Source organism: Sorex araneus, chromosome 2 (assembly GCF_027595985.1).
Source record: "Sorex araneus isolate mSorAra2 chromosome 2, mSorAra2.pri, whole genome shotgun sequence".
Lineage (NCBI taxonomy): Eukaryota > Metazoa > Chordata > Mammalia > Eulipotyphla > Soricidae > Sorex > Sorex araneus.
The window spans coordinates 275,038,335-275,182,513 of NC_073303.1; the positions used below are offsets into that span (position 1 = coordinate 275,038,335).

General features: G+C 47.7%; 1 protein-coding gene across 4 annotated transcripts; it reads right to left on the reverse strand.

Annotated features, from left to right (window-relative positions):
- Positions 1-10,797: 10,797 nt before the first annotated feature.
- On the reverse strand, positions 10,798-115,152 carry RASA2 (RAS p21 protein activator 2). 4 transcript variants are annotated; one of them, XM_055126101.1, is made up of 25 exons: positions 114,932-115,152; positions 90,259-90,376; positions 87,709-87,812; positions 77,013-77,107; positions 63,874-63,950; positions 55,044-55,127; positions 52,417-52,489; positions 49,326-49,402; positions 48,298-48,399; positions 40,592-40,748; positions 38,809-38,957; positions 37,634-37,748; positions 37,119-37,193; positions 36,172-36,295; positions 33,853-33,959; positions 30,487-30,570; positions 30,108-30,185; positions 27,927-28,000; positions 27,358-27,464; positions 26,617-26,628; positions 18,532-18,614; positions 17,268-17,476; positions 16,369-16,472; positions 15,465-15,654; positions 10,798-13,582 (listed from the first exon to the last, which is right to left on the reverse strand). In XM_055126101.1, the coding sequence occupies exons 1-25, from the start codon at positions 115,071-115,073 to the stop codon at positions 13,552-13,554; spliced, it is 2,571 nt and encodes an 856-aa protein (XP_054982076.1). In that variant the 5' UTR covers positions 115,074-115,152; the 3' UTR covers positions 10,798-13,551. The 4 variants fall into 4 exon arrangements, with proteins under 4 accessions (XP_054982076.1, XP_054982075.1, XP_054982078.1 ...); XM_055126100.1 differs by having other exon boundaries at positions 27,355-27,464; XM_055126103.1 differs by lacking the exon at positions 26,617-26,628.
- Positions 115,153-144,179: the final 29,027 nt, after the last annotated feature.

The window sequence follows — 144,179 nt, forward strand, 5'->3', positions numbered from 1 at the left end:
GAGACCGCCTGCAGAGGAGCGGGGCTGGGCACTGCGGCCAGGGGACTGGGTCTAAGCCCCCTTTAGCTCACTGGGGGGTGGACTAGGAAGGCGGGGGAGCCAAGAGGCCGGGGGAGGAGGTGAGTCAGGAGGCGGTGGTGAGAGACTAGGAGAGAGCAGCCTTCTGCCCACGCGGGGAAGGTGGCACTGGGCTTGGCTGCAGGGAGAGCGCGTGGTGCTCTGAGAGCCCGGGTGCCAAGCCCGGGGGAGTGGGCAAGGGGCAGGGCTGCAAACCCCCTGCCATCCGGGGTCTGTCTCGCCTATATTCACGGTGCCGTGGGCAGGGGCAGGGGAGGGACGTCGGGCCGGGAGCCCATTCCCCAGCGGGAGGGGAAACGAAGCGTCTGGGGTCCACAGCCAACAGTGCCTGCCTGGGGAGCCCAGGTTTCCTCAGAGGCGGTCGGGGTCCTGTGCGCCGGGCAGCACTGAGGAACCTCCTCAGAGAGGGAGCTGGGGGCAGGGCACGGAGGGGAGGGGCCGCCTCGAGTGCTGGAGCCCGGTCGGGTTCGATTCTTGCACTGCATGGTCCCCTGAGCACTGCACCAACGGGGAGGCCCCACTTCCGACACCCCCCCACCTCCCCACCCCCGCCCCCCCGCAAATCCAATGCCCAACCCATTAGCAGAGTTCCAGCCAAGCCTGGTGGACTGACTCCAGCCCCCCTTTGTCAGTTGCTACTTCCTCCCTGGGTGTAATAAAAGCCTGAACGACAGAGGACCCCCAGGCAAAGTACCCGTGACCCCCCACCCGGCTCGATCCCCAGCATCCCCCCAATACGGTTCCTGAGTGTGCCAGGAGCGATCCCTGAAAAACAAACACAACAGAAAAGCCTTGACAACCATAGTGATGTAGGCAGGTAGATAGGGAAAGGCCCTTGGCAATGAAAATTGAGATTTAACTGTCTCTGGGAAGGAGACTCTTAAGACTTGCAGATTCAAGAAAACAAAAGACCCAGAGGAAACCATCCGCAGACCCTGAGGATAATGGACCCCTCCCCAGGAGGTTCCCCAAAGAAGGCCATCACCACTCCCAACCTCCCTGGTAACCTCCTTAGCAACGAACTTTTACCTGGAAAGAAACCCCACGTGGGGGCAGGTTGAAGAAACCCTATAAAGGACACCTTGAACAAAGGAAGGGCCACATATGCTGCCTGAGCCCTTGTGCTGCTTGTACCTGCATGGCCGAGCACATGTGTCGCCCGCATCGCCCCTCTTGAGATGTGTACTTTCATGTGTCTAAAACTCGGTTTTGTGTCTAAAACTCGGTTATGTGTAGGGGCTTTCTCCACCCATGAAGAAGCCCACGTTCTCCCTTGAGCGTGTTATTCTTACTATTCTCTCTCCCACTTATCCCTTCCTCCTTCCCTCAGAAACCTCTGAATAAAATCTACTTACTTCACTGCTTGTCTACACCTGAAATTCTTTTCCGCGAGCGAGACAAGAACCCAGAAACCCTGGGTCCCGGGTGGTAGAGGCGGCTGGGGAGAAAGTGACCGTCTTTCTCCTCCCCATTTCACGGAAGTCACCCGTGGGGCCCACCGACATCAATAGGAGCAAAAGCCCTGGAAACCCTGCAAGACTGGGGGGTCCTTAACAAAACAATCTAACCCCACCGTGCCCGCCGGGGCCCCTCCAGGGTCAGTGGACCGGGGTCCTGTGGCCCTTATTTCCGCTGTCACTTCGAGAGCTCCGTGTGCGCTTGTGAAATTCCCTGCCCGGTTTCCTGCCGCGGGGCTAACGCAGCGGGAAGTGAAACCGGGTCAGCCTGAGTTTCCGTGCATCCTGTCTGCTTCCCCGGGGTCAGTCACAAGGAAGCAAGGACCCCCAAACCTTCCAAGGCAACGCAGGACATAGGGCAGAAAGCTCGAACAAGGGGGGCTGGCCCAGCGCTTCAGAGGGCTGGCGTGTCTACGCGCGAGGCCCCAAGTTCAATCCCCGGCCTGACTGAGCGTGTGGCTCTGGAGAGGGGTGGGGGCTAAGCCGGAGGCTCCTCGTCTCCCTGAGAACTGCTCAGGCGCCCCCATGGCTGCCCCTTGAAAGACTGAGCAAGGGGAAACACTTGGATGTTTGGGGGGAGTAGGAGAGGGAGGGGGAGGGCCCGAGAAGGGGGAGTAGATTCTGGGGGGAGAAGATTCTGCGGGACGCCTGGCCCCACCTTTCAGGGGCACTGATGGTGACACGGGTGACCGACCAAGGCCCCTGCGCCCTCCGTGTCCATCTCCCACGGCATGCCGGCCCCGCAGGAGGCGCTGAGGAACTGTGGGTCCCCGCTGCGCGTTCCGTCCCTCCTCAGGCCGGGCGGGCGGCAGGTTAGCTGGGGCGGGAAACGGCCCCGCTGGCGCCCCGCTCAAAGGCGATTAGCTCCGAAGCATCTCGGCCGCTGAGATCTCGGAGCCTGGCCCGGGTCTCCCCACGCCCCTCTGCTGCTGTTGACTCAGGTTAAACACAACATTTTTCTTGGGCCTCTGCAAAGGCCTTTGCACACGTGGGGCTGTTTGCTTTGCAAGAAGGGGGTTGCGAGGCTTCCTGGGGGGAGGCGGGAGGACGTGCCCAGGGGAGAGTCCTCTGGCCACCTCCCCTCACGCAGCCCCCTCCCGTTCCGCAGACCTTCAGCTCAGTTTCTCTGTGGCCTGTGGGTGCAGGACCACCCCCCTCTCCGCGCCCCCAGTTCTGCCCCAGCTCATGAGTGAGTCCGTGCTTTCACGCGAGGCTGCTCTCTCCTGCTCTCCCTGGGCTCTGGAAATCCAGCCTCACGTACGCGGAGTGTGCCTCTGTCACGAGAACTCCTACTCGGCCCTCAAAGCCCAGCTGGAAGTTCCCCTGCCCGGGTGGGCCTCCGTCACTGTCTGCAGTGCAGCTCACGGCTCCCCAAGGCCACACGAAAGCAAAACTGGGAAGTGGCACAGAACTGAGGTCGCCCAAGGGGGAGGTGGGGGAGGGGTGGAGGGGAGAAGGGTCGGGTCTGGGATTTGGGTGCGGAGACCACCGGAGCGAGGGTGTTTGGAACGGGGGTGACACTGCCCCCCAGAGCAACCGTCTTATAATCCAACACACCCCGGGGGGACGGGCACTGCCCGTGGTGCAGCCAACCCAGGTGTGACCTCTGGCACCACACAGTCCCCCGAACACTACTAGGAGTGACCCCGCCTGCACCGGGTGTGACCGTCACCCTCTCCTCAATGGTGCTCCCGGCACGACAGCTCCCCTCCTCCCAGCTGCTCTGAGCGCGGCTCCACAGCCCCCAAACCGAGAATCCCGCACCCTCTCCCCCTCCCCCCAGGCCCCAGAGAAGGAGGCCCGGGAGGCGGCTCAGCGGCCGGCAGCCCCAAGAGCCCGTCCAAGAGGACAGGCCTGGCCGGGCCCACATCTCCACCAGGCACCTGGCGGGCTCGGCCCCACCACCGGCGAGCGCCTCGCGCCCCGGCCTGCACGCTGCCACCGTGGACTTGGCCCCGATCCAGGCCGGGACACCCCCTGGCGGGGCTTCCCTGCAGGGGGAGCCTCGGCACCCACAGTGGGCTCCCGGCCGCTGAGGGGACCCAGCTGCTCATCTGCTGCCCGCTAGTAGGCAGCTGCTTGTTCCCTACTTTGGCCTCTCATCAGGAAAGCGCCTTATCCTACGTGCAGGGATGTGTGTGTGGGGGGGGGTTTACGTGTATGTGTGACTGTGTATGAGTGTGAGTGTGTGGCTGGCTGCATATGGTGTATGTGTGTGCATGAGGATGCGTGTGTGTATATGAGTGTGTGCGTGTATGAGTATATGTGCATATGATTGTGTTTGTGTATGTGTGTGTACAAGTATGACTGTGTGTGATGTACATTTGTGTGTGTGCTTGTGTGTGTATGACATGAGTGTATAAGTGTGTGTTGTGTGTTTGTGTGTACAAGTATGTGTGTATGAGTAGTATGTATGTGTGTACAAGTATGTGTGTATGAGTAGTATGTATGTGTGTACAAGTATGTGTGTATGAGTAGTGTGTATGAGTAGTATGTATGTGTATATGCATGAGTATGTATGTGTGTATGTGTGAGTGTATGTGTTGTATATGTTTGTGTAAGTATGTGTATGAGTAGTACATATGTATATGTGCATGAGTATGTATGTGTGAGTGTGTCTTGTGTGTGTATAAGTAGTACGTGTATGTGCATGAATATATAATTTGTGAATGTGTGTGTTGTGTGTGTACAGGTACTACATATGTGTATGTGCATGAGTATGTGTGTGTTGTGTTTGTGAGTGTATGAGTAGTACGTATGTGTATGTGCATGAGTATGTGTGAATGTGTGTGTGTTGTGTGTTTGTGTGTGTGTGAATAGTACGTATGTGTATGTGCATGAGTATGTGTTGTGTTTGTGAGTATATGAGTAGTATGTACATGTATGTGCATGAGTATGTATGTGTGAATGTGTATGTGTTGTGTGTGTTTGTGTGTGTGTATGAGTAGTATGTATGTGTATGTGCATGAGTATGTATGTGTGAGTGTGTGTGTTGGGGATCAGACCAGGCAAGTGTGTGCCCGCTGCGGAGCTGCCTGCCTGCTCCCTGTGGGTTTCGCGGTGCCCTCTGTGCCCTCTGCCCCCTGGGAGGGGACCTGCCCCCCCCCGCGCCCCTCAGCACCCATGCGGCAGAGGGGCTGGTTCCTGCTAACGGGGGTCGGCCTCGCTCATGCCAGGCCAGACACTCAGGGGTCTCCACTGCTGAGCTGCGGGCCGGGCCCCTCCTCGGGCTGGAGCTGCAGCCGCAGGGGCCTGAGTCACGTGGGGAATGTTTCCAGGCGCACAGTGCTCGGCGAGGAGTAAACAGCGGCCCCCACGGCGTCTCCGCCGCGCTTGTTGTGGTTCCCCACAGTTGGTCGCGGGCCTGCCAGGGCCCCCACGGGGCTCCCAACAACAATATTTGTGGAACATCGACTCTGTATCTGGACGGCTCCAGCCCCCCAGGGCCCGCCTGCAGACCCCGCCCCCTGTCGGCACCGAGAGGCCAGAAGAACTCTGGGGGCTGCGGGTTTCCAGGAACCCCCTCCTCGGCCGCCCCCTCCCTGAGCCCTGCTCCTCAGAGAGGCAGGCGCAGTGGACTGTGGGGCCCGGGTCCGAGCTGCCAGTTTCCGGGACCCCGCCTGGAACCGATGCACGTTGGCTGTTTTCCTTCCCCCCCAAGCCCCCTGCGGCGTTGGCTCACGAGGCCGGAGCAGGCAACGCTGGGCGCCGGGCTCTGCATGCTGACCCCAGTGCATGCTTGGACAGCCCAGCTGCTGTCGGCCTGTTCCCCCAGGGGCTTCCAGGGTGGGGCGACCACAGGGGCCACGGGGCTGGTCCCCAGGCTTGGGGGAAGCGATGGCCTCAAGGGGCAAGAGCCTGCCTGCTGCCTGAGAAGGTTCTTGAGGGCACCCAGGTCTGTCCGTCTTTGAAGACTCCTTGGGGCTGCTCCCGGCCTCTCTGGGGCTCAGAGCATCTGAGCCCGTCTGGGGAGCGGGTCAGTTTCATGGGCAGTGTCCAGGGGGCCAGGGCCGAGGGCAGCTACGGGAGACAGTTTGGAGTTAGTGCACTGGCGTCCTCCTTCCTGAGACCACCATCACAGACGCTGCCCACTCTGCCCGGCTACCCCAGAGGCAGCCCCTCGGGGCTCTAACCCCCACTCGGGGAGCCCCAGGCTGCCTGTGCGACCCCGAGTCCCCGTGCTTTGGCCATTGCCCTCCAGCGGGCAGTCAGCACTGCGCTCAGGGTCCTGGTTACAGCCAGTTCAATGCCCGCCTTCCCCACACCCTGCAGACACAACGGCCCCCGAAGCAGAGATTTCCACATGGACCTGCCACCCCAGCAGCTAGGGCCTGGGCACGCCTCAAGGGCTGAGGCCAAGTGTCAAAGATCCTCAGCGTGCTGTTCCCTTCAGCAAGCTGTTCCCTTCAGCGAGCTGTTCCCTTCAGCAAGCTGTTCCCTTCAGCGAGCTGTTCCCTTCAGAGTGCTGTTCCCTTCAGCGAGCTGTTCCCTTCAGCGAGCTGTTCCCTTCAGAGTGCTGTTCCCTTCAGCGAGCTGTTGCCTTCAGTGAGCTGTTCCCTTCAGCGTGCTGTTCCCTTCAGCAAGCTGTTCCCTTCAGTGCGCTGTTCCCTTCAATGTGCTGATCCCTTCAGGGTGTAATTCCCTTCAGCGAGCTGTTCCCTTCAGAGTGCTGTTCCCTTCAGTGTGCTATTCCCTTCAGCGAGCTGTTCCCTTCAGTGAGCTGTTGCCTTCAGCGAGCTGTTCCCTTCAACAAGCTGTTGCCTTCAGTGAGCTGTTGCCTTCAGTATGCTGTTCCCTTCAGTGAGCTGTTCCCTTCAGTGAGCTGTTCCCTTCAGTGAGCTGTTCCTTCAGTGAGCTGTTGCCTTCAGTGTGCTGTTCCCTTCAGTGAGCTGTTCCCTTCAGTGAGCTGTTCCCTTCAGTGTGCTGTTCCCTTCAGTGAGCTGTTGCCTTTAGTGAGCTGTTCCCTTCAGTGAGCTGTTCCCTTCAGTGTGCTGTTCCCTTCAGTGAGCTGTTCCCTTCAGTGAGCTGTTCCTTCAGTGAGCTGTTGCCTTCAGTGTGCTGTTCCCTTCAGTGAGCTGTTCCCTTCAGTGAGCTGTTCCTTCAGTGAGCTGTTGCCTTCAGTGAGCTGTTCCCTTCAGTGAGCTGTTCCCTTCAGTGAGCTGTTCCCTTCAGTGTGCTGTTGCCTTCAGTGAGCTGTTGCCTTCAGTGAGCTGTTCCCTTCAGTGAGCTGTTCCCTTCAGTGTGCTGTTGCCTTCAGTGAGCTGTTGCCTTCAGTGAGCTGTTGCCTTCAGTGAGCTGTTGCCTTCAGTGAGCTGTTGCCTTCAGTGAGCTGTTCCCTTCAGTGTGCTGTTCCCTTCAGCGTGCTGTTCCCTTCAGTGTGCTGTTCCCTTCAGTGAGCTGTTCCCTTCAGTGTGCTGTTCCCTTCAGTGTGCTGTTCCTTCAGTGTGCTGTTCCCTTCAGTGTGCTGTTCCCTTCAGTGTGCTGTTCCCTTCAGCATGCTGTTCCCTTCAGTGAGCTGTTCCCTTCAACATGCCACCAGAGGTGGAAGGCTTCCGGTTCTGTAGCTCTAACAGTGACCCGGTCTGGGAGGTACTTGTGCACACAGTGGCCTGGGCCCAAGGGGCTGCGTTATGTGCCTCAAGAAGGGCTGAGGAACTCCCCGGAGAGTCTGGGCGGGACAGGCCCTTCCAGGCTGCTGGTTGGTTCCGTGAGTGCCCGGAGGCTATTCTGTCAGCTGAGATGTCAAAGGAAGCTTCTGCCCCCCCCCCCCCCAACTCCCTGTGTGTGGGGGGTGGTGTGGAGAGACAGCGGAAATCCCAGTCTGGTGAGAGAGAAAACAGCCCTAGCACTGTATGACTGAAAACTCAATTTCAACATGTGTCTCTCACACACACTTTAAACCTTCACCACAAGGACTCACCCCTGCCCACATATACCCAACACTTCACCCCCACACCAGACCCCACGTTTCCCACCATATAGTCAAACACACACACTCACACATATACCACATTTCCTCCTCTTAACCCACACGCCTCAGCCCTATCGCCCTTCCCTTCACCCCCACACCCCACATACTTCCTATACCCATGTCGCACCACACACATGTGTGAGAATGGGCGTGCACGCACACACAGCACACACAGTGACACCTCTCCACCATGTACCCTTCATACCACACACACACCTGGCCCCCCACACCCTCCCCATTCCCCATGCGCTAGGGAGACTGAAAAACAAGCTCTAACCCACGCCATCCACATTCACACAGCATCTCGAGTCCAAGCGAGCACCTCAGACAACTTACTCTCTTGCCTCGCTGTCCTGTTGTTGTTGTTCTTTTTTTTTTTCTTTTTGGGTCATACCTGGCATTGCTCATGGGCTACTCCTGGCTCATGCACTCAGGAATTACTCCTGGCAATTCTCAGGGGACCATATGGGATGCTGGGAATCGAACCCATGTTGGCCGTGTGCAAGGCAAACACCCTACCCACTGTGCTATCGCTCCAGTCCCCTGTTGTTCTTTTTTTTTTTTAAAAGAAAAACTCTCTGGTTTTTTATTTTTGGGTCACACCCAGCGTTGCTAGGGGTTCCTCCTGGCTCTTGCTAGGGGTTCCTCCTGGCTCTGTGTTCAGGAATTGACTCCTGGGGGTGCTCAGGGGACCATATGGGATGCCAGGGATTGAACGCAGGTCTGCCGCGTTCGAGGCAAATGCCCTCCCTGCTGTGCTATCGCTCCGGCCCCTGTCCTGTTTCTCTGCTGGTGACAGTTTTCACATTTCTCTGTTTGCAGTAAGAGTACCTTCGGAGTGATTAGATTGAAGCGTTTCTTTTTTTTTTTTTTTTTTTTTGCTTTTTGGGTCACACCCAGCAATGCACAGGGGCTACTCCTGGCTCTGCACTCAGGAATCACTCCTGGCGGTGCTCAGGGGACCATATGGGATGCTGGGAATCGAAGCCGGGTTGGCCGCGTGCAAGGCAAATGCCCTACCCGCTGTGCTATCGCTCCAGCCTCTAGATTGAAGCGTTTCAATCTCCTCATTGTAAGCGGCTGAGTAGAATCCTAAAGCAGTAAAAAAACACAGCGAATCCCAGGGCACAGCCACGTTGTGACGCTCTGACTGTGAAGGTCTGAGGCGATCAAGGGGTCACTCCCTCTACGGGGGGAGGCAGAGGAGGGAGAGGACAGTGCCCTCGGGAGTCAGTTCCTGCATGTGCCCACAAAAGAACTGGCAGGTGGGGGCTGCAGCCTCTGAGCACAGGGTGAACGAAGGTGCAGGCCTCATCCCCAGGGCCACCCCGGGAATGTCCTCTGCAGCACAGGTGCCACCCCAGTGGGCCGGGCTCCGCTGACTTACCACGTTTGGCCTCAGACTGTGACACTGGAGTTCTTGGCGCCTGAAGAGGTCGTCTGGCGGCCCCAGAGAGGGGCGGGGTGGTGAGGATCATTGGGGAAGGGCTGACAGGACCAGAGCCAAGCGAGGGACTCGGGGCTCTGCCGCGGGCCCGCCAGCAGCCGACTGAGCCCGAGGCTGGTGAGCCCGTCCTGCCTTTTGAGCTCTTGTCCCTGAGGTTTGGGGTCAGCTTCTGTGGCCCCCACTGTGGCAGGAGCACTGCCTTGGGCTCTTGGCTTCGTGCCAAACCAATGCCAGGTGGCAGCCAGGTGCCGGCCACTTCTCCGCCACCAGTGACCAGGGCCTGGGTTCCTGATGGCGACACCATTCACAGGGCTACCCCTGCTTAGTCATGGGGTCTGGCAGGGGTGCGGTATGGGGGAAGCTGAGCGGGCACATGAAAGGACCCCAAGGTATCTGCACAAATAGCTGGGGGGCCCTGGGCTGTCTGGTATGGGCTGGACCCGCTGACCAGCTCGGAGTCACCTTGCATGTGGGCTCGGCTGCGATCAGGGGAAGGCTCCAGGGTGCTGGGGGTAACACATGGCTGGGGGTGCAGTGAGCATCCCACGCAAGCCAAGTAGGCGCGCCTGGCCCACCGCCCCAGCCTTGTTTGCAATCTTTTTTTTTTTGCTTTTTGGGTTACACCTAGCGATGCACAGCGGTTACTCCTGGCTCATGCACTCAGGAATTACCCCTGGCGGTGCTCAGAGGACCCTATGGGATGCTGGGAATCAAACCCGGGTCGGCCGCGTGCAAGGCAAACGCCCTCCCCGCTGTGCTATCGCTCCAGCCCCTCGTTTGCAATCTTAAGCGCAGAATAATGACTTCGTCTTTTCCCACCATCTGTCCTGTCTCTGCCCATTACACAGACAAGTCATGGAAAGTGACGGGACCTGTGCCAGGTGGCGCGAGCATCTTGGTCTGGGATGGGGGCGGGAGGAGTATTTGACTTGGGAAATAATGCCGTTCGTTCCAGACACACAAAAAGCTTTTTGTATATTAAGATTCATTCTTTTCATTTGCAGTGAAAAAAAGTGATAGAGATGACAAAGGTTTTGCTAGCATGAGACACCAAAGGATTTAAAATACGGGAGGTGAGAAAATGAGCCTCGACAGGCCTTTGGTTTCCTGACTCGCCCACGCCTTTGCCAGCTGCGGTGTGAGCGGAACCTTTTGGCCGAGATGAAACTGCAGGCGAGGATGTGTGTGACAACCGGGCCAAAGTCTCTGCACTCGGCCCGTTTCCACAGAAGCGGCTTAGATGGTCAGCACTGGTCCATGCAACGCAGTGGCCCCTGGAAGGCGGGCTGTTTCACGGACACACAACTCGCACTGGGAAAGGGCACAGCGGTTGAGGCAGGCAGGGCCCTTGCGCGCCTGGGCCTGACAAGTTTGAACAACTTGTCCAACACACCGGTTGAGTCTTTGCTCCTGACAGGCGGGATTCGGGGGTCCCAGTACAAGGAAGGGCCCTAGAGATTCTCATCCCGGTTCTTTCCACTTTAGGAACCGGAACTTCCCCAGAGTTGGGCGCTCGGGAGGTGTGTTTGGGCAGCCCCGGCAGCTGCTGAGTGTCGTAGGGGAATGACTCTGGCCTCAGTGGTCGAACCAGAATCCACTGACACAATCTGGGCCTTGGGGCTGTCACCTGGCTGAGAACAAAGTGTTTCTGTGGATTGTGGGAGAGCCACATGGCCAGGAACTAGGAGCCGGGGTGGGTGCCGGGGAAGAGCAGGGTGCGGGGCCCGAGGCAGGCGCTCCACGCTGTCCACGGGAACGACTCACTTCCTCTCACCGCTTCCTGCACCAGTAGGGGCAAGTAAGAAACCCCAAACCCAGCAAAAGGAAAGGTCGCACAAAGAACGGACAGGCTCCTTGTAATTTATTTGAGTTATTTTCAAGCGACAGTTACAAAAGTTTTAAATTTTTATAATACTCTTGATAAGAAAATAAAATTTAAATAAAAATACATTCTGAACAATACAACATGGTCACACAAGTTCACTAAGGTTTTGATAACTTACATTTTTTTGAACTGGACACTGTAGAAAATCTGTATTTCCTAGCAACACAGTCATTTCCAAGTTAGTAAAAATGAAAGCCGCTATTATTAATCCTGCAGGGTCCACGGAGTCCCAGGGCCCGAGGGATGCTCTCCCGAAGCTGACAGAAAGGACTCAGGCTTCAGAAACAAATGTCGCATTGTCACTTTTTCCTTTTTATTTTTTAAAAAATATATGTATATAGAATAAGGAGTCGAGTTTTGACACTTAACTATTTACCCGTGATATTATAAACATTTCTTTGGCAAATAAAATAGCTCAGTTAGATACACTATCTCCTTTGAGTTGAAAAGAAAATACCAGAAGCAACGTTAACTGCTGTTGACCATTGTCTTACTAAATGAGTATTGAAACAAAAACAAAGTTAAACAACGACGACAACAACAACAACAACAACAACGCAAGCAACACACTGACCACACACTACACAGATGGATATGGCTGCAGTGAGACCCGGAAGTGCCTCTGACAGCGAGAGTTCTCCCTGTCCCCCTGTCCTCGCTCCTCGGGGCGTTCAGGCTGGAAGGGTGAGTGAGCTGCCGAGTAATTTTTCAAGTGAGGAAAAGGCCGAGAAGCAGGTTTGGGTGGCAAAAGCCTGAGGCCTCCTCAGGGAGGCGGCCTGTGAGGACGAAGCACCGGCCCAGCCTGCGGACCCAGGCGGAGGTGATGCTTTCCGGGGAATCTCAGCAACTACGATGCGTTAACATTCACAGGACGTTTTAGACTCTGCCAAGGGGTTGATTCTGGCCCCACTGGCGATTTGAAACGACCAGCTAGCTGGTCTCTTCCCTTCCCAGGGGAATCCAGCCGTGACCTTGAGAAAGGAAAGGATGGCTCTGCCATTAGAGCCAGTCAGCCTCCTCCCCTGAAACCACAGGACTAAACAAGCAAGCCCGAGAGTGATGAGGGGTACCTGGCCACGCTCACGGGTACTCTGCAGGGACTTCTAATGAAATTCAGCAAGGAGCAATTAATTAAAAGGGCAGGAGCATTCACATTCACGGTTACAGTGGAGCAGATGCAATCTACATCTACGGGACTCCAGCAAACTTCTCTCTAAAACGGACCAGGGACCCGTCCCAGGTGCCATCGAGCGCTGATTCCTACATCGAACAGCTGAGGGTACGAGCATGGAGAGAAACCTATTATGCAGTTACCATTCATTGACAGAGCAAGAATGTTATTAAAAACACCAACGACGTGATTGGCCAAATACAGCCTGAGTTATAGCTTATGCTCAGGGAAAGAAACAAAACCAAAAACAAGCACTACGAGCTAGACTTACAATAATAAGTCACAGTTTTCAACAGGAACACGTGTAAATAGTCTAAGGTCTGAAGTACCACATTTCGAAAATGTTTGCTAAAAGACAAGAGTACCATGGGCTTAATACTGACGGTGTACGAGTGTTCCCCTCTGCGGGAGGGCGACTTGCGTAGGCAGCTGATGTCCATTAAGGTTTTAGGATGCGTGTAAAATTCGGGGAACCGACGATTCGAACAGTTGCTCGCCCAAATCCCATTTGGCTTAGCGGGCAATAAGGAAACAGCAACAAACTACAAACATTTTCAGAGTAGCAGTATTTCTAGACAAACAGTGATCATTCAACTGATCATAAAGATTTGATACCATGGAGTATCAAGGATAATCTGGGGCTGCCAGATTAGTAAAGTGCGCCGAGTGACTGTTCCCTCAACTTCCCGCCAGGTGGCCCCTCGAGGGAGCCGGCAGGCTCGGTGAGGTCCGGAGAGTCCCCTGCCACCGTCCTGCAGGCTCGCCTCCGCGGGCACGCTCACCTGAACGCTCACCAACTGACCAACCAACCCCAAAGAGTACCTAATGCCTCAGCCCAGGAGAAAGCGTTCAGTGCTCCCATTCTTTCCTCGCCGTCCGTCACTCATTCCACGTGTCCACGAGCTGCCCGCACCCGGGGTATTCCCTGCTTCCCTCCACGGAGGCGCTCTCGGCTGACCCCTCCAAAGAGGCCACGATCCAGCGACCCCCGTGGACCCCCGGCAGCAGCCTCGAGTTCCGGTTGCCGGCCCCCTGGTGAGCTGCGATGAACGGTGGAGCCAAGGACTCTGTCTCTCCGTTTCCTTCGTTCTTCCAGAGGGAGGGTCTAGATGAACTGCACGGAAAGCTCTGGTGTGTCACGGACGGGGGTCTCCTAGCTGAACACGATGTTGGCAGTATAGAGCAGGCACTAATGGTAGTGAGAGTCCACGGAACAAACACAGAGTGTTACAGGAGAGACGGTTTCTTGCTGTGGAGTTTTCTTTTTGTTACAAAGCTTCTTTAGAGAAGATTCTTTCTATTAAAAAAATTGCAGAACCATGGCTTTTGACACAAAATAGGAAGGGATTCTTGGATTTCAATTTCTCTATTAATACATCAATACCAAGATTCCCCAGTAATCTGTTATTAAATATTAAATACAATGTAAATGTGGGTGACGTGGAAGTCAATGTTCATTCTTAAATACTCTGAACAAAATATGACAAATCAAAAAATGCCAACAAAAATATTTCCAGTTCTTCTGCATCGACTGGTTAAATCTTAAGAGGTCTTCCCAACGATTGGATTTTCCCTAGGAGAGAGTAAAATAAAATCACTAAGAGAGTAACATTCCTAAAATGTAGCAAATAGCTCACGTTATCCAAACACTATCTGTAACCTTCTCCGGATAATCCCTCCTGGCATGTTCGACTTTATGAATCCAGCAAGTGCAAACCCGCCCCACCATTCTATGCCAGGCTCTATTCCAGACACACGGCAGGACAGCCACCGACAGAGGACAGGGGCCCCCGTGGCACTGCCACTCTGACACGGGCGGGTACAATGGGGCAGCACCAGGGAACCGGCCACTCGAGGGGGAGGAGGCTGGAGAGGCACGGGGCAGGAGGGCCCGACCTCGGCTGGAAGCTGAGAAGGGAACTTCCCGGGGCTCCGGGCGGCCTGGGTCACACCCTGCAGACAGGAGGGTCAGGACATCTCGGAGACACCTGACAAGCAGATCTGCACCCGGTGGCGCTGGCACAGGTGACAGCTCAGGGCCAGGGCCTGATGCGCCCACCTGGGGGTGGCCCCAGGTCCCTCCAGCCCAGAGTAAACCCATCGTTTGAAAGGAAGGTTCCAACTCGGGAGTAGGTGGGAGGGGACGCAGAGCCGCCTGCCGTGGTGGGCGCTGGACTCGCCGGACACTCCGTGTCCAGAGCTCCACGCGGGCGTGAGAACCGTATCCCAGCTGCCCTCTGTGGTGGGAACCGCAGGGCCAGGCAGCTGGAAATCAGGGCCCTGATTGCCCTATTCGTGCCCTTCCTCGCAGGAACGCTGTGAGCAGGGAGACTCCCAGCACGCCCACGTGGGTCGCCATCGGGACGGCAGAGGGGGCCGAGTGAGGCGGCCCCATGACAGGGCCCAGGGCTTTGTCGCTCCCTGTGTGTAGGCCAGCTGGCCCCCCACCTATTAAACGGAGGCTCCCCGCCCATATGGGTTTTTTTTTTTTTTTTTTTGCTTTTTGGGTCACACCTGGCGATGCACAGGGGTTACTCCTGGCTCTGCACTCAGGAATTACTCCTGGCGATGCTCAGGGGACCATATGGGATGCTGGGATTCGAACCCGGGTTGGCTGCGTGCAAGGCAAACGCCCTACCCGCTGAGCTATCGCTCCAGCCCCCCATATGGGTTTTTTTTGTAATAAAAAAAAAGTTTTACATAATGCCCCAAATTAGAGAGAGTACTGGGGAAATTGTCTGCCATAGAGGCAGGGTGAGCACTGGGCTGTGGGTAGTGGAGAGTGTGCGCTGGTGGGGGGGGTGTTTCATCACTTAGGCTGACTCTCAAACGTGAAAGCTCTGTGACTCGATCTTACGGTTATACAATTTAAAAAAAAAAAAGAATATGGAGTTCATGCCCAATCCAATCAGCTTAGTCAATGGCTGAACAAATAGCAGTACTCCTACATTATTAAAAAAAAAAAAAGTTTTAAAGTAAGTTCTTTTACTGACAATCAGCAGTGAATGTTTCAATTTATGCGCCTATCTTGTAAATCGGGCTGGAGCAATAGCACAGCAGTAGGGTGTTTGCCTTGCACGCGGCCAACCTGGGTTCCATTCCTCCACCTCTCTCAGAGAGCCCGGCAAGCTATCGAGAGTATCTTGCCCGCATGGCAGAGCCTGGCAAGCTACCTGTGGCATATTCGATATGCCCAAAACAGTAACAAGTCTCACAATGGAGACGTTACTGGTGCCCGTTTGAGCAATGGGATGACCGTGACACAGTGATAGAAGTGATAGAGTGACCTTATAATCTATTATCCAGGGCCACGCATGAATTTCTTCGCTGCTGAGGAAGCAGTCAAGAAACTAAGAAGTTTCTTAGTTTTCCCGGCTGGAAGGACGGGACAAAGTGCAAGGGATCTCAAACGAAGCTACAAGACAACACGTAGAAGCGCCTCCACGGATACTTACTTGCTCCCAAGCTTTGCACTACTTGATCTTTTCTTCCTGTACTTTTCATGAGGCTCATCTAACTTCTCTATGAGGCTTTTTATTTGCTGAATGGTCTTGAAGGTCGTCACAGAATCCTCAATGACAAAGTTGGAATAGTCATCAGGCTCTTTCTGAGGCCCCTGATAGACTGCGATGGTTCCACAGGCCTCTGGAGAAACAGGAACGCCCCTGTGAGACCACCCAGTGTCGCCAGGGCGACCATATTACAAATAAGAACTTCTCAACAGCCCCGACATGGGAGATTTCCTCAGAAAACCAGACGTTAGTCTTTTGAAAAAACAGCGTTTTTACTTCGTGAAATGCTATAGAAAAACATCTCCTTTTAGGCTAACTTTCTTATAAGTAAATATGACATTGACAAACAATGCCAAAATAACACTTAGAAATTATCAAGGATTGGGCTGGAGTAATAGCACAGCAGGTAGGGCGTTTGCCTTGCATGCGGCCAACCCAGGTTCGATTCCCAGCATCCCATATGGTCCCGTGAGCACCGCCAGGGGTAATTCCTGAGTGCAGAGCCAGGAATAACCCCTGTGCATCATCGGGTGTGACCCCAAAAAGCAAAAAAAAAAAAGAAATTATCAAGGATTTTAGCAGGTAGGGTATTTGCATTGCACGCAGCCGACCCGGGTTCAATTTCTCCGCCCCTCTCGGAGAGCCCAGCAAGCTACCGAGAGTATCCCACCCGCATGGCAGAGCCTGGCAAGCTACCCATCGCATACTGGATATGCCAAAAACAGTAACAAGAAGCCTCACAGTGGAGACATTACTGGTGCCTGCTCGAGCAAATCGATGAACAACGGGACGACAGTGCGACAGCGCGGTGCTTAGTTATTTAAAAATATTTTAAGTGCCCACTTACCTTCCATTTTCTGCAGCTTTGGCATATTGAGGCTGAAAAGGGAATAGATCCTCTCTGCCTCTCTGTCCTCGTCGATGTCTATCTGGATGTCCGCGGGGATGCCGCTGGGAGGAACGAAACGGGAGACACTGAGCACTGCACCTCCTGAACAGGCCAGAGGCGCTGGATGGCTCGGGACTAACACCGGGGTCACAGGGCTTGGCAGAAGGCACAGGGTTCCAGAAAGGAGGGCAAGGGGGGCCCGGTGGTCATGCAGGTGTGAGCAAGAGGAAGGGAGTGTGCAAGCTGCTCACACGCTCTGCCGCTAGAGCGGCGCCTCGCTCCTCAGGGGCGCGGGGCTCAGAGTGAGAGGAGGTGCAGTGCTTCTTTCCTGTGCACAGGGATTTACACATCCCTCCTCCCGCCCCCACCCCGCCTGGCCTCTGCACCCACCACTGGAACACTTTGCCACCCCCAAAAGCAATCCCCCCTCCATCAGCACACCAGTCCCTCGAGACACTAATTTACTCTCTGCGTCTCTATGCGCCACCTACTGAGCCGCCTTCCCTGAGGGCTGCCGGCTAGTGTCTGGCCCCTCTGCCTCGTTTCCTTCCTGGTTTTTTTTTTTCCTCTTTGTGTCACAACTGGCGATGCACAGGGGTTCCTCCTGGCTCTGCGCTCAGGAATTACTCCTGGCGGTGCTCAGGGGACCGAGAGGGGCGGAGGAATCGAACACAGGTCAGCTGCGTGCAAGGCAAATGCCCTCCCCGCTGTGCTATGGCTTCAGCCCCACTCAGCGGGTGCTGAAGGTTTCACTGTGTGGGGCACGAAACAGCACCTCATGCCATTTCCTGAGCAGACCGTATGGATACGCCGCTGTGGGACCCGGCTTTCCTCCTGCCTGGGAAGCCCCTACTTACGCCGTGCACGGCTTGCAGCCCAGGGTGCTCTCACTCGTCTCCTGGCAGCAGAGCCAGTTTCCGTTGAGGTACGCCGCGGGGTGGTACACGCTGAGCCTGTTCTGGTTGCACCGGCTCACGCGGCACAGCACGTCGATCCACTCGTTGGCTTCCACACAGTTGTTGGCTTGCACGTAGAGTGGTTTCTCCGTATGGATGACCTGGAACATCTTCATCGGCAATTAAGGTCAAGAAGTTAGTGACCAAAAGGTTGGATACCAAAATAAAAAGGGATGTGTGTGTCCTGGGCTGGAGCGATAGCACAGCGGTTGGGCGTTCGCGTTTCACGCGGCCGACCCGAGTTCGATTCCTCCGCCCCTCTCGGAGAGCCCGGCAAGCTACCGAGAGTATCGAGCCCGAGCGGCAGAGCCTGGCAAGCTCCCCGTGCGTACTGGATATGCAAAAAACAGTAACAATAAGTCTCTCAATGAGAGACGTTACTGGTGCCCCCTCGAACAAATGATGAGCAACGGGATGACAGTGACAGTGTGTCCCCTATACCAGGCATACGATTCCTCGGTTAGGTAACTACAGCTCAGAAACCTGAGATTCCTTTGCGGGCTCTAAGGATGATCTGAACCACATGGCGTCAAGCAGTACAACACAATATAATCTGGGGACACCATCACTGTCCAAAGGAACCAACTGACCCCTCAACAGGGATGGAGAGTTTCAGATGGAGGACAGAACAGAAGGGAAGGAAAAGCTTGGGAAGGTGTGAAGAGAAAGCCTTCGGCTGGCTCAAGTGACGGCATAACAGAGAGTGGCAGCGGATCAGTTTGTGCAACTGGTTTCGACAGACAAACTTTCCTACTTGGACATCGAGTTGCAAAATCTGAGACAACAGTGGAAAAATAGCCTTAGCTTAACAGGCTAAGGTCAGTATGAAGGCTTCAACAATAATAATTTTGAGACAAGATTAACCAGCAATGGGTCATTCATTAATGATTAATGGCAAACACAAAATACTGACACGTGGAACTTAAAACTCGTTTTTTTTTTTAATTTTAATTTTTTTTTTTTTTTTGCTTTTTGGGTCACACCCGGCGATGCACAGGGGTTGCTCCTGGCTCTGCACTCAGGAATTACCCCTGGCGGTGCTCAGGGGACCATATGGGATGCTGGGAATCGAACCCGGGTCGGCCGCGTGCAAGGCAAACGCCCTACCCGCTGTGCTATTGCTCTAGCCCCTTAAAATGCTTTATTAAATATTTATGCGACTTACATTTTTCTTGTTGAAAGAGCTCTCTTCCAGTTTTTCCACGGCAAGGATGTTCTTCACCGGAATTGTGTAAATTGCATCTTTGCCTAAATGATAACAGAAGCAGGATCCATTTAAATGCAATCAGAATCACAAAGCAGAAAGACTAGGCTTTGTAAAGTCTATACCCGTCTTCTCAGTAGAACACATACATGGTCGATTTTATGGAACAGATGAATTTTGATCTGTGGTGACTTTCTCTTTAATATAAATTTTAAAAATATCTAGGCAAATGTGAAAACAAATTTGACCCCTATGTAGGGAATAAAAACACTGTGTTACCTAACAGTGGTTATATGGGGACTGAAGAAATTAATCTACTTAGTAATAGAGACCCACTCAATACTTGCTGAGAATTCATTGTAGGCTTCATTGTAGCATTATGCAAACAATGAATCTGAGGATTCCTATGTAGATTTTTGTGTTTTTCTTTATCTTAAGAGTTAGAAATTGGGGGCCAGAGAGATAGTACACCAGGTGAGGTGCTTGTCCAGCACTGCTGACCCTGTTCAATCTCCAGCACCCCACAGGGCCCCCCAGCACCTCCAGGAATGATCCCTCAGTGCAGAGTCGGGTGTGAGACCTGGGCACAGTGGGGTGTGGCCCAAACCCCCAAAAAAACCTTAAAAAGAAAACTGTGAGAAGCTGAGGATAGTTTAGCCTGCGAAAGGAACTCTGTGGGCCAGAACAAAAGTCATCGGAGAGGGCATCTGCCCTGCATCCCACATGGTCTCCTGAGCACTGCCAGAATTGATTCCTGAATGCAGAGACATGAGTAACCCCTGAGCTGGGTGTGGCCCAAAAAGCTGGGGAAAAAAAAAAAGAAAGGAAAAAAAGGAACTCTGTTAATACAGCTTAAGAATAGGAAGAACTGGGGCTGGAGCGATAGCACAGCGGGTAGGGCGTTTGCCTTGCACACGGCCAACATGGGTTCGATTCCCAGCATCCCATATGGTCCCCTGAGCACCGCCAGGAGTGATTCCTGAGTGCAGAGCCAGGAGTAACCACTGTGCACCGCCAGGTGTGACCCAAAAAGCAAAACAAAAATTAAAAAGAATAGAAAGAACTTCACCTGTTTTTAAGAATATTCGTACGAATGTAAGAATATGTGTATGAAATGTAAGCAAGTATAGTGATAATCTTTCACTGTCATTTTGCAACTAATTCTTAGAAAATCAAAGCTTTGCTTTCCCACCGGCCTCAGGAAATCTATACAACGGCAAGCGGACTGAAGAGGTGTGTGTTAAGATCTCCGCTTTTTTTTTTTGCCTTTTTTTTTCTTTTTCTTTTCTGGGGCACACTGAGCAGTACGTGGGGAACTTGGCAGTACTGGAACGGAGCCTGGAAAGGCTGTGCAAGGCAAGCACTTGACCTGCTCCTACTTCACTGCCAGGCCTAAGGTCTCCACCTTCGTATTCGGCCACACGCCGCGATGCTCAGGGGACCCTACAGGACGGCAGGGATAAAAGGCAAGCACCATCCCTGCTGTGCCATCTCCTGGTCTCCAGATCGTCACATCTTAAATTAGTCTATGAATTAATTGTAATGTTTTAGTCAAATACAGTTATTTGGATAATAAAGGTTTTTGGTGTTGAATAGAGACGTTAAAAGAGTATTTCCTAAGACTACTTCTGGCATGGTATCTGAACCGTGTGCAATAAAGCAGAAACAATTTCCCAAAGAGATAAAATCACCAATTCAACTGTTATCTGTTAACTGTCTCCTTCATAGCAGTGTTCTACGTAATACAGCAACGGAACAGATGATTCCTGAACGTAATCTTGGGAAGTAGGCTTCATTAGGAGGCTAGGGAAACTGTCTCTGAGGAAACAACATCTCACTTCAAAGGCAAAACAGAAATGCATGGGAAACAGGCCCAGGCTATCGGAAGTTCCCTGGAAGCGGACAGGGACCACGCTGAAGGGGTAGGGGGGGCAGCCACAGCCTGGGACACGGAGGGAGAAGAGCGTCAGAAGCTGGGGGTGCTCCGGCAGGCTCGGGAGCGGGAGGGGAGTCAGGACTCGGCGGGCGGGGGGGAGCTGCATCTGGACCAGCAGGGCTGCCCGGGTGGGTCCTCAGCCAGCGACCCCCGTTAGGCACAGAGCTCAAGCTCAAGCAGTGGGGAGGCGCCCGGGGCCGGAGAGAGGAGAGCAGCCCGCACCCCTGCAGGCAGACGCCAGCCCCAGGTACCCTCGCGCCCCCGCTGCTGGCATAAGCACCGCGACACTCAGCAGTGAAGGGACAGGAAACACACGCGTCACCGCATCAGTGTCACCCAGGAGGAGACAGTGGCCTCTCCGGGAGCAGGGAAGGGGCCATGGGTCTACCCCAGGGGGCCCCGTAAGCTTCCCGGAGCCTAGCTGAAGCGGCAGGAATTTCTAGCTAAGCAGCCCGGGTACTCAGTCGGCAGCTGCTGCATCTGTGACACACACTAACGCAGACACACGGCTAGCAGGATACCAGGGGCTCAGCTCAAGCCAACGGGGAGAGCTGGAACAAACTGAGGGGTGAATCAGGAAAATGGAAGACCACAGTTGGGGACTCAAAAAACACAGCAGAAAAGGACGAAAATAGAAAGTAAAAATGTTAGTTGCCATGGCAGATGGTCCCAAGGTTTTACTGCCCGTCTGAAAAGCATTTCTGAGACACTGGGGAGGGGAAAATCACCAATGGAAATGTCCCAGAGGCAAAGGCAGACTCCTTAGACGAGGGTGTGTCAGGACCGACAGGACGAGAGGGGAAAGACAGGGCAACTGAGGCCTTGCAATGGCCCAAGAGTTTCTATGAAGAAAACTAAGACTGAACGGCAAACTGGCACCCGGACACCCGCCAGCAACACACACCGGTCACGCCTGGGCTAACCTCTGCAAGGCGCCAAGGGGAACGGTCCAGGCCTGCCCATCATTTGCAGGTCGGGTCACATTCATGAAGCATGAAGCCTACCTGAAAAGCTGCCGGAGTTCTCTCACGAAAGAAACAACAAAAGCCAGGAAAAAGACAAGGGCATCACATTAGAGACAGTGCCAGGCAAAGAAAGTTTACAAAACACAGATAAACACAAGCGAAAATGACTAGGGCCTAACGTTAAAGGGCAAAAGAGAACCCAGTTTCAGAATCCAGATGGCCGCGGAGGCGAGGCAAAGACAAGACGGGAATGGCCTCGCCACGCTGGACGGGAGATTTCAACTACTGACGTGAGACGGCAGCTTCGATTCTATTAGAGGCCCCAAAGCAGACGACGGGAGCCTCATCCTCACTTCCCAGCCAGGTGCCCGAAGTGGACAGGGTGAGGTGGGGACGTGGCAGCTTCAGGTACGAAAGGACAAAAGTGGGCGGTGCCAAGTTAGCGGTTTTACTTGTGCAAAGGGAGCAGGTCAAGAGGCTGCCCCGGACACTGTTTGACTGTCCCGATGATGAGACTGAGAAAGGAAACACATCTCGCCAACGGAAAACAGCAGCCGGCACAGTTACCACACAAACGGAAACACACTCAGTTTCCCTAGCAAGTGGAAAGGTTTGTAGTGGGGAAAAAAAAAAACCACAGAACTTTTTCTAATGGAAGAGAACGGTTTTAATGGTTCTTAGTGAAAAACACTACCTCCTTAGTAAGTCGGACAGTCACCATCTGACAAATTCGGACCCTTGTAACCTGAGGCAGTGGTCACGAACTATTTCACTGCTGAGCACTGGCCCTGCTCCTTGGCCGTCAGCTGAAAAGCAGTTAATCAGCGATGGTTTCCCCCACCTGGCAGGACATTTCTCTGGTCTACAAATAAGGGGTTAAAAACCACTGCCCGGGGGCCAGGACAGAGCCGAGTGGCTGGAGCACAAGCCTTGGAGGTTACAGGCCTGAGTTCAAATTCAACCCGAGCTCCACATGAACCCCCCAAACAACTGGCCCCCAGCACCACTAGGCCTGACCACGGGATCATCAGCCCCCCAGAGTCGGCCAGGTATCACTAGAAGTGACCCCAGAAACGTGTACGTGGCTGTCTACCGCAGCGTTTGGTATACATCCACCCCGAGGCACCTCACTCGGCCGCCAGAGGAATGGTCAGGGACTCATGCTATGCTCTGAACCCCAGGAGCAGTATGCTGAGTGAACCCAGTCAGAAAAGGTCATGAATCGGGGCTGGAGCGATAGCAGAGCGGGGAGGGCGTTTGCCTTGCACGCGGCCGACCCGGGTTCGATTCCCAGCATCCCATATGGTTCCCCTGAGCACCGCCAGTGGTAATTCCTGAGTGCAGAGCCAGGAGTAACCCCTGTGCATCGCCGGGTATGACCCAAAAAGAAAAGGTCATGAATCATGATTCCGTTTACATGAAATACGCAGAGGAGCGGGCACCAGGGGCTGGGTGGGGAGGGAGGTGGAATGTGACTGTCCGTGGGTACAGGGCTTGTCTCTGGATGACGTAAAGAAAGTCAACAAGCGCATGCTTTATGAGGGTGAATTTTATGGCATGTAAATTCTTTCCACTGCAAAACATTAAGCAAGTCAAGAGAAACAGTCCAGCTCTACACTAGTCAGACACGCAAAGGACCGGGCACGGTGGGAGTAAGGGACGCGAACCCCCAGGCCAGGCAAGTGTTCCACCATAGAGCGACATCCCAGGTCCCGTGGAGTAATTTAAAATAATAAAATAGACATGGAAGGAAGATAACGGACAGAGTAACGGTGTCAGAACTGCATCTCTCAGGAAGTAAGTGTGAAACTGGGAAAGTCATTAAGAGCAACTGCGGGGCATTGGGAAACCATCCCAAACAGACCCAAGGGACACATCTAGCCATGGGAAGGCTGATCATGAAGGTCAAGGTCAGCCCCAGTGCGCAGTCTAGACTTGGGGACACTCTAATCAGAAGCAGCAGTGCCACACTGAAAGAGGGGTGGGGCAGGGTGGAAAGTGGAGACACGAGGAAGGGATCTGAGTTTGAGTCCAGGCAAAACCAACTAACCTGGGGAACTGGTTTCCAAATTAGCTGGCTGCCTTCCCTCCCTTTTCAGAAACAGAAACACTCAGCGTGCCGTGCACATCTCTACCTTCTCTGCGGAATGGAGAGAAACTGCAGCTTCCGGCCACAAACTGACCAGAGCTGCTAGTTATGCATTCCCCTACAACTTCAAAACTTCAAGGTTTTTTTTTTTTTTTTTTGCTTGTTGAGTCACACCCAGCAGTGCTCAGAGGTTAGTCCTGGCTCTGCACTCAGGAATTACTCCTGGCGGTGCTCGGGGGACCATGAGACGATATGGCTGGGAATCAAACCTGGGTCAGCTACGTGCAAAGCAAACGCCCTACCCGTTGTACTAGAGCTCCAGCCCCCAATTTCCAGATTTTATCTAAAAACAAATAAATGAATAAAACAAGATGTAGAAAGAAACAAAACTTTGGGGGAAGGTGTTGGGGGGAAGTGGCCAATGAATAAAAACTGACCTTTGAGTGGGCTCAGAGATTCAACTTAGTAACAAGCAAAGGCTTCAAAATAGCTATTAGGAGTGTGTTCAAAGCTGGAGCGATAGCACAGTGGGGAGGGCGTTTGCCTTGCACACGGCCAACCTGGGTTCAATCCCCAGCATCCCATATGGTCCCCTGAGCACCCCAGGAGTAATTACTGAGTTCAAGGCCAGGAGTAACCCCTGTGCATCGCCAGGTGTGACCCAAAAAGCAAAAAAAAAAAAGAGTGGGTTTGATCCCTACACAACTTTCAACTGCCCTGTAAGCACTTCTGTGGCCACTGTAACAAGGAAAGGGAGTGGAAGACGGGAAGAATGGAAAAAGGGAAGTTTTCATTTTACTAAGGCTCAGTCGCTTTATTTTTGCTGCGTGGGCTGGGCCGTCCCCAGTGACGTGTAGGGGACAGTATGTGGTGCTGAGGCAGAGGTCCGGGCCAGCCGCGTGCAAGGCCAGGCCTGCCTGCCATACCATCTCTCCGGCACTATTTGTCTTCACATCTCGGTCAAAGTTGAACTGACAGTTTATCTGCTGGACATCAATGGCTCGCAGGTAAAACCAAGTCTGTGGGGCTGGAGAGACGGTAGAGCAGGGAGGGCACTTGCCTTGCACGCGACTGACATGGGTTCCATCTCCGGTACCCCGTGTGGTCCCTCAAGTCCACCAGGAGTGATACCAGAACAGCTCCCCCGCAGAAACAAAACGCACCAAACAACCCCAAGTAACTATAGCTCTGATTGCTGGCGTTTTCCATTTATCACTGGCCCTTCAACTTTTCTCTTTCCTCCCTTCTTGCTTTGATGTGGCCCACAGTTAACTGTCTGTATTTTCCAACATTGCTTTGGCTTTAAGTCCTTTATCAATCCTGTGAAATTTAAGAGTCAACTTGCCATACCCCAAAATAAAAAACCTTGCTGATGTGATTTGGAGTGGGATGTGTTAAGAAGCAAGGAGAATTTGAACAGTGGTCTCTAAAAAATGCCAAATCTCCCACGCCAGAGAGGGAACACAGAGGGGACAGCTCCTGCTGTACGTGTCACTGACCTGACCGTTGCGTGCTGGGCCACACAGTCCTGCGGCACCATCGGGAGTGGCTCCTAGGCTGGGTCAGGAGCGGCCCCCCCCCCCCCCCCCGCTAAACCGAACCCTCAAATTCACAAACACGGTCTGTCTCCTTTAGTTTGGGTTTTGTTTTGATTTATTTCAGGGCTACACCTGCGCTCAAGGACCACGCCAAGCGCGGCTTGAGGGGAGCACCAGGGGGCCGAGGATCAAACCCGGAGCAGCCGCACGCGCAGCCAGCTCCTCGCATCGGGGCTCCCTCTTCAGTCCCTGCCTGCTGGTCACGTGCGAGGCAAGAACCTGAACCCGGGACTGATCTCTCCATTCTGGAGTTTGTTCACTGCGGTTTTCTCCTGAGCTAACACACTAGGTTCTCATACTACCTGCTGAATGTGGGACGGAATCAGGGATTTAGCTAAGAAACTGGTTTCTAAAAATACGAGAAAGTGAAAACAAAGACAACCAAAATGTCCTGAGATCTGTTCTAAACGTCACGGAAGCTTCTTTCGTGTTATCCAAGGATGTGTGACTCAGACATGCAGCAGCCTCCGTGATTGCAAGTTACCGTGGATGTGAGTACCTGGCAGAGGCGGGCAAGTCTCAGCCGCGTTGGCAGAACAGAGCATGGCCCGTCATGGACAGCTCAGGCACTCGCTCAGCACTGGCTGAGGCTGCGGGCTACTAGATTAGTGGCTCTTGAAGCAGCTCGATGGCAGCATATGGTCTTTGGGGAGCACCGTTTACCGGAAACGTTTACAGAACACCTCAGCGGAAACACAGTCCAGTCCTGAGGGTCTTAAGGACAGGGAGATAGAAAACAAACGGGTGATGGAAGCTGCGCTGGAGCAGCTCAACAGAGGGAGCCTGGCAACCCCACAGGCAAGAAGCAGTTTCTGGTCTGTGTGGACGTGAAGGCGCGCAAGGCACAGGAACCGTCAGAACGAGCTCGTGAAGCGAGCAATGAAGGATGAAAGATAGGACAGGCTGAGATGGGGACGAGGCGGGGACCTTGGAAACTCGCTGGATGCTAGGAGATGACTGAATCCCCGCAAAGCAACATCAGAACTATTTAAAGAAAATCTATTTGATCTGAAGTGGTAGGAAGATTCATCACAAAATGCGGGAGACAGCAGCGTCACGGAGCAGCTGTTTGATGAGCAGTCGTGGTGGGACAGAAAATAAGGAAATAAGAAGTAGGAAACCGAACAACCCAACAGAGACCAAAAGCCCAAGTCTATGTTTATCTCAGGGTGTCCAGAGCTTTTTAATCTTATGGACAACTCCACACACACAGCACCTGTGTCCTTGGCGTCTAGGAGCAGGAAATGGGGTGGGAGGGAGCTGAGAATGACGGATCACTGACGGTCTGCACATCAAGGGGCAAACATGGGAACACAACAAGCAGGCAGGCCCAGGCGCGGGCTGGGGAACGGACAGCTGCACACGTCGGAAGCAGGCCAGAGAGCATCACGGAGGCAGACACGGGATGACGGCCGCTGCTGACACGGACAGCCCAAGGCACAGGGAGTATTAACTTACGTTCAATGAACTCTTTTGGAGAAGACAGGGAGGCATGGAACGTATTTTAGAAAAATCCATCAAAATAGTTAAAATAGAAAGTATGGAAACTTAAAACTCGTGGCTTTGGTATATAATCCCAAAACTTCATATCCTTAAGAAATCTTATCCTTGTAAAGATCACGGGACCAAACAGACTCTCCCCCCGCCCCCGCCTCGGCCCACCCCAGTGCTAGGGAGCAAATTAATCTTTTATGTGCGTATGCAAGTATGTGCTTTACCATTGAGCCACGTCCCTGGACCCCAAGATTCTTGAGAACTGTGGGTGGGTCTATGTACCAAAAAATTGTTAATACTTGTATGCGCAATCCATTTTTCTGGAGGGAAGGATCCAGAACTACTAGATTCTTGAAGTCAAAAAGACCAAAGAATTAGTTTAGATTCAAAAATGCTCTACTTGGAGGGGAGAGAAGCTTGTTTACTCCTGGAGAAGCACTGACTTACCTTGGGTTTGCTCTCAGTGTATTGTGAATGTAGACATACTTAGAATATTATGAAGCGCTTTTCAAAACATCACATATGTATAATATTCAAAACACGCTTAGCTCCAACAACTGCCGTCAGATGTAGCCTAGTTGACCTTCAGTCATCTGAATATAGGCCACAGTATAATCAGCCCAAAGTCTCAGGAACACAGAACATTAACAGCAAAACAGACACTGCGCTGGGAAGGGGCCCAGCCTGGGGCACAAGCACAACTACCTGGCTGCTTGTGGTAGGTGAGCTCTCTGCTGGTCAGGCAGAACCACCGCTTCTTGAAATTCTTCTTTCCAATCCGAGTTCTTCCCTGAGCTCTTTTGTACATCTCACTGCCAAAACAACAGACAAAAGAAATCAGCCACGGATATTGGGAACCAAGAACAGTTCCTGAATTTGAAAGACATCAACGGTTTTCAAAGACCAAGTATTTGAGGATGTCTCTGTTATCAACGACTCTTGCGTTTATTTAGTTTGGAAATTCGAAGGGAGTCAAGTCAGTCTGTAATCCTAACTGCGGTCCAGTACAGAAAGGGCCAAATGAACGAGCTGCCTCCGAAATTTTCAATGACAGTCCTCCTCAAAGACTGAACAGTGGTGGTACTGTTACCTTTCCACAGCACTCAAGCATCCTTGGTCTTACTAGTGGAACAACTCTGGGGCTGTATGACATGTCCTTAGGCCCATCTGGAGTAAAGAGTCTCGCACAGTACACCCCAATTTTCCAGGCCCACACCCTTTATACTTAATTTCTATTACTGGAACCCGGTGAATGCCGAATTCCCTTTAATTACCCTTCTTTCAGGTGCACTGGTTCACTTGTACCACTGGACTCTTTCGTTTCAGTAGATGAAATTTCATCCAAGAACTAAACAGAGAAACGAGCAGTTATAACATTTTGTAATGAGGGATGTCATACATTGTTTCCACTTTAAATGATACTGTTGTGAAGTTCTTCATTATGAAGGAATACACATAACTAATTTAAAAAAAGCGAAACACATTTAATTGTAGACGGAGTTACTAATTTATACATGATAGTTTCTTGAAAAAAGGTTTTTAAGTGATCCAAAACCTAGTATAGCATTCCCTATAAGAAATAATTCAGGATATGATCCCTTACCGGTAAATCTGAAATCAGAAAGCTCCGAACATGCCATTTGTTGTTTGATTAGAAACAGTCATTTGGTGGTATAACTATTTTAATTGACAGCTTACAGTTTGTGACTATCAGACACTGTGCATGCCACATGAATGTCGGATGAGGGGGTGCTGCCTCAAACCCCACTGGAGGGTATTATGCAATATGTAGCATATACATACCTTTGAAAACTCATAAATTGGAATTTTGGAATATTCCCTGGTCCCAAAGATTTCAGCTATAGGATTGTAAACCTTATTTCGGTTCTGACACTTTCAAATGTTGCAGTAGAGCCTTTATGTGACATAAGTTACTCATCCAGCATAAGAGATTTCTGACTTCTGTTAGTGTAACTAAATTGAGCCTAGACATGGTAAATGAGTTGCAGCAACAGTTACTATATATTGCCAGTGTGTTGGCAACAAAGATTACAAATCTCTGGAGTCATAACTGAAGTCTAATTAAGTTCTTTGGAATAACTTGGAAACGTAAGGATCTATAAAGTGAAAGAATACAATTACAATGCACTATCTAGACAGGGCGAATACAGGTCTTCATCTGCTTGGGGCATCACTGTCTGTGACTACAGTCAAGCAGAATAGATAGTTATGCAAAAGGACTGAAAATACTCATGTGTGCTCAAATCTGGACAGTGCCAATGGGTACCTGGGAATGACAGGAAACCAGCGCCACTGTCCCTTCTCTGCAGCAGTGGGGTCAGCAGGAAAGTGGCTGTGTAAGCATTAAAGGCTTCGAGCATGGCACTTCCTCAGAAGCAGCAGAGGAAGCTAGTACATTAGGGACAAAGAGCCTCTGTCGGTACAGTAGTGAGAGCCAAGTCTGAGAAAGGGGCTGTACTGACGCCCCCTCAGTCCTGAGTGGGTGACCGGGATGAGGAACACAGAGACTGCCTGGCAGCCTGAACGCCTTCTCCGTTGACACCAACTCAACTCACTGTGGTGGGATCGGATGCTGCCAGTGCACAGACAATGGAGGAACGAGAGAGGACGCCACCATCCCGACACCTAAGTCTGTGCTCACTGTCCCACAAATCTCAGCATGTCCTAAAAAGAAAAGGCCAGCACTTCCTTGCCTAGTATTCTGAAAGGCTTCGCAAAACCTTTCAGCGGTTGCATAACTCTCAGTTGAACTCCCACGAATCGAGAAGAAACAATTCCTTTTTCCTTTCTGGCTCTAAATTAAAAAACGCTTTTATTTATTGAGAGCCCTATTTACAAAATTTTTAGGTGCTGCAAAAATGCCTCATTTGTTTAGGATGATTCAAGACCAAAGAGCCTTTCAGAATATTCTTAGTTTCTAAATACAGCAAGTTTTGTCCTCATAGATCTTGTGTTAATATATACTGTAGACTTTTGAATCTTTTAGGCAACTTTCCCTGAATTATTACCATAAGTTTATACAATTTACAAAGATATTCAATATTTTTTAAAAAAACTATATTATGTGCACACAATACAAAAAACTGGCACCACACTAAGCCTTTATATCCCGTGACCGAAGGTTCCAACTCAGTGGCCTTTTGTCCATTTGGCAATGTGTGAAGACAGTTTTGGTTGTCAAAATATCTTGTAATGTACTAGACAGCCCCTCACAGTCAAGAATTATTCATCCAAATTGCCAATGTGCCACAGTTAAGAAACTCTAACTCTAGATATTTGTGATCTGTCACCAAGTCACTGGAAATAGTAGCTCTTGCTAAAACTCATTTAGGTATTTTCATAGCAAGAAAATGCCTGTTTTATATGGGAAGAGAAAGGTCTGGCCCCGAGAAAGTGTCACGAGCAATGCTATCCCCATAGTAAAGCAATCATACCTTTTTAACTGCTATGATATATCCTTCTTCTTGAAACATTTTGAAAAATTCACACATGAATGTCTCTTTGAAACTTGACTAAAAAGGAAAAAAAGAAGAATTTATACACTGAGAGCTGTGAATATAACAAACTACCAGCTGAGAATTAAGTTAAAAGGGATTCTCTCTTGGATTTCAGGAGGCTGACAGCTTTGTAGCTTAAGATTTCTTTCAATTGTTGTTTGGCGACTGCGCACGGCATCTAACTGAAACAGGCGCTGCATATGTACCTGTCTGGTTTCGCCCGTCTTAGTCTGGAAGCGGGTGAGTGTGGGAGAGGCGGGCGACAGTGCACAGCAGCATCTAGAAGCACGAGTACTGAACAGACGTGGTGGCTCACCTTGCTCTTGGACAGGCTGCCCCAGCTTCCCAAGGTCTGAATCGTTTTGGAGATGAGAGTCAATGTTCTAATTGTTTGTGCATCCTAAAGAAAAAGATACAAAATTCAATAGCTTTCAAGAAGTGAGATTTGTTTTAAAAGTAAACCAGAGAATAGGATCTATTATCCTAAAACGGTGCTTCAAAAATACTCATTCAAGCAAGTCATATAGATAAGATCTAGCTAAGGATGGACACGCCTTGTTCTGAGACAAAGAATCCATAGGTAGCTGACAATCGTAACCATACTTAATGTTTATCTTGAATCGATATTATATAGACATCATTTTTACAGTCTGGGCACATCCATGGCATCCACTTTTACTCATCTTGTAACTTGAAACAGTAGCTTCAAATTTTATCTACTCAACCCATCTCTAAGCTATTCAATAATTTAAATGAACTCTGCAATCAGTGCTCCTCTCTCTCTCTCTCTCTCTCACCATTTTGCTTTTTTTTTTTTTTGGTTTTTTTTTTGGGGGGGGTCACACCCGGCGATGCACAGGGGTTACTACTGGCTCTTCACTCAGGAATTACCCTTGGCGGTGCTCAGGGGACCATATGGGATGCTGGGATTAGAACCCGGGTTGGCCGCGTGCAAGGCAAACGCGCTACCCGCTGTGCTATCACTCCAGCCCCACCATTTTGCTTTTTAACACTTAGTGATACTCAGGGCTTACCCCTGGCTCTGCCCTTATTACTCCTGGTGGTGCTTGGGGGACCAAATGGGATGCCGGGGGATAAAACCCGGGTTGGCTGTGCGCAAGGCAAGTACTCCTGTACTATCGCTCCAGCCTCTGCACTCAGCTCTCTATGCTGTGGTAAGAAAGACTCAAATTCAGCTGAGCAAATGAGAAGCCACCCGTTCATGAAGGATGACAGCAGAGAGGAACTATTTGAGTCTGTTCTTCATGGTGCTTTTCAGGCCGGTCCTTCAGAAAGAATATACTAGAGCTTCCATAACAGTGTTCTCTAGCAAGTTCCTACTCCTGCCAGTATGTACTCACTGAAAGAGGGAGTACATGTGGGGGGAGGGAATGTAGAGGGGCATGGGGAGGGGTGAAGAAGAGACATTTGGTGTGTGACATAACCTGAACAAGGACTATATGGGCCATACTAAAATTTACTGAGAAATAGTTGCACACTTCAAGGCTATTCAAAAAATATTTTTGGAAAATTCACTGTTTCTATAAAAGGTCCATATAATTCCCTGGTTTTGAAGAATACAAAAAAATTGACAAGGTGATATTAAATTGAATTTCTCCAAGATGTTCTGTTAGGCCGAGTCATATGAAACTACTTCTATTTGGCTATTTTTGTTCTAAAAACTTTATTTCACCATAATTATTTTAAGAAAGAATTATTCATCTCCCCTCTGGCCCCTCATTCTCCACTCAAAATGATGGATCACATTTTCTTTAAAGAAATTATTTTTTTTTCTTTGGGGCCACACCCAGCAGTGCTCAGGTGGACTGATCATATGTAATGCCAGGAACTGAACTGGAGTTGGCTGCATGCGAGGCAGTGACCTTAATCCTGAACTGTTTTTCTGGCCCCAAAGACACTATTTCTGAATCCTCCAAGTTAGCCATCTGCTAGTAAGCCCCTTCTGTTGAACTCATACTCTCTACTTAAATACATGCAGGTTTTCACGTTAGAAAAGGCTCCTTGTTAGATGGGCTTCCTCTGCAAGATGCCACATGCCAGCAAAAAACATGCAGGCCCGGTTTGAGTGGCTGACCATCACGAGAGAGTAAAGACATGCTTAGAAACAGCAGGACAAATGTCATGACGGGAGTCTTCCTTGCTCTCAATTTCTATTCTCTGAATTGACAACACCCCTCACTTGGCCTCATTTAGAAGGTCCTTAGGAAGACAAGGTCATACTGAGAAACAAAGCACCAAGTGAAACGATAGCGTAAAGCAATCCTTCTGGCCGAATGGTCAAAAACGTGGCCAGATCCCGGAGCCTGTGGTGAGACTTCCCTGCGATGTCTACGGTTAGGACATGCAGATCCCATCTGGACACAAAGCACAGTCACAAGCTCAGAGGTGGGAGTTCCGTCATGTCCAGAATGCTGCCACCAAGCTTCTGCCATCCCATGCCTTCTATTCGGTTCTTGTGACAACAGCTCTGTGGACCGACAAACACCGGCCCACTCGCTGCTGTGGCAACCCAGAGCTTTGGCAGGGAAGGATTTGTCTGCTGCCGCAGCAGTAGGAGGCTCTGTGCCCTTTTCAGAGTGAAAGGGGCGCTCCACAGGAAGCAGCTCTCAGTGGAGAGGCCTCCGGGCCCATGCAACTCCCAGGCCTGAGCACAGCCCTGGCCCTGAGTCAGCCGGGGAGCACTTCCTCGTCACCAGGGCTCCAGTGCGAGCGTGGGGCTGACAGGGTTCTCAGCAGCACTCGGCAAGTCAGGCTGCGTTAGTCTGACGGTGGCTGTGGAGAAGACACTGATGTTTTTGTAGCTGTAAGTGGGACAACCAGGGGACTTAGATCTTGGAGTAAACAGAAAACACCGAGAGCAAGGCCAGTACAAAGTAAGCACTATTATTTTAATCCGTTACTACATTTTTTAGGGGGTTTTGTTTTTGGGTCACACCTGGTAATGCAGGAATTATTCCGAGCTCTGAGCCCAGGAATCACGGCATGCAAAGGATTGAATCCGGGTTGTCTGCATGTAAGGCAAGCCCCTTACCACCCACTGTTATTTTTTAATTACTATAATTTTTTATCTGATGTTCCTGTCACTGATTTGTATAAAATTACAAAATACTTGAAACAAGAAGCTGAAATAATAGCAAGAAATATATTGTAGGGGACTATGAATTTAAGAAACGTGTGGGCCCATGAAGGGAACATAGTAGTAACTTGAAACTTAAATACAAAAATATAAAATCTCCCATCTACAGTAATATCTCAGTGGAAAAAAACCCAGTGATCCCAATCAAATCATGTTCCAGTAAATTTCTACTGCATTAAAGAGAAAAAACAAATCTCTTGGAAATATCCGCAAATGGAAAAACCTGTAATAAAAAAATTCTTGTGTTATGCAAATTTATTTAAGTATACGTAACAGTGGAAGAAAAATATTATAAATCCTGCCTCTACCCATCACAAAGCTTCACCACTTATCAACATTTTATTACTCTGGCATAATATCTTTTAACAACAAGAAAGCTTTAGGCCTTCTCTGAAATGCACCCAGAATTTCTCTGGCTGTGTCAGTCTTTAAGCATCAGTTCTAAGATAGCATAACCAAGCGAAATTGTCTTTCCTCATTGCAACACAACTGAAAATGGAAGAAAGCTTTGAGAAGAACACTTACTGGATGATGAGGTCGCAAATGAAAAGTATGAGGTGACACTACGGCTACAGCAAAGAAACGGAGAAATACAAAGCTGCTCACTGCAGAGTACTGAACATGAGGGTCATCTGCAGGGAAAAACGGTGACATGTCACGCACAAAAACACGGATGGCCAAGTGAAAACTACCGAGAAGACATGTTGACTGAGTAGGAGACCGCTGTCAGTTGTCCCAAAAGGACGGAGTAGATGACATGACAACTCAAAGGGCTCAGAGAGAGAGAGCAGAGGGGTCAGGGCATTCGCCTCGAACCCGGGCTGGACTCCCGATATCGCACACAGTTCCACCCCCCAGCACTGTCGATGTGGCCCAGACCACCCCCCTCAAAAAAAAAAATGAAATGACAGTTAATGATCATGACTAAATTAAAGGGGGAGGTCTTATAATTGAGAAACTCGGAAAGAAATGATACAGGCGAAGATGCTAGGTTTCCAGAATGCTGTTGTTTGGGGAAATACCTCTTTTCTCATCTGCAAGAAGTCCCCACCAATTACCAGGAAAGAAAGGCAGTACCTCGCTCTACCTAGTGGGGACACTGTGTCCCTTTTCAGGTTAGGAGACTATTTTCAGTTTTGGAATACTGTTTCCATTTCCCCTTAAATTTTAAAATCAAGGGCCCAGAGCAACAGCACAGCAGGGAGGGGCACATCCTTACAATGCGGCCAACTGGGTTAGATCCCCAGCATCCCGCAGAGCCCTCCAAGCCCTACCAGGAGTGATTCCTGAGTGCAGAGCCAGGAGAAATCTCTGAGTACTGCTGGGTGTGGCCCCCAAACAACAACAACAACAAAGACTACTGTCAGAGGAGACGCAATAAAAGCACTTAGGCAAAAGTTTCTACTTTAAAAAAGCTACTGAATTTCACAGAAAATCAAGATAAACTAAAGCTACCTTGAGGCTCTGATCACTGACTAATCAGATGGTGAAGACGCTGGTACTGGGTTAAGGAATGACTTGAGTTTTGCTCTTCAGCTACTTACTAGGGAAGTCAGTGAATCTGTACTTCATCAGAAATACCTGCCCCTGCCAGTTTCTCATACAAACAGCACGTGTTCGCCAGAAGTACAGGAAGCGTAAAAGCGCTGTACGACTCGCTGCAACAAAACTCACCCCTGCATCTACTCAGGGCTTCGTAGGCTCAGGACTGAAGCTGAGCTGAGCTTGCAATCATAAATGAAATGAACTACAGTGTTCAGGTCACTTCTGTCAGAGTGAAACTGCTCAAGTGCGTGTCTAAGCACATAACGGAGGGCCTAGGTCACTGTGGGGTGGGGTGCACTAGGGACAGGCCCGGCCTAGCTCTGACCCTGCTTGCCGAGACTCTCGAGGCTAAGCTCATATCCCCTGCAGATGGAGGCAGCACAAGGGGGCAAGCGAGGGGCCGGGCTGCTCAGTGCTCTGCGCTTCTGACCACAGTGACAGCCGGGAATACGGATCCCTCAGGGAGCTGCTTCCCTCAGCCCTCAGGCGGGTTTGGAGCAGCCACGGCAAGTCTGCTCACGGAACGGAGACGCATGTACTTAGCTAACTCATCATTTCATGACGTGCTTCCAAGCCAAGCCTTGATACAGCCACTGCAAAGTTACAGTATATACTGATACATCAAAATTTTATAAGTATTGCAACAGAGATGTTCCTAGTAGCCAAAACCATTTCTTTAAAAACCTCAGTGTTCTCACATTATCAAATCTAGTTGGTTGTGGCACATCTACCCACATTTCCCGAGATGTGAACTTTCTGACTGGGGGATGCATTTCCCCTTTGTGGGGAAACGGCCCACACCTCCGCGCGTGGGATGTGTACTTTGCTTTCTTCACTCTTGTGTTCTGTTTAGAAAATGTTTCTCTTTCCTCCCTTTGACTTCCCAAATAAACTTGTTTTACTCAAAAATAAAAAATCTAGTTGTATGGAATGCACTATCTGAATGCATGCATGAGGGAAAGGTAGTTGGTATGATTAACAATGGTATTTTTGTCCATTATACATAACAACAAGCACCTGGGTTAAATATTTGCATGTTACCATTTTCTGCTTCAATTTTCACCTTGTGAAAAATAATGGTTTTGAGTTATTCTTTGTACAGAGCCTCCACAGTACTGATACGAAACAGAATGTTTCCAGATTCAATCAGATTATTTTGTTCAAATGCTGAAGACTATGTTATATATAAAGCTTGAAACACTTTATGTCAAGAAGACAATCACTTCACAAAATAGATGTAGAAAATATAGGAGCAAACATAGGAAAGAAAGGTCTGTCTTAGTGAGACTGGGTACTTACTAGGGAATCTTTTCGTTGCCATCTGCCGCAGAGAGTAGAAGACGTCACACATCAGCGTGGGGCAGCTCAGGCTCGACCTGACAATCGTGCTGAACAGCTTGTCCACATAGTAGCGCAGATTCTCCTAGAGGGTTACAGGAGGTGAACATTTTACATTTCAACTTTGATATGTCTTCAGTAGCTTTGATGAGAAAAAAGGTAATAAACATGAGGCCTACTAGGCAATTATTGCCAGTATTCTAGACTATTTTTGGCTAAACCCGGCTATGCTTAGGGGCTACTCCTGGCTCTGCACTCAGCAATCTCCTTGAGAGGTGCTGGGGACCCATAGAGGATGCCAGGGATCGAACCCGGGTCATCCATGTGCAAGGCAAACACCCTCCCTATAGTACCATCTCTCGAGTCCTATCACTAGAATTCTAACGCTTTATTTTCCTTCTCAAAATTAATTGGACCATTTGCATTCTGACTTAATTTAATGAGATTTAGCCTAGGTGGATATAGAAACGTGTGGAATAAACATCACGAGACACAGCAGAGGATAAAGAGATCCAAAGGGAAGTCAGGGCAATGGGTGAGCAGTGGGCACTTTTATCTACCACTGGGGACACCTGTGTCCCTAACAGACTCCCCGCTTTCCTGGGAGCAACTCCAAGTACTCGCTGACTTAAAGGGAGGCCAGAGGTGGGGGCGCAAGCTGCGAGCACAGGCAGCCTGCCTCCACCACTGCTGCTAGAGCCAGGGACAAAATATGGCCAAGACAACAACACAGCAAACCCCAGTGAGGGAACGACACTCGGGAAAGAGTACCTGCCTGTGTCAAGAATAAAAGAGCATAAAAAAGCAGCGCTTCCCCCCCCACCCCCAAGCGTGGTGGGTGACGTTAGCAGGAGAGAGGCGGATCAAACAGTGAGGCGATTCTGATGCATAAGGAGACTACAACTCACCTTATTATTTTCTACATTATCTCCCTCTTTCAGTTTAATAGGGTCGATTTCACAGGGTTTAGAGGATTCACATATCTGCGGAATACATTGTTTCACTTAATTTCTTTTCTAAACAAGCTGGCAAAATGAAAATGACTTAATCTTCTGATAATATCAACTTAATTACAAAAACGGAAACTGCAGCAGTTGAAATCTCCACCCAGAAATAATGTGTACAACATGCCCTCCCAATCATATAAAAATCTTTCTCATAGATTTGAAACACTGGTTAAAATGGAAATAACGAAGTTTCACGTGCATGTTATTCTGTTCATGCTCCAGACACAGTGAAAATCCTCACATCACGGTGTGCTCTTTGAATACAAATCCCCTGATGATCATCTATTTGATCATCTATTCGACCTAGAAAGTGCTGATCCTTATTCCTCCAGGACTCTGCGGACAGAGGCTCCCCACCCCGCCCCAGCCCGTCTGGAGAGCACTGCGGAGTGCGCTGCTGGGGCCCGTGGCTTTACCTCGTCCAGGATGGGTTTCAACGTCACTTTCAGGTAGTGCCCTCCCACTATTTTCATCATCTCGTCCAGACATCGGGTAGCCAGGGAGTTTCCTCTAAAAATTGTGTTTGCATCTCTGAAATACAGTTAGAAATAAGGTAAAAGCCAACGTGGTACACAGAGGTCATGGCATCAACAATGAGATATTGGATGTGGCTGCACTCAATTCTGCTAAGCCTTACTATTCACTTAAAAGTCTGTCGGGAGTGGGGCCAGAAAGGCGGTACAGCGGGCAGGGCGCTTGCCTGGCACGCGGTCAGCAGGGTGCAATGCCCACAATGCTCAGCATGCTAGATGGCTGCTCCAGCACGGCCAGGTGTCTCCCAACAGTTTCAAAAGGAACTAAAGCTCGTTATTATTCACAGTAGCTAAGGTACGAAAACAGTGCAAGTCCAAGAGCAGGTGACTGGGTAAAGAAACTGGTATTGGGCTGAAGGGACAGCACGGGCAGGACACTTGCTGGCCACTGGTGGGACAGGGCTCAGTCCCTGGCACGACGGATGCTCCCTCGAGAACTGCTTGCGGAGAACCTGAGTGCAGCGCCAGGAGGAAGCCCTGAGCACCTCAGTGTGTGCCGCCCACGCCGCCAAGCAAAGTGTGGCCTACACACACGACACAACACCACTCGGCTCCAAGGAGAAGTCCTGTCATTGCCGCAACGTGGACAGAACCAGAGGGTGTCGTGCCAGGTGAAGGGAGGCAAAGAACAATCAGCACGACCTCTCCTTGCGGAGCGCAAAGAAACCCAGCAGAGGCACAGCGGGTCCCGTGCAGAGCCCAGCTGACTGAGAGGGCAGGGTGGGCACGGGGGCGAGCCTGAGACCCTGGTGAAGAGATGCTGACGCTCGGGGTGACTGTGGTGATGGCTACAATTTTATTATTCAAAGTTCTGAAAAGCACAGCACCTAGAGAAAAATCAGGAAATTAAAAAAAAAATGCCTGCGACCATTAGGATTTTCAGGCTTACAAAAAACCACTCACTGGAACATTAAAAAAAAAAAAATCCTTCATTAAATAATTCACTGTGGGAGATTTTCTCTGCTAACTTGAGAACTGTCTTTCACAACCTGCCGAACAACTAGCTCTTTCACACGAGACTGGCCAACACGCGAGAACCCAGGCACGTGGGTGCTTACTGTGTATCCTTCAAGTCCAGCTCGGCCACCGCCGTGGCGAAGGGCACCAGCTTGTCGTGATGCAGCAGCAGCCGCACGAGGGGCAGGACAGCTTCGTTCTTGTCTCGACAGATTTCACCCAAAATGTAAGCAGCGGAGGCAGAGACCGGCTGGGACAGAAAGGCGGCAAGGGGGACGGGTCAAGGGCTGACCCACGAGAGGAACGCCATGCGCCCCCTCCCGCCTCGGTCCTCCTCATAGCGGGAGGCTTCATTTCTTTTTTTTTTTTAAATTTTATTTTTATAAAGTTGCTCACAATAATTTATTACATTCAATATTTCAACATCAATCCCACCACCATTATACCTTCCACCATCATTATTTTGAATTTTCCCACCATCACCCAAGCCTGCCCCAAAGGCAGATGCTAAATAATTTTATACTGCTTGTTGAGAATAATCCACTAAAAATGATCCAAAAGGTTTCCTTAGAGAAAACTGTGAAAATTGTTGTATCTCACATTTGAGCCATTAAGCCCCTGTATAAGCTACCACTAACATGTTATATACTGAACGCTTTATTTAAAAAAAAATTATTGAATCACCATTTTATTGTAACTATTGAAAGATAGTTACAAGCTTTCATGTTTGGGTTACAATCACACAATGTTCAAACACCCATCCCTCCACCAGTGCACATTCCCCACCACCAATATCCCGGGTAAAGCCCCCCTTCCCACCCTCCCCCTGACTCCATGGCAGACAATATTCCCCATACTCTCTCTCTACTTTTGGGCATTACAGCTTGCAACACAGACACTGGGAGGTCATCATGTTTGGTCCGTTATCTACTTTCGGCATGCATCTCCCATCCCAACTGATTCCTCCAGCCATCATTTTCTTAGTGATCCCTTTTCTATTCCATCTGCCTTCTCCCCTCCGCTCATGAAGCAGGCTTCCAGCTATGGGGCAATTCCCCTGGCCCTTGTATCTACTGTCCTTGGGTGTCAGTCTCATGTAATGCTACCCCACACTCCACAAATGAGTGCAGTCCCTCTATGTCTGTTCCTCTCTTTCTGACTCATTTCACTTAGCATGAGACTCTCCAGGTTTATCCATTTATAAGCAAATTTCATGACTTCATCTCTCCTAACAGCTGCATAGTATTCCATTGTGTAGATGTACCAAAGTTTCTTTAGCCAGTCATCTGTTCTAGGGCACTTCGGTTGTTTCCAGATTTTGGCTATTGTGAACAATGCTGCAATGAACATATAGGTACAGATGTCATTTCTACTGTGCTTTTTTGCATCCTCGGGATATATTCCCAGATGTGGTATTGTGGGGTCATGTGGAAGCTCAATTTCTAGTTTTTGAAGGACTGTCCATATTGTTTTCCAGAAAGGCTGGACTAGTCGGCATTCCCACCAACAGTGAAAGAGCGTCCCTTTTTCCCCCACATCCATGCCAGCACTGGTTGCTTTTGTTCTTTTGAAGGTGTGCCAGTCTTTGTGATGTGAGATGATATCTCATTGTTGTTTTGATTTGCATCTCCCTGATGACTAGCAATGTGGAGCATTTTCTCATGTGGAAGGCTTCATTTCTTTCAGGGATGAAATTTGGATGATCCTGGAATCATGTTACTCCAGGAGTGGTTCAGATAAGTGATTATATATATAATGTATATATATAGTATTTATAAACTTACTGTCATAATGAAACTTGATACTCAGAAATGGTTTCCTCATCTACAGAATCATTTTTATAGCCTTTCCCATTAAATTATACACTTGAGACTCTGAAAGTACCTGAACGTCTGGTGATTTTAGCAGCAAAGTTTTCAAAGGCCCGTAGTACTCTGAAGGAAGCACACAGTCTTCTGTGTAGCAGATGTTTAACCGAAGAGACCCCAGCTCTTCAGTTTTAGATGACTTGTTTCCATTATCTCTTGGCTGTAGTAAGTACCTGAAGTAAAAAGACAATCAACCTCATGTGACATTAAGCTTACAGCCATGAGGTAAATTAATAGCTCACCTATACAAAAAAAAGAAACCTTACCTTAGCCACCACCAAATCAACAATACTTTAGATCAGAACCACTGCCTAAGGAGCAGAGGATTCATTTAAGAATAAAAGCTATTTTAAAACCTCTGACAATTTTTATTATACAAAAAGTACAAGAAAGGAAGATTTCATCCATGGCCAGGGAAAACAGGGGCTAGGAGGACTGGTCAGTGGTTGGAATGAATGACAAGTGTGTGTGAGACGAGGGTTGGTAAGAGAGAGAAGGGACTAGGATGACAATAATAGCTGGGAATGATCACGATGGACAAGAGCTGAGGGTTAAAAGTAGGTAAGGGATATTCTGGATAACCTTAAAAGTAGGTAAGGGATATTCTGGATAACCTTTCAGTATCAATATTACAAACCGAAAAGCGCAAGGGTAGGGGGGAGGGAAGGAAAGAGGAAGGGAGGGAGGGCGGGGGGGGGGGAGGGAGGTCCTGCTACTCCTCCATAAATAATTTGTACTGAATTGGAGTAGACATGCACCAAAGAAAATATAAGCGATCTTGTTTCAAATTAAATCCTGTATGTAAAGTCCTCGAAACAGATGAACAATTATCAACTAATTTTTATTTTACTACAGAGAAGCAGTATAACAACATGGAAAATGTTTGCGACAATCAGAAGTCAAAAAAGATTTAGGTAAGTACAAGGCTGGAGCGATATAGCACAGTGGGTAGGGCGTTTGCCTTGCACGAGGCTGACCCGGGTTCGATTCCTCCATCCCTCTCGGAGAGCCCGGCAAGCTACTGAGAGTATCCCGCCTGCACAGCAGAGCCTGGCAAGCTCCCCGTGGCGTATTCGATATGCCAAAAACAGTAGCAACAAGTCTCACAGTGGAGACGTTACTGGGGTCTGCTCGAGCAAATCAATGAGCAACGGAATGACAGTGAGAGTGACAAGGCAAAAAATAGGTATGGAAAATCAGGTTGAAATATCCAAGGAAGAGGAGTAGAAAGAAGAAACTGCAGCATTACACACGGCCACGTTCGTGGCCTCGCAAGAGTCCCTACTCTGCCCACTGCAGCGCCGAGAGCAGCGCACCACGTTTAACAGGCTAAGGTGGGAGGCAAAGGGTCTTGACCCTAAAACAAAACAACAAATGAATAAATACTAGCACACAGGCTCAGCATGTAAGAGCACGACAGTAATCTCTTATACAAGGGCTTACTGGCTCCAGGGTGTGATGCAACAATCTTCACCTATTTTCTTCTAAGGAAACTTTTTCTGATCATTTTTAATGCATTATTCATAACAAGCCATACAAAAGAAATGATTTAGGACCTGCTTCGAGGGCAGACTTGGGTGATGGTGGGAAAATTCAAAATAATGGTGGTGGGATTGGTGTTGGAATACGGAACGGAATAAATTGTCAACACTATTAAAATAAGTAAAATTTAAAAAAACTTCAGTATTAGACCAGAATCCATAAAATGCATTAAGTAAAACATAAGCAGAACTCTTTAGGATATAAACCTCAGAGGAGTCTCGAAAGTTCTGATTCCAGTGGCAAAGATCGAAAATCCCAAAAGTAAACAAATGGAGTTTAAAAAGGTTTCACCTGGGCAAAAAGCAGCCTAGGCTAAAATCAGAAGATGCCCGACTGAATGGGATAAAATATTTGCACGTATTATACTGAATAAAGGACTAATATCCATATTAAGTACCCACAAAGCTCAAGAACAAAAAAACTCAATAACCCAATAAAAAAAGAGAGGTAGATGAACACAAAGTGCTGGCATACAAAGCTTCCGGTGTATGGGCTGGAGCCATAGCACAGCGGGTAGGGGGTTGGCCTTGAACATGGCCGACCCAGGTTCCAACCCCGGCAACCCATATAGCCCCCCAAGCACCACCAGGAGTAACTCCTGAGTGCAGACCCAGGAATAAACCCCATGAGCATAGCTGGGTGTGACCCAAAAAGCAGAAAACAAACAAACAAACAAACAAAAAACAACCTTTCAGTGCAGGCTCCGGAGACACTCTAGCAGGCAGGGGCGGGCCCAAGAAGGATCCAGAGCGCAGAGCCAGGAATAAGCCATGAGCACCACCACTGTGGCCCAAGAACAAAATACAAGAGCAGCAACAAAAGCGTTCGCTGTAGTCTGTGATCAGGGCAACACAAACAACCACACCCACAAGGCATCGTCTCCCATCAGTGACTGGGGTACCTGGGACTCCTGCAACAACCAGTGTGGTGAGGAGGCGGTGGGCAGGAGGCTTCCCACCTGGCGGGTGGGAACACTGTCCGCTTCGGTCTGTGGAAAAGTCTGAAGAGGTCCCCAAACATGAAGACTAGAGCTTCCATTTATCCTGAAACCTCCTACTTCTTGATACCTACCCCACGAACATGAAAATGGTACTTGGAGGAGCGGAGGATGCTGGGAGGACCCATTCTGGCTGGAAGATGGGTGATAAAAGTAGACTGGAGACCGGGCATGGTGGCCACTCGATACCTCTATTGCGAATGACAACACCCAAAAGGAGAGAGAGCAAAAGGGGAATGCCCTGCCACAGAGGCAGGGTGGGGCGGTGGGGGATGGGGTGGGGGTGGTGGGAAGGATACTGGGAATATTGGTGGAAGAGAATGGGCACTGGTGGAGGGATGGGTAAACAATCACTGTATGACTGAAATGCAAACACGAAAGTTCATAAGCTTGTAACTGTACCTCACTGTGATTCACTAATAAAAAATTAAAAAAAAATCGGTACTTGGGGGAAATGAGGCACTCATAGTGGTGGGGTGCAGTAACTATCGACGCTTAAAAATTAACACTCAACTATATCATAAAACTTTTGACAAGTGTTCAGTAATAACAAGACCACATTGACTTAATCCTCACAACTCCTTAAAGTAGATATGGAAGTACTTAGCTTAGTAGCTGGTTCCCAGTAAACACGAGGGTAAAGGTTATTTCTGTAACACACAAGTAGATATCCTACCACTTGCATTTACAAATAGTCTACAGAGACCATTTACAGAACTATGTGATTTGTTATTTTAAAAGTTTAAAAATAAATTTAAATCACCTGAAGAAACCCTTGAGAATTAAATGATATATGGATGAGAGCTAAAGAGAAAAAAAGTAAGACTTTAAAAATCCTGTATTTTCGTATCTTGGTATACATAGCTGGTATATGCCTGGCCGGGTAGTCTAGGGATGTAAATAAACCCCAAACTAAACCAAAACCAAAACCAACAACGAAAAGCAACCCTTGGGCCTGAGCACTAGGACAGTGGGCAGGCGACTGCCTTGCGCGCAGCCAACCTGGGTTTGATCCCAGATACCACATATGGCGTTTGACCCCAGATACCACATATGGCTCCCAGGCCGGACCAGGAGTGACCCCTGAGAGCAGTCAGGAAAAGGCCCGGAGCACTGCAGGGTGTGGCCCAGAAAAGTTAAAACAAAAACAAAACCCCACCCAAACCTCAAATTGGTTTTCTTCAGCTTCTGCATGACTCCCGCCCCTGTGAAAGAGTCAACAGGAAAGAGAGACTGCAGCCTGGAGCCGCCCCCACTCCCTCCAGCCCCGGGCAGACGACGCAGGGCACGTGGAAGCCCTGGGTCTGCTCCCCAGGACCCCCCACCCGAGACAGCAGTCTCCCCCTTCCTGGAGGAACTTTAACCACACTGCTACAATTTCAGTTTTATGGAATTTGCATAATTAGGACTGAGAAAGCAGAGAATAACGACATGCAATGCTACACATGCTGAAAAAGTAACTGTTCAGAGGCAGCTCTATTACCATCTGATGCCATTTCTGGTCCCAAATTCCATCAATAGACTTTCACTGAAGACACAGAACTAAAGTTAGGTGTCAAATTTAGGCCACTAGAAAACCATCTCATCTCAAGTAAAGTATCAATTGTACAACATCATTATTGACTATTTGAATCTAACCTTTAAAAAACTACCCATGGCTACAGCGCGGAGTGTAAGGCACTTGCCCTGCACAAGCTGACTTGGGTTCAACCTCCAACACCCCGTAGAGTCCTTGACCCCAGCCAGAAGCAATCTGAGTGTGGTCCCCAAAACAAACAAGAAATTAAAAATCATGACATAAAAAAAATGCTTCTATTTCCTTCATGTTCATTTTTCTGTTCTGAATCATTAGGGATGGGGAGAAATTAATGTGACAAGCTATTCGAGCACATACAACATTCGGCACATTCAGTTCTCTGGTACGGAGCAGCTGCTGACAGGGGCCAGAACCAGGTTATCTCCACAGCAGCCCAAACGGCACGACACTGCGCCCAGCATGAAGCAGAGACTGCTGGAACGGGGACGGCCACAGCAGGGCCCGCTACCACGGGAGCATGAGTCACTCCCAGCCACAGCATCCCGAGCCACAATGGGCGAGCGTGACTCAGCTCTGAAGCCACAGGCCAGCAGCGAGGGAGCGACTGTCCACACTGGGGGTAAACAGCAGCTCTGGGCCCTGGCTCGAGCCACCATCGAACCAACAAATATGTCCTGAGGTTCTACTAAACTGCTAAGTGAAAACAGGGAAGTTGGCTATCAGCATATAGTATGTGGCCGTGTCTGCATAATGGTTCGTATAGGGGTGTGTATCACTGTCTAAAAATGTTTGTGTAGGGGCTGGAGCAATAGTACAGCGGGTAGGGCGTTTGCCTTGCACACGGCCCACCCAGGTTCAATTCCCAGCATTCCATATGGTCCCCTGAGCACTGCCAGGAGTAATTCCTGAGTGTAGAGCCAGGAGTAACCCCTGTGCATCGCTGGGTGTGACCCGAAAAGAAAAAAAAGATGTCTGTGTATATTTTTGTTTTGTGTGTGTTTGTACCTAATAAGACCATAACATCATTTCCGAGAGACTAAATGTATGTGTATGTGCCTAAAAAGAACACAGATCATTTCTAAGAGACTAAATATGTGTGTGTATGTTTTTGTGTACACATTCCTGAAAAGATCACACATCATTTCTTCCTCTTTTTTTTTGGTGGGGGGCATACCCAGCAATGCTTGGGAGTTACTCCTGGCTCTGCAACTAGGTACTGAGGGAACTATATGGGATGTCGGGGAACAAACCTAGGCTAGAAGCATCCAAGGCAAATGCCCTACCCACTGCACTATTGCCCTGGCCCCATACATAATTTCGAAGAGACTAAATAAATAGCCAAGAGATAATGGAAGAATGACTAGATCATGTTATAATCTGAGAAAACTTTGAATTGGAAAAATCAAGTCAGATTTCAGAGAAACTGTGTTCAAAAACAACTAAATGGAAAGTGAAAAAAGGAAACAAAAACACAACTTTTCTCAAATGACAGAATGACATCACTGATGATTAGTATTTCCTAATTAACAAGATTAGAGAGAATAAACCTGATATCCTGAAGGTAAATAAAACTTTCCCAAGCTCTCCTGCATATTTTCCCCATTTTCCCCACAAGAGGGTGCTGTAAGTCCATAACCAAACAGGGACAGTTGCACTTCACTTCTGACTTGAAAGAAAACTTCTGTATTTTACTATTTTTCCATTTGAAAGTACGAATGTCTTAACAGATTTTTTAAAATTTTACTCTGTATAAGGTTTATAAAGTCTATTACTAACACTGTTGTAGGATTCCTTAAAATATTTTTAAATACTACTGGAAAATAAAAGTAAAAAGAAATAGGAATGAAATTAAATTCTATTAGTATTCTTCCACTGTCAAGGCAGTTGGGTAAGTTTCTGGGAAATTTGAAGGCCAGTACGGAGACACTTGTGCATAAATGAGAGGCTTAGTGGCATGTTTCAAGTGCATTTTGTTTTTTTGTTTGGGGGCCACAGCAGGGGTGCTCAGGGCTTACTTCTGGCTACGCACTCAGAGCACCCTATGGGATGCCAGGGGTCTCACTGCGTGCAAGGAAAGCACCTCACCTGCTGTGCTATCCTCTGGCTCCTCAAGTCCACCTTGACGGGGGAGCACGTTTTCCTAGCGTGACACTGTAACGCAGAGACTTGCGACGGGCCAGAGATGGACAGGAGATAAGGACCTTGCCAGGCCAGCCCTGCTTAGATCCCAGGGCACCACCGGATGTGGCGTGTGCGTGAGAGCGCGTGGGTGTGTGTGCGCGTGGGTGTGTGTGTGTCCGAGTACAAAGTGAAGAACGATGCTTCTCAGGAAGGCAGACTCACGCCAAGGGAGACTCAGACCTAGAGAAGAAACAGCTCAACACCCCCTTTTCACTGTGGCTTCCAGGAAACTGAAACTGAGCCTGCAGAGTGAGGCTGACAAGGCAAAGGAGGAAGGCTGAAACCCAAGGCTGGCCAGAGGGCTCCTGAGCCGAGGAAGGAGAAGACGAGAAGCTACTTGTACCTCAGGGCTGTGGACAGAACAAACAACACTGGGGAACCACCGATGTCCTATCTCAGCCTTTGTTTCACGCCAGTGTAGGTCACACCGAAGCCCCGAGAAGGAAACACAGTTTTACAGCTGTGGGGAATTGAGAGCTCCTGGAAAAGGTGCTCACAGACCAGGGCCGAAACAGGGAGACGCACTGTGACAGGGAGAGCTGGAGACGGTCCCTCTGGGCAAGAACTGAGTGCTGAAAAGGGTCAAGAGACAGGCACGATGATGACCTCTCAGCACCTGTACTGCAAACCACAATGCCCAAGAGGCAGGGGGAGGGGAGGTGAGGGGAGGGAAGGGGCAGGTTCAGGGGGGCGGGGGGAGTGCTGCCAGAGCCAGGCTGGAGGGTGTGTTGGGGGAAAAATCGGGGACGCTGGTGAAGGGACAGGTGTTGGGACACTGTAGGACTGAGACCCGATCACAAACAACTTTGTAACTGTGTATTTCACTGTGATTCAAGGAAAAGATGCACAAAGTCCCACAACAAGAGACCCAGCAATCAGCAAGCACACCAGGGCGGCCCCGGCGCCTACCAATGGGGTGTTGTGGAAGGGGGTCAATGGCGAGATCCCACACGCAGCTAAACTCCTCCAATTCTGCTTTTCAGACACTCACAGTTGGAAAAGTTCTTATGTTTATTCATTTTTTTTTTTTTTTAATAGGGGCCTCCCTCATAGGCTTGGGGGCTGCCACACCCCGTGCTGCTCCGAGGCGACAAACCCTCTGAGCCACCTCCTGGTCCCACCAACGTTTCTGAACTGAAGATGTGATCTGTGACTAATGCCTTCTCTCCGCAGCATCTCCAAGTCACAAAATGTTTTCCATTCCCTCCACAGTCAGAACTTAGCTTCTGAACAGAAAAACACCAGGAAACTCGGTTATTTTATCTCAATACCCAGAGGCCAAATTATACGTCTATCATTCTACTTGCTTTTCTGCAACAGTAAGAGCGAAATTAATCATTATTCATGGGTTTTGGACTTACTCCATTGTAAATTTAAAATATGCCAAGAGCAGAGCATGTATTTGCATATGTTCGCAGAATTAAAGGAGACAACTGCAGAATTCAGGGGAAGGTTTGATTCTCACCAGGCCTGATGAGGGCCGTCATTCCTTAAGACATTCACTGGAACCTTGATCTCACCGAGGAAGACATCCTGGACCAGGTTTCCATTGTTCCACAAGTCGATCCTGAAACGTGAGACAGTGTTACCTTTTGTGGACATTTTCAAGTACGAGTCACACTTATCAGTAGCCATGATTGCTCTGGTTGCTCTTAGAGCGTTAATTTTATGTGCTTATAAAGAATCACTACCTACAGAAAGCAGAACGCTGCAGTGACTTTTACTTAAAAGCACAGAAATTATTTTAAATTTTAAAAAGGAAGCCCTTCTATTACCTAACTTCAAGGTCTATCAGAACCTGGAGCAGAGAGAATCACGGAGTTACCGTGTTGCTGGGCTGGAGACCAGACACCGCCACGGTCCAGTTTCCTGCTCAGTTAGCGCCAGTTAATATGCCAAGGCAGGTGTTTAGACCAACACATTACCTGGTCAGGTCATTCCAAACGTGGTTAATACACCCCTTAGGTGGACACACTGTTAACACCACACCTACACATGCATGGAAAACACCTTCCCCTCCCCAACAGCATCGAGACCTGAGTCCGGGGCAAGGCGCAAACTTCAAACACATGCATCTGTGGAATCACCTTACAGGACTTCTTACCTCACTGAAATTTCTGTTAGACAGCAGATATGTTAAGAAGAATAAAAGAATTATTTCTAATTGGCTGACACAGACATTACTTCTCTAGATAGCCCTTGCTTCTATAATGCGATGAATCAGAAGTTTAAGGCGCAGTTAAATTCGGGAAAATTTAAAAATATGTAGACTGAAATAGGTGAAAATTGTGTCGTATTTGTTGGCAAAGAAATTTAAAATTTTGAAGAAAGTGATTTAATTTAGATGCACGTTCCCTCCTAAATTTTAGCAACCAACTGGGTAAAGATAATTCTATTAAGTTTCGTTCACTTTTTACATTTTCTGTTTAAATGTAGGATTTTCTTTTGGCACAGAAAAAATACATTGAGTAAAATGCCGAACAAAGCACATACCTGATTTCTAGCTTTTCAATGTCTTCCTCTTCCACCTGGAACTGGGACTTCCTGGTGTAACTGCTGGATCTGGTGACCTATACAAATAAAAGCATTTTAATGGAAAATTAAAGAATTTTTTTCCCTACATGATTAAAAAAAAAACCCTATTAACTTTGATATTTCCAGGGAAGGATGTAAACAGAGGAAAATGTCTCAGTAACATGAACCCAACAGTTAGTAGAGAAACAGGGTAGCAAAAGGGCGGCGGGAATTATGGGGTGTGAAAAATCCAAAACGCTCGAGCTCGCACGTTCCTTGTCACCCCAGCACCCGGGAGCACGCGGTGCGGCTAGGAGCTGACCGGTGACTTCAGGGAAGCGCGTGCTCCGACGGGAGCCTCTCCCGCACCTCTCCAGACCCCAGGGCCACTCGAGATCCCGCTTCCTCCTCATGTTCAAACTGAGGCCAGCCGAGCCACTGGCAGGCGCCTCTGGACATGTGGCCCTTCGCCCGACCCTGCGCCTCGGGCTTCTCCCGCGCCCCACGCCACAGGTCCCCAGGAGGCATTGGCCTGCGGCAGCCAGCGCCTTTCCTTCTCCTCTGAAGCCAGCCTGCCCACCATTCAAGTCCGAGAACACTTCTCTCAGATGACGGTCTTCTCTGCCTAGCTCTGTCCCTCTGCAGACAAATGACCTCAAAGCCATCCCTCGGACGGTCCCTGCGGCAAGCATGCACAAGAACCGCCCGCTCCGCAGCTGCCCAGGACCCCTGCAGGCACCGTGCAGTCTCCTGCTCTTCCCTCTGGCACTGAGGTCTGGGGTGTCGGGGAAGCTCTGGCACCACCTTTTTTCTGAGAACTCAGGAATATGCACTGGTCAAAGACTTGGCCTTTGGTCTTGCTCCGAGGCTACGCGGGGCAGTGAGTTTAGCAGGAGGCAGTGCCCGGGCAGGCGGGACTGGGTTTATGGCCCTTGTGAAGACAGACACTTAATGGGATGCTCAAACTGAATGGCCAAAGCGGCAGAACGGAGTTCTTCACTTTTCTTTTTCGCATTCTTTTACTCCTTTGCTTGATTGTGTGAGCGAATCTCGAGCCCTTTTCTACAGCCTTCAAACATGTAAGTCAGGGAAATGTCTACTGGTGGACTGTACGGGCAGAAGTCTGCAAGCCCAAAATGCCAAACAGAACCACTCATCTTTTCTATTTTCCCAGCTGAAGCCTCTGAAGCCTCATGTGATCTTGGCTCTTCTAAGCGGTTTCTATGTCCTTCGTAATTTCCTTCCCCGCTCACCTTTCTCTGTTTCTGTATTATGTTCCGCAATCGGGGCTCTTCTCCCCCTCCCGTAAGCATCTAAACTACAAATCTCTCTCTGTGTGTCTCTTTCTCCGCCTCGCTGTGCTCAGGGCTTACTCTTTCACTCCTGCTCACTCCTGGCTCTGACACAGGGATCACTCCTGGAGCGCCCAGGGGCTCACGTGTAGTGCCAAGATCAAACCCAGGTCAACTGCATGCAAGTGCCCTACCCACTAAACTCTCCAGCCCAAATACTACTCTTGATCTCTGTTCTCCCTACTCCACCTGGCACAGAGATGATGTTTAATTCCTCTCTCAAATTTGGAATTAACTCATCCGCTCCTAGGCTCCAAAGCATCCAAAGGCCAGTGTGGAAACATCTCAGCCAGAAACTCAGAACCTACTGGAACTGGTTCCACCCTGGTCTGAACCGTGAGCGCTCCCCTCTATTCACCCATCTACGCATAGAGAGAGCTGTAAATCGTCTAGCAAATCACTTGCTTTGAAAAAACTTCCTGTGGGTGTCTGCTGGGTGTCGGCTGGAGGACACAGTCCTTCCGTGGCCTGCTCTCTTTCCCGTACCTTAAGCAGAGCCATAGCGTGTCTGGCCTGGCCGCCTCCGGCAGCTTGGCCCCTGCCTGTCTGCAGGCGTCTGTGGTTTTGTGTCTGGTGCTTCAGCCTCGTGCTTCAGCTAAAGGACAGAGACTAAACTTTATCTTGATCATCAGATCAACAAGGGCCCTCGGAGGTGACTGTTTCAGGCCTAGCAGTCGGCGTGGCAACAGCCCGCGCGTGGGGCCCTGTGCTTTGCAGTCTATCTGCCACAAGTTGCACCTGTTTTTGCCGGTCGAGCTGTAACAGTCACTTGTAAATGTAGAACAAATGTAGAACCAGGAAATAGAAAAGTTTCACATGGGTACATTTTTGGGGGTTTTGTTTTTCTTTCTTCCGTGTCTCTGCCCACACCGTTCTTTCTATTTCAGTTCTGACATTTTCTAAACCCAGGTTCTTTCATTCCGGTAATCAGGCATGGCTAGATGTGCTCAGGCTCTCTCCACTTGGAAATATCAAGGAAAACTCAGAAAAACAAGAAAAAAACACCAAAACAGAACTGTGTTTTTCAATCTCCCCTTGGCGTTAAGCTCAACTGCACCATGTTCTACAGTTAGAATGGAGAGGTTAATGTGTTTCCCTGTGGTTTTCAAATAATAGGAAAAAGAATTTCTTTAATAAATACTGTGGAGCACAGAATTCCGAAGCGCCGTACGTGGAAAGACTTGGGCCGCTGAAGCGCTCTGTGAGAAAAAGCTCACGTGGTTCCTGGAACAAATGAGGCTACAAAAGGGCTCGGTAGTAATGTGTAGTCTTAAAGCACTCTCACATTTGAGATGCGTAAAAACTAAACAATAAGTGGGGGTGCCACTGTTTTCTCTCACAACTACAGCTTCCCGAGAAACACAGGGGCCACGTGCACTGAGCGACCTGCGCAAACTGGACCTAGAACTCAAGACGCAGCAAGTGGTAACGTACTTACTTTACTTGAGGTCCCCAAACAGGCCTCTGCAGAGGAGTGCTGCGGCCGGTGGCAGGGGACGGGTGGGGAACACTGTGGCCCTAGACGCCTCACTCCCAAAGCACCCAGGACTCTTGGGCCCCCCGCTGCATTTTACACCACAGCGGTGCTTTCCAGAGGCCAGCGCTGGGGTTCATTGGTGCTCAGGTGATTCAACGATCATCGTGACCGAAGTTTGAAAGTAAGCACTCTTATCAGCTCTTGTTACTAAATATTCAATTTATAGAAAAGAGAAAGTTACCTCAAAATAAAAGATTTCGTTGAATTGCGGGTTGCTTGTCTTCTTCTTTACTTTGGTCTTCTTTTGGTCATTCCTGTTCCAATGTGGTAGAGTTTTACCTTGTAGAACTTAACAGCACACAATTATAAAACATGCTACTATGCCAACCTGGGGGTCTCACCTCTGTGTGCCTCAGCTGACTCAAGGAAGACTAGACGTGTCATCTTGGGGGGGAAATAAGTCTAGACACTCAAAGGAAATACAAGTTTTCTTTTGTTTGGTCTATTTAGCCATACCCAGCAGTTCTCAGGGCGTACACCTGGCTCTGCACCCAGGGATCACTCCTGCTGGGACTCAGGGAACCATCTGGGTTGCCGGGGATGAACCTGGGTCGGCTGCATGCAAGGCAAGAGCCCTACCCATGGTACTATCGCTCCAGCCCTGAAAATACAAATTTTGTCTATTGCAAATATGCCAAGATTGTCCTGCTCTCTCTAAAGCTGTACAAATGTCAAACTTCCTTCAGGGTATTTTGTAAAATTCACATCCTATTATGTTAGCAATTCAGAATAAAGGACAGAAAACAGGGGCTGGAGCAATAGCACAGTGGGTAGGGCGTTTGCCTTGCATGTGGCTGACCCAAATTCAATTCCCGGCATCCCATATGGTCCCCCGAGCACCACCAGGAGTAATTCCTGAGTGCATGAGTCAGGAGTAACGCCTGTGCATTGCCAGGTGTGACCCTCAATTTTTAAAAAAAAAAAAAAAAAAAGGACAGAAAATTAGTGCGACTATACCTATGCTGAAAGATACCTGAGGAACATAAAAGCACTTATTTATTGAAGTGCTGGAGGTCAAATACAGGGCCTTCTACAACTGAGTCACACCTATGGCCCCATAAAACATACTTTTTTGTGGGGGTGGAGGAAAACGGAAGTTTCCAAGTGGTGCCCCTGGCAATTCTCAGGGGTTCAAGGATGCAACACTGCTCTGCCAGCAGTGCTCAAGGAACGATGCAGCGCCAGGGGTTGAATGGGGTATACTTTGGCCCCTAAACTCCTCTCTGACCCTCATAAAAACATCCTGACTCAGTTTACTTTCTGGGCTTCTGCTCCAGAAGTGGCTTTTTAAAAAAAGCCTGTTATTTTGAAGTAATTATAGATGCAAAAGAGGATCAAAGAAATGTACATGGAGGTTGCCATGCATTTGTCCCCCTGTTCCCTCGATGGAAACACCTCACACAACTAGAGAACAATCGTAAACTCCGACTTTCAAAACACAAATTCATATGCCAATAGTTTCTACCTGGCTATTACTAATGACACCGGCAAATTGCTGTGTAAGGCACAGGTTACAGAAACAAAAACAATTCTAGCAGGGGAAATATTTTTAACATGTTAAAAGGTATAAAATCAAATTCCTATTATAGAAAAAATATTACAGGGCTATCTACTCCTAAATTTAAAACCACTTGGTAATAAACAATAAGTTATGTGGCTTAACATACAATGAGCACTGACACGGGGCCAGGAACTTATTATGCAAATGTCCAACTCTGTCTCTTAAGGTGACCTGCCGGTGCTGACCGAGCACCTGGAGGGCCGGGGGCCCGCAGGAGGAGTGTGCATCTGTGTGTATGTGTGCTCCTGTGGAGAGAACACTGTGCTCCTCACTTCCGGACCTGGACTTTCAACTTATAGACACATTGCAAACTAGTCTGGCTCGGAATGAAACCAGAGTGAGGTTCTAAGATATAAAGCATAAAAAAGAGTGTTTCTGAATAAACTCCATAATTTAACTCTATTAACACATGACACTTCTCTGTGTCTGATAATCAGGCAGTTTGTCATCAACATTAAATATGTTCAGCAGAGCACGGGTCCCAAGAGCTGCAAAGGCATTTTTAGTTCCAAACTGCCTTCCAGGTAAAAACAACCCTGTTATCGTGGGTTAGCTTTATTTATTTATTTAATTATTTGCTTTTTGTGTCACACCTGGCGATGCACAGGGGTTACTCCTGGCTCTGCACTCAGGAATTACCCCTGGCGGTGCTCAGGGGACCCTGGGAATTGAACTCGGGTTGGCCATGTGCAAGACAAACGCCCTACCCGCTGTGTTATCACTCCAACCCCTGGGCTAGTATTTTTTTTTTTTCTTTTTGGGTCACACCCGGCGATGCACAGGGGTCACTCCTGGCTCATGCACTCAGGAATCACCCCTGGCGATGCTCAGGGGACCATATGGGATGCTGGGATTTGAACCCAGGTCGGCCGCGTGCAGGGCAAACGCCCTACCCGCTGTGCTATCGCTCCATGGGCTAGTATTTTTGAAACTGGATTTTACCTGCAAAACGCTTAAGATTTTTGAAATCAGGAAGATTAATGATGAGTGGAGAAGTTTGCTCTGCTGCACAGTGTATTTTAGCTCATATGAAAGTGAATGCGCCCCCAGCCTGTGTGCCCAGAGGTGTGAGGGCGCCCCTTTTCCCTCTCTGTGAAAGCAGACCTGTGGCACCCCACTTAGTGGACTGGTGGTTTGCAAGTGTGTGTGAGAACTCACTTCAGATTTTGCTTTTAAAAAATTCATTCCTTTTGCGACACACACACAAAGATTTAAAAGGTGAAGTCTGTAATACTGAGTGACGTTACCTAGAAGGGCCCACGAGAGACACGGTCGCATACGGGTCACAGCTCTGTCCGTTGATGAGAGGTAATCCATGGCACGCCATGATACTAGGCAAGAGTAAGAGAACGTCAGGATTAGACTCAAGTTCACAGAAGACAGGACCTTTCAGTGCAAATGAATGTAATCAGCTGCTTCCCACGGGTGTGTGGTTGATGCCTCTACACCACTGATATGTACACACGCTGCTTTTCAAAGTCAGGCTGAACTGCATAGCCCCGACCAGCACCAAGACGGTCAGATGACACAAACCCACGCCCGTTAACTAGCCAGCAAGGTGCAGTCTGGTTTGGTTTGAGTTTGGGAGTCACACCAGGCTGTTCTCAAGGGCTACTCCTGGTTTGGTGCCTTCCCTCCACTCTACCCATCCCGGGTGCTTGAGGCCATGTGATGCAGTGACCAAACCCCAGCCCTCCTACAGGTGCTCGGCCTGCCCAAGGCTCACGTCAGTCCCAGCAACAAGGGACATTTTGTGGTTTGCTCGTACATCAAGACTGCTGTGGCTTCTAAAAAAGAAAAGCAAGCGGTGTGAACCTTGATGGAGAAACTACAAAGCGAGCGATGGCATCATATCCCCTCTGCTAAAGCATGAATGAGAAACAAGGAAACGAGTGTGGTTTCCACTGCAGCCTGATTCATAAGCAGCGCGCAAACCTCACACAGCCGGAGCGGCCCCTCGCTGGGGCTCTCCAGCAGCGCCTGCGTCAGCCGTGGCCCCGTCTGAGACGAGGAAGTCCACTGTCGTACGATCTGCTCCAGGGACTGTTACTGATATTCACAGAGTACCTGCTTTCGGGATAGGCTTCTAAAGCGTTCTCACGAAAACCATTACTCAGCTCAAGAGTCTGCTTTAACATTTAAGGGTCTGCATTTTCAAAAGTCTACAAGAAATTCATGAGGGTTGCTGAAAGGACTCTGCCGCTGCTGTTGAAGGAAATGTCTATTAACTAACATCCTCTATAATCTACTGATTATAAAGTGCAAATGATGGATTGCTGGTAAAGAAAGAGATGACAGTATGACTTGTTTCTATTAAACTGCACATCAAAAATGAGACTCAAAACTTGCTGAAACCGATGGGGCAAGACAATAACTCTAGTTATTAATTTTAGATTTAAGTACTGTAAAACTTTCCAATTGTAAAAACTGTTTGAAACTGAAAAGTCCCTTGGGCTAAGCCTCAAAGTGACACCTGGTTTTTCTACAGCACTGGCAGTTTACTATTATTGTCACAAAATCCATTTCATCCGCACAGTTGCTGTGAGAAGAGCACTGTGTCATGGCACTGTAATGAAGAAAAGGAGACGGCCAGAAATGTGGCCACGAGTGGGTGAGATCCTTTGATCCTTTGCTATGCAAAAGAATAAACAAGAAGAAGGGAAGACCGAGGAGGCAGTGTGAAAGCAACAAAATAAACCGCAGTGGGAAAAACAACTTGTATGAAGCAGGCCGAGACTCTCTCCTGGGAGGGAGGGGGACTCCCGAGTGGTGCTCAGGGAGTACCCAACGATATTCCACCCGGCCCCCCAGGGCTACTAAGTGCTGCAGCCCTCCAGGGCCTCTTCAGAGCCACACCCGGCAAAGTTCATGGGGTCACATGGGCGTGGGGACTGAGCCCAGGTTGGGAGCTTGGTAGGCATAAACACTAACCACTGCACTCTCTCCCTGACGCTCAACTTAGACTTTCTTAACTCTCTTAACTCAGGAATTACTCCTGGCAGTGACCAGAGGATCGTATTGGACGCCAGGGACTGAACCCAGGTGGGCTTTGTTAAGGCAAGCACCTAACCCTCCGTACTGAAGTCCAGCTTCCTTCCCTGCGCCTGAGTAAGCTGTACTACTCTTCTCGGAATACCAAATGTGTCTCATGTACAAAAATAATTTTGACAAATCTTATGATTGACTTTGTAAGTAAAATAGCTTGAAAAATGCAATCCAGTATATAAAACTTCTGAGACTATTCATACACCCAAACAGCGATGTCCACAATGTAAAGAATGAGCTTATAAAAAAAAATCAAGTACTGAAAAATTTAAAACGAGAGTATAATAAATGGGTATCTGAAAAAAATTAGATATGTTATTTTACTTGCCACATGTTATAAAAATCTATTTTTTAATGATCATTTTTGAGGGCCACAGGCTACGATGCTCAGGGCGCTCCCGGACCTGCACTCAGGTATCTCTCCTGACGGGGCAGCCAGGGACTAAACCTGGCCGGCTGTACGCAGGGCAAGGCTCCCTACAGGCTGTGCTACTGCTCTGGCCCCAGTTTCTTAAAATATCTTTCATACAGTATTCTTCTATCAGGAAATAAAACAACTGCACAGCAGAAACTGGGTGGGTGGGCATACAAAAGCTGAAAAGACCCTTAGTATGTTAAATTGTCTGATTTTTGGTTCCGTATGACATATAAAATTAATGTATTTTCTAAAATTTATGAAGCACAATAAGAGGACAATACTAACTGCTGTCATTAATTTCCACATACAGCAACAATGGGGCTCAGAGGACAGGAACCGGCGCTCCCGCCTCACACGGAGCACAGGACAAAGCGGCGGCACAGCTGCCAGCAAACTTATACCGGGAGACCGTGCAGGGGAATGAACCAGCTGCAAACCCCAGAGACCAAATTCAACAATGTATCCAAAGTGCCACACACTATGATCCAGTGGGATTTATTTTAGGGATGCAAGGATGGTTCAACAAACATAAAATCAGTGTAATAAATTCACCACACCAACAAAATGAAGGCTAAAAACCCTAGATAGAGAAATAGCACAGGCCAAGATTCAGCACCCTTTTATTTACTCATTTTAAACTTTTTTAAAAAAATGGATACAGGAGAAAAAACACTTAAATACATAATAAAGACTAAATACTGACAAACTCACAATTAGCTTGGTAGACAACAGTGAAAACTGATTTTTTCACCAGAAAGTCTTTCCTCTAAAGATCATAAACGAAAGAGAAATATCTGCTGCCACTGTACTTGAAGTTCTGATCTCACAATCAGACAAAAGGCATCCAAACAGGAAATCCACCTGCAAATATCTGCAGATGATTTAATTTATTGCAGAGAAAACCCTCAGACTAAAATGAAAAACTATTAGAAGTAATAACTTAATAGAAAAGTTCAGGCTGCAAAATCAATATTCAAAACGCAGCTTCATTTTCATAAACAATGAACAAGATAGAGAAATTATTATTTAGAGCTCCACCAAGGGTGATAGACTGTAGCACTGTAGTCCCATTGTTCATCGATTTGCTCAAGCAGGCACCAGTAACATCTCCACTGTGAGACTTGGGGATAGACTATCTGTACATATTTATAAATGCCTTAACTTGACTAAGCCCTGCACACAGAGTACTGTCATTACTGAAAGAAGCTGAAAATACACACACACACACACACATACACACACACACATACACATTTCATGCTTACGAACAGGAAGCATTGTAAAATAACCATTTTACCTACTGCAATATATAGATTAGCTATAATCCCTATGAAAATCTCAAAAGCATATTCACAAAAATGCAACAAGGGTGGGAGTGATAGTACTATGGGGAGGGGACCTGCCTTGCACACAGCTGACCCAGGTTCATTCCTGATATTCTATATGGTCCCCTGAGCACTGCCAGGAGTGATTCCTAAGTGCAGAGCCAGGAGTAAGCCCTGAGCACTACTGGGTGTGGCACAACCCTCCTCCCAACCCCCAAAGAAAAGCATCTAACTTACTTGAAAGCACAAAGGCCCTCACCGCCACCTAAACAACTCTGAGGAAGAAACAAAAACAAAATCAGGAGTATCCAACGCTCTTCAACCTCAAACTAAACTACTACCTGGTAATAATTAAAATAATCAGACACAAAGATCAAAGGTATAGAACTGAAAGCCCAGAAATAAAACACATACATGAACGAATCATTTATGACAAAAGAGCCAAGAGCAAGGAATAAGGAAAAGCTCTTCAAAATACAGTATTAAACTGCCACGCACAGAAGAATGAAGGCCACTATCTTATACCATACACACAAAATAAAAACAACAGAGAGGACTGGAAAGATGGCCCTGTGGAAGGGGGTTTGCCTTGCGTGCAGATCACCTAAATTCAATCCCTGGCACCTCATACGGTCATCCAAGCACCACCAGGGATGATCCCTGACCGCGGAGCCAGGAGTAAGCCCTGAGCACTGCTGTGTGAGGCCCCAAAACAAAAATAAATGAACTGAGAAAGAAACCAACATTATAACAAAAGGAAATCCACAGGCTGGAAAAATAAAAGAGCAAATCATATATCAGAAAATAATATTAAAAAATGACAAACTCACAGTCAACAACAACCACCAATTAAAAACAGGAGGAGGCTCTGAAGGTATTTCACTAAATAAAGGTACACACGAAAAGGTAACAGATCTTGGGGCTGGAGTGACAGTTCAGCTGGTAAGGCGTTTGCCTTGCACGTGGCCGACCTGGGTTCGATCCCCGGCTTCCCATATGGTCCCCCAAGCACTGCCAGAAGTAATTCCTGAGTGCAGAGCCAGGAGTAACCTCTGAGCATCGCTGGGTGTGACCCAAAAAGAAAAAAAAAAAAAAGAAAAGGTAGCAGATCTTACTGCCAGGGAAATGCAAATCAAACAAGAGGAATCATACTGCACCTATGAAAATGGCCATTTGAAGCAAGTGCTGGTAAGGATGCAGAGAAAGGAACCTTTGTAGACTTGGTGGGAATGTAAATGGTGCAGCTGGTATGAAAAACAGCAGGTAAGGGCCTCAAAAAAAATAGAAAAAGAAAGAAAGAAAGAAAAGAAGGGGCTGAGGAGAGGGCTCAGGTGATAAAACACAAATCCACTGAGATCCTGGGCTGGATCCCTGCCGCCTTAGACACCTATTTTAAAAGCAACGTTTGGGGCCAGCAGTAGGACCGTGGGTGCAGCGTTGGCCTTGCACTAAGCGGACCCGGGCTCAATCCTGGCATCTCATTCGGCCCCTCGCGCACCACCAGGAGAATCTGAGTGGAGGGCCAGGAGTTACCCCAGCACTGCTGCGTGTGGCATTGCACTTTCTCTCCTTACTTCCCAAATAAGCTTGTTTACAAAAACCAAAAACTAAGACTAGAAATACCAAGTACCCCAGTGCTAGGTATTTCTCCAACTCTCCCAGTACTAGGTGTTTATCCAGAGATAAGAAACTCGACACGAAACGCCTCATCCATGTACGCGCGCGCCACGAGTCAGGCACCTAAAACTCCCTCAGTGCCCGAAGATGGATGTGTGGATAAAGGCGACGTGGCATTTCCACACAATGGGATCCTACTGAGTTATAAACAAGATGAAACCCTCCCAGCTGCAGCATGGGTGGCCGAGAGGGTGCCGTGCTGACAGATGGAGAAAGACAAACAGCATGTGATTCCACTCACGCCAGCGAGACAAACAGAATGAATGAACAGAGAGATCGAAAAACAATTAGACTACAAGAACAAAACTCGTTTCCAGAAGGGAAGAGGAGGATAAAGCGAGGGGGAAGGAACAGAGATGCCAATTACGTGGCCATAGACGGCAACCAGACTGCTGATGACAAGTGTCTGTGGTATAGATAGGCACTGATCTCTCCCTGTGAAGCCGATGAGATGTGCTAAACTAGTATTATTTCAATACATGTGAATGAATGAGCAAGAAGAGGGAGCAATTTCAGAAGCCCACAAATGACTAAGCAAGAGGTCCCGCTGACCACAGCACAAAACCTGTGTGTTTTGTGTTTTTTTTCTTTGCTTTTTGGACCACACCCAGCAATGCTCAGAGCTTGCTCCTGGCTCTGCACTCAGGAATCACTCCTGGTGAGATTTGGGGGATGATACAGGATGCCAGGGACTGGACATGGGTCAGACACATGCAAGGCAAATGCCTTATCTGCTATACTATTGCTCCAGACCCCCGAAAACCTGGTTTTTCATGGGTGCGGCCTCAGTAATAAGAAAACATAAGCCCTAGGTCACTGGCAACTCTGGTTCCATCTAACAGAGCCTAAGCTGCCAAAAAAAAAAAAAAAAGCTGTTTTCAAGTACCTCAACTGAGACCACCAGCATATCCCTAGGAATTAAAACATACAGCAACTTCAGAATGTCTAGCAGCCAGTACAACAAATGAAGGCGAGGGACGCAGCGTGAGACTAAGGCACATGCCTTGCTCTCTGAGGCCCCGGGCTTCATCCCTGGCCACACTGCCCGGAGCACCAGAGGTGGCCTTGACCCTCCTTCCCCAGCACTGCCAGGTGTGACCCTGATGGGCCTCCACCAAGTACCACCACTACCAGCAAAGCATCAAGAAAACATGTCCCCAAAAATGAGTCACCATGAGATAGTTACAAAGATTTCATGATTGGGTTTTAATCAAACAATGTTCTAGCACCATCCCTCCACCAGTGCACACCCCCCACCACCAGTTTCCAGTTTCCCTCCTGCCCGCCTCTATGGCAGTTCTCTCCCTCCCCCTCCCCCTCCCCCTCCCCCTCCCCCTCCCCCTCCCCCTCCCCCTCTCCCTCTCCCTCTCCCTCTCCCTCTTCCTCCTCTTCCTTCTCCCCTCCGCTTGGGCATTATGGATTTCAATACAGATACAGATTTCAATACAGATTCAATACAGATACATTTTTGGTCCTTTACCCACTTTAGAAGAAATAGAAATTTACAGCAAAAAAAATATTTTTTTGAAAGTTCACCAAAGAAATAAAAGACATAAACATAAAGAAGCACAGAGAAAGATTCACTGAGCTTCAACAGAAATGACCCGCTATGAACAACAGAGGGGAAACAACAGACTGGCAGAGGAAAAAGCTGAGTCTGACTTGTGGGAGTGGGACTATTGAAAAAAAAATCTAGGGGCTGGAGCAATGTACAGTGGTAGGGCATTTGCCTTGCACTCAGTTGACCAGGGTTCGATTCCCAGCATCCCATATGGTCCCCTGAGCACTGCCAGGAGTAATTTCTGAGTGTAAATCCAGGATAACACCTGTGCATCGCCAGGTGTGACCCAAAAAGCAAAAAAAAAAAAAAAAAAAAAAAAATCTAATGAGAGGCAAAATATGGCATGACTGACAGAGTATTAGAAGAAGTGGTAAATGAAAATTCATAAAAACACAGCTCAAGAAGCTGAGCACAAGTACTGATTCTTTAAGTGGAATATGTGACACCAAACTAAAGCACAGACAGTGAGGTAAAACAATTCCTGAGACCAGAAAGAAACAGCGCATTACTGACATGGGAAAATATAGTGATTTTCTGATCAAAAACTAAGGAGATGAGAGGGGAAAGGTACAGTTAGCATGTGCTGGGGAAAAAATAAAAAGAACTGTCAATACAGAACTCTGTATTCCGTGAAAATATCCTTGAGGAATGAAGGCAAACTGAGAGAATGTTTCTGTGAAGAGCAACAGTGCCCTAAAAGATCCGAGGGAATTCTCTAAACATAAGACAGGACAGAAGAAAGCACCGAACCAAATATCAACAAAATCAACTCAACCGTCCTGAATGTGCACCCTAACCGACCGAGCAGAGGGAGGTCATGCCCATGCTACACCACCTGTCTCGATGGGGTGACCAGCCCATACGCAGACATATTTTGATAATATGCTTATATATGCCTGTAAATAATTTTATGTATCTCCTTTAAGTCCTTAAATGGACTGGACCGATAGCACAGTGGGCAGGGCGTTTGCCTTGCATGCGGCTGACCCAGGTTTGATTCCTCCGTTCCTCTCAGAGCCCGGCAAGCTATTGAGAGTATCCCGCCTGCATGGCAGAGCCTGGCAACTACCCGTGGTGTATTTGATATGCCCAAAACAGCAACAAGTCTCACACTGGACACGTTACTGGTGCCCGCTCGAGCAAATCGATGAACAACAGGACAACAGTGCTACAATGCTATCTCCTTTAAGAGAGTTCAGAAAAATTAAGTAAAAAATACATGTAAAATACATAATTATATATAAAATAGACCCCAGAGAAGTTGGGGTGTACATAATAAGGAGACTAACTTCCAGCCGGGGCAATAATGGAAGTGTCATCTATTCCCGAGTCTAAAGCAAGTGCAAGAGAAAGTAGCACGGGGGCTACCTGGGCATCGCAACAAGGGAGAGTGGTGGAAGCCAGGGATGCTCTTAGTTTAATGATAAGGAGGAGAGATGGGTGGTTCAGAACGTTACGGGTTTAAACTAGATTTCCAGATGTTAGAATACTAATGTTAAAAAAAAAGACATCGGGGCCAAAGATGTGAAAGGAATTTAAAGTGCCCAAAACAGTAACAATAAGTCTCTCAATGAGAGACGTTACTGGTGCCCGCTCAAATAAATCGATGAGCAACGGGATGACAGTGACAGTGACAGTAAAGGGTCAGTACTGGCCATTTCAAGATCAGCATTTGGCCTTCGTCCCACAGGCCCTACGCTCTCCGTGGGGTCTGTTCCGAGAAGGGCCTCCCGTCCTGGAAAGCCTCTCCAGATGCCTCCTGCCAGGTAGGAACAGTTTCCTGTGACCCTACTATGCCCTCCTGCCTGCCTCTGTCATCCAACCCACATAATATGGACACTGGTTGAGTGAATTAATGACTCACCAAAAGCTGAGTGGACTGGATGTGAGAATGTAAGTCAAGCGTATGAAATCGACTTAATGAAAGAATGGCAGAAGAGAGTTTACTTTGTGTAGGGAGTTTATGAAAAATAAAATAAGGCGTTATTAGGATTCAAAGAATATGAAATAGGATTCTTTCCAGTAGATTTTGGTCAAAGAAAGATGCTTACTGTACAACAAGCTGCTGGCACACGGTTCCATTCTCTGTTATCAGTTCATTCAGTTTTAATTCAAGGTGAACTTTACCCTATAATGACAAAAAATTACAGTCATCTATTTTTGACAAAATATTAAAGATATGTATTTTCACAAGTAATAAAATAGTACCCATGACAGTTATCTACCAAATACTGGTGATCCTTAGCACATAGCTCTGTCCACATGAACACTATCTACACTTGTTAAATGTAATACTTAGCTACCTGTTAAATAACCAACAATATAAAACACAATTTCTGAAGAAGCAAATACATCAAACACGTATTCAAAGTAAGAATTTTATGATTAAATCGACAATACTATGTATCTCAATTGTCCTGGATCCAAGAAAAAAAATACCACACTAATATTTTGGGAAATTCTGAAGGCGAATCAATTATAAAACATTAGAATGATTATCCCAGAAAAGATAAAGCACTATCATTAAGATACATAAATCATACAATTATAAAATAGTTAAAGTTTAACTGTTAAAGCTAGCAAGTCTCAGTTGCTAACCCTTTAATCAGAAACTAACCGTGGACTATCAGCTGCGTGGGAGCCACTGAGGAGTGGCAAGGGATCTGCAGACACAGAAGGCAAAGGTGTCACCTACCAGACCCCCCTGCCCCCGTCTGCCTGGGGACAAGAAGCTAACGATGGCAACACATAGTCAAGAGGACTAGTGAAAAAAAGGTGGGATACTGGAAATACAGGTTCACTCGCTCTCTCCCCCTCTCCCTCTCTCTCCCCCCCTCTGTCTCTCTCCCCCTCTCTCTCCCTCTCTCTCTCACACACACACATTTCTGGGCCACACCCAGCGGTGCTCAGGTATCACTCCTCAATCCAGTGCTCAGGGATCACTTCTGGTGGCACTTGGGAGACCATATGTGACACCAGAGACGGAACCTAGGCCCATCATATGCGAGGCAAGTGTCATACACAAGTGTACCATCTCTTCTGTCCCAAGGGTTTGGGGAGCACACCCACAGGTGCAGAGCGGACACGGGGTGCTGGGGAGCGAGCGAGGCCTCCCGCGTGGAAGAATGCGCCCGGCCCGGTGACTCTCTCCAGCCCAGGAAGGCTTTCTTAAACAGCCATTAATAAAGGAATTTTTTAACTTTAGGATAGTGAATTTAAAGCAGATTATCAATTTATCTAGCAACAAACATTTAGGAACTACGGAACTCAGAGCTTGACGCGGCTAACCTGCCGCTCGTGACGAGGAATTCTGAACTGGCTGTGAGCAGCTGTGAGCTGGCCGAGAAGCAGTGGGTGCTATGCCGCCCCCGCCCAGCTGACAAGACACATTTCCACCGTGCCAAATGCAGATTTCAGGGGTGTGAGGTGTAGGGGCTGATGACATAAGTGATTGCATCAGAGGCAGGAATGTTCATCATCCAGTCATGCCGCTCTCTGGAACGCCTCTTGTGGACAGTCACAGACTCTATTTTGAATCTGCCGAAGTGACAGAGGGAATCTGAGACCACAGTGAATCTGAGGAACAGAAGGCATGAGCTCAGATGAAGATGGACAGTAAAATGAGCAAGCATGACTGGACTCAACACAAAAGGCTGTCTGAGAAAGCAAAAACCTCAAAGACAGACAAGACACCACTGGCAGTAAAAACAGTCGGGACGTGGAATTGGAACTAACTCAGCAAAACTTACATGAAAAATCTAGACAAATATTTATGAAGTCACATATAAGGGGCAGGCGAGCGCAGAGGGCTGAGTATACACCCTAATGCAGGAGGCCTGGGTGCAGTCAGGCTGGGAGTGACCCCCGAGACAGCGGTGTCAGGAGCTCCTGCTAGCACTAGGTATGGCCCCTCCGCTCTCACATGTCATTTCTACAATGACCTTTGGCTAGTCCTGCATTTAATACTTTACAACCCCTGCTCATTAAGAGTCACCAAGGTCAGTAATACTTGGAAATGATCATTTTGGACAAGAACTGAGTGTTGAAAGTAGGTAAGTAGGTAAAGGGATATAGCTGATAATCTTTCTTTGTATTGCAAACCATACGGCGAGAGGGAGAAGGAGAGGGAGGGAGAGGGAGAGAAGAGACAGGGAGAGAGGGAGAGAGAGACAGAGAGAAAGTACCTGCCATACAGGCGGGCATGGAGGTGAGGTGCAGAGGGCGGGAGGGAAATTGGACCACTGGTGGTAGGAAATGTACACCGGTGAAGGGATGGTTGTTGGGACATTATACGACTGAAGCCCAATTATGGACAACTTTTGTAAATCACCGTGATTCAATAAATTTTTTTTTAAAAGAGCGTCACCAAGGTATGTCACAGAGCAATCTGTGTTACAATAACCAGAATTCCAATTCACGTCTGCTGTTGCCAGTACACATGTCGCTTGACGTAACAAGAGCACTGAGCCAACTGCTCCAAGTGTTGCCATCTCACAACCTCTTTTATTTTTCAGGTGCTGGGGATTGAACCCAGAGCCTAACACTCCATGCTTAACGCAGTTTTACTATTTCAGTATGTATGACAGAATTGTAGACTAGCAGCAATTCTAAAGTCTCTCATAAGATGTCTAGGATCTACTCTTCATTCTCTAACAATCACAAATTTTAGAACAGGGGAAAAAAGTATTCCAATTTTATTCAAAACAAAAAATCACAGTAGTGTATCAAGTCATGCCTAGAAATAAGAAGGTATTTAATGGCCTACTACCAGGATCACTACCACTGAGTCAGAGACGGCCAAATACGTTTATTACACCCACTGACTGTTAAATAGAACATTCTTTTGGTATTAGCCAACAATAACATAATTGTGTATTAACCTGGTTGAAAAAAGTGGGGACAGAACAGGTATACACAAGATTTAGATTATCAGGGTAGAACACTAAGATGAAAAAGCACTGAGTAAAATTAGGGAAATGATTTTTAAACTGTAGGATACTATCTCATATACATTAATATGAAAATATGATAATACTTAACCAAAGAAACAAGTTACAAAATGTGGTGCATGTTATTTTGTAAAAATACACACACACATACAAAATACACACATTTAAACGTGTGTGTGTGTGTGTGTGTGTGCGTGCGCGCGCGCGCGTTTAGAAGCCAAAACACTACAGGAACACTAAAGGAACCATTAACTGATAGATTTCAGAGATTTTTCTATTTGCTCATCTAAGGGCTTTTTGTTTCTACCAGCTAAGTGTACTTCTTTTTAGTATAAGAAAATGAACAAATGGTTAAGTATTTAATGGTGCTTTCTAGAGTTAGAAACTAACTGGTGAATATTTTAGAAAAAAATTAATTCACACGAAATATTCTGTATGTGTATGTGTAATGTGTGTGTGTATTTTTACAAAATCACGTGCACCACATTTTGTAACTTGTTTCTTTGGTTAAGTATTATCATATTTTCATGTTAATGTATATGAGATAGTATAATGATCATTCCTATATATATTTGGATAGTTGTAAAAACAAGATTTGGGCTGGAAGAGGGTAATGAGTCCAGAAAACATCTCCTTGGGGCCAGGGACAAATAGTTCAGTATATGCGTACATGCTCTGCATATATGAGAGCCCTGACACACACACACACACACACACACACACACACACACACAGAGGGAAATAAAATAACTTTTTCCAGTCTCCACGAGGCAAGGGCTAGGTGGCTAGGACAGCAAATCATATATGCTCAGTGAGACGAAGACGGAAGTTGCTAGTGGGGCACCCCAGAGGCCTGCTGGAAGGGGCTCCCTAACTCTGCAGTGGCTTCACCAAAGCTCTCAGTACAGCAGCTAGTGTACCCCGCTGGCCCGGGTTCAATTTCTGGCATCCCATACAGTCTCCTCAAGACCGCCAGGACTGATTCCTGAGTGCAAAACTGGAGTAACCCCTGAGCACTGCCAGATGTGACCCTAAACAAAAATACTTAACAAAAAAAGCTCCCAGTGTCCTTGTGATGCTGGGCTGAGCCAAACTGGAGTCCCTGGCTCGCCAAGGCAGAGCAGCACTGGCCCCTACCGGGCTTTCTGATGGCATGTCAGAGGATCTGTGTGGAGGACGAGGGTTCAGAGGCCAGTCCTTCCAGCAGAGGCTGAAACCTAGCCTGAGATCCGTCAGCGTCTGTCGAGGTGATTTGCCTCTAAGTGAATCTCCGGAGGAAAAGTATCCAGAAACTCAAATTATCTCTAAGGTATTTGATTATTGGACAACGACATTCTGTGAACAAGTATGAAGTATGCTGCAGATACAAATAAACATATAAATACATTGGCCGCAGCAGACTTCCAGGAGATGCAGCTGTCGGCGCAAACTGACAGGTTGAAGCAGCTGTCTAGACTGAAGTCATCGGTCCCTTTGGAAAAGCATCTCGGAGTCTACCTACATTCCTGAAGTGACCTAACAGAAAGTGCCTGTCCCCGTCCCACCTACGTCTGCTCCCCTGGATTGTCCCAGTGCCCTCTGACCCCCCGGGGGTGGGGGCAATGCTGCCCACCTTGGCAGAGACTGGTCTAGGGATCAAGGATGCGTTTCTGCAGTGTGCTGCTGGGTTCACCTCCTGGAGCAACAAAACTGCCAACTACCATTTTTTTTCCACATAAAAAATTAAAACCCCAGCAAAGAGCTAGAAACTATATAATGACATTTTAAAACGAGAAGTAAAAAGCTGAAAGGACGATATATTTAACAGCAAGTTAGTCACAGCTAAAATGAGGGTGGGTGAAACGGGAGACAGATTGGTCAGGAGAAAAGTGACAGATGAGATGTGGGAAAATGGGTGCCTGAGACGGGCCCCGGAAGAGACAGAACACAGAACACCCAAGGAGGCTCGATGGAAAGGAAACGAAACACAGGCAGAGGAAAACTGCTGAAAACAGGAGAGGAACAGGAGAACCTAAAGGCAACGAGACAGAAAGAGACATTATCTACACTGAGGACTAAGAGAATTCTGACAAGAAACCATAACTGCTGCTATACATGTGATGTGGCTCGGTCCACAAGTGCTTTCCTGTTATCCAATCTCCTCTAGGAGATTTAATGATTTAACGACAGTTTTTGTATAGCTTACAAAATGCCGAAGACTAGATGCCTGGCACTGTTTTCTACACTTTTCAGTGAGAAACTAAAGGATCAGGAGGCACCATCCTACTCTGAGAGCTATGTTCCATATACATCTAACTAGCATTTAGTATGCCAGGGTTCTATGTGAAATCACATCACATCCAGAAACATATTATCTGAGTGTTTTCAAAGACAATCTTTTATATGTTAACTGCATTTTTGCCACTTTAAGATTTCACACAGAAAAATCTGTGGTAATTAGTTTTACAGTCTGCATATTCTTGATACCATGTAGAGGCGTGCAAGTGCTAGTTTGGCAAGGACAGGAATCACAATGTATGCTGGTACAGAACCCCTGACCTGCAAGAAAAAGGGGACAAACGGGGAGTCGGGTAAAAGGGGCTATGTGAATGCTGATGGGCAGATGGGCTTCTAGGGGAGATTAAGTCTGGTGCCTTAGACCACCTGGCCATCCTGCCACCCTCAAAGTGGACTTTTAGCAGACCACCGAATGCAGAGTCAATTTATACTGATTTATAATGGTATACCCTGATATCACTGTATCACTGTCATCCCGTTGTTCATCAATTTACTCAAGCGGGTGCCAGTAACGTCTCCATTTGTCCCAGCCCTGAGATTTTAGTAGCCTCTCCTTACTCGTCTTTCCAAACGGGTGGAGGCTGATATACCCATTACACCCTGATATAACGTAAATAATTTTTAACAAGGCTGGAGAAATAGATAGTGGGTAGGGCACTTGCCTTGCATGCAGTTGGCCTGGGTTCAATCCCCAGCATCAAATATGGTTCCCTGAGCACCACCAGGAATGATTCCTGAGTGCAGAGCCAGGTGTAACCCTTAAGCATTTTTGGGTGTGACCCAAGAAAAACAAAACAGAAATAAACTTTAACTTTTTTTATTGGGTTGTGGGCCTCACTAATGATGCTCAGAAGTTACTCCTGGCTCTGCGCTCAGGGGTCGAGCCTCAGAGGGTTGGCGGACCACCCGTCATGCCAGGAATCAGACTGGAGTCATGACATGCAGGGCAGGCGCCTCACCCCGTGCTATCTCTCCAGTCCTAAAAGAAATTTTTTTTTTTTTTTTTTTTTTGCTTTTTGGGTCACACCAGTGATGCACAGGGGTTACTCCTGGCACTGCACACTCCTAGCTGTGCTGGGGCGGCCACATGGGATGCTGGGGATTGAACCTGGGTCGGCCGCGTGCAAGACAAATGCCCTACTATCGCTCCAGCCCCCCTAAAATAAATGTTTAAAAAAATTTCGAGGACACTTAAAAACTGTTTTTAATTTTCCAGTTTATGTTGTACTGTTGAATACAGATGATGTGGCTTAAGCAATTCTGAAGTTGGAATTTATTAATAGATTTTTAAAATAAATTTATTTATTCGTATGTGTGCGTTAAGATACCTTGAAAATGTGTAGTGCATGCTTGAAAGAAATGAAATTTTGGTTCTATAGGTAACAGAATTATAATACAATAACATCTTAATTTTCTTTGGCCTTATATATTTATATATTCACTTCACACACACACACACACACATATATATATATTTTGCTTTTTGGGTCAGACCCGGCGTTGCACAGGGGTTACTCCTGGCTCATGCACTCAGGAATTACTCCTGGCGCTGCTCGGGGGACCATATGGGATGCTGGAAATCGAACCAGGGTCGGCCGCGTACAAGGCAAACGCCCTACTCGCTATGCTATCACTCCAGCCCCCACTTCACATATTTTTAAAAAATAATAGTTCCTCACAAAATTAGTAAACGAAAATAAATATTTCATTAGTTTTCATCACAATACATTAAATTTCTTCAACCATCCCACATAAAATAACACAGCTTGTCTCAACTGGAAAAATTTTCCTTAGTATATAAAGGAAAAAAAATCCCAATTTCTGAATTTCTGGCAAAGTGTGTTTATACATACTAATGACCTGCAAACAATTTCAGACAACTTCTAGAAGTACTTATGATTATGTAGAATGGCTCACTCCTTTGTTATTTCATGTTTACAAACTATTATTATCTAGAATGGTTCACTCTTCGTTACTTCATATTTATAAATCTATAAAGTCAAAATAATTAACTTGCAACAATGAATTTTGCCTTCACATTTTATCTTACTTAGGCATACATTTAGAAACTGTACAGCAGGTAGGATGCTGCTTTGCATGTGGGACCCATAGGGCCCCCCAAGCATCTCTGGGATTAGTTCCTGAGTGCTGAGCCAAGAGTAACCCCTGAGCATTGCCGGGTGTGGCAAACCCCCTCCCCAAAGAAATAAAAATTCAAACTGTGTATGTATTACTAGCTATAATCACTGAATTTCTTTCTTAATGTTTGTCTGAGTATGTAGGTCAGAGGCCATATTATTTTAAAAAATCAGTAACTTCTGGCACAATCCAGAAATTCAAGATCAGCTTGTTGGTAAAGACTTATTAGTTAAGTAATTAATAGCAAAAGGGCATGATTGACAGTGCGTCTGGCTTAACTGCTTGTGTAAGTTGTGTAAGACAGACACTCTTAATTAAATGAGAGCATCATCTTCTCCAGAGGAAAGATCTGGTTTAACTGGGCTTGTGCTAAGGCACGCTTTTTAGCATAGCACCTAGGAAATAAGGGAAAACGCATCAATGAGTTCTAAGTTCCAGGAGCGAATAGCAGGAATCCAGATCCCTGAAGTCAGACTCCAAGAATGTGGAGGAAGAACCCCAAGTGAAGCAGGGCCGGGCGCAGAGAGCAGGAAGAGCGAGGGGCTGGCCCGGGTTCAGGGCTGCGGAGAGGCCACCGAGGAGGCCCCCTGTCCTGGAGAGCAATGGCCGGAACCCCACGGTGTTCTCTCCCACAGGACCACTGGGCGCTGGCTCGATTCAGGGCGAAAAACAGATCCCCCCCAAGTCTGGAGAAAAGTGGACTCATGGATGTGAGTAGTGACACTGTGAGCCTGAAAACTGAAACTAGTTGAACTATTACAGCAATAAAAAAGCATCTGGGAAATAATTCAAGGTAAAGCAATTCTTCGCAACTGTTTTGGTGTGAAATTCATCTCACTACTACTAGAATTTTTCCTGTGAGGGAAGAATGTTTCTGCACATTACTTCCCTAAATGACAGAACCTCGGAGAACGTGATAGACTGAGGTTTTCATTTCACAGATGGAGAGCTGCAGACAATAGGTTAGCGACTCTTTTGGGTGCAAATGCCAGTAAGTGGCAGAGCTACCAATCGCTTCTATCATCCAAACATCTCTGTGCAGGAACAGAGCTCCGAGATGAACCACATGACTGACTTCGCCTGGGTCATGTCAAATCAGACTGCAGGAGATAGCTGACCCAGGCCTGGCCAAAGTCTCTCTACACCGTGGCAGCAAATGAGTCAGACCTTAAGCGAGTGAGCGGCTAGATGATCAGGAAGACTCAAAGGCTGATGTGGCCATTTTTCCAGCTGTCAACAGAAGATTAGAGCAGGTTTACAGAAATGCAGAAGTCAGAGACACGGTCTCATTAGACATACAAGAAGAATAACAGGATCTCATTAGCAGATGAGATTTTTTTTTCTTTACCTTTCATCTTGCCAAGTGAAATTATAATGAGAGGAAAAGAGAGAAAGCGTGAACTATTCACTTGGCAACTTGAAGAGGAAAGAAAATACCAACTTAAATAGTGAACATTTCCATTCAACGTGAGGACAGAGAAATGGACCAGTGGGTCTCATTTCCCATGTTTCTTACGGTCCACTGCAGTGCCGAGTGACCCAGGCTGGGCCATGTGCCTTCACCCCCAGACCATCTCTCTGACACCCTCAATGTCTATAAGGGAAGATGTTCATTCACCTGACTCCAAATGGAAAACAACTATTTAGAAAGCTGTCAACCTAATACAAACAAGCCACCCAATATTTTAGTGTAGTTCATGAGAAATTAAAATCCTCCTCCAAATAATCTTAACTACATGAAGAACATGTATCGTTTTGCTCTGGGGGTTTCTGTTGTTGCTGCTTTTCTGGTCCATACCTGGTAGTGCACAAAGTGCTCAGAGGCATTCCTGGCAGTGCTCAGGGGGCCATGTGGAGGTGGGGCCTGACCCTGGGGCTCCCACGTGGGAAACAAGACTCCAGCCCTCCAAGGCCTGTCCGGGGGCCCTGCGATCTATTTCTCAGCTCCCGCATCTGCCTGACGACCTTCCAGCTCGCAGTGGCCATACCCGGGGATTCCCTCCCACACCGCAGTGCCCCTCCACTTGCCACGCTGATCTGAGAAGGCTCTTGTTCCGCCCACTCAGAGGGTCCCTAAGTGATCCTCCTAACTAGTAAGCTCCGGAGCCTTCCCATGACCCAAAATAGAAAAGTGCAAGGCGGTGAAGCACCGGGCTGGGTTTGGGAGCCAGGCTAGATCGCCACAGAATCACGACCCCCTCAATCAGTAGGAATTCTCTGACTCGGGAGATAGCATTCAACCCCGGTGAATTGATTTTCCTTATTTCTAAATGGAGGAAACACTCCTTACTTCATCTGAGTCCACTATCTGAGGACTAAATGAGGTAAGTACATTAAGAACTTAGTGCTATGTTTGACATATACTATCATAATTGCTAATTATTATTAGATTGAGTTCTTGCAAAAAAATCTCACTACTTTTATTTCCCCATCAATTACACTTAGTTTTCAATTTTTTGTAAATCCTATAAAATGTATTTAAGTGAAAAAAATTTATTAACAAAGCAGGATTTGTCTGAATTTGAAGGTCGCTTTCAAACGTCTCTATTATAGAATTGATTCAATACTCCTAGATCAGTTTGGGGTGCAAATAACAATATTCCCAATGGTACCAATATTGATCTGAATATTGTTAAATTTATTTTCTCTCCCACCCTTTAAAACACACATTCTAAAATTTGATTTAAATTGTAAGTAGAACTTTCTAATTAAGTACCATTTAGACAAAAAAGGTTAATACTTATGGTTATGAAAATAAGTCCTAGTAAATATCAAGTCCTAGAACATAATAAAAAACACGAATACTCTCCCACCGCTGCCGAGATGTGACCCCGGGGGCCGCACGCGCGTGCGGCTCCTCCGCAGCTGCACGAGCGTGAATCCAGACCCAGCTTAGCCAACTTCAACATGGGCAGCTCCTTGCATATTGTCTCCAGCCAGAGAACTAGGCCGCGACCCCATGCCCGCCCAGGAGGGGAAAGGTATTTCTCTCTCCCACCTGTCCCTTCCCGGGGATGAAGGGTATGTGGACCGCCATATTATGACGACCACAGATGGGGTTTACAAGCTTGCAATGATCGAATATCTGGAAGAAATCTCCCTGGACTTAGTTGTTAAAGTACAGAATTACAAAACCGCGCAGCCGCTACTGCGGCCGTGCGACTTCATTTCTCTTCACAACAGGTCTGACTCTAGTGGGGTGCTCCTAATAATAATGGTGAGGTTTGTGTTGAAATATTGAATGTAACCAAAGTAAAAGAAAGTAAAGTGAAATTTATCAGTTACAAGGCGGGGGGGGTGCGGGGGGGTGGGATGGGAGGTGTACTGTGGGTTTTTGTTTTTTTTTTTTGTCTTCGGTGGTGGGATATGGGCACTGGTGAAGGGATGGTTGTTTCAGCATTGTATGACTAAGACGTAAGCCTGAAAGCATTGTAATTTTCCACATGGTGATTCAATAAAATAAATTAAAAAAAACACGAATACTAACTTCAAGACTTATATAAAGAGCACTGTTATAAAAATTTCTACCATTTGAGAGCAGGGTCTTCACTCTCTTTAGCAAATTTATGTTGGTCATAAGAAAAAGAACTGGTTTTAATAAACTACATCTTCTTTTAAAAAGTGTCAAATTTCATTTTAGACCGAAGTATCAATGTGTCTGTTCTTATCCTGCCCTTTTTGTGAAAATTATTAAGAAGAATTCAACTTTCGTATCTATCGGCTAGAAAAGATGTATTAGAAATAGTAGCTATATTCTGAATGTTAGGCTGCCTGATCAACTGGCAGTAAAAAGTACTCACCTCTTAAAGGGCTCTCCCTAATTCCTACAACCATGAGTCAAATATGCAACTTTTTGCTGTTGTTCTGCTTTTGGAGTCATATCCAGAAACGCTCGGGGCCTAATCCTGGCTCTGTGTTTAGAATTAAATTATTTCTGATAGTGCTTTTGGGGGACCATATGGAATACCAGGGACCAAAACCGGGTCAGCTGCATGCAAGGCAACTGCTCTACCTGCTGTGCTACCTCTCCGGGCCCCGAATATGACAACTGTCATTCCCAATGAGGAGAAGCAAAATTCAAGGTCAGTGAAAATAACATGAAAATGTAGGTCCATGCTTAGGGGCTAATTTCTCTGACTTATAGTTTAAAACCTTTTGCCCCCTTCGTCACATCACCCTCAGGGAGTCCTTACCATACTGTATAGCGGGGCTCTGAGGAGTAGTTATCATCACGTGGAAAGAAAATAGTAGTAGAACAGAGAGAAAAGGATACAACAGGGAAAATTTTCAATTATATTTTATACTTAAAAATGGGTTTTAGTATATACTTAATTTTTAAAAGAGCTGATGGAAAAACATGCTTGGGAGTTTATGGGGAAATGGATAGAGTACTTTTTGCAATTACCTGCGGGTATGTGTACGACATTTTTTTTCTTGTCTTAAACTTCTGTTTGAGTCACAGTAACAAATTATAACTCTTTTAGAGGGGAAGAATTCTGTTTGCAATTGTGCTCTGGGGAAATGATTCACAATCCTTACAGTATTTTATAAATAACAGGGCTACCCCCCAAAAACTGCCTTCTAGGTCTTTATGTAACAATTTCTGAAAAGCAATTCAGAATTTTTCAGAAAAAAAGTTTAGCTACAAAAAGTTTAGCTACAGGGCACAATCTACATGCTTACAATGTCATGTAAGAATCTGTCACATGTACAATTTGTCAGACCTGCTATTTTGACAACAGAAAAGATCTTATTAAAAAATGAGACCGGGGGCTGGAGCAATAGCACAGCGGGTAGGGCGTTTGCCTTGCATGAGGCTGACCCGGGTTCGATCCCCAGCATCCCATATGGTCTCCTGAGCACCGCCAGGAGTAATTTCTGAGTGCAGAGCCAGGAGTAACCCCTGTGCATCACCAGGTGTGACCCAAAAAGCAAAAATAAATAAATAAATAAATAAATGAGACCATTTCAAATAAAAAAGAAAGTCTAAGAGCAGATAAGGGGATTATGGCCATGGTTGGGATGATCAGATACATTTCCAAATTTGATTAATTACAGAAATATCCGTCTCCTCACTGAAATAGATATAATCGCAGATTTCTAAAGGAGTTTTCTCAAAGTTCAAGTTCATAAAACATAGGTTTTTGCTTTTAAAACCTTTAAAATATAAAGATGTCTTTCCTTTATAACCTTTCCCTGCCATGATTCAAACAAAAGAAGACAAGACTAGGAAAAAAGGTTACTTCTACCAGAGCCGCCCTCAATGAATACAGGCACAAGACACGCCATTTCTAAATTCATATGGCAAAGAGCATCCCCTTCCAGAGACATTACCCAAAGCCTGGGATATTTAATGCCACAATTAATTTGGTTTGGGAACCACAACCATCGAGAGCTCAGGGCTTACTCCTAGTTCTGTGCTCAAGGATCACTCCTGGCCATCCACAGGGGACCCTGTGTGGTACCAGGGATTATATCGGGGACAGCTGCATGCAAGGCAAGTGCTTTACTCCCTGTACTACCTCTCCAAGTGCCAAAATTAAGCTCGAGCTATCTGGATTAGTACAGTTTGTTTTACACCCATTACTTTTTCCTTTCTCTTTGGTTCTGGGGCCGAACGTAGCTGTATTCAGGGTTTACTCCTGACTCTGTGCTCAGGGCTCAGTTGTCAGAGGCTCAGGAGACCACACTGGACGCTGGGGCTCGAGCCTGGGCTGGCTTCGAATGTGGTGGAGACCACATGGCTCCACTGCCACTCCAGCTCCATGTTTGCCCCATTGTTTGTACGTGACAGTCACTGACACGACTTAAACCTTCGTATTTACCTGCACCTCTGAATTGGAGTCAACAGGTTGTAGTGAAAACCACGTTTCCTTGCCACTGTGATTACATAAGTCTTCTTTTTTGATGGCCACTTTTCCTATAAGAAATATGTAAGAAAACATATTTAGACAGAAATTCTTAGCACTGTTATATGTAACAGATTGTATATCTTGAAATGATTTTTTTTATCCACTGATATTTAAAAATCCATTTTGGTAATGCAATTTTCTATAATTTAAAGAATGGAAGAGTCTCCAGTCCCTGGCCCCATTGCAGACCAGTCCTGAGGGTTTTCTGAGTCAAGGTTTTGAAAAGACTTGAGTTGTATTTACACGCAACTGCATTTTTAATTTTTTAATTTTTATTTATTTATTTTTTTGCTTTTTGGGTCACACCTGGCGATGCACAGGGGTTACTCCTGGCTCTGCACTCAGGAACCATCCCTGGCCGTGCTCAGGGGACCATATGGGATGCTGGGATTTGAACCCGGGTCGGCCAAGTGCAAGGCAAACGCCCTACCCGCTGTGCTATCTCTCCAGCCCCTGCATTTTTTAGTACTCAGACAGATACACCTTTTCATCCAGACTGCTTAAAAAGCAATGAACAATGTTAGCATAAACTAATCCTCCTAATTCTTTAATACCATGAATAAATTAAACATTCTGTCTGAGCAAATCTATCTACATTTAATGAGCTTAGGGGTTCCAATTAAGAAAGAAAAATAAACCACCATTTATCATTAATAAATGATAAAAAAAAAAAGACCCTGAAAATCTGGGAGATTGAAACAATAATTTGATTTAAATCTGCTCTTTATCAAGACCCTGTAAACAACATTTCATTATACTGCTTCAACAAATACAGGGGGAGGGGGAAGTAAAAGGAAAAAGAAATCAAGGCAGTTCCCTAAAGTTTCTACCTCTCTGTGACACAGTACAGTGAACAAAGCGGTATGAGAGGAAGAACAAAAATGTTCCGATTATAATGAAGCACTTGCCATGTCGGTTCAAACCATTTCCTTCCTCATTCAAGTTTTAAGAAGTAGATGCAATTTTGCATGTAAGTAACAACTGGAGATTCTACATAAAAGTTACAACCAAGAACTTAAACAATGCCTGAAATAATTTGTTTTCTTTTGTCAAATAAGAATTTTCATAAGGTACCTTAATGATATTTCAAGCCCTTTCACTAATGACCTATCCTGGTCTTACAGCAGAATAATTGAAAACTTCAAGGAAACTGTGAGGAGAGGCTGGAGTGGTGGGACAAAGGCAGTGCAGCACCTCAGCCCCTGGATAATCCCTGTGTGCAGAACCAGGGGAAGGCCCGAGGGCTGCCTGGTGTGGCTCAAAAGCCAAAAGGAAAGAAAAACAGTAAAGAAAAAATTCTCTCAGGATATTATCTGTATTTTGTGTACCAAGTAGAAAGATGGACAAACACAAAAATGGACAAAAAAAAAAAGTTTTATCCTGGTATATGTGACAGATGTACAACTGGGAGTATAGTAAGTATGATGGTACTGGACATTTTAATTGTGAATTTTATATAATGTGTATTATACAACAATAAAAATTTCTTTAAAACTCTGCCAGGGGGCCGATAGCACAGCAGGTAAGGCGTTTGCCTTGCACGAGGCAGACCCAAGTTCGATTCCCAGCATCCCATATGGTCCCCCGAGCACCGCCAGGAGTAAGTAATTCCTGAGTGTAGAGCCAGGAAGAACTCCTGAACATGGCTGGGTGTGACCCCCCCCCCAAAAAAAAAACCCCTCTGCCAGGAGAAGATCGGCAAATGTAATGCAAGTAGAGGCTTAAGTAGCACCTGTGTAGTAGCCATGACCTCAGGAAGCCCAAGGAAGGCTCAGGTGACAGTGCCCACCCTCAGACACATGCATCAGACGGGTCAACTGCCTCTTACGCTGCCACCCAGCAGTAACCTAGGGAGCACCAGTAGAACAACTTGACGGAGCTGGTCCAGACTGACAATCTTCAGGATCCCGAGCACGTGTATAGTTTATAAATGAGAACATGAAATATGGGATGAAATGTATATGTAGCAATAGATAGCCAAAACAGCCCCTATGCAAACAAATGCCTAAATTTTAAACAGTGGGTTTTTCTAAAAGCTAAATGTCAGCAGCAGTTATCATCTTGCAGTATTTTATGGTACCATGTCTCTGAAGGGAGAGGGACATATTAAGGTCACACGGAGGCTAGGGACAGTCCTAACAGGAATTCTTGCCTCCAGTTTCCTGAGAAATTCTCAAACCATTTGGAACCAAAGGGAATGAAACAGAAGTTGTTGGAGTCAACCAAGATATACACAGGTCAGCTGTTTGCCTACATTCATCCCCCTGAAAACTAAAACAGCTAGAAATACACATTAGGAGGCAAAATACAACTGCTGTATAGTATTATTAAGATCCTTATAGGAAATGAAAATATTACTTACAGTTTGGAAGTGGAAAGAAAAATTCCTTTTTTTTTCTTTTTGGGTCACACCTGACTATGCACGGGGTTACTCCTGGCTTTGCACTCGGGAATTACTCCTGGCGGTACTCGGGGGACCATACGGAATGCTAGGAATTGAACCTGGGTCGGCCTCATGCAAGGCAAATGTCCTACCCACTGTGCTATGACTCCAACCCCTGAAAAGATATTCTTATGGAAAAAATGTTTCTCTTTAAGGGAGATGCATAATCCCTAGAATATACCATGCAGAAGAGAGCTTTCAGCCTAACTTTACAACTTTTATCTGTTTGCAGCCTGGTTCTTGGGTCTTTTTTTTTTTTTTGCTTTTTTTGCATTTTGGGTCACACCCAGCGATGCTCAGGGGTTACTCCTGGCTCTGCACTCAGGAATCACTCCTGGTGGTTCTTGGAGGGGAACCCTATGGGATGCTGGGAATTGAACCCAGGTCGGCCGAGTGCAAGGCAAACACGCCCTACCCGCTGTGCTACTGCTCCGGCGGGTCTTAAGTTTTTATATTTTTATATATTTTAATTCATATTATTGAGTACTTACACCTTTTTTATCTCTGGACTCTTAAAAGACTTTAATCTGAAAAACTGTGTCCAAATTGTTAAGTATTACTTCTGGGAAGTGGAATTTGAGTGGCCAAAATCGCTAAAATTTTCTGTTATTCTATAATTTAAGATGTTTCACAAAAACAGCATATTAGTAATATCTTATAGAAGGACTTAATGGCCCCTGGGTGAAATACAACAATTTTGACACACTCTCCTCTAAAGAAAGTTTTTTGGAGCATTTTCAGCAGTTTATTTTTAACAAACAATATAAAATAAATTATTTCGGTTCTGCGTTGGGGCAGGGGTTGGGGCTAAGGATGGAAACATCCCGAATATGGTGGTGGAAAAGTGTTACGGTGGTGGGACTGGTGTGCGACTATTAATCAAAGATTGTGAACTACTTTATATATTTTTTTAATTTTAAAAATTTGAAAAACCAAACATTAGGCTTGTTGTTCAAGCCCATGTTCTTCCGTGAACATGCCTGCCTGTCTCTCCGTTTCTTTGCTTGCTAATTTCCTCTCTGGAGAAGCCCGTGTTCTCTCTCAAACATGTACTTCTTCCTTTCCCTTCACATCTTTCGAAATAAGTTTTAATAAAAATTACGTTGCTGGGGCTGGAGTGATAGCACAGTGGGTAGGGCATTTGCCTTGCATGCGGCCGACCCGGGTTCAAATCCCAGCATCCCATATGGTCCCCTGAGCACCGCCAGGGGTAATTCCTGAGTGCATGAGCCAGGAATGACCCCTGTGCATTGCCGGGTGTGACCCAAAAAGAAAAAAAAAATTACGTTGCTTCACAAAAAAAAAATTAAAAAATTACAAGTGTCTGTTATTGCAGAAGAACCTTCAGTGCCACTGAGACAGCAGTGTCGAGAATGAATACGCATCATGAACTGCAGCGAGAAACATTTCATCATTCCCCATAAGGTAGCTGCAGTTTGCTGGAAAAGCTTTTCATTGGATGCAAGAAGTTTCCTTCTAGTCTCTTTGTTGACAGGATGTTGTTTGTTTGGTTAGATTTGATTCTAGGACCACACTCAGTGGTACTCAGGTATCATTCCTGCACAGCTTGGGGGGTCCTATGGGATGCCGGAGATCAAATCCGGGTGGGCCTTATGCAAGGTAAACATCCTACCTGCCATACTACTGCTCCAGCCACTGACGGTATTTTTTTTTAAAAAAAAAAACAACAAAAATGAGGGCCGGAGTGATAGCACAGCGGGTAGGGCGTTTGCCCTGCACGCGGATGACCCGGGTTCAATCCCCGGCATCCCATATGGTCCTCCAAGCACTGCCAGGAGTAATTCCTGAGTGCAAAGCCAGGAGTAACCCCTGAGCATCACTGGGTGTGACCCAAAAAGAAAAAAAAAAAAAACCCAAAAATGAGTGTTGAGGAGTGTGTGGCCGTAAATGTAAATGCGCAACATCTCAAACTCCAATCATTGATAGACCAGGAGTAGCACACCACACTGGATGGGATGCAGAGTAGAAGGCAACCAATCTCGATTAACAAGATACAAACACACAAGGCTTAACCTGTAACAGCATGTTAGTAATCTCTTATACAAGGGCTTAAAGGCTCCTTGGTGAGACATAACAATCTTCACATGCTTTCTTCTCTAACATATTTCAATAATTTTTAGTGAATTATTTATAACAACAATATAAAATAAATTATTCACGGCCTGCTTTAAGGGCAGGCTTGAGAGGTTGGGAAAATTGGAAATAACGGTGGTGGGAAGATGCAATGGTGGTGGGACAGAATACTGAATCTAACAAATCACCATAAGCAACTTTATCAAAAATCAAAATTTAAAAAAATTTAAATAATGTTGAATTTTTCAAATGATTTTTCTGAGTTTCCTGATATTTTTATGGTCTATTACTATGAGAAAATGAGCTAGTTTTCACCATAGGACAAATTCCATCTGCATAGGATGTGTTATCCTTATTAAATTACATATTGTTTGGTTCATTTTGCTAAAATTTAGGGAATTTTTACTTCTAGGTTGATGAGGAGGTTGATCTGAATTTTGTAATGTCTTTGTCTGGTTTTGCTATCAGTAATGCTGGCCTCCTAGAATGAGTTGGGACATAGTTCCTTCTTTTCAATTTTCTCTAAAATTTTTTCTAAATGTTTATGGAAATTGAAGTCAATTCTTCCTTAAATGTTAGGCGGAATACATCATTAAAATCAACTGAAGGGGCTGGAGCGATAGCACAGCAGGTAGGGTGTTTGCCTTGCACACGGCCGACCCGGGTTCAATTCCCAGCATCCCATATCGTCTCCCAAGCACCCCCAGGAGTAATTTCCTCAGTGCATGAGCCAGGAGTAACCCCTGTGCAACACCAGGTGTGACCCAAAAAGAAAAAAAAAGTCAACTGAAACTGGAAAAAGATTTCAGTTAAGTGAAAATCTCAAGGCCTCTTTCCAAATTTAATGCACACATATGTAATATGTTTAATAACAATTCCTATGTGTAAAAAATATTCCCACTAAACTTAAAAAACTTTTAATATGAATCAACTAAGAAGAAAAGTTCTCACACCAAGTTACAAAATTAATTTTTTTTTCTTTTGCTTTTTGGGTCACACCTGGCGATGCACAAGGGTCACTCCTGGCTCTGCACTCAGGAATTACCCCTGGCGGTGCTCAGGGGACCATATGGGATGCTGGGAATCGAATCCAGGTCAGCTGCATGCAAGGCAAATGCCCTACCCGCTGTGCTATTGCTCCAGCCCCCCAGAATTAATTTTTATATAAAATACTTCACTTAAAAATTTTAACCTCGGTGGGGCTGGAGCAATAGCACAGCGGGTAGGGCGTTTGCCTTGCACGCGGCGGCCGACCCGGGTTCGATTCCCAGCATCCCATATGGTCCCCTGAGCACCGCCAGGAGTGATTCCTGAGTGCAGAGCCAGGAGTAACCCCTGTGCGTGGCCGGGTGTGACCCAAAAAGAAAAAAAAAAATTTTAACCTCGGACACACAAAAAGTCAACTTTTAGAAACCATAAGTACTATGTGAAGACATCAATATTAGGTGTAAAAAACAATCAAAATTATAAACCATTTTCTTAAAAAGAAGTTGGGTCCCCGGGACAGCTCCATGGAGAGTTTGCCTTGAAGACAAGAGACCATACGTGCCATCACTGTGTGTGACCCCAGGCAAACACCACGATCAAGCGTGTCTGGGCAAGCCCTGCAACTAAAAGCATATGACCCCGGGGGAACACAACAACTGTGTACGCCCTACAACCAAACATGTGTGACCCCCAGTCAATGCAACTACAATAAAGGGAAAGGAGAGACAACAGACATAACCATCAATGAAGGTGACAATCTCAAGACCCACTGAATCCCCAACAGCCTCTACCAGCCCTTACTCTACTGGACGTCTCCAGCTGTGAACAGCTTCAAGGTTTACCCTCTGCCCTGTTAATCTCTCCTGTCTCCAAAGCTTCCCGATTCGCCACCTCAGTCTTCACTGAAGCCTCACTTTCTCCACAACCTTTCTTACCTGTTCCCAGGCAGTTTCCTCTTCCTAATACTAAAGATTCCTGGTTTTTTTGGGGGGGAGGTTTGGGGGGCAACAGGAGACGGGCTGGGGGAGGTTGGGCCACACAAGTGGTGCTCAGGAGTTACTCCCGACTCAAGATGCCCTTATTCTTGGGGGTCACTCCCAAAGGCGCTCCGAGGGCCCTGCGGGGCCAGGGATGGAGCCTGGGCCTCCCATACGCATGCGCGGCCCAATGAGCATCTCCCGGCCACTGCACTAAAGACTCTAAACCCCACACCCCCAGCTCTACTTTCCTCTAATCTTCAGATCCGTGTTTCCAACAGTCAACCAAGGTGTCTGCCCAGATAAACTGTTTCCCAGGTTTGAAAGCCACACAAACAAAAGCATTGTTAACTTTGTCCCTTCCCATTGCTGTCTTTTTTTCCCCCCTGTCGCTGTCTTTGTTCCTAGTTAACTCCAATTTGAAGTTACAACCAAAGTATACACCCTCGTCTACATTTCCTGCCAATACCCTACTCATCTCCTTTGCTTAGACTCCTTATTGGGCCCTGTCTCTAATCTCCCTCTAACCTAAGCCATAAACTATAGATTACATATTCCAAGTATAGGTATATGTGCTTTGAAAAATACGTGTCATATAATTATATGGCTACATATAATTATATATATATTTAAATATGTAATCTATCAACATTGAGTTTGTAGTTTGGAAGGTATTGCAGACCACAGGAAGTTGTTAACCTACCAAAACATGTACGTCTATATAATTATACGCAATTTTTTAAAGATCTGTAGTTTACACTCAATACTATGCTCCATAAGCTAAAATCCAGATTCTTTGGTAGAGATCATGAAAAACTAGTCTCATCATCAAAAACTAAGCCCCAGGGCTAGAGAGACCGGACAGAGGGTAAGGCACTTGTCTTGCACACAGCTGACCCTGGTTCAATCCCTGTAATGGCACATAGACCCGAAACACTCTCAGAAGTCTCTGGGCCCGGCTAAGCCTTGAGCACAGGCAAGTGTGACAGAAAAACAAAGCAAAACAAAACCCGCAAAAGCCTGGGGCCCAATTTATATTCCCATCTTTAGGGGCATCGGGCCAGTCCGGGAGGGAAAGAACGAAACACCGAAACACGGCTGGGCATCACCTTGGAGGGAGGACAGACTGTCCGGACGCTTCCTATCTCAGGCAGCATTGGTGACAGTGCAGGCACTGAGTGCCACCCTAGGGAAATGGGACCATCACACGTCCAGGGAAAAGTCTGTCGTCCGGACAAAAGAAGAAGCGGCCCCGACTCCTCCCGGCAAAGCTGCACTCGGCCTCTCTCTCGCTGAAGAGCGCGGGCCGCGCCATCACCTTTCTCCCCGCCTCTCAGCCTCCGGTGCTCTCACACTGCAGGCTGCAGTCAAAGGCTGGGCCCTTCCCGACTCCACTAACTCTTCAGTCGCAGAGACAAGAGCCCGGAACGTGGGGCGTTCTTGCCACCCCCTCCCCGGGCCAGTCCCTGTTAACTGCACCTGAAACCAAACGGAACTGTTCTCCTTTCAGTGCTCCCAGTACTCGGTGCAAACCTCCAGCACAGACTGTAGGTCACGTTAATAACGAGAGTACCAGAGTACCTCTCTGGGAGCAACCTGAATCTGCTAATATTAGCATTCTGTCCCTGGCTGGCTCCAAAGAAGTGTTTAAAAATGTTTTAGTGGAACTGAGAATGGAACTTCCGAGGTGAGCTATAATTAAGGGTTAGAAAGACTAAAGAGGCTGCAAACACGTAAAGAAGGTAGAACACACCGACTACGAAAATACTGTCTTTAAGCTCATTCCCTCAGCTCCGACAAAGCAGAATAAGCCAGCAGAGGTAGGCGAGGACTGAAAACTAAGAAACTTGTCCCTTAGGAAAGGAAAATTGTAAAGTCCATAACTGACAAAAGTTAGTACACTTAACAGTGATGCATACGGAAAGATAACCCCAGGGCCGGGATGATAGTACGGTGGGTAAGGCTCTTCTTGTGTGTGGCCAATCCAGGTTCAATCCCCAGTAACCCATGTATTACCCCAAACTTGCCAGGAATGAGTCCTGAATGCAGCGTCAGGAGAAAGCCATAAGCATCACTGGGTGTGGCCCCCAAACAAAACAAATATATAAAACTCTACCTAAAAGTGGGCAAAAGAATGAATAACTAATTTCAGAAGAAAAATGATAACCAAGAAATATCTGAAAATCCCCCAAATTCACTGACAGAAAACTACAAATTAAAATAAAAACTACTTTTTACCAATCAAACTCTAATTTTTTTTTTCAACAACAACATTTAAGAATGATCAGGAAGGGCTAGGAATGTAGCTCAGGGGACTGGATCCCCAACTACCCCAAACATCTACACATAAAGAGAAGGCTGTAGGCAGGAAAGATTATCCTCATTCTTCATCTAATGAAATATAAATTGAGTAATATGGTGGTGCTAAGGGGAGTCAGTGTAAAAATATACGTAGAAGACCACAGTATATACTGAAGAACATTCATACTATTTGATTCATTTTTTAATTCTAAGAATTCATCCTAAGAAAAAGATAAATGGATCAAAATGGACTAGCTCCCTACAGAGATGTCTCTGGACACCAATCATTAATAATTGTAGAATCCCAGGAGCGCGCAGCCACTTTTGTGGCCACACAACCTCTCATGATATTCATAACAAACAATAGAAAACAAAGTATCTAGCATCTGCCTGTGGCAGTCAGGCTTGAATGATGGTGGAAAAACTCGAAATAATGGTGGGAAGATGTAATGGTGGTGGGATTGGTGCTGAAATATTGAATGCAATCAATGTGAACAACCTTATGAAAATAAAATTTAAGACTTAGAGAAAAAGATAAGTGAAAAAATTTTATAGCACTGTAATACCAAATATCTACAAAAATAAATGTTCAACGAAGAACTGGTTAAAACAATACATTTATACAAAGATTACTATAAGATAAATATTTTTGAAAACTATCTGATGATACAGAGAAAGGATCACTGGATGACACTAAGTGAAAAAGGTAAAAACTGAGTAGCAACAAGTACAATGTAATGCTATCAATGCATGGGAAGAATAATTGTAGCTGTTCTCCGGAAATCACTACTGGTTATGAAGAACATGTAACAATCTTATAATTAAGAAAACCCATAGTGTTTCACAGGATTATTTGGCTTACTATGATATAATTTTGGCAATATTCTAAAAAGGTTTATCACAAATATGTAAAACCAGATAACAGACTTAAATAAGAAAAAATGATGTGCAGAAGAGTACTGAATTTGTTAAGGAATTTGACAGCAAAAGGAGAAATAAATGAGACGGTAGCTGAGAACAGAGTCAAAGCTTACTTATTTAAATTGCAGCAGACTTGCGGATATTTCAAACCACAGAGGAGAAAAGGGGATGATACATTCAGGACACAAAAGGGAGAGGGCTAGACATGTAAATTACAGACGTCAGCCTATAGTACAATAGAGAGGCAGTGCTGCAAAGTCCACAGATGAGATCCCACGCGGATGGTGAGCTGTGCCCTAGTCTACTGCCCACAGACATCTGAAGAGAAAAACAAAACACGGGGCCAGCGAGACAGCAGAGCAGGTAGGGTGCTTGCCTTGCATGCGGCTGGGTCAGGTTCGACCCCTGGCACCACAAACGGTCCCCCAAGCATCACCAGGAGTGACCCTGAGCAAAGTGCCATGTGTAATCCCTGAGCACTTCCCAGGTGTGGCACCAAAAGAAAAACCAAATCAAAAAAATTCTCTGAAGCACTCAACAAATAGTTGTCAATTTACGAAATAAAAGCTCTATAATAGTCCACGCCCTTGTAAGTATCATACTCAACTAGAAAAATCTAGAAATTAAAACAAGCTGAGAAGCAAGAAATAATGAACCCTACGGAAACTACTGCCCAAACACACAGCACTGAAACACACTTTCTTGAGGATGCATTATCTATAAGAAGAGTACTTAAAAATCAGATCCTCTAAGGAACACGGAGTCTGTTAAGCACAATGAGACATACTGACACATAAATCTACTGTTTTCAACATTTCATACTTAGAGAAAAAAATATACATATATACTCATATTGTGGTCAAAGAGAATTCTGAACAGTACATACCTATACGAAGATCTCTTTGTAAAACATTCTTATCATAAACATAGAAAGACAAATACTGGAAAGTTCTTGGAATCTCAAAGTAAAAGTCTTCACTGAAAAATGGGCTAGAGAGAAATGGGAAAAATTCATGAAATTTAAATTCAACAGAATTCTCAAATGACATCATTTAAAATGCTGAATATCTTTCTATATGCTTTGTGACCAATCATACACCTTCTTTTGTGAAATGTGATTGTACCTTCTCAACTATTTGTTGAGTGCTTCAGAGAATTTATCTTCTAATAGTGTTGTTTTCTATCAGAATATACTTTCTCAACCATTTCATTTTCTTGAGTGTTTATTGAAGAACAGACAGCTCAAATGCTCAAATCTAGTTTATTAATGTTCCTCTTTTATGAGTAGTGCTTTGAACAATCTATGAAACCTTTGCTAATTCCCAAGCTGCTAAGATTTACTCCTATGAAACAGAAAATTTATATAAATTTACTTTAAGAATGCCATTTTGATAGTGTAAAGTTATAATGTATAAAATATTATAAATACACAAATCTCTAAAATGTTTGTAAACAAAGTATCTCTTTCCTGAGAATGTTTATTTTATTTTTTTGGGAGGGTCACACCTGGTGATGCTCAGGGGTTACTCCTGGCTCTGCTCTCAGGAATTACTTCTGGCAGTGCTCGGGGGACCATATGGGATGCTGGGGATATAACCTGGGTCAGCTGCATGCAAGGCAAACATCCTACCTGCTGTATTATCGCTCTACGCCCCCCATCACCCCGCCCCCCGGAATGTTTAAAGAACAAATGGATACTTAAAAATGTCACTTATAAGGGTCCGAGTGATAGCACAGGGATTAGGGGCTTGCCTTGCACAGGACTGACCAAACATCAGCCAGAAGTGATGCCTGAGACAGAGCCAGGATTAAGTTCTAAGCTGGGTATGACCCAAAACCCAAAAAGATAAAAACAAAAAATTAAAAAACTGAGTGAGAGTCGTAATACAGTGGGGAGGACGTTTGCCTTGCAAACCTGAGTTTGATCCTCGGCTTCCCATTATGGCCCCCTACACACTACCAGGAATAACTCCTGAGTGCAGAGCCAGGAGTAACCCCTGACACCGCCAGGTGTGGCCCAAATATCCAAATTAATAATAATAATAGTTATTACTATTATAAAAGCATATTTGGTTTTGTTCTTTTAGTAGGTAGATTTTAGTAATGCATTTATAAAGCTATACATAATAGCCATAAGTATTCAATTTACATATAATGACTAGTTAGCTTTAGGTATGACTGATTATTGTATGATATGAAATCTATGTACACCAATAAGTGGGATTCAGAAAGCTTCAGGCATCCCATCTAAAATCCGCCTCTAATGTTATTATGTACAGCAGTTATGCAGTCCTTCGGTGTCTCAAACAATAACGACAACACCAGAATTCCACTACAGGGACAGGTGATTTACAAGTAAACCTTTGAAGAGTATTAACTTCAAAGTCTTTGGGGATATTAAAGTATTTTCAGCTTTTATACGAAGCCTCTTCTAGAAAAAACTTAAGAGGTATTTGAAATTATATATACTGAAAGAGACACATGAAGAAAAGCTACAGGGGAAAAAAAAAAGACAAACATAGAGAAAAAAGTGCAAGTGTACCAAATAACTACCTGAAACATTTTATAATTAGCCTGAATCATGACCTCCAACCCCAGAACCTGGATTTAAAACCGATCTCTGGGCCAGACACATTCTTCCTTGAAACCACAGCTCTCTGCATGAGAATTCTGTCACAAACACTGTTACAGAGCAAGGGGGCACACTTCAGTGTTATCAACAAGGGTTTAGTATGATGTTGCCCAAAGTGCTACTACAGTCTGAAAAGATGAGAAAGTCCTTACGAGAAACTACTTCATTAGATGACTTGAATAGCCAAGAAGTAATTTATTTTTCAGAGAATAATTATGTACTTCCACAAAGATTCACACAGTGTACGAAATTAAGCTGAGAAAAGAAGCGGAAGTACGTGATAGCTGTTTTCAAAAACTTGCAGAGTGTCATGTGAAATATGCTCGAACTCCAAAAAGTCAAGTGAGAGAATTAGAAGCAATTAAGAGGAAAACACATTTTGAGGCTATGAAAAGCCACATCAAAGCAAGCTCTGTGTCTATCTTGTTCTCGTGGATGTATGAACAAACAGCATCCAGCAAATTCTGGCATAAAGAAGGTTCTCAGTTTGATAGACTTTAATCGACTAAATGAAAGCAGCTTTCTACGCGTCAAAACAGTGCCAAGATTGACCAGGCTGCTTAGGAAGCAGTGGACAATTTGGTGAAGGAATCAAGCATACGGGAGTTAGTCTGACTCCGTTAACAGTAGGATTCAGTTAGAATCTGAGACTTGGTAACTTAAAAAATAAATTCAGAATGTAAAAGAAAAATAGCACTTTGAATGAGTGAAATCTTCCTGATTAGTCTGAAAAATGCATAAAATGTGTTAATCAATATACACAATATACATTTGTATCATAACTTATCACATTTTTTTACGAACCTTAAAGACTTTTCAACAACTTGTGTACGATAAACTTCTTCCTGGTCCAAATTTATGGTGCAGAAACAATCTCTCATTTTGTTGGGTCCAAGATATGGCAGTAAATTTTTCGCTTCACCTATTGGTAAAAATATTAAAATTAGTATTATGTATCACCAGTTGCGTCAAGTGCAAAAAACAAATAATAGGGCTTACAAAAACTATTAAAACATAAATTTGAAAAGACAGACACTTGTTTTCATTGCAGAACCATTACCATAGCTAATATCTGAAAATAGCTCAAGTGCCTAGTGACAGAGGAGTAGCTACAGAAGATACGGCATATATGCACCCCGGGGTACTACTCAATTCTAAGGAAAGGTTAAATATTTTGCCTTTTTCTACAGCAAACATGGAGGGTGTCGTGCTAAGAGAAGTAAGTCAACAGGAGAAATACCAGATGATCTCATTCATAAGTGAGATATGAAAAAACAAAGCTAGAGAACAAACAAATATCCAATTCAAACAAACCCCAGTCCCTGACCACAGAACTGAGGTTACTAAGCAGAGGCGGCGTGAGCTAAGAGTCTAATGTATGGTGGGTGAATATTGGCTCTCCGGTGACTGGCATGGCATATAACACTGGGCCTCTAAAACACAAACATTTGCTCTCTTCAGGGGGAGGGGCGGGCAGGGGTTGGGCCACACCTGGTGATATTCAGGGGTTACTCCTGGCTATGCGCTCAGGGAATCACTCCTGGTGGGGCTCAGGGAACAACATGGGTTGCCAGGGATTGAAGCAGGGTCAGCGACCTGCAGAGCAAACGCTCCACCCACTGTACTACCTCTCACCCAAACATTTGCACTCTTGCAAGTCAATGTTGCCACATGAAAAATAAATTTTTTAAAAGGAGTGACTAGATGGGGCCAAGAGCTAGTAGAGTGATAAGATGTTTGCCTTGCACAAAATCGACCGGAGCTCAATCCCCAGAACGACATATGATTCCCAGAGCACTGCCAGGAGTTATCACTGAGTGCAGAGCCAGGCATAAGCCCTCAGCAGAGCCAGGTGTGCGCCCCTACACAAAAGAGAAGGAGTGATTAGATACTTCAAACCAGTAAGAATGCCCTGTAGGAAAAAATCCCAGAACAACCAGCATTAGTGGGGATGTCGAGAAAAAGGAAACTTCATTCGCTGCTGGTGGGGCCCTCCACTGGGCTAGCCTCTTTGGAAGACACTACGGAGGCTTCTCAAACAGAACTACCATAGGATCCAGCAATACCCACTCCTTGGCACCAACCTCAAGAATACAAAAACATTAACTCAAAAAAGATACGTGCCCAACGATGTTCACTGCAGCACTATTCACAAGAGCCATGGCCTGGCAACGGCCCAAGCGCCCAACAACAGATGAGTAATAAGGAAGCCGCAGTCTACACAGTGCACAGTACTCAGCTGCAGGAGGAAACCTTGTCTCCTGCCACAAGCTGGACGGAACCAGGGGGTATCCTGCTAAGCAAAGACGGTCCGAGGGGAGACAGACTGCCAGATGTCCTCACTCGTACACGGAACAGTGAAATAGGAAATCCACAGTATCCAGTGAAAACAAACACTTGAACTCCGACAACAGAACTGAGATTACCGACGAGGGCGGCGGAGAGGGGAGGAGAGAGGGCTGGGAGGGAGAAGCCAGGACTCGTGCGGAGGGTGTCCGGCACTTGGGGGAGCGTGGTGATTCAGCTGGAAACACACATATTAAACTTGGACAAATCAAGTTACGACAATTAAAAATTTAATAAAAATTGTGATTCGGAAAGGAAGCTGGATCAATGTGGCCCAAAGGAGTCAGAGAGAGGGGACGAGCTCTGTGTCAGGGGCACGGCAGGCTAGAGGACGCGACCTTGCCGCTGCCTGTGAAGAGCGATCCCTGACTCATGCTCCCCCCGATCCCAAGGGCCCCCCCACAACGACCTGCCTCCACAGCGAATCCCTCCTTCCTCTAACAGCATGCATTTTCCTCTCAGTTCTCGGTACCTCCCCATTTCTCATTTCTGGACTCTCATGGTGAAATTTTCCCAGGGAATCTGCCCTCACCTTCCGTGCATTCTTTAACCCTCTCCACTCAGCTTTTGGCCTGAGAACTTGTTGACCTTCACCATCTAAAATAATGACCATCATATAGTAAGGAGACACTTGACAAATATTTGAACTAACACAGAAGAAGCCAGTAAGTCTAGTTTTGCAGTTTTAATGGGATACTCTCGAGCCAAAAGGACACCAAAAGCGGAGGTACTGAAATTAGACACCAGTGATAAGTCAGAAAAGCAAAACAGTTGTCTGAAGGGAAAGACCACAAATCACGAAACCAACGTTCCTCTCACCTCTGCTACTGAGGGGCTCAGGAACTTCAGGTCAATAAATCACTGAGCATTGGGGCCAAACAAACTCGATCTCTCTCTACTTATCATATTTAAAACTAGAGCACACTTCAAAGTGCTTGACAGCTAGTACAGAGACTAACTGCGGTGCTTATCTTGCATGCTACTGACCCAGGTTCGATTCCCAGTGACACATGAAGTCCTGAGAGCAGAGAGCCAGGAGTAAGCTCTGAGCACAGCCAGGTGTGGTAAAAACACAAAAACAAAACAAAAAGAACACTTGAAGCAATTCAGTCAGTACATTTTAAGAACTTAATACAAAATTTGATACGATCTACTAAAAACTCAACAATAAACATGTTTTTGGTTTTTGTTTGTTTTTAAATGAAGAAAATTAATGGGAAGGCACCAGCAAGATACTCTTTGTTATTATGTTTGTCACTGAGTTGATCAGAGTAAACATATTTATGTGCATCTTGAGTCAGAACCAAGGAATCTAACATTTTAAATGATCCAAAAGTTGCCTAAGATGGGCTGGCCTTTACAAATAAATCAGTTGTCTAACCGGGAAATAATATATATGCATTTGAACTTGTGTCCATCCTTTCTCTTCTTCCTCCAAAGACCAGATGTCTGGCCTCTGAGTCAGTCTCCTCCATGACCCGCGCGCTCTCTCCCCTTCTCCTCCCTACACCTCCTTCCAAGGTACTGCATAGCAACCCCACATTCATTCTTTCTGAATCTCTCTTCTCTATCTCTCATATTCTGATACCTCCTTTGTGTATAATCCAGAGGAGATATTTAAAAAAAATTTTTTTAAAGCAGACCCCACATACAACTAAGTTACTTTACAGGACCTGGAATGTAAATAAGTATGATTTCGGCATAAGAAATATGCCCCATATTTAACAAGCACTGTAGCACTGTTATCCCATTGTTCAGTGATTTGCTTAAGCAGACACCAGTAACATCTCCATTGAGACTTGTTGTTATTGTTTTTGGCATATCGAATACACCATAGGTAGCTTACTAGGCTCTGCCGTGTGGGCGGGATACTCTCCGTAGCTTGTCGGGCTCTCCGAGAGGGACAGAGGAATTGAACACGGGTTGGCCGAGTGCAACGCAAATGCCCTCCCCGGTGTGCTATCGCTCCAGTCCAGGAGAATTTGTAACAGCAAATCCCTACCTTTGAACATGTTCTTGTTTCACTTATATAACGCAGTGTGAAAAAACTATACTAGTGGACAGTGAAGTGAACACATAACCTACTACTTTTTAGCATGGAGTCAATGGGATTATTTCATATGCAGATGCCAATAATTATCAGATATCTAACTAGAATAAATTTAGTTCTATGTAACAGAAATATGCCCTACCATGTCTATAAGAAAAATCATCACATCCTGTACTATCTTTAATGTTAAAATAAATTATATTGAAAGTGAATTCCTGTAATCAATGCTCTGCTCATCACACAAATGTTAATTAAATCAACCATCGGGATTATAAACTATAATTCACACAACAGGAGAGATTACTTGAGACTTTATAAGCAGCACTGACCAAAATAATGACGTTTATTTAAAAAAATGCAAAAATGAAGAAATAAGTGAAGGGGTAACAAAAATAATGTACCCATTATAATCTCTGAGCAGAAGGAGGTTACTGTAACAGCACACACTGTACATCAAGCTATACAAAAAGACAGGAGAATTTTTTTTTTTTTTTTTGCTTTTTGGGTCACACCTAGCGATGCACAGGGGTTACTCCTGGCTCTGCACTCAGGAACCACCCCTGGCCGTGCTCAGGGGACCATATGGGATGCTGGGATTTGAACCCGGGTCGGCCGCGTGCAAGGCAAACGCCCTACCCGCAGTGCTATCTCTCCAGCCCCGACAGGAGAATTCTTGTCTTTTGATCTCGTCTTGCGTGTGCATTTCTGTGGAGAGACTCTTTCTAATTATTACAGAATATATGTGAGCAAGTACACTGGACAAAACTAAACCTAGAGCAGCACTGGCACAAGTTCCTGTATCGGGCCCCCGGTTTCACTGATGCGATGAGGGACACCAAGAGTCCCGCTGTCACGGTCTGTGGCAGGCAAGGCTCTGCGCTGGGAGCAGCAGCAGCCGCCGCAGCCTACTGATAAACGCGGGGGCCGTTTGCTAACAGAGGCAAGATAGCTGGTAACGCAGAGGTGGCGAGGCCTAAGATGAGAGTTAAAAATTACAGCTTTCCAACTCGGCTGAGTAACTGGCACTCGCGGACAACTTTTCTAGTCTACATTACGGCTTACAACAAAATGCTAACGATGCATTTGAAAGGCTGGAGCGCTTCTGATCTCAAGAAACTTCTAAACCTCCCTTAGTCCCACTGCAAAATGGGGCTTTCAAATCAGAAGTCCTGAAAGTCAAAAGTCCGTTTCTACACTCCTCTCTAGAGTCTATAAAACACTTAAAAAATCCTAATTAAATCTCTTTGTTTAAACAATAGTTGATTCTGTAACTAAACCCCAGCCATCCCTCACCCCCAATTACTTTCTAACAATTTGAAAAATTTCTAACAATTAACAAAATTCCACTTCACATTAATGGTCATCAGAGTTTGCAATACCTGTCAGCTGGATGTGGGTTTTGGGATGGAGTGTAGACTGAGAAATTATATAAAGCAATCTGACACTAAAAATTACTTTTATTGCTCTCTCAGTGAACTACACAGCACAACACACAAGGTAAATACTTCAACTTGTGAAATGGAGATGAATGGATCTTTAAATCTGTCCAACCTGATTTCAAGGGAAACATTTCATTAACTGTGGCAACACCTGAGTATGTTTTGGTTTTGGTTTTTGGGCTCCACCCAGTGGTGCTCAGGGCTTCCCCTGGCGCTCTGCTCTGCGCAGGCGGCACTCTGGGGGGCCCAGGGGCCATAGGTGGTGCTGAGGATCAAACCCAGAGCAGCCACATGCAAGGCCTTATCTGCTGTACTGTCTCTCTGCGCCTTGAAGACTTTTTGTCTCCTTTAAAAAAATATCACAACAGAGTACAGCAATCTGCAATGGCAGCAATTTGTTCCAGAGAGGTAACTGGATTGGCCTCACAGCTAGCTGTAGGGCCCCACATCCAGCCGCAGGGGTTCTGTTGAAGACTGTCACTACTCCAGGGCTGAAGCAATAACATAGCGGGTAGGGCATTTGCCTTGCACATGGCCAACCCGGGTTCGAATTCCAGCATCCCATATGGTCCCCTGAGCACCGCCAGGAGTAACGCCTGTGTATCGCCTGGTGAGACCCAAAAAAGCAAAATAAATAAACAAATAAAAATAAAGACTGTGACTACTCCCTTCAACAAGGGGTCCAGTTCAAGAGGCACAGAGTTGTTAAAACCACTGTTCTAGGAAGAAAGGCGACAGCCATCAACCACTTCCTGTTGGATTAGTAATTCCTCAGAACTTTGCTAGTCTTCACGAGGGCTTATAACATTATCAACTACACACGGGGTGGGGGGGAAATGTCTACAACTAGGATTTTCAGAGATGGGCATTTCTTCTCCATCAAAAATGAACTACAAGTGTGCCAAGAAGACCTTCATCCTACACACAGTTTTATCTCCTCGTGAACTTGCCTCTTGCCCATTCCTGTGGTAGGAACTGGCGTCACACTTCCCTGGCAACAAGAGCCATCTCTTAAGGCCAATGCAGTGTTCAGCTGTGACCCCATTCCTCAGGCGCGGCTCCAGACAGAGATGCGAGCGAGAGCTCACACCTTGCTCAGGCATCTGCAGCAGCTCCGCCATGCCTACCATCGCTCAGCCTGTAGGATAAAATCTCAAGCTCGCTTCGCGTGGCATACAAAGCCTTCGTGACCTGGCACCCTCTCCTCCACACTCAGCCTCAGTCACTTAATCTTTACCCTCCCTCAGGTCATGCTCCAGCAGTGCTGTACTCTGGGTTCCCTGAACACTCTGTTCTCTCGGGTCTGTGTCCACAACGCTATTTTTGCTGTATAGAAATGTCCTCACCTGCTTCCCCTCACCTCCCCCGCAGCCCCGCACCCCAAAAAGCTCTGCTTCAGGGCACCTTTTTTTGCAGTCTTCCCCCATTTCTAGAAGCCACTCCACTCTTGCCTCTAGTTTTCTACTACATCCTACAAGTGCTTCTAAAGTAACCCAAGCCTACCTGATTTCATTTATTAAGTACCTCCAACAAGGTAGGGACATATAACCATATAGGAAAATGGGTCTCTGCACCGGAAGCCACCGTACAGTCTAGGCAGGAAAGGCAAACAGCAGAAACGCTACAGTACTAAGTCCCTATGTATAGCCATGGAAAAAACAAATATTGATTACCATGGAAGAACACAAAATAGGGTGAAGAGGTAGGGAGGGTGAGGCCCGGAGGGTGGAGAGGAAAGAGAGCGACAGTGTTTCACAGAGGGTGGCTGCGAAGGCCTCTCTCTAAGAGCAGACAGGAGAAGAGGGACAATGAGGGAACGCGCTTAGCAGCTACCCGCGGGCGCGACTGAAACAGCATAAGTACAGGGGCTGGAGAGACTGCACAGCGGGCAGGACATCTGCCTTGCACGTGGCAGACCCGGGTTCAATCCCAGCACCCAACTTGATCACCCAAGCACCACAGAGCACAAAACCAGGAGTAAGCCCTGAGCACTGCCAAGCGTGGCCCAAAAATAACACCCCCTCCCCCCAAAAAAAGTACAAGCAGAGCGAAAGGGAACAAAGAGTAAGCCATGAGGTAGGAGGGGGAAGGAGACAGGATAAATGGGGTTTTTTAAAACCAATATCAAGTCTTCGGATTGTTGTTGTCCTTCTTGGTGAAGAGAGAAATTTGAGAAAAGATTTTGAGAAGAAGGGCATGATCTAACCTGTTCTCAAATAATCTCTGCAAAAAGGGGAAGGATGCCAGCAGGAGAGGAGCTCAGAGGCAGTTCAGAGAGAAGGGGGTCTCGGGGCGCATGGATTCTGAGACAGGACTCCAGGCATTCTGAACGTGGGCAGGGGAGAGAAACAGGGTCCATGAAAACTAAGAGCTTGTGTCTAGGCATCCTGGAGATGCGGGAGGAGAGCGGTGTGTGTACGCCAACGTCTCCCGGCCTCCCAGACGCACACACACATCCCGGGGTGCAAGCACACCTGCCTGCCACAGAGCTCACACTCGGGAGCAAGACGCGGCACTGAGAAAGCCGAAGGACTGCGAAGCCCACTGAGAAAAGAAGGAGGCGGCGAAGGATGAACTACCCTGTTCCCCTCATCTTGAGTCAAGATGGAAAGGAAGCAGCGCGCTCGAGGGCTGGATTTCTCATCATTGAACCACACATTTCTTGAGGTAAAGGACCAACCTGTCCATGCTCAGCTTATGAAAGGAAAGTATCTACTGAATACATATATGTGTGTGTGTTTAAAACGTTAACTATAAATAAACACATCGCAAATTATAAAGATGAATATAAGCTTTCTCTCAGTTGATAGAAGCTGATCTAAACTCCAAGAGTTAAAAAATAAGTTTTCTTGCACAGCTACCAAAAGCATTAAACGTAAGAAGTTTCACACTGTTAATACAGAAATATCCTGAAGATAAACAAACCAACGCTAAAATTCACATCAATATCTGAAATGCAAGTATTTACTGAGTTCCAAGAAATGAGGAATAAAATAGAAAAGCCAAAGTCTGTATGTAATTCCCGTGAGCTAAGCCAGCCGGAGAGACAAACAATAAATAAGGAAGTAAAAACAAATGGTGTGGGTGTCAGGCTGGAATGACACAGGAAATGGCTATGGGAGAGGTTCCATTAAAGAAGGTAACAGGGGCCTAAGTTGCTGAAGATGGGTAAATAAACATTTTCTAGAAATCAGAATCGGCCTTAGCCATTGGCAAAAAGGTAAGCAATTTAGACCAAGCAGAAAAACATTACTCTGAATCAAAACTGAGAAGTCAGTCAGCTTAACAAAACAAAGTCCAGCTCCTACCACATGAATCTGACTGGTGGGGCTGGAGCGGTAGCACAGCGGGTAGGGCGTTTGTCTCGCACGCGGCCGACCCGGGTTCGAATCCCAGCATCCCATATGGTCCCCTGAGCACCGCCAGGGGTAATTCCTGAGTGCATGAGCCAGGAGTGAGCCCTGTGCATCCCCGGGTGTGACCAAAAAGCAAAAAAAAAAAAAAAAATCTGACTGGTACTAAGACTCAGGTGTCCCAAGATCTAACCCTTGGCCTGGGGAATAAGACTGCACGGGAGAGAGAGATTCTAGTGTGATGCTTTCAGACATGCTGTGGCGCGCAGAAGCTCTGTGGACGTGTGGGAGACATGCCTGGCCATCTTCATTCACAGGTTGGGGTTTGTTTCCACAGGTCCTCCTGAAAGAGACCTTGGCCGGGGGAGTAAGAGGCGATTACCCAGGAGCCGGGTGCTCGCAGACAGTCCTAGACCTTTTCCCAAAGAGCAGAGTAATCCCTTTTCTAGCTGGAAGAGCAACAAAACAGAATAAAATAAAACACGGCTGGACAAAAATCAGATTCCAAAAGCTGTCGTCATCCCATTCAGCTCGGGTTTTTTGGGTTTTCGTCCTTTACGGTGGGGAAGCACTCTGTATGGTGGCCAGTCCTGAGATGACGGGGGCATAAGGCGGCAGGGATTTGAGCCACCCCCGACCACTTCTTTTCCACTCCCAAACTCTGCACAGCAAGAGTTCGAGAAAGTGACAGGCAGTCCCCTTCCTGAAATTTAGGACATCCTAAGAGACCAGAGAGACCCCTTTCTATACCAAATACCTAAGATTCGGGGTTAGACACCAAAAATCCTTGTGAGATCAACCCCCCAAAAAAGTTGTGAAGGACCAAAGTCCTGGACAAGAATATCATTTTTAAAGAGGGTGAGAAAAAAGACCAAACATAATAATACCTACAATTTACTGAGGAAGTCCCTACAAAACCTACACACAGCAAATGATTTATAGGGACTTCATACACACCACTTCACTTGAGCTTCATAAAACAATTCCGAACAATTTTTCAAAGCATAGAAACAAGGGCCGGATAATATTCCAGAAGAAAGGCACATTGTGAAGAAATGATGGAGGTAAGAAATAGTACAAACTGGCGAAGTATAAAAGGGGTCTGAGAAGGGCCGAGACAGTGAGGGAGGACTGGCCTCAAGCAGAGAAACTGAATGCCAAGCTACGGGTCTTAAGTTTATCCAGTGGGCTTCAAGAAGGGTCACTCAGAGCTTCAGAACCAAGGTACAGAAAGATTATTCTGACAGTTACAGGACCTAAACTAAGGCAATTAAATGGCAATGGGAGGAAAAGAAAAATGGAAGCTAAATAATAAAGATGGAATTCACAGAATCTAAGTGACACTAAATACGCGAACTCGAGCATTTATAGTCACCAACAAATGGAGTGAAGAAACCAAATATCATGTAAAAATATAATAGACGTTGGTGTTGTTTAGAGTAAATTTCATTATTTATTTACTTGCTTTTTGGGTCACACCCGGCAATGCACAGTGTTTACTCCTGGCTCTGCACTCAGGAATTACTCTTGGCGGAACTCGGGGGACCATATGGGATGCTGGGAATCGAACCCAGGTCTGCTGCATGGAAGGCAAATGCCCTACCCACTGTGCTATCACTCCAGCCCCTACAGTAAATTCTAAATGTTATTATTCCATCTAATTATTCATAAGAAGATGCAAATGGCAAGATAAAAGGTCTTCCAAATTTCTTTGCAAAGTTTAATTTCAATTTTTGCAGTAACATAAAAGGTGTACCTAAAACTGAAAATCAATACCTTCAAGCTCAATGAATTCGCTCTGGAGACCAATCATCTCGGTCTCAGGTATATACTTCCCATCTTTCTGTCCTTGGCTTCAACTTCCTACAGGAGAAGTGGTGCCGCTAACCCTGCGGGACTGTTGCAAGAACAACCTGAGGTAAAGCAACAGTGTTCAGAGGCGAGCATGCACCAGCAGAGAGTAATTATTGGTGCCCTTCCTTGTCAGAGATTCCTGAAAATTATATCTGTACACAATTCTCTCACCCCACCCATACAGTCCGGACTAAAGATAATCTGTAATTTTATAACTGGGTACACCCACGGAGCTCATTTTTTTAAATGAGGTTTTTATTACAGAAGTAATACATTTACAGTGAATGCCCGGGGAAGCACCTGGCCACTCTCTCACTCTACTTAAGCTGAGGGAATCGGACTGTACCTGAGGTTACAAAGCGGGAGTGGGGGCAGGGATGTCAGCTAACCAAAGATATATTGTTTGCTGTAACATTTGGGGAGGGTCCCAACTGTTGTAGGAGCCACACCTGACAAGTGCTCGGGTGCCCTGCGGTACCACAGACCAAATACAGGCACAGATGATCTCTGCCTTTGGAGCCACACCCCTGGCCTCACCGTTGTTGGTTTGGAAGAGTTAAAAATAAATAGCGGCTGGAGAGGCAGTACAGCAGATAAGGCACTGGCCTTGCATGCAGCCAGCCTGGGTTCGATCTCTGGCATCCCCACATGTTCTCTGAGCACTGCAGGGAGTGACTCCTGAGCACAGAGTTAGGGATAAGTCCTGGGGCATCACCAGGTGTGGCTCAAAGAAAAGTGTGTATGTCCGATTTAATATCTTATAACATACTTTCAGGTAGAAACTATAGACCAGAGATCCCCAAACTTTCTTGGTCTCGACCCCCTCTCCAGAAGGAAAAAAACAAAACACTGAGCACACCATGGAAACCTTGTGTAAGCAAACAAAAAATAAAAGCATCCCCCCCAATCTGTTAAAAACTGCTGTGGAGACACAAAAGCCCAATAGTTTTTTTCTTTTCCGGTGCCAGGAAACCGAGGCAGAGCCTCACGTTTGAGAGGTGGGTGCTCTCACCACAGAACTACATCCCTGATCTGGACATAGCCCGTCTCAATCTCATCAGCCTCTAGCCAGCTCTGCGACCCACCTGATCTCTGTGGTCTCCGTGGACTGTAGTCTGCGGTCCTTAATCATTAACCTTCTAGGTTCCCCACAGCCCAAAGGTTCCCAAGCACATTTCAAACTTTATTTTTTATTTTTTTGCTTTTTGGGACACACCGACGATGCACAGGGGTCACTCCTGGCTCATGCACTCAGGAATCACCCCTGGCGGTGCTCAGGGGGACCATATGGGATGCTGGGATTCGAATCCGGGTCAGCCTCGTGCAAGGCAAACGCCCTACCCGCTGTGCTACTGCTCCAGCCCCACATTTCAGACTTTAAAAGGGGATAGCAACAATGGCTGCGAACGTTCTGAGGCACAGCTACACATGACCACATGATGAACACTCCAGGAACTGGATATATATTTCAAGATCCATCTAAGAGGTCAGGGCAATAGTACAGTGGGGAGGGTGCTTGCCTTGCACAGGCAGACCTGGGTTTAATCTCCAGCATCCCATGGGGTCCCCCAGGCGCTGCCAGGAGTGATCCCTTTCCACAGAGCAAGAAGTCAGTCCCAAGCACTAACGATGCTCAAAAACAAAAACAATAACAAAACAAACAAAAATCATCACCAAAACTGTAATTACACTATTACTATTCATCATGTTTCAGTCCACACTAAGAGTGTATGCACACTCACAAAGTACACTAAGACAACCTCTATTTCCACAGCCACTTTATATGATTAGGAAAACTACTATTACAAGCTTAAAGAGGAAGATGCTGAGGTGAGAGAAAATGCTGGTAAATGAGCATGCTCTCAATATGTAATATTATCTACAACCATTTGATATTCATTTCTAACGCAGAAACGATCAGGATTCAATAACTGACTGGTAAAAAACACAGTGATGATATATGTTCTTTTTAAAAAAAAAAAAAAACAACAATCCACAGGGCTGAGGCGTAAACTCAAGGGCTGGAGCACAGACTTTGCATGCAGGGTTCCTGGGTTCCACCCCTGGTACCACATGGTCCACCAAAGCCCGAGGCACTGCCAGAGATGGCTCAAATCCGAAAACAAACAAACAAACAAAAAAAACTAACAACAGTAATACAAGATTCTACAAACCTTTAAGATTACACTGGTGATTTTAAAAATCAACACATTAGATGATTCTTCAGATACACATTTCTGCCTGAAAACAGACCTGGAGACTTCTCTGGGCCCCAAAGGTTAGAGATACGGGGAATAACTGAGTCTCGTTAATCCAGGCTCATCAAGGAAAACTGGAGCAGCGATTAACAAGAGGCAGAAAAACAAAGCAATACCACTAAGCAAGCACCTGAATGGACAAAGGGCTCCAGGAAGTCAGAACCGTTTCAACAATTAACCTAAATTCTGTGAGCACAGAACCATTTCATGGTTATCACACCAGGACTAGGGAGTGAACTCGGCAGAAAGCATGCCAGGTCTGATCCCTGGCACCGCAAGGCCTTGGTCACAAGCACCCCTAGCTGGCGACAGCGCTGTTCAACACAACGAAACGATAAAACCTGAACAACCTATTAAGCGCCTTTCTCGGAAAGATGTCAAATCAAGGCTACAACAAGACTTCCAAATTAACCCTCTCAGAGATCTCCGCACTCCAGGATATAATTAGAGGCCAGCTGCTTCCCACCGGCCATGCGCATGATGATTACAACGACCTATCCTGCTATCACATTAACCACCTCTGCCCGAAGCCTGGTCTACAGCGAGAAGTTAGGAAACTACAGTACGTGAAAAGGCAAGTTTCGCAAGGTGCTGCCAGGAAGCGTCCATGGGCTTAAGAGAGACGTCACGAACTTGCGGGCAGGATCTTCCTGTGGTTTGCCTTGCCCACTTCCGGCTACAGTTTTTTAACGTGTGCAGTTTTTCAACATATGCTTTTACCATAAGCACCCTACATCCCCCTTCTCAGTGGCACACCAAACCCTGAAGCACAAGTGACAGGAAGCACTCCTGGCACAGGACACTGGTTTCTCCATCTACACGAAGTTGAGCTCAGCCTTGAGCCAGTGAGGCGTGCCTGGTGTGGCGAGCAGAGGCAGGAACCAGCGCCGGACGGGGGCTCAAACGACGAGCCCCACAGATAGGCCACCACTGGGCCCGCATGTGATTTCCCGAGAGCAGTACAGAGTCTAGCCCACCCCCAATGGGACTCATCACTAGGGAGTGATTTAAAAACATAAAATGCACAAGATCTAAAGAAGTGTACCACTGTGTGTGTGTGTGTGTGTGTGTGTGTGTCTGTCTGTCTGTCTGTCTGTGGATTTTTCAGTAGAATCAATCATAAGCGCAAACCTGTTTTTTTGGGTCAACAACACTAAAGATAAATTTTCACAGTATTCCAACCTGGCAATTTTGTTGACACAGCATTATGTGAGACCATGAGTGATTTATGGATAATTATCAGCTTCTTAATAAAAATCAAAGTGCCCCGTGTCCCTTCCAATATACCATCTAACAGGTGGCTTACTCAGCAAAGAGAAACCTGAGTAAATAATCGGATGGGTCTTTCCTAAGACAGGAGTAGTAAGACTCTTCAGGAACGAGGATTAAATGACATTAATTTACATAGCACCCAAACACAGTGCCTGGGTATGTGTTAGTGCTCACTTTCCCCTGCCCACTAAGATTTCATATAAAACCACACTATCGGGGCTGGAGCGATAGCACAGCGGGTAGGGCGTTTGCCTTGCGCGCGGCCGACCCGGGTTCAAATCCCAGCATCCCATATGGTCCCCTGAGCACCGCCAGAGGTAATTCCTGAGTGAAGAGCCAGGAGTAACCCCTGTGCATCGTCGGGAGTGACCCAAAAACCAAAAAAATTAAAAAATATATAAAAAAGGGGCCGGAGCGATAGCACAGCGGGTAGGGCGTTTGCCTTGCACGCGGCCGACCCGGGTTCAATCCCCGGCATCCCATATGGTCCCCCAAGCACCGCCAGGAGTAGTTCCTGAGTGCAAAGCCAGGAGTAACCCCTGAGCATCGCTGGGTGTGACCCAAAAAGCAAAAAAAAAAAAATATATATATATATATATATATATATATATATAAAAATAAAACCAAACTATCCAACTTCAAAACTCTGAGTTCTGCACCACACACACAGATATTACGGCATATGCTGGTTTGCTTTTTGCCTCACACCTGGCGCTTCACGGAATTGGATGTAATGCTGGGATTCAAACCACTGAAACTGCAGACACAGCAGGGCAAGTGCCTTAACCTCTGTGTTCTCACTGCAGTCCCAAGTGTCACAATATTTTAAAGGACAAATCAACATTTTTACCACATTTCTCTTAAAACATTTCTTTTTTTTTCTTTTTGGGTCACACCCGGCAATGCTCAGGGCTGACTCCTGGCTCTGCACTCAGGAATTACTCCTGGCGGTGCTCGGGGGACCCTATGGGATGCTGGGAATCGAACCTGGGTCGGCCACGTGCAAGGCAAAGGCCCTACTTGCTGTGCTATTGCTCCAGCCCCTTGAAACATTTCTTTAGAAGGAAAATTCCTTCACTATTTGATATTTCTTTGCAATTATGTCAGAATAAAAATATCCCCAACACTTGACAGAACAGCATGCATTATATCTAACCCGAAATTTTATTTACCCACCACCCCCCCCCACTTCTGATCCCAGACAGGACATTCTGGCAACACAAATTAAGAGAACCTCTTACATCTTCAAACTAATACAGTGACAAATTCTTTTATAAGTCACTTCTTTTTTTAAACAGACAATACATAAATAGACTGCAGAAATTAAACGCTGAATGCTGTTACTCCAACAGTGAGGAAAATACCTGCTCTCTAAATCCGAAGGAAACAAGCACTGAAATTAACAAGCTTTGTTCACACACTGGCGACTGAAATGTTTTTATCTTTCCCTTCCTTCTCCTTGCTGCAATGACTGCCTCCCCCCTGCATCCCCCCTCCACCCACACATACACTCTTGGCTGTGCTTCTCACACTTGTGGTGTGGTGCTCAGTCAGGCTGGGGTCACACATCTTGTGTACAGTGCTGACGGAGGTGGCACACTTGACTGCGGCCCGCATGTCTTTGTGCGGTGCCAGGGGGTCCCAAAGGGCAGGGACTGGGGATGAGGTTCAGGCCATATGGTCCAGGGATCAAACCCTCAGCCTCATGTTTGCAGGGCAGATGCTGGCCCTCAACAATCCCTAAACCCCATTCACACTATGACTTTTTTTAAAAAAAATTATTTCCCCGACCTATTCAACCCTACAAGTATTCTCTTACATGTACACATCTGCCGCAAAACAAGCCCTAAACCCCATTCACACTGACATTTTTATTTTATTTTTTTCACACTATGACTTTTTAAAAAAAATGTTATTTCCCTGATTTCTATTCAACCCCACAAGTATTCTCTTATGTTGACTAATTCTTTGTATCACCCTTCTGTGAAATATATAGTCATATTCTTTATTACTCAAAATTTTCCTTATGAAGTCTGGTCTGTTTTTTATTTTAAGCAAAGTATCTTATTTACCCTTTTCCAGTGAAATTGTTGTACAATACAATTTAATGTTGGCATAAAAAAATTGTAAGGGCTGGAGCAATAGTACAGTGGTGTAGGGCGTTTGCTTGAACCCAGGTTAGATCCCCGGCATCCCATATGGTCCCCCAGCACCACCAGGAGTAATTCCTGAGCGAAGAGCCAGGAGCATCACTGGGTGTGACCCGAAGAGAGAAAAGAAAAAAAAGAGCTGAGCTGATTATTTCAGGATTACATGCAAAGCTTACTTAGGTCTTCACGTCATGATACTTGGTCTCAACTTACTACCCTTTTGCATAAATTTTTAGAAGCGTTCTGATATGCAGAGAGGCAGAGAGGCAACACGGTGCAGTGGTTTAGGATCACGAGCAAGAAGTGGAGCACTGGTCAACAGTCTGAACTATACTCGCTTGTCTGATCCTGGCCAAATTCCTTAGTGCAGTCACTTTGAGTCTGCTTAAAATGTGGGTAATAACTATGTAGAGAGTTACCGTGAGAAGCAAATCAGTGTGCATAAGGAGCTTTAAATCAGGGTCTGACATAAAAAAAAAAAAATTGTCCTGTTTTATTTTCTGTTAAAATAGTCTGCAAAGATCAGCTCTCAATCTTGTTTGTCTTTAATTCCTGATTTTAAGTCTTCACTTATCTTTTCATTGGTTCTTTTTCCATCTCTATACTGAACCAAACATATAAGCAGATAAAACCAACAACTGATTGCCCTCATGTGTCAAACAATCAACTTCTCAAGAAACACAGGCATCAGCCAAAATATCTAAACTTTAAAAAATCTTTTCATGAAAAGAACAGTGAACTTCCTTACTGAATTCAAGTATTCCCACAAATCATAAGACTGGTAATTCAGTGGGAAAAAAGGACAAAGGGAATAAAATAGACAAGCGCTCTCTCTCTCTCTCTCTCTCTCTCTCTCTCTCTCTCTCTCTCTCTCTCTCTATCTCATACACACACAAACACGAATAAAAATAACTTAAAAATATGAAGAGACGTTCAGTCTTTATTTAGAAGAAGTACAAAATTAAAACTATAAATTAAGATGTTTCTTTTTCATCTCCAAGACCTATAAAGATCAAGAAATTTTAAAATACACACTATGTGGGTGTTGGGAAACAGGCATTCATATACTGCTGGTGGGAAACTGCCATCACTTCTATAAAAAGCAATTTTTTGCCATTCCAAAATAAAAGACAACATACCATCAATTTAGCATCTAAAAATTTATCCTACATATAGATATCCATACTCATATTAAAAAAACAGACACAAGGTTACTTACATAATCTTTGTAATGACAAATATTGGAAACAACCTTAAACAATAATAGGGAATAGGTTAAAGAAACTCCAGTCTAGCAAGACGAATTATTGTGAAGTCTATTCATATTTTTAAGTGAGGGTGCTCCCAATTTCCTATATATATGTATATATATATAAAATATATACATCGGACTGGAACGATAGCACAGCGGGTAGGGCGTCTGCCTTGCACGTGGCCAGCCCAGGTTTGATTCCTCCATTCCTCTCGAAAAGCCCAGGAGCATCGCTGGGTGTGACCCGAAGAGAGAAAAGAAAAAAAGAGCTACCAGCAAGCTACCGAGACTATCCCGCCCACACGGCACAGCCTGGCAAGCTCCCCGTGGCGTAATCGATATACCAAAAGCAGTAACAAGTCTCACAATGGAGACGTTACTGGTGCCCGCTTGAGCAAATCGATGAACAACAGGACGACAGTGCAGACAGTGCTATAATATATATATATGTATATATACACACATATATATATTTAAAACCAAGACCGCTGAGTGTACAAAAGAAAAAACATAGGTTCCACAGGCTGGAGTGCAGGCTGGGCTTGCACGAGGCCCCCAATTCAATCCCCAGCACTGCATGGGCCCCAAGTAGTGCCAGCTGCAGTTTCGGGGGCCTCTCACCACTGGCTTCCGGCAGAGCCCAGACATAACAGTATTTTTTAAGTTCACAGCTGACACTGATAAGCAGTCAAGACTAAAATCAGCTGAGTTACAGACTGACACAAACAGGAGGGAGCTGGCCGGATCTCCACTAAGGCCACTCTCCTAGTTTCATTCCCCCCGCACCCCCCAAATCTCCCGAATCACAGAGCACTGAACGAACAGATGAGGGTGTGCAGGTGGCAGCGGAATATTTTATTACTTCTGGATAGTTCACAGATGTGGGTGAAGGAACCTTTAGTATGAACTGAATCCATGAGGCCACTGAACTGCATGGCCCCAGGCATCCGCGGTGTGAACTTCATCTGTAAAACGAGGGGACAGAACAAGGTAGACACTTTACCTCCCGGCTCTGCACCCCTAAACGTCAGCGTCTTAAACTGCTTGGGCCATGACCCCATATGGAGTTTTATGTAACTTCTTAGAACTTGGCTTTAAAGTGAATCCACTTGTGACTGATTGCCCGTGAATATTTGATATGTATACCTATTTTATAAACCTACATACCTGGGGCCGAGTAAAAACTTCTCCGGTGAAAAAGAGCCACAAGCATACGAAGTTTCAGAAGGCCTGTTCCAGACTTCTTCACACATACAGGTGTCTAAAGGCAATTACTGCCTAGTGGGGGTTTTAGGAGAAACTAGTAAAGACATTTTTCTTCCTTTCACAGCTTAGTTTATGCTAAGTTCCAATATATATGCTCGTGGACTGAAGGCCTAAGAGAAACTGGGTTATCTATCATGTACTGCTTAAGAATTTAATGGTCACAGGAAAGAAAAGCATTTTTAGGGTTTGAACAATCTTTGATTTTTTCTTTTAACTGAATCACCATGAGATAAATATAAAGTTGTTCATGATTAGGTTTCCGTCATACAATGTTCCAACACTGTCCCTTCACCAGGGCACATTTCTCACTACCAATGTCCCCAGTTTTCCTCCTTGCCCCACTCACCCCAGCCTGCTTCTATAGCTCGCTCTCTTGCCCTCCCTCGCCCGCTCTCTCTCTCTCTCTCTCTCTCTGTTGCAATACAGGTATATAAAGGTTATCTTTGATATTTTAAAAAAGAATGACTCACATTAAAATTAGGTATACACGTCTTAAAAATACATGTATGCATTAAGATGTAAACATTCTGAGGCGCTGTCTTTTTTTTTTTTTTTTTTTTTGGTTTTTGGGTCACACCCGGCGATGCACAGGGGTTACTCCTGGCTCTGCACTCAGGAATTACTCCTGGCGATGCTCAGGGGACCATATGGGATGCTGGGATTTGAACCTGGGTCGGCCGTGTGCAAGGCAAACGCCCTACCCACTGTGCTATCACTCCAGCCCTCTGAGGCGCTGTCTTACAGCAGATGATTCCAGGTTAAAAGCAGGAAGGCTGCGAGGAGATGGCACAGAGGACAGCCAGGCGTGCGAGAGGCCCTGCGTCCAATCCCTGGCACCTTACGGCTCCCCTCAAGGCACCACAATGCTAGACACAAGCACTGACAGGGAGGGGCTCCCAGACCCCTGCACTGCTCAGGAGCCCCTACACACCTACCCCCTCGCCCCCGCTAAAAATAGAGAAGCAGTAATCAAAGACAGCGCTTGAAGGGATGTCAAATATCTTATTTTACGAGTAGGAAAATGGGAACTCAACCAAGTTAAAGAATTTCAATAAAGTCATCCTGGCATTAAGCGATATTCTTAGAACTAAGTTCGTGGTAACAAATGTGTCATGTATAGCTCACTGATGCTTACATTTGCATCAATACAAGGTCTATTCTTTTAGCTAAAAAATTTTGGTGATCAACACATAACACAAATTTCTTAACAGACAATGTAATAATCTACCTTAAACAATGGCTCAGTAAAATTTTGTTCATGTTTCTCACGTGACCTGATAATATTGTCAATTCTTACCGCACATTAACAAGGAAGTAAGATTAGCATCTATGATTCAAAGAATGATAGTTTTATTCATTACATTAGTTCCTCAGTCTCTAGGTCTGTTCAAAGAGTTCTAAGTTTAAAAAAAAAAACCAAGTCTATGAACTCATTGAGGTTCACCTCCTGTCTTCCTCAGAGCAATGATTAGCAGAGTGCCCGTGAACTCTGACAAAGAACCCCTTTCTCTTGTTTCCAGCCGTCTGAAAGATGGATTCTTCCTTCACTCTACATAACTCATCATCTCATTTCAAATTTCTGACAATAACAAATTATTAGCATGAACAAGCCCTTTTAAAAATCCTCCCTGCTATTAATTTATTAAATAGCTCTAGTAGCTGATAAGAAAGCCTCAGCACCAAGAGACGTTTTCACGCCTGTCTGAATCCTATGGCATAGTGAATAAAAATGTTTTGATGTATGCTTTATCCTAAGACACATGCCATGACAAAAAAGCATCAAATGTGTGAGAACACCAGGTTTTTCTTTTCCAGGTTCAGAACCATGGATTAATAACAAAATTTACAGAATACCGGCTTGAACCAATATCCAAATCTCCGAAGAGTAAGTAATCAGAGCACTCAGAAAAATCTCATCTCTTTTCTAATGCAGCAACATTGGCGCCCCTCAAGCTGCAGCTCAGCAGGCTCGGGGAGTTTGGAAGGATGAGCTTCCTCCGCCAGAGATGTGGACAGTTTTCTGTTGAATCAAGTCATCCTCTTCTAGCTTGTTTCGTGGTAAAATTCGCCAGACAATTTCCTTCCTACCATCTCAGATCTTCAGGGCTTTTTCTAAAGGGCTATTCTTCCCGGGGTACCATGCCGACTCTGGGCCTGCTGAATGAATTCTTCCCTGCAAGAGCTCACAGCCTGATGTGGGGCATCCCAAACTTAGCTGGCCTACTGCCCCACTGCCTCTCGGGCAGAAGAAAAGAGTGACTCAGCGCCCCCCACCGCCCCCCCCATCTTCCCCTTGAAATAGAGAAACAAAAACAGTACCCCAATTGCACAGGAAGCTACTACCGCCCCCCCACCACACACACACTCATTCATGGAGGGGTGGGGGGAGAAAAGCATGAACCACTTTGGGAAATACTGGTCTAAGAGGAGAAACAAAGACATGATTTCTACAAAATGTACTAGTAAAAGGAAATGGACAAGGAAGTGCATGCCCCGGCAGGCCTGACCCCTCTCCGGGGCTGGGGTGGCAATGCCCTTCAGCAGACTCTGGTCTGGGTACAGAGCGGCTCTGGAAGCAGGGAGAAGCCTTCCCTCACATCAGTATGGCCGGGTGGAAAGAAACTCTCAGGCAGAGGGAACAAAATAGCTAATAATGAAACATTATACCCACTTTTTTTTTTTTTTGGTTTGTTTTGAGACCACACCCGGAGGTGCTAAGGGACTACTCCAGGCTCTGTGCTCAGAGAGGATGCCTGGGAGGACTGGGGGGAACCATATGCCGTGCCCGAGATTGAGCCAGGGTTGGCTGCATGCAAGGCGGAAGCGCCTTTCCCACTGTACTACCTCTCGGGCCCTGATACTATTTGCATTTTAACGATAAGAAAGACAAAGTGTAAAGGTGAGTGGGTTACCTAAAATCAAAAAAGTGACAGCTAACAAAATACAGGTCTTCTGATTTTAATCAGTTTCGTAGAGCAGTAAACACCAGCACGAGCTGAACGAGAATATCAGATAAAGATTAGTTATTATCTCCGACTATACTGGTTCTAAGACTTGGTCCATTCTGACCCAGTTCCGAGTGCACTGGAGAAATGATCAGCGGATAGGATTTATTTAATCCTATCAGTCCCCTGAAACAGGTGTTCGTACTTTCTCCATTTACACCAGAGAACACAAAGGCACCCAGAGGTTAGCAAAATTGGGGAAGTAAAGATTCAAAACCCGGTGACTGTCCTGTCCACGTCTCTAAACTCAAGCACTTGACCGTCCCTCCATCCCTCACAGTCCTCTCACACATCCTCCGCACTTTGTCCGAACACTTCAGGGAGGCCCAGTGGGTTCTGGGAAAGGTCACGGCCCACAGATCTTGAACTGTACCATCTCGCTACTCGCACACACTCTCAGCTCTGGGGTCCATTATCAATCAGGTCTTCCCTGAGCAGGGAAACCCAGGCCTAAGATGGTCCAAACTCTTTCAACACATTTCCCAGCAAACTTCAACAGAAAACAGCAACCCAGGACACCGCAAAATAAAAGGTTACGGCCTGAGAAAGTTCAATCCCGTCCCTTCTTTTGTGCAAATGTGGTGGGCAGCGGGTATTTAGGTATCACTGTAGCACTGTCATCGATTTGCTCGAGCGGGCAGCAGTAACGTCTCCATTATGAGACTTGTTGTGACTGTTTTTGGCATATCGAATACGCCACAGGGAGCTTGCCAGGCTCTGCCGTGTGGGCGGGATACTCTCGGTTGTTTGCCGGGCTCTCCGAGAGGGAGGAAGGAATCGAACCCGGGGTATTTGGGTAGTGGACGAAAATGTGCTCCAGGTGCCCTGGCAACTGCCACTCGCGGCACAGGAGTGGAGACCACAGGACGCAGTGTGGAATACATCCTTAGTTTCTTCCCTTTTTATGCTGGGTTGGAGGGAGGTGGGGGAGAGGACACTGGGCTACACCCAGGAAGCATGTAAGCCACACCTGGTGACATGCAAAGCAAGTCCAATGCTATTTCTCCAGCCCCTCCCCCTCTCCCTTAGTTTTCTTCATCGAAACAGTTCACGAAACAAGGCTCGGCCATCCACCAATCAACCCTACCTCTGGAACAGATTTAAGAAAATGGACCCTTTGAAGCTGCCACGATCTCCAAGGGCACTAACATGATCTCAAGGACTTGTCTTTGAGTTGTCTTTCACTAAAATGACCAAGACTTGGGGTACCCCAAACCCAAATTATTGTCAGGGTTTATTAATGCCAGTTGGCGGCCACAAAATGGTTTTGCAGTCTCTCAGTCTGGCAAGCCACCTTTACAAAGTACATGCACAATTTAATAGACATGAAAAAGGAAACTCCTACCAAACGTTGCAGGTTATAATCGCTGGAATTTGAAAGACAGACAAAACCCTCCATCCTGGCTTTGCCCTGGGATAACTGGGCGTGGAGCTGAAAGGTGCAGGGAAAGGAGGCTTCCTCGCAGGCTCCTTCCAGCGCTCCAGCCCTCTCATTCTCCGGCTCTGAGGCTTTGGGGCAGCCTGGAGTCTGTGAGGCCGTCTCCAGGCAAGCAGGCACTAAGCAAGCTCTCTGTCCAAGTCTCCCAGATCAAAAAGCAAAACTGCATGATCACCCCCCTCTCCACAGAACCGCCATCTCCCATTACTGTGGCTTTAGCACCTGCTAATGACTCCTCCAGCTCCCCTGCAAAACCCACGTCAAACCCACATGCCAGTTTCAGGGAAACAGAAAGCCACACGGTCAACCAACTTTGGATGACATCAGCTAAAAAGAGGGCAAAAGAACGGAGCAGAGATGGGGGGAAGCCTCCCGACACCGGCTTCTTACACAGCAGCTCCTCCCTGACCTGCCCCGTCACGGGGGCAACTCCAAAGGCATGAAGTGGATGGAGATAACAGATGGAAGATTTCAAGCACGGTGAACGCGGTAATAGCATTCCCAGCAACCTGCCGATCCATCAATCTCGCCAGTCTGGGTAGTAGTTCTAAAGGCAGACAAAGAAAGTTGTGTTTTCTCTTGTGGGTGGAAGTTTCGCTCACAGTAGAACCTTTTCATACATCTTTGCCACGAAGCAGGTGAACGTGCAGGAAGACCAGCCCTAATTCTCAATTCCAAGATATGCATATGGGATTCCACAGGACGGTCCGCGGCCAGCTGGTCAGAGGGCTTCAGTGACCAGTACCTGGCACCCAGTGCCAGAAAATGAAAAGCAGAAAGAAGCTTATACCTGGAAGGTACCTTAAAATGTTCGGAATTTGGAGAAGAGACAAACTGTACTGTTTCCCAGGTTACAAGAACGGTCCCCTTAGCAGTCCCTGACTACTTCTGGGAATAAAGCGGTGAGAAATTTTAACCTGCTCCTGAGGTTTCCTAAAACTCCCCCAAAAGCCTTTGAAAAGGGGAAGCAACTTGAGAAAGAGACAAGGGGGGGGGGGGGAAGAGGAAAAAAAAAAACCCAAACGGGAGAATCCAAGCTCAACGAACACCACTCTCCGGAAAGGGGGCCAGTCCGCGCCCCTGGGGTCCCTGGGCCAGAAACGCGTGGCCAGTCGTGCCGACGCCAGACAATTTTCTTCATTCTGAGTAAAGGGAAAGAAGTGCTTCTCCTAAGCCAGGGCTATTTACAGGAAACACGAAGCGCGCTTCCACGCCGCGGCTGCAGATGAAAGGAAATAACGCTGATTTTCGCCCCCAGCCCGCAGCACTTTGACGGCTACAACCTCACGAACGCAGCAAGAGAAGGGGGGAGGAGAAGAGCGTTTCCTCCGGTTCACCGTGGGGGCGGGGGGCGGGGAACAACGGCCCGCGGACACCCCGGAGTCATTGAAAATAAGGAGGCTCGGAACCAACGTCCGGCGCGCCCGCCGACGGGGCTCGGGGCTCCGGCCAGGCTCGGACCCGGGGCAGAAACTTGGCGCCCGCCCGCGGGGGGCGGCCGGGGGCGGCCGAGGGGCGGCGCGGGCGGCGCGGGCACCCGCGCCCGGGAAGCCGCTGTCAGAGGCGGCGCAGGTGTCCGGCCGCCGCAGGCCCGAGTCCCCCGCCCGCCGGAAGCCCGGCGCGCCCCCCGCCCCGCGGCCCCGCGGCCGGCCGCGCCCCGGCGCCCCGCGCGCGCCTCGCCCGGCCCGGGCCCCCTCGGCGCCTCCGCCCCCGCGCGCCCGCCGCCCCCTCAGCGCCGCCGCCGCCGCCGCCGCCGCGAGCCCGCCCCGCCCCGCCGCCGCCGACCCCGCTTACAGATCTTGCCCCGCAGGCTCTGCAGCACCCGGACCTCGCGACAGTCCTCGTCTCCGGCCTCGGGCTCGCCCGTCGCCGTCGCCGCCGGCGCCTCGGAAGAAGCCGCCGCCGCCGCCGCCGCAGCAGGCGCCGCCGCCGCCATGGTGCTGCCCGGCCCGTGCCGCAGCCCCGCCGCCTGCGTAGCCCGGCGAGGCGGAGCCCCGCGGCAGCCCGGCTAGGAGAGCCGCGCGCCTGGCCCCGCCCCCGGACGGACGGCCCCGCCCAGCCCCGCCAGGCCCCGCCCCCGCCCCACCCGAACCGCGCGCCTGGCCCCGCCCCACCACGCCACGCCACGCCCCCGCCCCACCCGGGCCGCCCACCTGGCCCCGCCCCCGCCGGCCGGCCACGCCACGCCAGGCCCCGCCCCCACCCACCCGGGCCGCCCACCTGGCCCCGCCCCCGCCGGCCGGCCCCGCCCCGCCAGGCCCCGCCCCCACCCCACCCGGGCCCCCGCCCGGCCGCTCCTCCTTCTCGGGTGCCGGCTGCCCAGGCGCGCACCGGACTCCTGGCTCTCCTCCTAGTTGCCCCATAAAAGCCCTGGCGCTAGCCCCGGGTAGCTCCACGTGGTTGCCCTGAGCAGTCTGGAAACCCCGCTGAGGGAATTCCGGCGCTCCCGGAGCCCTCAACCCACCTCCTGTGAACTGGACGCCCCACCCCCGTTCGCCCTTCCCCACGGACCCCCGTTTCTCCTCAGGCTTAGGGGAACTCCACGTGAAAAGAAGCGAGAAAGGAACATTGCAGTTGGACGCACCTCAAAGCTACTTTTTTCCCCCCAAAGGGACTGAGTGCATTAAAGACCCCTCCTCAATGAGATCCGCGAGTTCTCCACTCCCCCGAACCAGAGACTTTGAGCAAGAATACTGCTTGCACAAGGTGTCTCAGAAAAAGGACCGCGTCCTGAATTGCAACATGGGCTTCATTCACAACTAGGAGTCACGTTTCAGAAACAAAGAACTCACAGGGACTTGTCCGTCCCTCTGCCCTGCCCTCCGCAGGCGCGCGCTTCTTCAGACGTGGATGGCCCCCAGAAAATGAGACCCTTTGTTTTTGCCCAGTCGCGAGCTTCCTGTCAAGGGAACTGTCCTTGGTTTATTTTTACTGAGGTAACAAGGTTTACACTAGTGTTAATGTTGATGCTTTTGGCGAACCAAGTCTCTGCCCCACCCACCAGCCACCACTCCCACACTGGACAAGTGCCGCAGATCCTCGGCCACTGTCCCTCGGTGCCATCCAGTCCGGGAAACTCTTTACCGTGAGTAAACGGCATGAATAATGCCCTGGTATGTGATGAGGGCGCTGATTTCCTGGTTTTGAGGTTGCTAAGTAGGAAGAAACTGACTTCACAGGGCAGGGCTGAAGAAGCATCGCATCTGCCCATCTGTAACAACGAGTTTGTGAGGGTTAGATTTAGTGACACAGCCTCAGTGTCGACGTGTCCATCAAGGTGGGAGAGCCCAGACCTCCCCTCCTCAAGCTTAGTCTGGAGCGGGGCGTGACACGGAGAAAGGAGCGACCCTGGGAGAAAAGAACTCAACTGAGGAAACTGGCATTTTGGAGAAGAAATGATGCTGAGGGGGCAGCTGAAAGCAAGCCAAGGAGGCAGAAGTTGGCCAGGCAGGAGAAGCCACAGAGGGAAGGCTCAACATCCAGAAAGAACAATCTTAGCAGATAGTGATCGCTGAGAAGAAGCACTTCCTGTTTGGGGGTGGGGTTGCTGCAGATGACCCCTTCACACGTGTGAAAAGGAGGGCAGCGAGGTTGGAGAAAGTGAACAGACCTCTGGCCCGGATGTTTGCTATCATTTCAAACAAAAGCCCCAAACTTGTTTCCCATCTTCTTTTTTTCTTTCTTTCTTTTTTTCCCCCCCAGTCTCCAGTTCCCCTCCTGTTTTCAATTGCCACATCCTCTAACTCCCTCGGAAATGTCTCCTCTCTCTCCCTGCCTTCATCCGTGTTCCAACCATCCTCATTTGAGTCTCGTCAACATGTCCTCACTGGGGGGGGTGGGGGGGAGGAGGATTTTCTTCAATGAAGGGCTGAGCTGGCAAGATACAGACTTGGATTGGAACCTGATTGAAATGAGCACTTTCACATGTATGATCATCAGAGCAAATTACTCAAGGTTTCCGGACCCGGGTTGTTGTTTGTTTTAACAATGAAAATGGGACTGCTATTCTTACTCTTCCTTCTTCAATTATTATGAAAGGGGGAGGGGGAGCAGAGAGATATAGTACAGCAGGTAAGGTGCTTATCTTGCAGTTGACCTGGGCTTGAACTCCAACATTATATAAGGTCCCCTGAGCCCCACCAGGTGTGGCAAACCAACCCTCCTTCCCCCCAAAAAAAAGTTATTATGACTACCACTGCTGATGCTGGTGTGTGCCACTGGTGGCCCTCACTTGATTAATAAACACAAATTGCAACACCGTTGTCAATATGTTAAGTCATTCTGGAGAGCCATGGGCCAAGCAGCTAGTGGAATGGATACTAGAGTTAGCCTTCACTCGAACTCTCACCAACTAGGCTCCTGGCCCTCCCCTTCCTTCTACGTACCATGTAAATGAATCTTCCTAAGGCAATAATTGGAGTTTGTCACTTGTCTGCTTGAAAAAAAAAAAAATCAATGGTTTCATTCATCCCTTCAGCCAGCCAGGAAGCGCCAGGGCCAGGCATGCAGAGAGTAGAAATCACTTAAAGACTAAAGTTCAAATTCCTCAGCCCAGCCTGTGGGGGTGGGACGGACCCACCTCCCTTATCTGGACCGCTGAGAATGACCTCGTCCATTCTCCGCCTCATGCAATTCTTTTCCTAGAGATATATCATAGGTGGACCGCTCTGTGGTTTAGATGCCTTTCTCGGTACCTGTATATTTGATCTCCTTCAGTTTTGTAGATTTAACTCCCTCAGGAAACATCTGTTAGATGAAGGGATTGGTTATTTTTGTTTTTGTTTTTTGCTTTTTGGGTCACACCCGGTGATGCTCAGGAATTACTCCTGGCGGTGCTCAGGGGACCATATGGGATGCTGGGAATCGAACCTGGGTCAGCCGCACACAAGGCAAACGCCCTACCCGCTGTGCTATCGCTCCAGCCCCAGGATGAAGGGATTGAATCCTAGTCACTCACTGTATTCCTTTAATCTGTTGCGATGGAATTTTTCCTCTTTTGAAAATTGCCATTTGGGGAGCCAGGGAGGCCTTGCATGTGTGAGACCCTGAGTTTCACAAAGAATATTGTGATTTCTGTTTTTCCATCATAATTATTAACCTAGGGGAAGGGGGTGAGGGGTTCTAAGAGGAACAGGAAGCTTTAATAACATCATTTGCCATTGAAAGCCTGGTAAAGGGTCTTGTCTTTCTTTGACATAGTACCTAGGCCAGAGTCTTCCAGTTTCCCATTTTCCCACAAACTTCACTCTGAATCCAGAACTGCATTTGTAAATTGTTTCTAAAGACACAAAAACAATTTTACATGAAGTCACAACACTTCTTTTTTTTTTTTCCTTCCCAGCACGGTCTTTGGGGCCAGGCTTTAGCCGCTATCAGACTGTTTTATTGAAAACCAGAAATTGGGTTTTTCCTTCACCTGATACCATTCTAAATGACTCCACTGCTGAAGAAACTTTGAAAAACATCAGCATCCTCGTGCAGATACTGGTATCTGCTTTGCAAAGATCTTTAGCAGCATCGATGTTTCCGTAATGGGAGAGGGTTAGAAAATATGGGTTTGTGAAGACTGATAAGATTTACTCACAGCACAATTACAGGAAAGTCGCTTCCCCTCCCTTTATTGCCTGCATGCTGTGTTTTTAATTCATGTCGAGTTCCTCTCATTTCTTCATGCTGTTTAGTAACTTGGACAATATTGCATCAGACACAAACTTGCGCTACACTTCCTTCCTCAAATTATTAATGAATGCGTTTAGAGGCTCTCAGTCGGATCTCTACCCCCTCCGTTATGATGAGCAACCATTGACGGCTTGCCTTTCCTCTTTCTTCACTCATTTTTAACCCATTCAGTCACTTTTACTCCGGAATTGGCTTGCTTCATACTGTCTTACCTATTTTTTTTTTTCTTTTTGGGTCACACCCAGCGATGCACAGGGGTTAACTCCTGGCTCTGCACTCAGGAATAACTCCTGGAGGTGCTGAGGGGACCATGTGGGATGCTGGGAATCGAACCCAGGTAGGCCGAGTGCAAGGCAAACACCCTACCCGCTGTGCTATCACCCAGTCCCTGTCTTACCTCTTAAAGGCAACGCATTCTTACAGCTAGGGATGAATTCCAGAACTTTCTTCCTGAAGTTCTGAAAATAGGTTTAATGAATGAGAAAAATCTTAAAGTGTGTGTATGTATACAAATACATTGTTTGGAGTGGGCATCTCTTTCCGTTCATATGTTCATGCTCCTGCTAACCCCTCCTTTCTGGGGAGTCAGGGGAAGAAAAACAGACTTGCTTCTTTCTTTTTCTTTTTCTTTTTTATTTTATTATTATTATTATTTTGCTTTTTTGGGGTCACACCCGGCGATGCGCAGGGGTTACTCCTGGCTCTGCACTCAGGAATTACCCCTGGAGGTGCTCAGGGGACCATATGGGATGCTGGGAATCGAACCCGGGTCGGCAGCGTGCAAGGCGGACGCCCTACCCACTGTGCTATTGCTCCAGCCCCTTTCTTTTTCTTTTTAAAGTTAATAGTTTTATGGAGGAAATCTGAGAGGAAGGAGGAAGAAAGTCCCATTCAAGTCAAGAAAGGCTCCGTTGAGAGTCAAGAAGAGCTAGCCCAATGCATAAGGTGCTTGCCCGGTATGCAGCTGACCAGGGTTTGAGCCCTGACATCCCTGAGGGTTCTACAACTCAGCTAGGAGTGATCCCTGAACATCCTGGATATGGTCCCAAATAGTAAGTCAAGGAAGAGAAATGAATGATACCTTCTGAGCAGACACACAGGCGATATAGGAATGGAGTACCCATACCTGCTTTTTTTTTTTTCCATACCTGCTTTTTAATCTCTAACTGTAGATCAGTTGCACCGAGCTATTTCTGGCACACAGTGGCAAGGCGGGTCCCTTTGGTCACTGACCACTTGATTTCCCCATTCACCTCGTGAGAGGACCGTTCACCTCTGAAGCACTAGGCACTCAACTGAGTTGTACAAACAGCTCACAAAGTGCATCAGCATTTTCCTTTCGATAAGGTTGGTCAGATAAAGGTGAGGTATGGACTTAAATAGTAGAAATATTTTGCAGGACATTCTAAATAGCCTTTTGACTTTTTTCTTTTTTCTTTTTTTTGCCCTAGGCTCCAACAGGCCAGAACAATGATATGACCAAAATTAGAGACAAGTTTATATCCTAAGGCCTCTGGATCCTTCCTTTTCAAAAAAAAAAATCTTTATTGTTGTTGTTTGGACCACACCCAGAAGTGCTCAGGGTTTATTCCTGGCTCTGCATTCAAAGATCACTCCTGGCAATGCTTGAGTGACCATATAGGGTGCTGGGGATTGATCCCGGGTCGGCCATGGGCAAGGCAAGTACCCTACCCCCTGTACTATCGCTACAGCTCCTTCTTTTTATTATTATTATTTTTTAATTTATTTATTTTTAATTAGTGAATCACCGTGAGGGTACAGTTACAGATTTATACATTTTTGTGCTCATGTTTTCCCCATACAAAGTTTGAGAACCCATCCCTTCACCAGTGCCCATTCTCCACCACAGGTAAACCCAGCATCCCTCCCACCCCCCCCAATCCCATCTCCCCCCACCCCACCCTGCCACTGTGGCAGGGCATTTCCTTTTGTTCTCTCTCTCTAATTAGGTGTTGTGGTTCGCAATAGAGGTGTTGAGTGGCCACTGTGTTCAGTCTCTAGTCTACATTCAGCCCGCATCACCCTTCCCCCGCATGGCCTCCGACCATATTATACTTGGTGATCCCTTCTCTGAGTTGCCTTCTTCCCAAAATGTGAGGCCAGCTTCCAAGCCATGGAGTCAACCTCCTGGTACTTATTACTACTATTCTTCTATTCTTGGGTGTTAGTCTATTATTATTATTATTATTTTTTGCTTTTTGGGCCACACCCAGTGATGCACAGGGGTTACTCCTGGCTCTGCACTCAGGAATTACCCCTGGCGGTGCTCAGGGGACCATATAGGATGCTGGAAATTGAACCCCGGGTCGGCCACGTGCAAGGCAAACATCCTACCCGCTGTGCTATCCCTCCAGCCCCATCCTTCTTAAGCGTATTTTTAACACTGGTTTGGCTTCTGGAGGAGGCTGTCAAGGCCAGAAGCTAGAGCAGGGGCTGACCCAGGCCTGTAGGGGAGACTGCTCTGGCTTTTCCTCAGTTTTTCCTTTTGTGAGTCCTGATGGCAGAGCACCACCACCTCTGCTGTCCTTGTCTTTGGTTTTGTTTGGGGGCCAGAGCTGGGGGTGCTCAGGGCCTACTCCAGGTTCTAGGCTCAGGGATCACCCCTATGGGGAGGGATGGAACCTGGGGTGGGTCGTATTTAGAGAGACAGCGCCTTGGAGATCTTCCAAAGAGAGAGAGAGAGGATTGGGGTGCAACTGGACAGGAGCTGCCTAGGGTTGAAGCCCGCCGCCTTGAAGCCCAGCTGGCAGGGCGGGGAGAGATGCCCAGTGCCGAGAGTGAGGAGATCTCTGGACTGCATTTCTCCCCTCTGGCGAGACCCAGGAGCTGCAGTGCCGTGTGCTGCGTGTTTTCCCTGTGCCCGGCTCTGCGTGGAGCCCGGGTTGGTGGTTCCTCTGTTCACTGTTGTTGCCCTGCCCCTTCTACAGCCATGTCTCGAGCCCCTGCAGCTCAGATGCTCGGTACGTAGAGTGAACTGGAACGGATGCCTCCCACGGAAGTCGACAGGGCCCCTTCAGACCTCCCCACCCCAGGTCTGGCTCAGAGGCATTACTACGGGTGGCCTAGTCTTTCCGGGACTCAGGGCTCGAAGGAGCCGAGTCCTGAGAGATAGATACCGCCAATGGCGAGAGCAACTTCCGGGTAGGTTCCCATGTCCTTTAGAAGGTGGGAAGGCTGGTGTGTGTGTGTGTGTGTGTGTGTGTGTTGGGGGGAGCAACCAAGGGTGGGGCAGAGGGATTGGCCCCAGTGCAGCAGGAAACTGGCTCTAGAAGTTTGCTGGAGAAACTGGTTTGCACCTCCAAGGACACTGGTTGCTTCTGGGGACTCCAGGAGAAGGCCACCTGTTGGGAGGTGCCACCAGCCCCTGAGCCCCACATTCCTGCCCTAGCCATGCTCTGCTCATGACATGGACACTACTTTGTGGAGCCTGGATGGTCTCTCTCCCCTTCCCTGTCCTTTTCTCCTGCACAGGAACATCTCAGACAGCTGTCACTTGTAATTGGGAGGAGGGGGGAGGGGGGAGGGAGTCTCGGGGTTCCAGTTCAGAATAATCACTGAGGCTTCTCTTTGTCCTCATTTGGAACTGTCCCCTACTCCCCCCAAGGCAGGACCAGATGTTGAGCCAGTTGATGGGTGTATGCCAGATTCTTTCTCTGTCCAGTCCCTGCAGTACAAGGCTGGGGTGGTACTTGAGGTTTGGGGCCCGTGGATTGATTCATTCCGGGTTGGCCCACCCAGCCCTCACCCCTTCCTCCTGAGTGGGAATGAATCTCTTCTCCTTGTGTCCAGCTTTCCCCGGGTCAACTCGCCCTTGAAGCTGGGACGCAGCTCTGGGACTCAACGCCTCGCAGGAGTTACTGGAAGGCACTTGGCTTCAGAGAGAAATGGAAGGCAGAAGAGGAGTTGGGGAGGAGGGGGATGGGGAGGAGGCCGTGGGGCACAGCAGGAAGAGGGGTGGGGGCAGATGCCAAGCCACCGTATCCTGTGCAAACCGCAATGTCTGGGTGATGAGCCAGGTGTGACTTGTGTATTGTTGCCTGAAAATCTTTCCACTTCGACCCTCTGACCCGCCAAGAGACACTTGGAGCTGCCCAGGACTTTGCATATGCTCTTTCCTGTGATGTCCGGCACCGCGGACACAGTCCTGCCTTGCCTGTGTGGGTATCACAACCACAGTCCCCTCCACCCAGACCAGGTCACTTTTTCCTTAAATGTCACCTGCAGTCCCGAGACACAAAGACATGCATCAGCCTGCGCAGCAGAGGGCCCGAGGGTCTGGAGAGGGACTCTGTCCCCAGGATGCGTTGCTGCTGGAAGTCAGGCTCCCTTGTCGGAAGAGAGGGGCCAGAGCCACACAGTCGGTAGGCAATACTGCCACACGCCAGACCTGAGACCTCTCCCCGCGATCCTCTTCCATTGAGCCCCCACATCCTCCCGAGGGGACAATCCCTCACCCTAAGGCTCCTAACCCACTTCTCAATGAGTTCATTTATTTGCAAAGAAGACTCTCCAAGACCAGACTATTTTTATTTTATTTTTTGCTTTTTGGGTCACACCCAGCGATGCACAGGGGTCACTCCTGGTTCTACACTCAGGAATTACTCCTGGCGGTACTCAGGGGACCATATGGGATGCTGGGATTCGAACTCGGGTCGGCCACGTGCAAGGCAAATGCCCTACCCGCTGTGCTATCGCTCCAGCCCCAAGACCAGACTATTTTGGCGGTGGTGTTGGTGGGGATGGAACCCGGACCCTGCCTGGTGTGAACCATGCCCTTTACCCCTGAGCCACTTCCCAGGCCGAAGCTGGACCACCTTTGAGCTGTGACGAGCTCTCACGTGCCTCGAGCACAGAAGGAGGCGCCTGCCACCTGTTTGATGAATGAAGAGTGAATGAGCACGTCAATGAGCTGACCTACTCTGAGAAGCTGTTCATCAGAATGCTCCAGATTCTGAATTCAAAGCCCACAGCGGAAACCAACCCAGACCACACAGTACTGCGCTGGGTTGCGCCTGGGCTTTGCAGCAAGCTTGGGTGCAGAGAAACAGGCCACAAACTCAGTGAGATAAGAAAGGAGGAAAAGAAGGGGGCATTTGCCATCCTCGTGTCTGGGCAGGGCCGAGTGTCAGCAGGGAGAGCCACGGGTCATGGTCTGCTCTCTAGCCCTGAGCGAGATCTAGACTGATGGCAGGCTGGCAAGCTGCCTTCATGCTTGTTAGGACAAGAAGCATCTGCAGGAAGTTAGTGACTGTCCTCTGCCCAGAGCGTTGGGTCACATGCTCACCTTCCACTTACATCCTAATATCTCTGGGAGACTCCCAGGAGTGTGTGTGTGTGTGTGTGTGTGTGTGTGTGTGTGTGTGTGTTGGAGGTGCCGAGCCCCACCCCAGAGGCCGCGTGTGGGAACGTGCTGGGTCTACCCACGCTCCTTTCCTGTTCTGGTTTCCATGACGGAGGCCGTCATGCTTGCCGGCAGCGAGGGTCTGTTAGCAGCTTTGGGGCAACCTCTAGTCTACGAACAACCCCAGGCTGCAGGGTTAGAAAGGTTCCCCCAGTGCCCCCACCCTTCTCCCATCCCCCCAAATATAACCTGGGTCACCGGCGGGGTTCGAACTGCCAGTCCATGGATGGTCTGCAAGATAAGGATAGATCTGCGTGTGTGTGACAAGGTTGAAGAGGTCTGAGTTAGTGACTCAGTCACACCCTGGACAGAGTCCTCTTGGCTCTTCCTGGGAGAAGGGACAGGTGAGGCTTCCCCATGCTCATGTCCTGGCAGGTCCCTAACTTTCCCAAGAGGCATGGGGCACCTGAAAATGCAACATCCAGGGCCATGCAGACAGAGGCCTGGGGAACCCCATGCCTGAAATCTGCACCCCATGGATGGCAGCCTTCTCTAGCTCGTCACAATCAGGAGCAGCCTGACTATCTCGGCCACCGCTGTCAGCAATGGGTGCCAAGCGCACGCTCCTACCTGGCTCCAGCTTAACATTTTATTTTAAGGGATGGAGAAGGGTGGGGTCAGACCACACCCAAGAGTACTCAGGGATCATTTCTGGCAGGGCTTGGGAGACCATCTGGGGTGCTGGAGGCTGCCAGGAATAATCCCTGAGCACAGACCTGAGCACCGCTGGATATGGCCAAGCCCACACCCCCAGACAGACTAACATCGCTCACCTTCTGTAATCTGAGCCATTTGATTTGGTGTGTCAGTGTCATTTTAGGAAAAATAAAAATATTTATAGGGCCAGAGAAATATACACTGGGAAAGATGCTTGCCTTGTATGTGGCCTACCTGGGTTTGATCCCAGGCACGCCGTGTGGCCATCTGAGCACCACTAGGAGTGATCCCTGAGCACAGAGCCAGGAGTAAGCTCTGAGCACTGCTAGGTGAAGTCTCAAAAATGTTTATAAGGATTTCTCATGAACTTTCTAGAAGCCTCAGTGTTCAACTCTATTTCTCCATAGTATCTGAAATTAATTCAGTGAGAATTTCTCATCTTAAGGATGATTTTAGGAACCTAAATTCTATGACTGAGTTTAGCGCTCTTTAGGAATTAATATCGGGCCCAGTGAGATACTACAGGGGTTAAAATAGCTGTCTTAAAAATAGCTGTTCCTGGGGTTCCATCCCCAGCACCGCATGTGGTCCCCTGAGTACCAGCCGGGGTGATCCCTAAGCACAAAACTGGAAGTGAGCCCTGAGCACCGCCTGGGGTGGCCCAAGTACTCCCCACCGAAGAAGAATTAATATCTTGGACTCGCCATAGCCATGCCACTGGACCCCATGCCAGGCTGTTGTATTCAGGGTGCCCTGGAGTGGGGCGGGTGAAGGATCCAGCACCAGCAGCCATAAATCTCCAGAACTCAACCACTGCCACGCTCATGGCGCCGCTCTCCATGCTCACGACCAAGCCCCACCCATGAGTAAACTTATCCCCGGAAATCCCATACCTCACACCACTCATACTCCAAGAGTACTGCACCACATTTGATGGGATTTAAAGTAGAAGGCAACCAACCTTAGACAGAAATACTTTTACAGACACACACACACACACACACACACACACACATACACACACAGCAGCTGGGAAAGCTGGGAAGCCTGACTCTCTTTATCCACATCCTCCTGGTCCTCGATGAGGTCAGAGCTCAGCACAGGGAAGATTCCAAGTAGCATATACCAGGCCCAGGCAGGGTGTGTGAGCAGCTCTCAGCAAAATACCTTTTCCTAGGCCCCGGAGAGAGAGAGAGCATATGGGTAAGGCACTTGCCTGGCATGCTACTCACCTGGGCTCAATCCCCAGCACCACTTATGGTCTCCTGAGTGCTGCCAGAAGTGATCCCTGAGCACAGAGCCAGGAGTAATTCCTGAGCACTGTTAGATGTGCCCACATAAATCTTTTTTTTTTTTTTTTGCTTTTTGGATCACATCCAGCAATGTACAGGGGTTACTCCTGGCTCTGCACTCAGGAATTATCCCTGGCGGTGCTTAGGGGACCCTATGGATGCTGGGAATCGAACCCTGGATGGCCACATGCAGGACAAACGCCCTACCCGCTCCAGCCCCAAGCCCACTTAAATCTATCTATCTGTATGTATGTATTTTTAAGATATTTAAAAAGTGATCTCTCCTCTTCCCCAAATGCCAACCATTTTAGGACCCTCCTTCTCTACCCCCCAAATATCTCCATCTCCCACCCACCAGCCCTCCCTGAGTCAGCACGCACACCTCCCCCCGCCCCACCCCAGCACAGGGAGCTGAGCTGAAACTCTTCACAGCGGCCCCCAGGCCCAGCTCCCGCGACTCACTCCCCTGATTCTCCCGCCCAGGCCCCAGAGAGCCATCCTGGACCCTCCCCACTGCTCTCCAGTTCAGTGTGGGTGGAGGGTGGCACCAGCAGCTCGAGTGCCACCAAATTTAGCAGCAGGAGGAGGACAGGAAAGCTGGTGCCTCTCAGATGTGTGAAGGGTTGCAGATTTTCCCCACCCGGCTCACAAATGCGAGGAGACGGAGCCTCTTTATTCCTCGTAAATCATCCCGATGTTTCTTCACAGCCCCCAGTCCCCAAATCTCTGAGGGGAGAACAGCCTCGGAATATTTACAGTGAAATCAGCATTTTAGGCCAAAGAATCCAGCTCTTTAGAAGGAAAATATGTCACCTCTAAATACTTCTTTTTTATTATAAAATAACTTGGTGGGTGGTAACATATGACTAACACCAACATTTGATGTTACAAACATTAGGGTTTGAGCTTTGTGAGTTACTAATATGGAATGGGCATAAACCCCATTATTTGAGCTCTCTGGGGTATTTTGTTGCTGTTGTTGGGAGGCTGGGAGGATCTTGGGTCACACCAGAGGTGCTCAGTGCTTACTCTGATTTAGTGCTCAGAGATCACTCCTGGTACTGCTCCAGGGACTCTATGTGATGCAAGAATAAAATCCACGGTCATATGGTGCCGTCAGCAGGTCACTGTACCTGCAGGGCGAGTGCATCAGCAGCCTAATGGTGACTTCAGGCTTCCTGATACCCCAAGATTTCCACTGTGCTTTTGGCTGAACCCAACAACTTGGGGCCAAGTTTACCAAGAAATTAAATAGCCAAAAGTGAACTCTGTGGAGCCACACCCACAAACCACCTCCAGTTCAGCTACACTAGCTCATCTATTGGCTTTATTTCAGAGACTCATAAAGAAATCTCGAAAGAGATCAGAAGCCTCAGTTAATCTCAGACCTACGCATGACTGAACAGACTAGGGTAAATCAGAGGGGGGCGGGTTGGCCAGGGGCCCACCCAAGCAGAGCCCCTGGCAGCCACTTGCTTCCACAATCTAAAATTGCTGCCATACACCTGACTCCACCATCTCATGATGGACCTCACCAAGATATAATCTGCTGAGGGGCTGGAGAGATAGCACAGTGGGTAGGGCATTTGCCTTGCACGCGGCTGACCCGGGTTCAAATCCCAGCATCCCATATGGTCCCCTGAGCATGGCCAAGGGTGATTCCTGAGAGCAGAGCCAGGAGTAACCCCTGAGCATCGCCAGGTGTGACCCCCCAAAAAAAAGCAAAAAAAAAAAAAGATATAATCTGCTGAAAATTCGGATATGTGGGTTTTGTGACTGAAATCTCAGGCTTTCTCAGGGTTAGTATGGGCTACCTCCCCCCACCTTCCTGTACTCCCAGAAGTCTTGGCAGTCATATCCACACCCCAAAGCTGCCACCCAATTGAAAAGCTACTCCAGCCTTACTGTCCAGATAAAAATACCGAATGCCCTGAATGGACACCATGACCTCTTAGCACCTGTATTGCAAACCATAATACACAAAAGAAAAAGGAGAGAGAGAACTAGAAGGAAAGTGCCTCTCATAGAGGGAGGCTGGAGGTGAGGCGGGTGGGGTTTGGGGGGATGTGGTAGGGAAACAGGGGACATTGGTGGTGGGAAATGTACACTGGTGGAGGGATGGGTGCTGGATCATTGTATGGCTGAACTCCAATTATGAACAGCTTTGTAATGGTCTATCTCATGGATATTCAATTTTTTTTAATTTTTTTTTTTTTTGCTTTTTGGGTCACACCTGACGATGCACAGGGGTTACTCCTGGCTCTGCACTCAGGAATTACCCCTGGCCGTGCTCAGGGGACCATATGGGATGCTGGGATTTGAACCCGGGTCGGCCGCGTGCAAGGCAAATGCCCTACCCGCTGTGCTATCGTTCCAGCCCCTAAACATTTTTTTTAATTAAAAAAAAAAGGTAGGGGCTGGAGAGATAGCACAGCGGGTAGGGCGTTTGCCTTGCACGCGGCCGACCCGGGTTCAAATCCCAGCATCCCATATGGTCCCCTGAGCACGGCCAGGGGTAATTCCTGAGTGCAGAGCCAGGAGTAACCCCTGTGCATCGCCAGGTGTGACCCAAAAAGAAAAAAAAAAAAAAGTAATGTGGAATTCATGCCCAATTAAATCAATGGCTGAATAAATAGGAGTATGCTTACATTAAAAAAAATCCATTGGGGCAAGATCAATAGAACAGTGGGGGGGGGGCATTTGCCTTGTATGTGGCCGACCCGGGTTCAATCCCCAGCATCCCACATGGTTCTCTGAGAACTGCCAGGAGTAATTTTTGAGTGCAGAGCCAGGAATAACCCCAGAGCATTGCTGGGTATAATCCAAAAAGCCAAAAACCAGAAAAACAAAGAATAAAATCAGCTGGTTACATGCAGGGCAAGCGCCTTACCCCCTGTACGATCTCTCCAGCCCCTCTCTGCGATTTCTCTGTTTCTTCCCCAAAGCCCTGTGAGAACCCTTCCATTAAGGCGTCTGTGCAGGAGCTATATACACACCGCCACAACTGCAGAAACAAAGGGACAGAGGCTACCCATCAGGGGCCGGAGCCATAGCACAGCAGGTAGGGCGTTGCCTTGCATGCGGACTACCAAGGTTCAATCACCAGCATCCCATAAGGTTCCCTGAGCACCACCAGGAGTAATTCCTGAGTGAAGAGCCAGGAGTGACCCCTGAACACACCGGATGTGACCCCAAATAAGCAAAAAAAAAAAAAGCTAACCACCCCTTTGTCCCCCATCCTTCCCCTCATTGTCGTTGCGATTCTCGGCAGGGTGGGTGTCATGCCCTTGGCTGTGTTTGCCCACCTAATGCAGCTCCAGGGCTCACCCTCAATGTGTGGGTGGCACCAGGGATCCAGCTTGGGGGCCTCATGCCTGCCAGGAGAGCTTCTGCCACTGAGTCGCAGCTCCCCATGCCGTACAGTCTGGGAACAAGCACGTTTGCACCTCGAAACGCATGTACGGAGGAATCGAAGAACTGTCCGCTGGCGTGGGCAGCCCTCTCAACAGCACTAGCGGACAGTCAGCCGCTGTCCACTTTGTCCTCCCTAGACAATTGCCAACGGTGACTGCAGCTCCATCGCCCTTGCTGGGGTCTGGGACGCGGGTGATGAAGGACCCGGAGTGGAGGGAGAATCGGGACACCCACATCCGTGCAGCACTGTCTCCACCCTTCTGAGGTCTGCAGTGGCAGGGGCCCTGGCTGGGCACGCCTGGGAGGGGCTTCCAGGAGCACCCACTGTGGAGGGTGCTGGGGGCAGGATGCTGCCTCCTGGGGGACTCGTGTCCTTGTGGATTCAACCCTGGGCTGGCAGCGGGGATTGCACACCGCACCTCCCCCATGTGGCTTTTGCAGGAAGTTGCCTCCTTTCTTAGTGAGGGACGCCCTCTCTGCCCTGCCGCCTGCAGGCCTGCAGCCCCTCAGCTCGGTCACTGCGCAGGCTTCTTGCTGGGGGCCGCTCCTGGGTTCGGCATGGCCCATACTAGCAGCCAGGTGGCTGCCCGGGAGATGCCAGAGGGGCCAGACCTGGGTTCCCAACATGACAGGAAATCCTCTAAACATGAACATCGGGATAAAAGATGGACTCTTGGGGGAAGGGGGGGGCGGAGCAATGGCACATCCGTAGGGCACTTGCCTTTCAAATAGCCATCCTGGGTTCCATCGCTGGCACCACACATGGTTCTCCGGCGCCACCAGGAGTGAGCCCTGAGTGCACAGCCAGGAGTCGGCTCTGAGCACTGCCAGGTGTGGCCTCAACCAAACCAAGTGCCAGGCATGCTGCCTGCCAGTCCCGGCCCAGAAGCATGCTGTGTTCCCATCCAACGCGAGCAGGAAATCTGCCTTGATTTCCTCAGCTAAACTTCCTCCCTCCCTCCTTCCTTTCTTCCTCCCTTTCTCCCTCCCTCCCTTTCTTCCTTCCTTTCTTTACTCTCACCCCCTCCTTCCTTCTTCCCTTCCTCTTTTTATAATAGGTCTGTTTGTTAAAGGGATCTTGTTCTAGATTTACCTTTGGTGGTGATCACTACTAATTCCTTTTTTTTTTTTTTTTTTTGCTTTTTGGGTCACACCCAGCGATGCTCAGGGGTTACTCCTGGCTTTGCACTCAGGAATTACTCCTGGCAGTGCTTGGGGGACCATATGGGATGCTGGGGATCGAACCCGGGTCGGCCACGTGCAAGGCAAACGCCCTACCTGCTGTGCTATCGCTCCGGCCCTACTAATTCCTTTCTAAAGACGGTCACTGAGGGGGCTGGAGCAATAGCACAGCGAGTAGGGCGTTTGCCTTGCACGGGGCCGGGTCGATTCCCAGCATTCCATATGGTCCCCCGAGCACTGCCAGGAGTAATTCCTGAGTGCAGAGCCAGGAGTAATCACTGTGCATTGCCAGGTGTGACCCAAAAAGCGCACACACACACACACACACACACACACACATACAAAAAAGAAAGACGTTCACTGAGTTTCCTAATGCCTCTGCAGGATCGGTAGAAATAATGGAAGTTGTGAAGATATTTGGGGAATATGTCACTGTTTTCAAAGTCATTTTGGTCAATATTTAAGACATGTGACTACTTATAATTCACTGTGATTCATTCATTTTTATTATTGTGGGGACTAACTCCCAGCTTGCTGGGTTTTGGGGGTGCAAAGTGGTACTGAGGGTCGAGTTGAGGCCTACCACTTGAGACCCACCATTTACTTTTTTTTTTAATAACAGCTTTATTGAAGCAAAATTCACATACCATACAACTTCCTCACTTAAAATGTATAATTTAATGCTTTTTTAATTATTCAGTCCTACAGCCATCACTGAATGCATTTTCTAGTCTTTTCCTTGTCTCAAAAAGAAATTTCACAGCCATTAAGAGCTACTCTCCTTTCCCTTTCACCAGCCTGACACAATTATAAGAAGATAAAAAAAATTGAATTTAATCTCTGCGGATTGGCCTGTTCTGGACATTTCTTCTAACTATACTCCCACAGGGGATATGTGATCTTCCGGGACAGTCTCCTTCCACTTCATTCCCAAACTTCATCCCCAAGCTTCATTCTGTAGCCTGGGCCACTCCCTCATTCCTTTTTGGGGCTGAATGGTATTCCACAGACCAGGTTTGATGTCCTTGCCAGCATTGTAAACAACGCTGTTAGGAACACCATGTAGAACCCCATGGCCTTGCCATGTTCTTGGGTCTGAACAAGAAAAATCTATCTTTTGCTGTTGTATTGTAATTACTTAAACATTTTTATATTAAAAATTGAAAATATTGGGGCTGGAGCGATAGTGCAGCGGGTAGGGCATTTGCCTTGCACGCGGCCAACCCGGGTTCGAATCTCAGCATCCCATATGGTCCCCTGAGCACCGCCAGGAGTAATTCCTGAGTGCAGAGCCAGGAGTAATCCCTGTGCATCGCCGGGTGTGACACAAAAGAAAAAAAAAAAGCAAAACAAAAAGAAAATATTAAGGTATTGTGATTTATATAATTATCCACAGTTGTTTAGGTACATAGATATGATATTCGATTACCAATCCCACCACCAGTGTTGACGTCACAACACCAGAGTCCCCAGATTCCCTCCCATCTCCTAGCCTGTCTCCTTGACAGGTCCATCATCATCAGTCTCAGTCGTCATCCTCGTTGTTATTGTCGTCATAGTAGTTGTTTTTGGGCCACACCAGGTGGTACTCAGGGATTACTCCTGGTTCTGCATTCAGGGATCACTCCAGGTGGGGCTCAAGGGACCAACTATATGGGGTGCTGGGGATCGAACCCAGGTTGACTGTATGCAAGGCAAATGCCCTACTCTGGCCCCAACCAGCACATTTTTAAGTTTGATTATTGTAGTTTGGACCTTGTGCTTAAAACTTTTGATGAGGGGCTGGAGTGATAGCACAGCGGGTAGGGCATTTGCCTTGCACTTAGCTGACCTGGGTTCGATTCCCAGCATCCCATATGGTCCCTTCAGCACCGCCAGGGGTGATTCCTGAGTGCAGAGACAGGAGTGACCCCTGTGCATCGCCAGGTATGACCCAAAAAAACAAAAACAAAACAAAACAAAAAACTTTTGATGAACAGAACCCACGAGGTTACCCCACTCCGCTGCCACCTGCAGTGCACGGTGCACTGGTTTACCCACATCCCCTTCACACCGGGCACCATCTGTCTGTGGCAGCCTCTTTGCTGAGTGTGAAGTGGCATCACACGTGGTTTCCAATTGCGTTTCTCCCCGGGTCAGCGCATTCAGCCCCTCTCTGTGCTTATCAATCATTCACTCTGGAACTGTGTCTGTTTAGAGCCTTCACCCACTTCCACTCTGGGTTGTCTGTTTTTCCCATTTTGGAAGGTGCTTTCTCTCCTGGGTGGAAGACCTTTATCAGAGAAATGTTTACTGGCTTTCAGAGTCTGCAGCTTCTTGGTGACGTGCTTTGAGGCACACGCAGTTCTAATCTCATGATATCTAGTTTGTCTATGTTTTCCTGTTTTGCTTTTGGTGTCATATTTAAGATACAATTCACTTTTATACAAACATGGGTCATGTAATATCATACAGGAGTATATAGACATGCCATCTCACATATGATACTATGTGACATTTCGATTTTACATAGTTATGCATAAATATCATTTTAGTTTCTAAAATGGTTCTATTTATTACATACACACAGAATAATTGAAATACCTTGAGTTCAGGGCTGTCAAGAGAGCTCAAAAGGCTAGAATTATATGTGGGAACCCCAGGTTCAATCCCTGGCACCGGATGCTTCCCTAAGCATTGCGGGTATCCCTCCTTCCTTCCCAAGCATCCTCGAGTTCATGTGCCCATTCTGATAGGAAACTCAGAAAACAAGGTCTAAGCCAAAATGCAAACTCGGCTGGAGAGAGAACTCTTTCCTACTCACAGCAATTGCTTTAAAACGTTGGAGGAGCCAAATATTACAAAGAGAATTTCCGTGAGACCCCACATTCTCTTTCCTTGGAATCTACACTAAGATAAAAGCATTCTCCAAAAAGACAGAGTCAACCCCATGTTTACCACAGACTACTTCCAATAGCCAAGTTGGAAACAGACTTTGTGCCCAAACCCAGATGAGTGCATTGAGAAACTCTGGTCTTTAGACCTTCCGGGACACGATTCAGCTGTGGGACTCCCAGCACTATTCAACATGCCCCCCCCTTTTTTTTTTAATCAAATCACTGTGAGCTACAGTTATAAAACTTTCATGTTGGAGTTTCAGCCACACAATGGTCGAACACCCATCCCTCACCAGTGTACGTTTTCCACCACCAATGTCCCCAGTCTCCCTCCCTTGCCCTTTCCCACTCTTCCCCCAGCCTCCATGGCAGACAATTTCCCTCTTACTCTATACCTATGGGCATTATGGTTTGCAATACAGATACTGAGAGGCCATCATGTTTGGTCCTTTATCTATTTTCAGCACACATCTCCCATCCTGAGTGATCCCTCCAGCTATCATTGACTTGGTGATCCCTTCTCTATCCCAGCTGCCTTCTCCTCCAGCTCATAAGGCAGGCTTCCAACCATGGAGCAATCTTCCTGGCCCTTGTCTCTACTGTCTTTGGGTATTTTGTCACATATTTTATATTCCACAAATGAGTGCAGTCATTCTATGTCTGTCCCTCTCTTTTTGACTCATTTCACTTAGCATGATACTCCCCAGGACCATCCACTTATAAGCAAATTTCATGACTTTATCTTCCTAACAGCTGCATAGTATTCCATTATGTAGATGTACCAAAGTTTCTTTAACCAGTCGTCTGTTCTCTGGCACTCAGGTTGTTTCCAGATTCTGGCTACTGTGAACAGTGCTGCAATGAATGTACAGGTGCAGATGTCATTTCTACTTTGTTTTTTGGCAGCCTTGGGAGTGGTACTGTTGGGTCAAATGGGAGCTCAATTTCTAGGTTTTTGAGAAACGTCTATATTGTTTCCCAAAAGGGCTGAACCATCGGCATTCCCACCAGCAGTGAAGGAGAGTCCCTATCTCCCCACACCCGCGCCAACACTAGTTGCTTTTGTTCTTTTGGATGTGGGCCAGTCTCTGTGGTGTGATATAATTTTTTATTTTAATTTAACTATTTAAAAAAAAGTGAGAAGAAGGTGTGGTAGATGCAAGGGGTTGGATTTGATCTTTGTGAATGACACCAAGGAAGCTACATATGGGGGACAGGGAGGGACCTTCTGTGCAAGGAAACTGGGTGTCACCCAGAAGGTTTAGCCCAGGAAGAGGCTTCCAAGGCTGGGACGGGCTCAGGACTCTGTTTACTCACAGGTCCATCAAAGGCATCTTTCAGGTCAGTCAGTAGACGATAGTTTTTCATGGGTGAGACACAAGCTGTTACCGTTACCTCCACTTTGTAACGAGAAGAACATCTGAAACACTAGCCAGGCCATCTCGTCTCAGAGAGGAAGCTTTTTCCTGGGGTATTGGAATTTCATTTCAATGGAAAGTTTTTCTTGGTAACCAGGTTATTATCTTTAACATGCTTAATTGAATGCTCACTACAACTTCCGTAAGGTCCTGGCATTTCCTGGACAAGGAACTAAACAGGAAGCCGTTAGAGATTTGTTAGAAGACTTGGGTAGACATAGAATGAGATTAGAAGAGAATTCAGAAATGAATGCCCCCTCCCCAGCCAACACCTGGCTTCTTAAATTAGCCCTCAAAGCTCATGTAACTTTTAACTATTGGCCTTAAAAATCAATCTCTTGATGGCTTACAATCAGCAAATGTTTGATTTGTATGCCTATTTTATATCCCTGGGTGGTCACATAAAAATGTCTTGGGTGCAAAGAAGTATTGAGTGGCAGAAGATTTAAAAGCCTGTTCTAGAAGCAGCTAGGCCCATAGAGAATTTCCAAGGTTTCTGTTCCTCTTCTTCTTTCTTTCTTTCTTTCTTTCTTTCTTTCTTTCTTTCTTTCTTTCTTTCTTTCTTTCTTTCTTTCTTTCTTTCTTTCTTTCTTTCTTTCTTTCTTTCCTTTCTTTCTTTCTTTCTTTCTTTCTTTCTTTCTTTCTTTCTTTCTTTCTTTCTTTCTTTCTTTCCTTTCTTTCTTTCTTTCTTTCTTTCTTTCTTTCTTTCTTTCTTTCTTTCTTTCTTTCTTTCTTTCTTTCTTTCTTTCTTTCTTTCTTTCTTTCTTTCTTTCCTTCTTTCTTCCCTTCTTTCCTTCCCTCTCTCTCCCTCCTCTCTTTCCCCCCCCCCCTCTCTCTCTCTCTCTCTCTCTCTGTCTTTGGTTTTGGGGCAATATTCAGTGATGCTTACTCCTGGTTCTGTGCTTAGGGATCAATCCTAGTTTTGCTTGGGGGACCATATAGGATGCTGGGGATCGAACCCTGGGCTGGCCATATGCAAGGCAAACACCCTACCCACAATATTGTCCCACAGGCCCTAAGGTTTTTCTTTCTATAAAAATAGAAGTAGGAAGTGCTTCAGATCAGACAGAGGGGAAGCAGAGGAAGATGTGGAGAGAGAGGAGGCTTGGGCTAGGAGGAAAGGATGATTCCTGAGGAACAGCCAACCCTCACCCCCACCCCATCCCTTATAAACACTGAAATCCCTGCGTTTCGGCTGGGAGATGCCTTTCAGATCCCCTCCTTCTGGTTACACTGTCTTCTGCCTCTCAGAACTCCAGGAGTGTCTAAATTCTCTTGGAAAAGTCCCTTAAGAATCCAGGGAATTCTTATGGCTACCGTGCAACTGACAGGCTTGATTTCAGTGCTGGGAAGGGTTTGGGCCACACTGGGCTTTGCTTCAGGGACCACTCCTGGCGCTGCTCGTGGGACCTTATAAGGTATTGGAGACTGAACCCCGATCAAGCATGTGCAAGACAGAGCACCTGAACCCTTATACTATCTCTCTGGCCTCCAGGTTTAATTTTAAATGATGAAAAGTAAAAGACATATGTATTGGGTACACTAAGATGTTTTAGCAGCCCTCGTATCATCTTAGGAACCAGCAGGAGTGCACATGCCCTGTTCTTGGGGACAGAGCTCCCACCTACACAGCCACTGGCAGACGAGAGGAGAAAGGCGGAGAGTGGACAGACCCCAGAGTGGGGAGACACCCTTCCCCCCCACTGTCCTCTCACTCTCTGGATATTATGGGAGGAAGAAATGCCACTCAGGATACCCCTGGGGGAATGCCAGTTCCAACCCATGAACTGACTGGTCCTCTGGCCCCGTGCACTTCTGCCTGTACACAGGAACTATCTGCCAGTACAGACATCTAACATATATACACACACACACACACTTCCTAATCTATAACACAAACAGATCCTGACCTTCCTAATAAACACACACACACACACACTTCCTAAAACACACACAGATCCCTATCTTCCTAATACACACACATTTCCTAATTTATAGACACAAAGATCCTGACCTTCCTAATACACACACACACACACACACACACACACACACACACACACACACTCCCTGTATCACACACACACACACACACACACACACACACACACTCCCTGTATCCATCATCCATCCAGAACAGCCTCGGTCCTACCTTCCTAGGTCTGGAGAAAAGGCGAGAAGGAAATGCTAGTTGTTAGCACAGCGGCCTCTTAGGTGCTACTTCCTGGGACTCACCCCCTGCCTCCCCTCTCTGATCCCCGCAGGCTCCTTGTCCAGCCCCTTTGCCTTGCTCATGGGGTTAGGGATCCAGAATCACTCGGGTGAACTCCGAAGGTGGAGCAAGGAAGCCTAAGGGGATTCAGTCTTGTTCCCAGGGAGCCCAGCTTCCTGAGAAGGGGCGAGAGGTACCAACTGCACAAGCTGCTTTGCCCTGGAGCCCTGCCCTCTGCCCAGGAAGAGGCTGTGCCCACTTCTTCAGTTTCTGCTTTGGCTGGGGAAAAGCATGACAAGAAGGCGCCGTGGTCACCTACGCCCCTTGTGGCTGTCCTTTACCCTGACTGGAAACATCATCTCTCACCGAGATGCAATGACTTCGTTGAATTTGGATTGGCCTTGACGGATGGGCAGTGAGACCACTGTGGCCCAGACTGAGGTGGGGCTTATTTACGGTGATTTTCTCTGTGGCATGCCCAGTGCCCAGCTTCTGCACTGGCCCACGTCAGGATCCATCTCAAGTGTAGACTGCAAGGGCCTCAGGGCTGGAAAGAGGCTGCCTGCTCTTGTTTCTTCTCTCGGGACCCAGTGCGCTGGATGCTTAGACGGGCCCTGCACACTCCGCCCCTCCCTGCTCACCCAGCACTGTCGGGGCACAGAACGAACCCTTCCCTTCATGCTCGTCAGCACCCTGGGCTTTGGGGGCTTGCATCAAGCAAGATGCTGGACCCCACAGGAATTCCCAGGAGGTTGATAGTGCAGGGACAATGGAGAGAAACGAGAAACTGATGGGAACAATCAGTTCAAATTCAGGCTGAGGCCCTGGAGTTTCCCTTTCTTCCAAACACAATGGCCTGCTTCTCAGAACCAGCGCTTTGCTTTCTTTCTCCTATATCTGGAAGAAATCAACTCATCCAGACACAAACATACTCACCCACCCATTCACCTGCTCACCATCCATCTATCCATCCATATGCCCACCTACTCATCCATCTATCCGCCCATCCATCTGCCCACCCTTCCACCCATCCATCCACCAACCCACCTACTCACCCATCCATCTACCCATCCACTCATCCATCTACCCACCCGTATGCCCACCTACTCACCCTACTCATCTATTCATCTATCCACCCACCCATCCATCTATACCCACCCACCTACCAACCTATTCGCTCATCTCTCCACCCACCTAAAGCATCAATCGACCTACCCATGTACCCACTTACTCATCAATATATCCACCCATCTATCTATCTACCCATCAATTCACCCATTCATCCACCAATTCACCCATTCATCCACCAACCCACCTAACCACCCACCTAACTCACCCATCCATCTACTCACCCACCTACCCACCAATGTACTCACCCATCCATTACCCACCCACCTACCCACCCATCTACCCAGCCACACATCTTGTGTGCCCTGTAACAGCGTGGCAGTGCTGGGGTCCTTGTGCTATAAGCTCTAGTTAACAGGAAGTTTCCACATTTGGGAGCTTCTGGAGGTAGAGTTGGGGGCCTCCTCTTGGGAATGCTGACTAACAAACATTTGTTTGATGCCAACCATGCTGGACCTGTGCAACGGCTTGGCAGGCCGTGATGGCACCCAGGTTATTATCACACCAAGCATGCAGAACATTACAACTTCACAGATTCCATTTAACACTGCATAGGTGTCACATGACCTATCATTTAACCCAGAGAGGTCAATTACTGGTGTTAACATATGTTAAAACCACAGTGCTGCACACATAAGGTATGTTGTTTTGAGGCAAGCAGGGTTGTAAATTATGTCACACAAGGCAGTGCTGGTGGGTCAGAGTACCATGAGGTACCAGGTATTAAACTAGGGTCAACCGCATGCAAGGGAAGCATCTTAATCCCTGTCCTATGTCCCTGGGCCCACCCTTACTATTTGTATCTTTAGCGTGGTTATGTTGAACTTTGGCACAAAAAAGAACAAAATTTTTAAAAAGAACTTAACTATGTTTTACCACTGCTAAGAGAAAAGAAAAGGCTCAAAACTTTGAGGAAAAGGAAAAGCAATAAGAATTTACACAATTCGGGCTGGCACAGTGATAGCACAACGGGTAGGGCATTTGCCTTGCACGTGGCCGACCCGGGTTTGATTCCCAGCATCCCATATGGTTCCCTGAGCACAGCCAGGAGTAATTCCTGAGTGTATGATCCAGGAGTAACCCCTGTGCATCGCCAAAAAAACAAACAAACAAACAAAAAACACAAAGAATTTACACAATTCAAATGAAACATCATGCAAACACTCTACCTCACATATAATTCTGCTAGGAAGAAGCTCATCTAAATTTCAACTGGAGACTTCAGGTTATAATTTATTTTGGTTTGGGGGCCACGTCTGGCAATCTTCAGGCTTACTTTTGGCTCTGTGCCCAGGGATCTCTCCTGGAAGTGCTCAATGAACCATATACACTGCCCGACTCACAGCACCATATCTCCCTCCCCATGGAGCCTCAGTTTTAACGAGCTGCCTCATTTGTGTGTTGTTCTCTGCAGCTGGTGCAGAATTGCAGCGCGGGTGTCACGTTGATCTGAGGGCACAGATTCATGCTATGAAGTTGTGAGGTCCCACTCCAGGATGGTAAAGGGGGATGCAGACTGGGAAAGGTCTGCACGTTGCAAAGACCACGGTCAAGATCCGGGTGTCGTTCTGAGCCCTGGCAGCTAGCTTGCGGTGTCTGATGGGTTTGCCTTAGGTCAACGTTCATACAGGGCGTCCTGAGGGTGTCAGAGAGCTGCATGGGCTCGGGTACACCTGCCTCGGCTCTCTCTCACCCAGGAAGGCACAGGAGGGCACGTGCAAGCTTGGAGATCTGGGCTCCCAGAAAGCCAACGGGGTGGAACTGACTCCAGGCCTGGCCAGATTCAGGGCTCCACAATGGTATGGGGACGCCATTTCCTCCCATTTGGAGCTTTTCCCAACCTCCAAGCTGCTCCTTAGGGTGAGAAGGAGGTAACTCTCTTCCTCTTCCCCCCCATCTCCTCCACCCTAAGGCCAGGCTGCACAGTTGAGCACCTCCTTACAACGGGCCGCAGGCGTCGGGAAATCTCATTGGCTGTGATTGGGTCACGTGCACGCCGAGGAGCCAATCAGTGGCCTTGCACAGGCAGTGTTCGGATTGGCTTAGGCCTTGGTCACATGCTCCTTCCTGTGGTCTCACTCAACTGCAAGTTTCCTGCTTTGGTGGGTTTCTGTAGCCCTTGGGGTCTGGCAGTTTAAGGGCTTGGGGCGTCTGATGGCTCTCTCCCCTCCTAATGGTGCAGTTCCTTCCCTTCCGCCCTTAATGGGTCACTGAGCCCTGGAAGCGTAGGTTGGCAGTAGTGGTTGCGGCTGGTATATGGCTTGGCTCCGGCTGGCTTCTAGATGGTTCTCATTTTCTCACAGCTCACTGGTGACATTTTGTGGGAATGACGTGCTAACCCATTGACGACGGGGGGTGGAGCGACAGTGGCCACAGAAGCTCATTTTATCGTGAAGGGTGGGCTTCTGGGCGTGAGCCCACCTTGGCAGCGCCACGGCCCCTTCTGAGCTTTGCATGCAAGTGGGTCGAGCACGCACTTTCTTTTCACGCTCTTACTGGTACGGCACGCCAGTCCAGAACACTTACCCTTCCTCTATAGGGCTCCGTGTGCGTGTGTGCATGCATGCATGCGTGCGTGCGTGTGTGCGTGTGTGTGGAACAGTGTCTGGACTGGGCTGACACTCCATCAGCTGCAGTTCCAGGTTGAAGCAGAACCCGGTGTTCTGTGTTTTATTCTCGGTATTAGCTTAATGGTAAACCAGGAGCCCTCAGGTCTGGGAAGCAAAGGGCAGGAGCCGCTGGGCGGGCCCGCGGAGAGCGTGAGTGCGGGTGGGCTGCGCACGGCGCCGCTCAGCGGGGAGTAAGGTCCAGGGGAGGGCCGGGAAGCCGAGCGGGCGGGCACACGCGTGCGTGGGCGGCCGCTGGCCCCGCGGGGCCGCAGTGCCCTCTGCTGGCACGACTTTCCTCTCTGTCCAAGCAGCGGGCCTGGGAGGGACCAGGGCAGGCGGAACCCTCGGGCTTGAGGTCACGGCGCTGCAGGTTTAGCTCCGTGCCCGGGCCGCACCCGTCTCTCGGGGGGCAGGACAGTCTCTTTGCAGAACTCACTTTCCGGAGAGAAACGTTTTCTCTTCTCAGAAAGAACACACTCGGGGTGAAGTTTCACATCAAGTGTCTGGTGACATTTTGTGAGAATGCCGGGCTTGCAGTTTGACGGAGGGAGGTGGAGCGACCGACCGTGGCAACATAAGTTTATTATTGTCATGAAGCGTGGGGTTCTGGGCACGAGCTCCCTTCACAGCCCCTTTGCAGCGAAGGAAACGCTGCTGTGGGCTGAGACCCAGGCCCAAGCCCACCTCTCACCCCCCCCCTTTTTTTCAGTACTAGGGAGGGTCAAAGCTGAGGTCTCTGTTCCCCCCGGGGACACTCCCAAGTGGTCAGCAGGGGCCGTTCCATCAGCGGCTTCAGCCAGCCACGCCCTTTGGTCTGGGCCACTGTAGCCGTTTCTTTTCTCAAGAATTTCTTCTCCTTTAGGGTGATCAACCACTTGGGCTTTCCCAGGACAGTCTCTGAAAGTCCCCTGGACTGGAAAAATCTTGAGTCATGTGGGCTGGATACCCTAGAATAACTTAGACACCCTAGAATGCCCCCAGAATGTCCCAAGATGCCCTAGAACACCCCGTTAGAATGGTCTAGAATGCCCTGGAACCTTGGAATGCACTAGAACACTCTAGATTGGCCCAGAATGCCATGGAATGCACTCAAATACCCTAGGATGTCTTAGAACATTCTGGAAGGAGAGGAGGTGCTCTTTGGCGGGGGGGGGGGGGAGTGGGGGGATGAGGCTGCAAACACAGAGCTGGCGCAGTAAATTCTGTGGTGGTGCTGGGGTGAAGAGGAGTAGACCTCAAAACATGGCAGGAAGAAGCTTGTGAATGAGACCGTGAGAGGGACTTTGTACGTGTGGGAGGACAGGTGCCTGGGAGGGGGACATTCAGTGTAGGCCGGGGCTTGTGGCTGGATACGGTGGGAGGATGGGCCAGGCCTCTGCGCACATGGTGACCCCTCCCCTGCATGAGGATTTGCAGGATCGAGAGCTGGTGTTTCACATGTGAGGCCAACACACTTGGAACTGACGTGCTCTGTGCTCGTGCCTGGACAAACACAGCTTTGCCGGGGCTGTAGTCGCTCCTCTCGCCTCTCTCTCTCTCCCTCCCTCTCTCTCCCTCTCTCCCCCTGTCTCTCCCCCCATCTCTCTCCCCCTCATTTCTCTCCTCCTCATCTCTCTCCTCCATCTCTCCCTCCCTCTCTCTCCCTCTCTCCCCTGTCTCTCCCCCTATCTCTCTTCCCCTCATCTCTCTCCTCCATCTCTCCCTCCCTCCCTCTCTCTCCCTCCCTCTCTCTCCCTCTCTCCCCTGTCTTTCCCCCCATCTCTCTCCCCCCATCTCTCTCCCCCTCATCTCTCTCTTCCATCTCTCCCTCCCTCCCTCTCTCTCCCTCCCTCTCTCTCCCTCCCTCTCTCTCTCCCTCTTTCCCCCGTCTCTCCCCCCATCTCTCTCCCCCTCATTTCTCTCCTCCTCATCTCTCTCCTCCATCTCTCCCTCCCTCTCTCCCCCGTCTCTCCCATCTCTCTCCCCCTCATCTCTCTCCTCCTCATCTCTCTCCTCCATCTCTCCCTCCCTCCCTCTCTCTCCCTCCCTTTCTCTCTCCCTCTTTTCCCCATCTCTCCCCCATCTCTCTCCCCCTCATCTCTCTCCTCCTCACCTCTTTCCTCCATCCCTCCCTCTTTCTCTCTCTCTCTCACAGGGCCGAGCAAGAGAGGCCTTCCTTCCTTCCTTCTCTGCCCAGCTCCTTCCCACACTGCAGGGGTTGGGGGGTGACTCATGGAGGGGAGTGGGGGGCTTGAGCACACCGTCTCAAGATGGGCTTCCCCAACTCCTGCCAGCAGCTGCCCGTCATCCTCCCGAACCTCAGGAGTACGCCTGCAGGGGTGAGGCCCGGCGAGGCCCTGTGGGACTGAGATGCATGAGAGATTCAGAATCCAGGGGCTGCTAGTCCTGAAGGTCCACTGAGGTGAGGCAGATGCTCTTGGCACCACCCCTCACCCTCCATGGCCTGATTGACCTCTTAGAAGTGGAGACAGCCCTACCCTGTCCATCCCCTTGAGGGACCGGATGTGCGTCAAGGGAGCGATGACCCGCATCGCTGGGGTGCGCCAGGAGCAGCCCCTCCCCCCACCCCCGGGCTCATACCTGACACTGCGAGGTCCAGATTTCAGTTACCCACAGGGGGTGCCACGATTCCCTGAGTTGGGAGACACAAGCCAGACCGAGATCCAAGTGAGTGTGGCCCGTCCACTCACCACAGGGAAGGCAGAGCCGAGTCCCTAGACTGGAAGCCGAGATGTAGCTGCCTCGCGTGCAAGTCGCCGGGTCGTTCTAGAACATCTCTCTGTGCCTGAGCCCGAGCACTCTGCCACATCGCCACTTCCTGGTGGGAGAGCCGCAGCTTGGGGGTCCCTGCAGCCACCTGACAGTGACACACCCCTGAGCCCCAACTTTCGCACTGGGGAGTCTCGCTTGCAGCCAGGTGAATCCTGAGACGCCTGCCACAGCTTCCTGCCCTCCCTGCCCATGCTTCCTCCCCACTCCCCTCCTTGGAGAAGGGGGCTCCCCTTGGCACCCCTGCTGCTGCCACGCCACCTCCGCCGGTCCGGGCAAACCACAGAACTGTGTGAACCAGTTCAAATCGGTGCAGTTCCTGCACGCTGAGTTTGGGGGTGCTGGGTCACCCAAGAGAACCGTAGCAAAACCACGGATGCTCAA

Bases quoted from the DNA above. Each gene is read 5' to 3' on its own strand.
- RASA2 (XM_055126100.1), bottom strand. From the start codon at position 115,073: ATGGCGGCGGCGGCGCCTGCTGCGGCGGCGGCGGCGGCGGCTTCTTCC. The intron at 63,951-77,012 runs GTAAATACGAAG...TTGTCATTATAG, and splicing joins ACTCCAATTCAGAGGTGCAG to GGTAAAGTTCACCTTGAATT. The intron at 17,477-18,531 runs GTAAGTCGCATA...TTGCCGATGAAG, and splicing joins GCTCTTTCAACAAGAAAAAT to ATGTTCCAGGTCATCCATAC.